The 118,887-nt window shown below is 48.4% G+C and overlaps 13 protein-coding genes, 1 long non-coding RNA gene and 1 pseudogene across 20 annotated transcripts; 10 read left to right on the top strand and 5 right to left on the bottom strand.

The window, feature by feature from the left end:
* Positions 1-9,547: 9,547 nt before the first annotated feature.
* Positions 9,548-11,908, top strand: LOC120708687 (protein OCTOPUS-like). The gene has a single exon (XM_039994065.1). It carries the CDS (start codon positions 9,718-9,720, stop codon positions 11,668-11,670), a length of 1,953 nt encoding a protein of 650 aa, XP_039849999.1. The 5' UTR covers positions 9,548-9,717; the 3' UTR covers positions 11,671-11,908.
* Positions 11,909-31,359: 19,451 nt separating this feature from the next.
* Positions 31,360-34,377, bottom strand: LOC120708686 (sedoheptulose-1,7-bisphosphatase, chloroplastic-like). Its single transcript, XM_039994064.1, has 8 exons — positions 34,098-34,377; positions 33,844-33,975; positions 33,545-33,730; positions 33,369-33,450; positions 32,745-32,966; positions 32,558-32,658; positions 32,367-32,438; positions 31,360-31,793 (listed from the first exon to the last, which is right to left on the bottom strand). Exons 1-8 carry the CDS (start codon positions 34,200-34,202, stop codon positions 31,512-31,514), a joined length of 1,182 nt encoding a protein of 393 aa, XP_039849998.1. The 5' UTR covers positions 34,203-34,377; the 3' UTR covers positions 31,360-31,511.
* A 3,273-nt stretch (positions 34,378-37,650) lies between these two features.
* Positions 37,651-39,153, top strand: LOC120710264 (annotated as a pseudogene).
* A 1,095-nt stretch (positions 39,154-40,248) lies between these two features.
* LOC120708683 (probable anion transporter 3, chloroplastic) lies at positions 40,249-43,791 on the top strand. The gene is made up of 8 exons (XM_039994062.1): positions 40,249-40,751; positions 41,209-41,435; positions 41,575-41,938; positions 42,041-42,085; positions 42,173-42,319; positions 42,624-42,761; positions 42,862-42,895; positions 42,986-43,791. The coding sequence occupies exons 1-8, from the start codon at positions 40,329-40,331 to the stop codon at positions 43,168-43,170; spliced, it is 1,563 nt and encodes a 520-aa protein (XP_039849996.1). The 5' UTR covers positions 40,249-40,328; the 3' UTR covers positions 43,171-43,791.
* A 50-nt stretch (positions 43,792-43,841) lies between these two features.
* On the bottom strand, positions 43,842-46,930 carry LOC120708685. The gene is made up of 3 exons (XR_005689422.1): positions 46,793-46,930; positions 44,501-44,593; positions 43,842-44,427 (listed from the first exon to the last, which is right to left on the bottom strand). It is a non-coding gene; the product is annotated as an uncharacterized LOC120708685 (long non-coding RNA).
* Positions 44,142-47,396, top strand: LOC120708684 (calmodulin-binding receptor-like cytoplasmic kinase 2). The gene is made up of 6 exons (XM_039994063.1): positions 44,142-44,490; positions 45,106-45,329; positions 45,440-45,608; positions 46,039-46,128; positions 46,412-46,716; positions 46,809-47,396. Exons 1-6 carry the CDS (start codon positions 44,181-44,183, stop codon positions 47,127-47,129), a joined length of 1,419 nt encoding a protein of 472 aa, XP_039849997.1. The 5' UTR covers positions 44,142-44,180; the 3' UTR covers positions 47,130-47,396.
* Positions 47,397-51,159: 3,763 nt separating this feature from the next.
* Positions 51,160-58,690, top strand: LOC120708682 (alpha-glucan phosphorylase, H isozyme). Its single transcript, XM_039994061.1, has 15 exons — positions 51,160-51,591; positions 51,708-51,887; positions 54,149-54,325; positions 54,413-54,498; positions 54,976-55,165; positions 55,303-55,395; positions 55,775-55,959; positions 56,086-56,203; positions 56,284-56,415; positions 56,660-56,878; positions 56,952-57,155; positions 57,292-57,450; positions 57,610-57,873; positions 57,973-58,163; positions 58,279-58,690. The coding sequence occupies exons 1-15, from the start codon at positions 51,400-51,402 to the stop codon at positions 58,403-58,405; spliced, it is 2,517 nt and encodes an 838-aa protein (XP_039849995.1). The 5' UTR covers positions 51,160-51,399; the 3' UTR covers positions 58,406-58,690.
* Positions 58,691-60,959: 2,269 nt separating this feature from the next.
* On the top strand, positions 60,960-62,456 carry LOC120710263 (E3 ubiquitin-protein ligase WAV3-like). Its single transcript, XM_039995905.1, has one exon. The coding sequence runs from the start codon at positions 60,960-60,962 to the stop codon at positions 62,454-62,456; it is 1,497 nt and encodes a 498-aa protein (XP_039851839.1).
* A 2,007-nt stretch (positions 62,457-64,463) lies between these two features.
* On the top strand, positions 64,464-67,672 carry LOC120708679 (E3 ubiquitin-protein ligase WAV3-like). Its single transcript, XM_039994057.1, has 4 exons — positions 64,464-65,036; positions 65,343-65,622; positions 65,734-67,213; positions 67,346-67,672. Exons 1-4 carry the CDS (start codon positions 64,806-64,808, stop codon positions 67,485-67,487), a joined length of 2,133 nt encoding a protein of 710 aa, XP_039849991.1. The 5' UTR covers positions 64,464-64,805; the 3' UTR covers positions 67,488-67,672.
* LOC120708681 (steroid 5-alpha-reductase DET2-like) lies at positions 67,664-70,838 on the bottom strand. 5 transcript variants are annotated; one of them, XR_005689420.1, is made up of 3 exons: positions 69,907-70,838; positions 69,392-69,546; positions 67,674-67,913 (listed from the first exon to the last, which is right to left on the bottom strand). XR_005689420.1 is itself a non-coding variant. In XM_039994058.1 (2 exons), exon 1 carries the CDS (start codon positions 70,717-70,719, stop codon positions 69,928-69,930), a length of 792 nt encoding a protein of 263 aa, XP_039849992.1. In that variant the 5' UTR covers positions 70,720-70,837; the 3' UTR covers positions 67,664-67,913; positions 69,907-69,927. The 5 variants fall into 5 exon arrangements, 3 of the variants coding, with proteins under 3 accessions (XP_039849992.1, XP_039849993.1, XP_039849994.1); XR_005689418.1 differs by lacking the exon at positions 67,674-67,913 and adding an exon at positions 67,954-68,531; XM_039994058.1 differs by lacking the exon at positions 69,392-69,546 and having other exon boundaries at positions 67,664-67,913; positions 69,907-70,837.
* Positions 70,839-73,291: 2,453 nt separating this feature from the next.
* Positions 73,292-76,447, bottom strand: LOC120708677 (uncharacterized membrane protein YjcL-like). Its single transcript, XM_039994055.1, has 4 exons — positions 76,131-76,447; positions 75,608-76,030; positions 75,363-75,518; positions 73,292-75,259 (listed from the first exon to the last, which is right to left on the bottom strand). The coding sequence occupies exon 4, from the start codon at positions 74,819-74,821 to the stop codon at positions 73,433-73,435; it is 1,389 nt and encodes a 462-aa protein (XP_039849989.1). The 5' UTR covers positions 74,822-75,259; positions 75,363-75,518; positions 75,608-76,030; positions 76,131-76,447; the 3' UTR covers positions 73,292-73,432.
* LOC120708678 (bax inhibitor 1-like) lies at positions 74,916-76,447 on the bottom strand. 2 transcript variants are annotated; one of them, XR_005689417.1, is made up of 5 exons: positions 76,131-76,433; positions 75,608-76,030; positions 75,363-75,518; positions 75,075-75,259; positions 74,924-75,040 (listed from the first exon to the last, which is right to left on the bottom strand). XR_005689417.1 is itself a non-coding variant. In XM_039994056.1 (4 exons), the coding sequence occupies exons 1-4, from the start codon at positions 76,236-76,238 to the stop codon at positions 75,203-75,205; spliced, it is 744 nt and encodes a 247-aa protein (XP_039849990.1). In that variant the 5' UTR covers positions 76,239-76,447; the 3' UTR covers positions 74,916-75,202. The 2 variants fall into 2 exon arrangements, 1 of the variants encoding a protein (XP_039849990.1); XM_039994056.1 differs by having other exon boundaries at positions 74,916-75,259; positions 76,131-76,447.
* Positions 76,448-80,306: 3,859 nt separating this feature from the next.
* Positions 80,307-83,987, top strand: LOC120708676 (putative ataxin-3 homolog). Its single transcript, XM_039994054.1, has 2 exons — positions 80,307-80,772; positions 82,961-83,987. The coding sequence occupies exons 1-2, from the start codon at positions 80,506-80,508 to the stop codon at positions 83,690-83,692; spliced, it is 999 nt and encodes a 332-aa protein (XP_039849988.1). The 5' UTR covers positions 80,307-80,505; the 3' UTR covers positions 83,693-83,987.
* Positions 83,988-85,017: 1,030 nt separating this feature from the next.
* On the top strand, positions 85,018-87,304 carry LOC120708675 (reticulon-like protein B12). Of its 2 annotated transcripts, none has more exons than XM_039994053.1 (4): positions 85,018-85,278; positions 85,380-85,615; positions 86,055-86,266; positions 86,908-87,304. In XM_039994053.1, exons 2-4 carry the CDS (start codon positions 85,422-85,424, stop codon positions 87,069-87,071), a joined length of 570 nt encoding a protein of 189 aa, XP_039849987.1. In that variant the 5' UTR covers positions 85,018-85,278; positions 85,380-85,421; the 3' UTR covers positions 87,072-87,304. The 2 variants fall into 2 exon arrangements, with proteins under 2 accessions (XP_039849987.1, XP_039849986.1); XM_039994052.1 differs by having other exon boundaries at positions 85,020-85,278; positions 85,432-85,615.
* Positions 87,305-90,795: 3,491 nt separating this feature from the next.
* On the top strand, positions 90,796-95,234 carry LOC120708673 (O-fucosyltransferase 19-like). The gene is made up of 8 exons (XM_039994050.1): positions 90,796-91,475; positions 93,337-93,409; positions 93,539-93,609; positions 93,695-93,783; positions 93,862-93,994; positions 94,102-94,331; positions 94,428-94,904; positions 94,981-95,234. The coding sequence occupies exons 1-8, from the start codon at positions 91,053-91,055 to the stop codon at positions 95,189-95,191; spliced, it is 1,707 nt and encodes a 568-aa protein (XP_039849984.1). The 5' UTR covers positions 90,796-91,052; the 3' UTR covers positions 95,192-95,234.
* The last annotated feature ends 23,653 nt before the right edge of the window (positions 95,235-118,887 follow it).

Here is a 118,887-nt window from a genome sequence, read left to right as displayed (position 1 = left end):
AGGGGGACAGGGCAGGCAGGGCAGGTGAGGCCGGCGGACGACGCGGGCGAGGCGGTTTTGCTCCGTTGTCGCGGAGCGGGGGCGGCGTCCGCGCGACGCAGTGGAAAAGGCGAAAGCAGAGCAGGGACGGGCGGCGTGAGGCGTCGGGAGGAAGGGGATAAAGGAGCAGTGCTCCGGTCCCAGCGGCCAGCGACGGAAAAAGGTAAGGGGCGGCTTGTCAGCGAGCGGGTGAGGGAGCGGCGCGCGTGTGGGCGGGTTAAGCAGGCCATTCGCGCGGGGAAGGGTAGGTGGTTTGGGCCGCGGTAGCTGGGCCGTGCAGGTTTAAGCGGGTGAAGCGGATCGGGCCAGGAGCGGTAGCAGGCCGATCGGGCTGGTGTCGGGTGACGGGCCGGCTGGAAGAGGGTTCGGGCCAGTGGCGTGGTTAACGGACCGTGCGACTGGGGCGGCCGAAACGGGCCGGGCTGGTTTGGAAAGCTGGGTTAGGCTGGACTGGGTAAGGAGGGATGGGTTAGAAGTTGGTTGGGTTTTGACCCAAGGCAAGTTAGTGGCTTAGTTAGTAAAGTTAGGGGTTAGCATTTGATTTCAAATTTGAATGGCTCAATTCAAATTTGTAATCCACACAATTCTCAAACAAGAGAAATAAATTCAAATCAAATTCAAATAAACAAGGTAGATGCAATAAAGATCCAGTAACTCCAAATGATTTCACACTAGCAAAATAATTTCCTTACTTCAAACAAAGTTTTTAATTTACTTGGAATTTGAGATAGAAGAGAAGACATTCTTAAATTATTCTAGCTATTAACACATTCACACAAATTTTTTTTGAAAACTCGCATTTTTAGAGTATATAACATTCCGTAATTTTTACGGGACGTTACACAAGATGTCCAGGACGTGAAGAAGGATCTCATGATTCTGCCAGCAGTAATCTGACATTGTTTTCTGCATGTGCGCTTTGTTGAGACGCTCATTCATCAAATGTGTACCATTGGTCCAAGTGATCGCCAGTCTGAATTTTTGCAGATTTTTTATTAGAGGGCTCCGTTCACTTAGGTCCAACCATCCTTTGTGAGCAGAAACCAAATCAAGTGTCAAATCATTCTCCGTGCGTCTCTCTAGGCAAGCAAATCAATATTTGCAGCTCGTCTGACCCACATTGTTTTCCATTGTACAGGAAAATGGTAAGAAAAATTGAAAGCGGGGAGGGCGGGGTGTGTGTGTGTGGGGGGGGGGGTGAAGGAGCTGTTTTAGTTCCCTTTTTTATGCTAGACCTGTCGATGTAAGGCTTTTAAACAGGCCACCATCTCATCCGGTGCTTTCAACAAGCATCTGGCATCTGTGTTTACTGCCTGGAGAATTGACGCTCCCTCTTCTGGAATTCTTTCTGGGGTTGACATGTTCTTTTGGCATGATAACATTACTCTTTCAAAATTCAGTTAGTTTATTCAGCTCATACATGCACAAAGACGATGCACCTTTCGCTTTTGCTGCTTAGCTTAATTTGTTGACTGCTAAATCATATCTTCGTGCAGAGAGGTATGCAAATACTCTTTATGAAACAGAAGCTACCCCCTGCGGAATAATTATGCATCTATTTCCCTTTTGTGTCAGCAAGGTTCATGCTCGTGCTGTTATATTGTCTTATCGAGTATAATTTTTCCCTTCATGATTTGGTTGATAGTAAAGAAATAAGATTCCTTAGGTAGGGTCTGGTCTTTCACCATTCTCGCAAAAGAGAATGTGGATGATTGATATGCCACAATTTTCCAATCCAGGACCTAGAATCACCGAAGGTGATGGAGAATTCAAATGTTCCATCTGAACCGTTATTTTCATGCAAGTCAATGCCTTTTTTTTTTGCGACAACAGCCTATGTTTGAAGGACATAAACGGTTGTTTGAAGGATCGAAAAGTCGACCAGAGAATAGTGAGTATGAACCGGTAGAAGTTTTCCGCCAAGAAAGATGCCGCCCTAGGGGAGAAACAAAGAACTGTTTTGCTTCAACTGTGTTAACTTCGAGATTTCCTCCATATCTGCAGCTGGTTTGGCATAACAAAACATCACAATTTGTCTATGAAGTGGTTCTCCAGATGCCCACTTACCCTCCATAAGCTGCAGAAAGATGCAACTTTTGCTTTTTTTTGCTCAGCTGAATTTGTTGACCAGTAAATGATATCTCAGGCGCAGGGAGGCATACAAAATTCTCCTTCTGAAGTGGAAATCTGCATGCCTCCTGCGGTCCTGCCTAATGATTTATACACTTCTTTTTTCTTCTTTTTCGAGTAAGATTCTTGCACGTGTTGGTATGCACAAACCTACAATCTGCGTGCCTCTTATCTGGCGAGTTCTTTTTTTTTTTGAAACATATCTGGCGAGTTCGTTGGGTCGATGACAAGTTGGCACGCGACCAGCCAAGGCACCACGTCACCTCCGCGCGTGCCTCTGACCAGCGCGCTTTGGCCTTTGGAGGAGGAGGAGCGGCCGGCGGGGCGCCCCACCTCCGCCCGCCGGGACAGCGCCCCCGCGATCCAAGCGGGGCGGCAATGATTAGGCAAAGAATTCGGAAAAGTTTTTTTTTTCGCCCCGCGCATGAATATTAGCATGATGATTCGGTGCGAAAAACCGGTCGCTGATCATCATCAACCCCCCGTCATTATGCCAGATTAGGTGCCTCGAGATGCGAACCCCTCCGCCCGCGCCTGCTCTCGCCGCGCACCACCGCGGCGGCGCCCCCCGTGCGCCCGCCGGCGCGTGCTCGTGTGGCGGCCTGGCGGTTCATCAACCGTGCTGCTCTGCAGCGGCCGGCCGGGCCGGTGCAGCCTGCCTGAGCCTGGCTACCTGTATGCGACGCCGACGACGCCGTCTTCTACGCCGGCCGCGCTGCAACGCCCCGTCGCCACCGTCGTCGCCCGTGGGTGCCTGTAAAATCGAAAAGGAAAAGAGGGCGCGATTAATAAAGCTGCGGAGGCCGTTGCTTTCTCCAGCGCTTGCTGGGCGATTTGATTCCCATGCATTGCAAAATGCTACTGCTACCGCGCCCAGGCCCAGCTTTGAGGCCACAGGAAAATAAAAGGATTTGTTTTTTTCTCGCCCGCCGGGCCCTCCTACCTGCCACTCCTCGCGAGCTTCGAGGCACGCCGCCGCTGCTGCTGGATGGCTTCCTCCTCCTGCTCTCCCCGTCTGATCCTGAGCCGTTGTTTTCAATCCGAGTAGTAACTTTCATGCCAGCGAAGCCTATGCACTCTTATCTCCTCGCTCGCCTGAAGTTAAATGCTTTTGGTTCTGGATGCTCGTTCTATCTCCCACTGGCCTCGGATTCCCTCCTACGTGGCGTTTCCTTGCTTCAAAACGAGATGAACAAATAGCATGTCCATGCAGGCTCCAGGCTCCCAGCTGCTCGATCACGATCCAATTGCTCCTGCACCGTTGAATGCTGGCGCGATTCAGGACACCCAGATGGCGGACGTGGTCAAACCTTGGTGTTACAGACAGCTTACTGAATCTGAAAACACGTGGTTACAGTGAACATTTTTCTGTCAAGAACAATGCCCACACAAGTAGTAAAACTAGCAAGATGGCGCGCTAATAGCGCGGGTAGCTAGTTTGTTTTTCGTCTACAATTATTTTGTTTTTTTACTTTAACTTGGTATTTTGTTTATCTCTGATTTGCTCTAGTTAAATACTATCTGCGGCTTTGTGTGTATAGCTGTTCATATCAATCATCGATTTTTAAGTTGCTTTATTCCATATCACTTTGACATTTTTAATACTTTAATTTCTAATATCTAAATTTGAGGATTGAATTCTATATTGGGTCACTTTAACTATTTTATTGTAGCACACAATACCTATGTTTGATGGTTTGATGATTAACTGTAATAAGGAGTCACCTTGAATAGACGCTTGTCTTTTCCAAAATCTATATGTGTTAGTGGTGTTTTTGAAGACTACAACTTGTAACTTAAACAGTGGATTTTTATTTGTGCCTTGAATATCAAATCTCTAGCCTAGCTGTTAGAGCATCTTAGTATCATCCAATAGATCTAGATTCGACTCCCTGCGAGAGCAAGTTAAAATGACATGCATTAAATAAAAGGTTATATTAAAATATAGGTTGGGACCTCAAGTCAAACAATATTTTGTTTATTTTTTCATCTGTTGCTGTTTTCTTATGTTTAGGTACGCGATCTTCTTGTGCCGGGCAATCTTTTAATTTTATTTATAATTTATAGATTATTTGAAAAATGACATGTCTGAATGGACTAAACCTAAAGTTTAGTCATGGCTAAAGTTTAACCGACTAAAATTAGCACTATTCTGTTTGGATATATGGGCTAAATTTTAGATGCATTACTGAATAAAATCACTTATACTCTTGTGCCATGCGCGCGACAATGTTTAGAGGAGGATATTTTGGTATTTTACAATCAGATACCAGGATTTAATCCACATTAGCTGGTTTTAAAGAACTACTAATAGACTAAGCTTTAGTTAGAAGGTTGACTAATTTTCCCCACGTTTACCCCTCCTATTTAGATTATCTACAACTAAAATTTTATGTAACTAAAAATTGGTCTTTGAATCCAAATATGCCTGTAGTAGCTCCAATATGTAGGCAATACTGCTTTGTTTGCCATACATTTTATTGTTCCCTTCTTGGAAGCCATGACCCATTTCAAATTCGAACAAAATAAGGCCTCTCTGTTGTTTATTTTGATAAAATATCTTGTAGAGTAGAATTTATCATTACTCGCATGCTTTGGACCCCTTTGGTTTGCACATTACAAAGATTTCTAACACCAAATAGATATACTGTAAAAGTATATTTAAGAAGAATCTAATGATACTTACTTGGTATCATAAATGTTAGTACGGATCAAACTTAAAATATTTCGACTATCCAAAAAAATTAGAATAGCTTACAATTTGAAACAGAGGGAGTAGAGTCTATCCTTACTCGTATGCTTTGGACTCCCTTTGGTTTGCACCAGCGCGGCTAATCAGCATGCCAGCACATCTACATTGAACATCAGCATTTTTACCTGGCTAAACTATTGGATGTATCCTTCTATAGTTTCCAAGAATCTCTTTCCTCTCTAAATTACGTGAATCTCTCCTTAATTAACTGCATCTTCACCAGAGATAAGAACAATCTTCTCTATTCTTTCCCATGCACCATCATCACCATCGTAAGAGCAAGGTTAATAATACAGTTGGCCGCTGGATGTGAGGATTAGCCTACCTCTTAGTCCGCTCATATAGTAGTTAGCCTTTCACCATTAATATATGGCTTATAACCTGTTATAATACTTGCTCTAAGCACACAGTTTTCTCATCTCCATGCTCATAGTCACACCAACATTGTCTGTGTTTTAACACTCACCGTTGCACAGCTGTGCAAAGGAAACAAATATGCAGGAGTTTAGATAACGCACTTTGTCTTAAGTACTGCATGACTACCCTAATAATCAATTTTCTAGTTCACGGATTGGAATTTTCTTTCTCCTTTTGAATAGTTATTATATCCGTGTAATATCGAGCCGCTCCATACCTAAATTATGATCCTCCTCGAATGAGTTTCACCACATACAAATCGGTTCCCGACCTTGTTGCCATATTGACCCTCTCCTCGCGCTCAAATAATCGTGCAGCCTGTACGGTTGATCTTCTCCTTACCCGCCCAACAAAAGCGATTCCATCGTCATTGTATTGAGCTCACACTCATTGAAATCAAGGTGGACATTGGCACATGCATGTGATGGAGATTTTCACGGCAAAAAGCCGCACGGCAGGCAGCAGGAGACATCAAACCGTGAGGAAACCATAGCTTGATGGCCCATGTCATAAGCAGTTCAGACCTCTTTTAATTTGCTAGGCCTACTACTCACGCTCGTTGACTCTTTTTTCTTGCGAAGAGTGGAGATTATATCAAACGTGAGCAGCGCAGACTCATTTTACACAAAACAGCTGAGCACATACTCATGGACCCTATGATGTAAAGGTCTAGCTAAAAGCATAAAACAATTAATCTTAATCCTTTCACGATTCTATTAGCTATTTCCATATATATCTATTAGAGTTGTACTTCTATACTATTGCAATATATATAACAAATCAATATATTGGAGGATTATTTGAATAAATCTAGACTGTTAGATCTTTATAAAATCTAACTGTGCAAATTCGTCTTTTTTTAGATTAATGTGATAATTTCTATATCCTCTCTGCGAACGTGGTGGCTTTTTTTAACACTATTGTATTAAGATAATATATTGTTTTCCCCCTTGCAGTACAATAGTAGTGACAGCCTGCGTCGCTGCAGCCAAGAGGTGTAAATTTGGTTCAATGCAAACAAAAGTCGTAGCGAGGTAGAGGGACGCTGTCAGCGGTGCCCCTGCTCTACTGCCGCCTGCGTGCCGGCTCCAGGCTGCAGCGACGCTGCCACAGCAGCGGCTGCAGCAGCCTCCAGTCCAGCAATTTCCTTCCTTTTTCAGTCGATCAGTTCGCCAGCAGGCGGCAGCGCCAGGACCACCGACCAGCAATCCCGCAGCGTACACGATCTAGGAGTATGCAAGAAGGGCATGTCCCTAGACCACACGCTCCAGCCTCCGGCCTCGTGGCCTGCTCGCGCCAAGCCACGAGCCGTCGAGCACAGCAAGCTCCAAGCCACACCCGGTCGCGGCGGGTCGCCGGCCGGCGCGGCCATTGCGAAAACAAGACGCAGCGCGATAGCTACCACGCTGGCATCAACCATGCCAAAGCGTCGCTTTGTGGTGCCTGTGCTGTGCAGCCTCCTCCCTGACTCCCTCCCACACTGGTGCTACCTCTACTCTACCTCGCCACGGACTAGGGATCCGCGCCGCATGGAAGTAAGCGTTGGGAGCACAAGCGGAGCAAAAGAACAGCGGCGAGGCGCGGTGAGCTTTGCCTTTACAGGCGAGGCGAGGCGACGGGCGCCGATCTCCCGAACCGATCGAGCTCAGATTTTGGTAAAGCGGTCGCCCCCGTTCCCCTCGCCAGGACCAAGAACGCGTATCTTTTCCACGCCCGCTTTGCAGACTTGCAGCTACGCGCGACGGCGACACGGCCACGCGATCTCGAGGGGAATCCATCGATCGGATCCGTCCATGGCAGTCGATCGATCGAGCTCGAGGGGTTCCGGAAAAGCCGAGCCGAGCGAATCGTTTCTCCCATGTTACCGCAATCATGGTATTTTCTCGTGCCCGCCGTTCGTCCCTGCCCGTCCGTCCTTGCACAGTTGCACTGTACGCGCGCCCTGGGTGTTTTTCCTGGCGCCTCGGACGGCAGCCTTGCAGCCGCAGCGCCAGCGATCCGGCTGACGCCGAGCCGTGCCCTTGCGGTGGCCGGTGGCCCTTTTTGCGGGAAATGGCGAGGGGGAAAGGCGCCGCAGGAAACGGATCGAGAAGAGAAACCCCAGCGCCATGCCACCATGATCGGCTCTTTCCTGCTCGCCTCTGGCTCCCGTTTGAACGCGGGCGGTTGAGGTCTAGTTTTGTAGGCAATCACGGCTTGCACAAGGTCAAATGAGGTGACACAAAATAGCTATCTCTACATGTCCGAGTTGTCTGGAAGAAAAAAAACATGCGAGCTGAACAATTAAAAAAGAAGAAGAAGAAGAAAGGGACGCTCTGAAGTGAAGAAATCGGGCCGCTGCTCATCAAAAGGGGGATGGAGAAACCACGTCGCCTTCTGAGATCGAATGTTCGGACACATACATGGAGCATTAAATGCAGTTGAAAAAAATAACTAATTATACAGTCTAGCTGATTAGCAGGAGACGAATCTTTTAAACATAATTAGTCTATAATTAAATATTAATTATCAAATAACAATGAAAGTGCTACAGTGTCAAAACCCAAATATTTTCGCGAACTAAACGGGCCAGCCATTATCCCGCCGGGAACGATGTGATCAAGTACAGAATGAAGACGACATAATGTGGAACGGAGCGTGGCTTGTGAGCTCGACAGCATGCAACAGTTGCGCCCCCGTTTTGCTTGCTTCTGCAGTATCTGAAGCTCCGAACAGAGATATACCACCGGCCATTTTCTAATCCCTCAATCAGGTAGACTAAATCCCCCAACCTAGCTAGGCTCCTCTCAACTCTTTTCGAGAAGGTGGCAACACAGCAGTGTCTTGCTGCCTGCCCATTTCATATTCTTTAATTAATCTCGCTAGTATCAGACGGACAAGTCCCCAAAGTCTCAGAGAAAAGTAGAAAACAAAGCGGCAGATACACTTGGATTCAGGCAGGCGCATCACACCACCCCACATGCGTGGCGCATTCTGAATTTCTGAATTCTGATCGACCGAGAAGGCAGCGCGGGAGCAAAAGCGAACAAAAGAGGAGGCGGCACCATGGTTTATTAGCTTCCCTAAGCTCGAGAAGGCGACAACTCCGGTCTCCTGTCATGTGCCTAGAGCGCCATGATCAAAGCAGCTAACCCCCTAGGGACCGTGGATCGGACGCCATGGTTTAGCGGCAAAACGCTCAGTAATTCTGGGTGCTTCCTTTTGCCAGGCTAGTAGGACAAATCTTGAAGGGTAGGGGATGTGCGCTGATTCTATTCTCTGCTTTGGCCCGTTGCATGAGCCGAGCTAGCGTTGGGTGGGAAATGACCGATTAGGCCCTGCACTTTTGGCCCTAAGCATGTGGGAGCTGGGAAATGAGGATAGAAAGGGAAAGCTGGGAGAAAGCGCAGCTCACACCCAACTTGTCAACAAAAGCTTCTTAGAGATGCTAAAATGCTTTTCCAACAGCTTTGACTGGATAAGGTAAAATTGAACTGGCACCGGAAGTTCATGGTGAATCTTTTATCTTTGTATCCTTGGGGTCAAAGTCTTCTCCCACTGATAGCGCGGCTGCACTACTACTAGTAGGGAGCTCAGTTGACAGTACAGCAGCAGCTGCCGCTGCCTGGACCGGCTCATTCTGCATCCCACGAGTTGACACTGATCTAGGATGTTGGATGAACAGCTCTTCCAAGTACCAGCATCACATTGCACAAACGCACGGAGTTCATGTAAAGAGCAGTGGAACACGTAGCTGCAAGGAGCGGCTGTCAAGTGCCAAACTGCCAGTGTAAGAGAAGTATAACGACATGCTCGTTCGTCACTGGTTGTGGTTGGGGAAAAAAATCAGTGACGAACACTGGACCGTCAGGCATCCTCTGCCGTTTGCCCGTTGCTTGATGCAAAGTGACGTTTTTTTTACCACACGCGTGCAGATTATGCCCATATAATCGCCTTTTGGATCAGGCAAATCCCGATAGGACGGACACCAGCATCTACAGATTGCAGGATGTGTTTGAGAGCGAGAGCAACAGGGTGAGCGAGCAAAGCAACACCATGCCACGAACCCCAAGAACGGCAGAGCTGCAAAGCAAAAGGAGAGAGAGGAGTGAGGTGAGAGTGAGCGAGAGGTCTCGGCCTCGGCCTCGGCCTCGCCGGGGCCCGTGATCCGCCTTTAACTTTCACTTTCCTCTCTCTCTCTCTTTCTTCCTTTTACCACCCTACCCTTTTACCCTGTCCGAGACGGCCTACTAAAACGCGAGGCCTCGCGCACCGGCAACTCCCCTCCCTCCTCCCGCAGCAGCACGAGTGCAATGGTGCAACGGTACTAGCCGCGCAGTGACGTCGGGGGGTGTGGGTGTGGGGGGTGGGGGGAGTGACGCCCGGGAGGGAGGGGGGCGATGACGACGCTGCAGATGGACCCGCCGGCGCCGCCCGCGCGGCGGTCGGTGTCGACGAGCTGCGACCTGCACCCGGGCGAGACGTTCACCGGCTTCTGCGCCGCGTGCCTGCGCGAGCGCCTCCAAGGGCTCGAGGCGTCCGCCGCCGCGGCCTCGGCGCCGGGGCGCAAGTCCACCTCGGCCATCCGCTCCCTCTTCGCCAGGCCGTTCGCGGCCGGCGGCGCGTCCGCGTCCGGGCCGGCCGAGCCACCGGACCTCCGGCGCAGCAAGTCCTTCTCGTTCGGCCGCGGCGGGGACGCGCTCGCCGCCGCCGCCGCCGCTGCGGCCGCTAGGGCGGACGAGCCGCAGCGGCGCTCGTGCGACGTGCGCGGGCGCAGCACGCTGTGGGCGCTGTTCCACCAGGACGACCGTGACCGCGTCCGCGACGGTACGGCGTTCGGCGCGTTTCCGGCCTCGTCCTCGACCGCAGCGGCTGCGCTCGCCGCCGAAGTCCAGTTCCCGCCGCCAGCACCGTGCATCCCGGACGATTTCCTGGACGAGGACATTCCCGTGGTCATGGAGCCCGACGAGATAATACCGGTGGTCGAGGAAGAACCCGTCGTCGCGATGGACATTTCCGGCGAGGTGGAAGCCGAGGGCAATGTGACCCGGGAAGGTAAGAACATCAAGGATCACATCGATCTCGAGTCGTCGCAGAGCAAGAAGGCGTCGCCCAAAGACCTGAAAGAGATCGCCGGGAGCTTCTGGGTCGCCGCCTCCGTGTTCAGCAAGAAGTGGCAGAAGTGGCGGCGCAAGCAGAAGCTCAAGAAGGAGGCTGCCGTGAGCAAGGCCGCGGCAGCGGCAATGCCTCCTCCTGAGAAGCCCTCCAAGCCGTCGTTCCTTCGGCGGCGTCTCCTCCGCGGGGAGGCCGGCTCCGAGCTTCCCGGCGGCCGGCGCTCGTGCGACACCGACCCGCGTTTCTCCCTCGACGCGGCGCGCATGTCCGTGGACGACGCCGGCTTCTCGTGGGACGAGCCGCGAGCGTCCTGGGACGGGTACCTGTTCGGCGCCGGCGCCGGCATTGGCCTCGGGCGCGCGCCTCCGCCGCTCTCCCGCCTCCCTCCCATCCTGTCGGTCCTGGAGGACACACCGGCCGACATCGTCGAGCGCTCCGATGGCCAGATCCCCGTGGAAGATGACTTTGACCCCGAGCCGCCAGGTGGCTCCTTGCAGACAAGAGACTACTACCTCGACTCCTCCAGCCGGAGGCGCCGGAGCCTGGAGCGCTCAAGCTCCGTCCGCAGGCCATCCTTCGAGGTCCCCGACCCAAGACCGGTGGCCACAGCTGTGAATGGCAAGGAGTCCCCAATCGGCGGCTCGGAATTCTACCACTTCCACCACGCCGAGGACCTGCTGGACCGCGGCTTCAGCTCCAACTCCCTCATCGAGGACATCTCGGCGAGCCTGGAGGCGGCGCTGTCGGGCCCCGCGAAGAAGCCGCGCCGGTGGCGCAAGGCGTGGAGCCTATGGGGCCTGATCCACCGGCGCGCCGCGGGGCGCAGGGGCGGCGGCCCGTCCGACATCGCCGACCGGTCCTTCTCCGAGCCGTGGCCCGACCTGCGCGTCCGCGGCGCCAACCCCAAGATGCAGCGGTGCAACAGCAACCTGAGCGCGCGCAGCTCGTTCAGCAGCAACAGCGGCGGGCTCGGCAGCTCCCGGCGCAGCTACGTGGACGCCAGCGGCAACGTCCGGCGGAGGGAGGAGCCGCACGCGCCGGCGCTGGAGCGGAACCGCAGCGCGCGCTACTCGCCCGGGCGCGCCGCCGCGGACAACGGCATGCTGCGGTTCTACCTGACCCCGATGCGCAGCGGCAGCGCGCGGCCGCGCGGCGGCGGCCTGCCGAGCAAGGCCCCCGGGCCCGGGCGGCCGCTGGCCACGCAGTCGTTCGCGCGCAGCGTGCTCCGCATGTACTAGGCCACGACGCACGCACGGACGACGCCGGCACGGCCGGCAGCCGGTCAGGTTCCTACTGTGCCGATCTGCAGGTTCAAGGAGAGAGCGGGGGTTTGGTTGGGGTTATAGCCATAAATCTTCACGTATTGTAATGTAAGCTGCTTATTTTGGGGGATTGGATAACACGCATCTCGTATTCTCGTCATGCGTATCCGCACCGCACCTTATGAATCATGATCCTATCGCCTCGCATGTTCAATCACCAGTGTTTTCTCCATGAGTTGTAGCTCCATCGGCAGCAATTTCGCAGGGTTTCCATCTGAATTTGGGCCCTGTTCTCACCCCATGAACCCCGTAAAAATAAAAAAAATGTCACATCGAATGTTTCGACATATGCATGGAGTACTAAATGAAGTATATTTACAAATTTTTTTCACAGATGGGCTGTAAATCGCGAGACGAATCTAATGAGTCTACTTAATCCATGATTTACAACAGTGATGCTACAGTAATCATTTGCTAAATATTAATTAATTATAGATTAATTAGTATCATTAGATTCGTCTCATGATTTACAACCCATCTATGTAAAAAGTTTTGTAAATAAACTTCATTTAGTACTTCAAATTCGTAAGATTCCATTACAATCTTTTTTTTTGCAAAACATCTAAACACGGAATTGGAGGGAAACACATTCTAATTCTGGTGCCGGGCAGCATTGGCTTTGTGTCAATCGAGAGGGGCCCTACCGCCGGTCACACCCGCTTGCTCTTTTGGACCGTGGGGAATTCCTTCCCGCGGAGGCACGAGCACAACCCGAGGAAGAGCTTGACACGGACGCGCCGCCGCCGTAGGAGCGGCCGGCCGGCCGGCCGGGCAGGGCTCACGCGGCCCCGACACCGGTGGTACTAGGCTCGGGCCCGTCCACTGCACGTGATTGGTCCTTAAAGGAGGTCGTGCTTGCCGCCGCCTCGGAAACCGTTAAAGGCGGCTCCTCCCGCATTCCTCCGGCTGGCCCCCGCCGGCGGAAGAGGGCGGGCGCGCCCACCGTCGGTCGCGGGCGGGGTGCGCGGCCTCCTGCTCCTGCCTGCCCTCTCAGGGGCGTGCTGTTGCTGTTGGCCTTGTGTTGGCGCCGCGGCGCCCACCGGCAGTGGCAGCAGCACAGGCGTTGGCGTTCGGCTGGGACCCCTGCGCTAATCCATCTGCATTCTCACTCTCAGCGTGTCGCTCGGCGGCAGGAGCGTTTGGACTGTGGAGCTGTGTGCTGGCTGACTCTGACCGATGCTGGCCCGCCGGCCGTGCTTTGTCCCAACCGGCAAGCTCGTCCCTGCAACGCCACGAGACTCTGTTTGTGTCCATACACCCTTCCAGCATGTTCCTGCAACGCCACGAGACTCTGTTTGTGTCCATACACCCTTCCAGCATGTTCGGCAGGCTGGAGCTGGAGTGGTGTGAGAGAAAAATACTGATGTTTGAGATTGGACCTTCGGGTCAAGCCCTCACCCTCGGAAATGCTCCCTAACCTGTTTGCAGGGCCACAACGAAATGTAGCCAAGCGTACCCGAAGATATCGGATGAACACTAAGGAGCGCAAGCTCGAAGACCATGACCTTCGGGCCGAAGGATATCACGTTCTGAAGGCCGAAGGTAACGGAAGGCTGCCCTGAAGCGCAAGCGCAAACACCTAGGCCTTCGGTCCGAAGGATACCGTCTTCACCGCGCCGAAGGTGACGAACGGCCACCCGGAAACATAAACTCGAAGATCAAGACCTTCGTTGATGGAATCTTCATGGCCGAAACCCTCGGAGGAACTCGAAGGTTATAGCAACCTTCATCGACGGAAGACATGTGAGTAAAACGTGTATATGAAAGAAGGTCGGAGTTGTACACCTTCCGAATACGTGAGAAGGTCGGATTTGTAAACCTCTCATGTTGTAATTTTACCTCGAAACCGGCTGAGAGTGGGCTGTAAATGAGCTGGGAGGGGGCAATTTAGGAAATCTTGGCCGAGGGCTAGGGGTATAAATAGCCCTCTCTCTCCACAGTGTAAAGGGTTGAATTTTCTGATTATTATTGGAGAGTTCGACACATACTTTCACTTTCATCTTACTGTTCATGCTCCCTGTTTGGGCATCTAAGAAGCAAAGATCCCAACAGCGGCGCCCACCGTTCCAGCACGTAAGACAACCCTCGATGGCGCCAGCGAAGAAGAAAGCCACCGCCGGCACCACAAGCACCTCCACTGAGCCTAGCCGTGCCCTCAACGGCCCCCAACCACAGCACGAAAGAGCCAACCCACAAATGGAAGACATCAACAACGAAGTTGCTCCTGGAGACCTGTTTGATAACACTGAAAACACCGAAGCTCATCAACTCACAGAAACAGCGCTCAAGCTTAAAGCCCTCGAAATGAAGAAAAAGAACATCGAAGCCCAGCTTGCTACCAAAAAGAGGGCAATGGACCAAGCCAACAAGCTAGCCGAGGCCAGGCGCAGGCTAGCAGAGATGGAGGCAGAAGTTGAAAGCTTACAGAGGGCATACCAAGAAATGCCCGAAGGTTCCTCCCATCAAGAAAACCGCATCATCCTACAGACAGCCTTCGCTCATAATCAGAACCAAAGGCCACCGCCGGTCAACCTCCCATTTGACCCGACCTCGCCACTCTCAGTCGCTCTGCAGCGAACGTCATGGCCGCTCGGCTACAAGCCAACTCAGCTCCCCAAGTACAACGCCACAACAGATCCAACTCAGTTCCTCATGGCCTACGAAGCAACCATCGCTTCTGCCGGAGGCGACGACTCCACCATGGCCAAGTCCTTCGTGATGGCCTGCGAAGGTTCGGTGGCTAACTGGTATTCGTACCTGCCTCCGCAATCAATCAACAACTGGTATCCGCTGAAAGGAAGGCTCCTCCAGGACTTCCAAGGCTTCAGAAGGCTCACTACCAACACGGTCAAAGATTTCAAGTGCCCCCAGCATGACCGCGAGCCTCTCTATGACTACTTCCGGAGGTTCGTCCAAAAGAAGGCTCAAATTCCAAACTTCCCAGAGAAAGATGCGATAGAAAAATGCATCGAGGGACTCTTGCCTGGTCAGCTTGCCTCCCACCTCATAAGAGAGCCTCCGAGGACTCTAGAGGAGCTTTATTCAGAACCAGAAAAGTACGCGAAGTCAGACGCCGACCACCGTAGAAGGGTTGAGCAAAGAAGAATCATGCGTCAGACTGAAAAATACAACCAGCAAACATGGAAGCAAGAACAGCAGCCAGCTCACCAGCTCATCTTACCTCTGGAAACTTCGCACGAAGATGAGGATCAGATAACCTTCGATCCCTTCATGACACCACCAGAGCCGGAGCCCCAACGCTCAAACGACAAGCAGCCTTCGTCCGGGGCACGAGACAGAGGTCGCGGCAGAGGAAGGGGCCGAGGTTGTGGACCTTTGCGTGATCCCAAAAAACCCTTGACAGAATGGAGGCCGAGAAAAAGGCCAAGCTTGTTGGGCACACTACATGGCCACAGACGCAACAATCTCAACAAATTCAGTACACACAGCCTCCGTTCGTTCCACCTCAACCATTTACACAAGCATACCGCCCACCCATGTTTAACTACAACTACAATCACAGTTGGCAGCCGCAGCCAAGCCCTCCAACGCAAACCATTCAACCCACAACCCAAGCTCAACCCACTCAGGAGCAGCTACCACCACCCCCAGCTCACCCACCAAAACAAGAAAACCAAAATACAAACAGCCAACCCGCGGCACTACCATCCTTCGGCATGATCATGCCCATCTCCGGAGGTTCTACCCTGGACTTCGAAAACAAGAGGCAACGCAGGGAATACTTCAGGCAAGTCCATTGCATCGTCTCCGAAAGTCCAACAAAGAGAACCCAGTGGTCACACTCTCCGATCACCTTCTCTGAAGAAGATGTCAACCTCATCAGCTACCCACACACAGACGCACTTGTCATCGAGGCAAACATTCAGGGCTGGAGGATTGGCAAGATACTAGTTGACACCGGCAGTTCTGCAGACATCATCTTCACCGATACCTTCGATAAGATGGGTATCGACCGAAACCTGCTTCAACCTTCGGAGATCCCTTTAATGGGATTCGGAGGAAAGAGAGTGAATGCAATCGGCAAACTGTCACTCCCCATGTCCTTCGGAGATACGGCCAACGCAAGAACATAGCACATCAACTTCGATGTGGTAGAAATGTCGTACCCTTACCGCGCAATCTTAGGAAGAGGAACAATTAACAAGTTCGAAGCTATCGTCCATCAACTATACTTGTGCATGAAAATGCCAGCTCCCGCAGGGGTCATCACCGTTCGCGGGGACCAGCAACTTGCGCTGGACATTGAACGGGGATACACCCCAGGACAGAAAAATGTGCACAATCTTCGGACTGAATCCAAGCCAGTTACAGTCGAAAAGCACCAAGGGGACAGCGAGAAAGCAACCTTCAAAGAAGACTGTGAAGTCAAGAAGCTCCCCCTCGATGAACACCTCCCAGACAAAATGGTGACTATCAATGCAACACTAGAGCCTGAAGAGGAGAAAGAACTTCTCGAGTTTCTCCGCAAGAATCAAGATGTTTTTGCATGGTCCGCCAACGACCTTCGGGGAGTCAGCAGAGACATCATCGAGCATCGCCTGGACACCAACCCAAACATCAAGCCGAAGAAGCAAAAGCTTCGCAAAATGGCAGATGAAAAAGTCGCAGCAGTCAAGGCCGAAGTCCAAAGACTGCTAGATGCAAATGTCATTAGAGAAGTAAAGTACCCAACATGGCTGGCAAATACTGTGCCGGTCAAAAAGAAGAATGGCAAATGGCGCATGTGCATTGACTTCACTGACCTCAATAAAGCCTGTCCGAAGGATGATTTCCCATTGCCAAGAATCGACAGAGTCGTCGATGATGCGGCAAACAGCCAACTGATGTCTCTACTGGACTGTTTCTCCGGATACCATCAGATCTGGATGAGGAAAGAGGACGAAGAAAAAACAAGTTTCATAACCCCCTTTGGCACCTACTGCTTCGTGAGGATGCCCGAAGGGCTAAAGAATGCAGGACAGTCTTTTTCAAGAATGTCTTCTGTAGTCTTAGAGCATCAACTTAGAAGGAATGTCCTGGCTTACGTTGATTACATAGTTGTAACCAGTTCAATAAGAAGCAACCACGTGGCAGACCTGGCCGAATCCTTCGCAAGCTTAAGAAAAGCAGGACTGTCCTTGAACCCAAGCAAGTGCATTTTTGGAGTTCACAAAGGAAAGGTGCTAGGATGCCTTGTGTCCACCAAAGGCATCGAAGCAAACCCTGACAAAGTAAAAGCTCTTTGGAACATGGAGGAGCCAAAGTCCATTAGGGACTTACAGAAACTTACAGGGCGGATTGCAGCCCTAAACAGATTCATCCCACGCTCTGCAGACCGAAGCCTACCATTCTTCAAGGTCCTTCGCAACGCAAACAAATTTGAGTGGGGCCCTGAGCAAAGCGAAGACCTCAAGGCGCTCAAAAACCACCTCTAGAACATGGTCAAAATGACCTCACCTGACCCGAAGGATGTGTTGCTCCTATACATCGCAGCATCCTACTCCGCAATCAGCGCAGCGCTCGTGCTCGAGAGAGAGAACGAAGGAAAAAAGAAGCAACTACCGGTTTATTTCGTATCCGAAGCTCTCGCAGGCTCGAAGCTCCTGTACTCAGAGCTAGAAAAAATCGCATATGCAGTAGTTATATCTGCCCGGAAGCTTCGACACTATTTCGAAGCTCACAAGATAATCGTGGTCATAGATCAACCCCTGCATGACTTGTTCAGCAACAGAGAGGCCTCAGTCAGAATTGCAAAATGGGCTTCGGAGCTCTCGGAGTTCTATATAGACTTCGAAAGAAGAATAGCCATTAAATCACAAGTACTAGCAGATTTTATTGCCGATTGGACATCCCCAACATTCAAGGAGGAACCTTCGACTGAAACTTGGATCGTGCACTGCGATGGGCCTGGTGTAACGACGGAGCGGGCATTGCTGCAATCATAGAGTCTCCTTCGGGAGCAAAAACAAGATACGCAGCACGACTTACCTTCGGCAAACTAGAATCATCTACCAACAACACAACCGAGTACGAAGCCTTGCTCCTGGGACTTCGCAAAATGAAAGCCCTTGGCCACCAAAACTTCATAGTCAAAACAGACTCCAAGGTTGTCAGAGATCACATCGAAAAGGACTCAGAGGCAAGAAAACCCGAGCTTATCGAGTACCTTGATGCAGTTAGATCCATGGAGAAATATTTCGAAGGCTTCGACATCGTTCATATCCCGAGGCACATGAACGACGAAGCAGACAAACTGGCAAAGGCAGCATCAACAAAAGAGCAGTTACCATCAGATGTATTTTTTGAAGAAATCACAGAACCTTCGGTCAAGCCGAAGAAAGAAAAATAGATCTCAGTCATCTCAGCCGAAGATTGGAGAACACCTATAATGGAGTACCTTCGGGGAAACATTGAGCTGCCAAATGAGAAAGAGGAAAAGAAAATGTTTCAAAGAGCGAGGGGCTATGTTATCTCCGAGGGAGAATTGTTCAAGTCAGGTGTAACCAGCCCATGGTTAAAGTGCATCTCAACGACCGAAGGAATCGAGCTCTTCAAGGAAATTCACTCCGGGTCTTGCGGATCCCACATTGGCTTCAGACAACTTGTCTCCAAAGCCTTCAGGCAAGGATTCTTCTGGCCAACAGCCCTGAAGGATGCTCAACACATAGTGAAAACATGCCAAGCATGCCAAATGATGGGCCCGAAGTCCACAAATCCTTCGGAGCCAATTCAGCTGATACCCCCCACCTGGCCTCTTCAAAGATGGGGAATTGATCTAGTGGGCCCCCTACCCACAGCTCAGGGCAATTACAAGTACGCAGCAGTTGCTGTTGAGTACTTTAAAAAATGGATCGAAGCCAAGCCACTCATCAACATCACATCAGAAACAATTAGAAAATTCTTTTGGCAGAACATCGTCTGCAGATTCGGGGTCCCAAAGGAGATCACTGTCGATAACGGAAAACAGTTTGATTCGCAGCTCTTCAGAGAATTCTGTTACAGTCTGGGCACGAAGGTAATCTTTGCTTCTGTGTACCACCCACAATCCAACGGGGCCGTCGAAAGGGCCAATGGCATCATCTTCGGAACCATCAAGAAATGCCTGTTTGATCAGAAAAATGGTAAATGGGCAGATGAACTCCCGAAGGTCATCTGGTCCCACAACACCTCAGAATCAAGAACCACCAAGTTCACCTCATTCAGGCTACTGTATGGTGCCGAAGCAATGACACCAGAAGAGCTTAAGAATCGAAGCCTAAGGGTGACTCATCAAATCGAGGGCACACCCTCGGAGGAGAAAGACCTCATAGAACTAGACATCCTACAAGCTTCGGAAAATCTAGAAAAGTATCAACAAGAAATAACGAAGTGGAGAGACAAGAAAATAGTGAAAAAGGACATTGCAGTCGGAGACTGGGTCCTAAAAAGGAAGCCAAATGCCGAGACCTCCGGCAAACTTCAACCTAAGTGGGAAGGACCATTCCTAGTAATCAAAAGCAACAGGCCAGGGTCGTATCACCTGTCCGACGCCGAAGGCAATGAGCTGCAGCATCCTTGGAATGCCGACAGCCTGAAAAAGTACTACATTTAAGTTTGTAAAAAGGACGCATCGCGAAGCTATAAGCGATCTCGGACCTTCGCATCTATTTTCAGTTATTTCTTACATTGTAAATGGGCCGTACTCTTTTCCTCACAAGGGGAAACTCCGCACAGGAGGTGAGGTTTTTGACGAGGCGGACCCAGTGTAAACAATCTAAATACAATGAATTTTCCCCAAATAGTGTCACTCTCGCCTAAGCAGCCAAAATGGCAAGCTTCGGCAAGCATCTGCATGCTAAACAAAACAGTAAGTTAGCAAAGTATGCAGAACCCGCAAACTTTGCATACTTATCAACGCAAATGCACAATAAGTGCAAAAACGCCAAGGGGCTTCGACCTTTCAAAAGGTCCGAACCAAAAAACCTTCGGCAAAAAAGCAAACGCACAATAAGTGCCAAAATGCCAAGGGGCTTCGACCTTTCAAAAGGTCCGAACCAAAAAACCTTCGGCAAAAAAGCAAACGCACAATAAGTGCCAAAATGCCAAGGGGCTTCGACCTTTCAAAGGGTCCGAACCAAAAAACCTTCGGCACAAACGCACAATAAGTGCCAAAATGCCAAGGGGCTTTGACCTTTCAAAGGGTCCGAACCAAAAAACCTTCGGCACAAACGCACAATAAGTGCAAAAACGCCAAGGGGCTTCGACCTTTCTAAAGGTCCGAACCAAAAAACCTTCGGCAAAAAAGCAAACGCACAATAAGTGCAAAAACGCCAAGGGGCTTCGACCCTTCAAAGGATCCGAACCAAAAAACCTTCGGCACAAACGCACAACAAGTGCAAAAACGCCAAGGGGCTTCGACCTTTCAAAGGGTCCGAACCAAAAAACCTTCGGCACAAACGCACAACAAGTGCAAAAACGCCAAGGGGCTTCGACCTTTCAAAAAGTCCGAACCCAAAAACCTTTGGCAAAAAAGCAAACGTTCAATAAGTGCAAAAACGCAGGGGCTAAGACCTTACGAGTGGTCCGAACCAAAAAACCTACGGCAAAAAAGCGACTCGAAAGAATCGAAAGACGGATGCCAGAAAGGGGGGAGACGTTTTTTCTTTCTGAGCCCTCGGCATCCGTCATTCGACAAACCAATGAGACAACGCCGCGCAGGTAAGGGGGGAGACGTTTTTCCAAGAACAAAATTTGCGCGCATTGCCTCTTATGGCAACAACTTGTTACCCGAACTAATCACGAACACCAAAGCAATAACGCACCAAAAGCACAAACCCCAAACCTTCGAAATAGGGACACCAATGAACCAAGTGCGAGAAAGGGGGGAGACGTTTTTCTTAAAATTCCTCTCGCACTTAACTCCTCGGGTCCTAACACCACTAACGAAGCCGAAGAATACAGGAAGCGTTTTTACCAAGTGTAACAAAGCACCTCGAGGATGCACATATCAGAACATCCCGAAGGATGAGAACAAAGCATCTCGAGGGATGCACTCATCAAAGCACCTCGAAGGATGCACACATCAAAGCATCTCGAAGGATGCACACATCAAAGCATCTCGAAGGATGCACTTATCAGAACACCCCGAAAGATGCAAACAAAGCATCTCGAAGGATGCACACATCAAAGCATCTCGAAGGATGCGCAGATTAAAGCATCTCGAAGAATGCGCACTTCAGAGCACCTCGAAGGATGAGAAGAAAGAATCTCGAAGGTTGCATCCAGAAGGACAAATCGAAGGATACACACATAAAGGCAACCCGAAAGGCGCAATAATAGGCATAGAAAGAATTTTATACACTTTGAAAAGATTTGTGATGGTAGCGTTCAGACAACAAAATGAAAGTTACAACGAATCACGACCGGACCAGCATAAGTACTCCGCAACGCTGCATCCAGGATGAGCAAGGCTGAAAGCCTCCCAGCTCATCAATACCCTAGCACTGTTTGCGTCCTGCAGTACGGGAATATTTACAAAAAATTCCAAGTCCTCAAAACAAATCCCCACAAGCTAATCTTTAGACCTGAGCCCCGGAAGAACCAGCAGCAACATTCCCCGAAGGAGATCTCCGATCCTCGGACCTTCGATTATCCTCCGAAGGCCGATCAGGAGACGCCTCCTGCACCAAATAGACAAAACCAATCAAAAAACAAACAAAAGACAAAGCGAAAGGTTGCTGAAAACAACCCTACCTCAGCAGCTGCGGCCGCCAGAGTCCGAACAGCAACCTTCCCGGAAGTTTCCCAGAACCACTCAAAAAATGCAGCCTTTAACTCTTGGATTTTTGACACCACCACTGCCAAGCCTTCGTAGGGCACATAATGAAAACCATCGAGTCGGGCAAGATCAACTGCGCCGGCACGAAGAAGATTCCCAACAAGCCCCTCGAAGGAAACAGAGGCTGCGTTGTCATTTGCCACGCTCATCACCTCACCAAGGCCCTCGAATTCCGACATCAACCAGTCCAAAAGCAGAAAGAAAACTTGAAGACCTTCGACCGGCTCAGGCAAGGGCAAAGGGTCAGCACCAAGGGCACCAATAGCCTTCTTGTACTCTTGGTACACTCCTTCGACCCGTCTGGCAACCTCGGGTATGACCCGCTCGAGTTCAACCATTCTAGTCTGAACCCACTCCAACTCCGTGATCCTACTCTTAAGGTTAGCCTTCTCGTTCGCATCACCCTCCACGGTCCTCCGAAGGCTCTCCAGAACCTTCTCATTATCCGAAGCAACAGACTCAAGCCTCGAGCACCTAGCTTTCAGTTGCTGGTTCTCGTCCTTCAAAACGAGAATTTCAGCCTCAGCCTGCCGGAGCTTATCAGCCAAACCCAGTCTCTCGGTGGCACTCGCCACCCGAAGGTCCGCATCCGCTTTGGCCTTCTGCATCAAAGCTCGGCTGGCGTGGGCAAGCTTCTTGCTCAGCTCAGCAACAATGAGAGCAGTGTCGAAGGTAGACGCCTCTGCCACGACTGCATCAACTCCTGAATCAAAAACAAAATCACCTTCGGAAACACTAAAAATTTATCAAGAGACAAATAAAGCAAGACCCCAAACCTTTCTCGGGAGGGAGAATCCCAGTCGAGCCAGGCCCTTGGATCACGGCCAAAAGCTGCTGCATCGACGCCGATACAGCTGCAACAAATAACATAAGCAAAAACCCCTCGGAAGCGGCGAACGAGCCAGGAAATCAGGAAAAGCCAAGTAGGTGAAACTTACCAGACTCGTCGAAGGGCATCCCCTCCAAAACCTCCACCTCTTTGTCCGAAGGTGGAACAGAGGAACCTCCATGAGCCTCCCCACCTCTGAGCGCCATCAGCGTCTCACCTACCAAGATCTCCCCCTCCTCGATGTTCACCGCAAGAACAGGCTGCGCGTCCTTCGGCGCCGGAGCCGAGTCCTTCAGAACATCGACCGTCGAGGCAGCCCCCTTCGGCACGGGCAGCTTCGGAAGGTCCGCAGGCTTGGCCCCGGTCTTGACGAGGCTCTGAATCCTCCGGCGTTTCGTCGTACCTTCGGATGAACAATGAAGATTAATCAACGCTTTCGCCACCTCAACACGACGGCCGGAACCGAAAAGCATGGTCCCGTACTCATCGCTAAATCATAACGGGATCTAAAAAGCCTCCCTTCGGGAACTACAATCTCCCCGCCCACCGTCCCCATGAGCTCTTCCATAAATGAGGGCGTACCGCTGTCGCCCGAAGAAACCTCCTCATCTTGCGCCTTTCTCTTGGCGCTCTCAGCCCGCGCAACAGAAACTTTCGTGCTCGAGGGCTTCCGACCGCGACCGCGCCCCCGCGTACTGGTAGCCCCGGAGCTGCCCGCCACCTCCACCTTAGCCTTCCCTATGGACTTCGCCTCAGGAACCTCCGAACCCACGTTCCCCAGCGGTGTCATCCTTGGAACGGCGTTAGCCGGGACCGGCCGAGGCTCGTAAGCGACGCCCATCTCAGCTAGGCAACGATTCAACCGAAGGTTCCCTCTGCACACCTCCACCAAAGAATGGTACTCGTTTTTGTTCCATGGCCCCAAAATCTCCGCAGCCCGACGCTCTAGCTCATCAACAATAACCTCGTCACTGGCACCTTCGGGTCTCCGAAGTCCAAAAAACGGAGAAATCACATCGTACTTCAAGCCAACAAAGCGCTTGCAGTCGAACCTCAACGGAGACCAACCAGCAGCCAGTGGCCAAACCTTGGCAGCCAAAAATTCCTCGACAGCATCCCGGCCACCACAAACTAGGCAAGCTGTCATGAAAGCTTCCAGACACGACTTGAAGCCTGGTCCTCGCTTGCTGAAGGCAGGCTGATAAACGTGATCGAACATCTCAATGTCCGAAGCAAGAAGATACTTCTCCTCGCTAGAACCTTCGGGGTCGGGGAAGCCAATCTTCGCGTAAAACCAGTATCCCAACCAGTTCCCCTCCCACTTATTCTTGTAAGCTGTCGAGAGCATAACCTTCAACAGGCCGGTCCTTTTGTTCGGCTTACGAGGAACGAAGGTGCAGCAGCCATTCTGAACCTCGCTAAGCTCGGCATCATCATCTACATAGACCTTGCGAGGCTGGCAGTGCAACTGAAAAAGCCTGCAAAACGCATCCACAGACACCTCCCCTCCGAAGCTCCGCACTACCCACAGAAATTTGGACAGCGTAACAATCCCATTCGGAGTAAAATGGTGTAGCTTTGCGTTGAATGGCTCCAAAAGCTTCGGCACTATTGGGTCCATCGGAAGTCTAAGTCCCGCTGTAAAAAAGTCCTTAAAGACCACAACCTCGCCGGTCTCCGGTACAGGAATTAATTCTGCACCCGGGGCGACAAACCCCCTCGGCGAAATAGCCCTTCGTAACGTAGAAGTCTATCATGCTCCGAGATACGACAGATGGCTCGAAAAGCAGAGTCTTATGTTTCTCCGGAGCCATCAGTTCCGACACGGCCGCAGAAACAGCAGAAAGGCTCTCGCTGGACAGTTGCTGAGAAGGCTGCGAACCACCCGCCTCTCCTTCGGAAGCTGGACCAGAGTCTGTACGGAGAACCGCCCTCTTAATGAATGCCATAACTACAAAAATAAATAAAAAACAAAGTCAAATTATAAACAAATACTCAAACGAACCTTCGATCAACCTCGCTGTCTGCTTAGTACGAGCCATGAGCCGCAAAGCTACTTACACAGAGGAAAACAAGCAGCTTCAACGCGCACGAAACAAGAACCTTCGGACAAAACACTTTATAGCAAAAAACGACGAAGGATAGCAAAGCTCGAGAGGGCACAGGTGTTAACCCCCCCTCCTCCGCTTATATAGGCAGTGAAAAGGAACAGTTCCAGCGGTAAAAACGAGGAGACGGCAGCCCAAGCGACGCAATCAGACAACGACACGTACACAACAAAAACCGACCATTGCAGCCGACGGTTCGGGAGACGTTTTTCCTCGGGAGCTTCCCGAAGGTTACACACAATCTTCTTCATTAACAAGGGTTCAGACCATCGGCTTCGGACCTCGCCCTCGAGGGGCTACTGTTGGAGATTGGACCTTCGGGTCAAGCCCTCACCCTCGGAAATGCTCCCTAACCTGTTTGCAGGGCCACAACGAAATAGAGCCAAGCGTACCCGAAGATATCGGATGAACACTAAGGAGCGCAAGCTCGAAGACTATGACCTTCGGGCCGAAGGATATCACGTTCTGAAGGCCGAAGGTAACGGAAGGCTGCCCTGAAGCGCAAGCGCAAACACCCAGGCCTTCGGTCCGAAGGATACCGCCTTCACCGTGCCAAAGGTGACGAACGGCCACCCGAAAACATAAACTCGAAGATCAAGACCTTCGTTGATGGAATCTTCATGGCCGAAACCCTCAGAGGAACCCGAAGGTTATAGCAACTTTCATCGACTGAAGACATGTGAGTAAAACGTGTATATGAAAGAAGGTCGGAGTTGTACACCTTCCGAATACGTGAGAAGGTCGGATTTGTAAACCTCTCATGTTGTAATTTTACCCCGAAACCGGCTGAGAGTGGGCTGTAAATGAGCTGGGAGGGGGCAATTTAGGTAATCTTGGCCGAGGGCTAGGGGTATAAATAGCCCTCTCTTTCCACAGTGTAAAGGGTTGAATTTTCTGAATATTATTGGAGAGTTCGACACATACTTTCACTTTCATCTTACTGTTCATGCTCCCTGTTTGGGCATCTAAGAAGCAAAGATCCCAACAACTGTTACCTGACTGGAGGCTGGAGCTGGAGTGGTGTGAGAGGGAATTACTATAGGGCTGGAGCCCTACCCACCAGCCGAACACGGGATAAAATTAGAGTTGGCACGGATTCTCCGATTATCCCAAGTAGTTTGGTCGGCTTACCGATACCAAATCCTATTCCATGCCGTCATACATACTTGCTCACGTTTGTAATCTAAATTTTATTTAATTTGGAAATCGTAATCTATTATTATCTTATTATTTGGCCAACAAACGGAGCCCCCTCTACGTTCGCTCTCAAAACTTAGAAATTTCCATGTTAATCGGAAAAAATAGAAAAATAAAAATTACCCACCACTGCCATTATGATAAAAATTAGCCTAATACCCCTGTGCCTAATTAAAAATCACCCACCAATACCATTATGAAAAATTAAATATAAAATACTATTTAGCTATGTATCAGTTACAAATATATACTATTAATAAAAACTAAAGCTAACAATAATCAATCAAAATAAAATGAAAATAAGAATAATTATCTACATAATATTATTAATGCTCAACAAATCAAATTGTTATTATAGGTAGATCATAGTTGAATTGGTTTAATCAACAATAAGACATAATTTACAATAATGAACAGGATGATGTATGGTAAAAAAATAGTATAATCTTTAAGTAACGATACAACGACATGCAAATTTTTGAATTTTCAATAATAGCCGCGCAAATGCGCGGGCTATACCCCTAGTTTCTCGTAAAAGGTCAGCAATTTTTTGTTTTTTTTAAATTTAAAGTCATGCATGTCCAAATATACAAAGTTGCGGATTAGCATCACAATGATGCCTCCTGGATTAGCATCACAATGATGTCCAAATAGTTGATCAAAGCTTTGAGAAATATGTGTCAAAGGGAATGAAACTTAGTAGGTAAAATTGTAAGAAAGTAGTATATTATGAGCGGTGAGAGCTTTGGGTTCAAGATTTTAAACTACAAATGAGTCAGGTCTAGAAAAAAAATACCTTTCGTTCTACAAGTGATTTGCATTGTTCTTCCGTAATGACAGCCAAAGATTAAAGAGTGAAGAATAAATGGTGTAGAGTGACATAAGCACTAATGAGTGCAATTGGTTAACTTTTATGGTAGCTGTTGAAGATTGGTGACTTGGATTTTTTGGGATGCTATGCATTCATGTATACATCATCTACCGTTATAGTCTAAGTCCTCTACCGTTACAGTCTTGTTCCGGCAAGTTCTAAAAAAAATTCTAGCTCGACATTAAGTGTGCATCTTTCTTTTTTATGCTGAGTCTACGTTATCTTCGTGATCATTACATGGGGTAACATCCCCCCCCCAATCTACACACGCACAAAAAATAGTCCCCATACTTGCATTCTTTTTTCCCTTTCTTTGAACAAACTAATAAATATGGAATAACTTCATAAAAATATGTTATCGTTTATCAACAAAAAAATTTGTGCCTATCATCCAAAATGAACTTTGGGATGTTTCTTTTTCGAAATTAGGGAGAAAGATCCCCATCTGAATTAGCTTTGAGATGTAATGACTAGCACCACATAAAAAAGTTGAAACATTTGATGAAAAAATGGTGGAGATTGCGCAACCATGCACCACTAAGCTACCTACTTAGAGCAGTCTCAATGGAAGTTTTATGGCATTAAATTATATATCACATCATCAATTTTACTGACATGATAAGGAGTGAGAAGAAGGGAGTTTCATGGGATGTGAGAGAAGTTTCATTACTATGAAACCCATCATAATACAGTTACTTAGTTTTCACTTGATAACCGCGCTATAAAACTGTGCACATACATGGCAACTATCAATCCCTCCAGATGGTAAACCATGCCAACGGCCTGGTAGCAACGCGCGCCACCTGTAAACCAGGTTGTTATCAGACTGATGGCTGGACCAAAACACTCTCGTCTGATAGCCTGCGGCATCTACCTTGCGCGGGCCGGAAAAACGACCGCTCTCTTCTGCTTCTGCAGCGCACCGGTCGCGGCAGCGGAATCGGAATCGGAATCGCGCGCGTGATGATGGTGGCGAGCGGCAAGCACGAGGCCTAATCCGTCGCCGGGGGTTGTCAAATAAAGCGCGACGGGGCCGGAAGCGGAGACCGACCGGCCGGCCCGGCCCGGCAGGCGTCGCGTCGCCGGGATCACATCGGCGGCGCGGCGCGGCACGGCACTGCGCCGCCGTACCCGCCCCCGCGGGGCGTGCCGCGAGGAGCGCGGACATTTCGCGGGCCGAGACAGCACGAGGCGCAGGCGAGCGCGTCGCCGTTCCCAGCGTGGTGCGCGCGTGTCCCCCTCTGCCCCCTACCGGCCTCTGAGCCTCGTGCCCTCGTCCTCGTTTCTGCACTGGCGGTGGCGGTGGCGGCAGCGCGCGACTCTGACAGCGGCCGGTCACCTCCGTCGCCCCCGGTGCTTGTGCCGCGCGTCCTTTTGACGGACGTCGTGGCTACTGGCTGGCTGGCTCCTCGCTCGCGGCACGGCGGCGGCGCCATGGACATGTGCTCGTCGGACCGGAGACACGTGACAGGGGCTCACAGGGGCACACGATATTCGCCCGTACGGGACACGGCCCTGGCACGCAATTATAATTAACCGTAATGGCCATCATTTGAACACATCGGACGTATTAACTTAACGGTTTAATTTGACGATCCTTTCTCAACCCACGTCCCGATCGAAACAACATTGGTAGGCCCACGCAAAGGCGAGCGCAGATGGTACAAGCATGACAAATACTTGAAAATAAAACAACACGACATAAATACTACATAACTTTTACAAACTAAACTCCAACTACAATAGTTTTACAAAGTTTACATAAATAGAATAATTTACAACTTTACAATAGGATAGCCAAGTTTAAACGAAAAAGATCCCACAACACCTCTAGTGTTCAGCCTTTAGACAACCGGTCAGACCGGTCTGTATGAAGCTCCCCACGTAGCCACCGGTCAGAGCGGTCCACAGACCGGTCAGACCGGTCCAACAAAACAGACAGGGTGCGCATCTAGCCCACGCATGCGCAACCCCACAGCCTCCTAACCTAATGGTTTCGGTCCATCACTTCCCACTCCTCTGCATCTCTGTGGATAAATTTGACGCAGCAGGGGCAGAAATCGACGTCTGGGTGCCCTGAAATAAAATATGGCGGCAACAAACCCTGAACAACTAATACTCAGCAAGACTTACCCGACCAGTGGGTATAACTTAGCCCACATATCTAGACATGCGAGGCTTTTGACTGGTGATTATTTTGCAGAAAAGCGACTAAAGTAATTCCTTACTTTCAGTATTTTAGCCTCAGATTATATATGAATTCAATTAACTCTAATCTAATATTTGCAGGGATCAACTATAGCAAACATGGTGGTGCAATCCAAATATCTTAATGTGTCCAAGATTTTATATATATATATACATATATATACACACACACACATAAATAACTTACATTCTAACATTTTGCTACGATGCAGCAAAGAGATCAAGGCCCTCATAACCGCGAGACACGGCGAATCGATTCGATTTAATCTTGCAAGGTGGACCTAACCAACACGGCACGCTAAAGCCCCGTCGGACCCCACGCACCGACCTTTCACCTCTCCGCCTCGAACTACAGGACCGCCCCACCATCATATGGTCAGCCGAGCTCAACGTGAGACCACCAAAAATAATATATGCATCCCCGTTTCTCCGCGACTACTCGACCACCCCAGGAGGTGAGATGGAGTCCTGTAATTTCGAAGCAAGACAGTACTCGGCTTACCGGTTTCGACTACCTCCTACTCCCGGCATGCGGTTAGTACAATTCAATCCCCGATCAGCACTGCCGACAACAACTGGCCCTTAATCGACACAGACGGGACTAAGACACCCAGGAACCCTGTCTTGTTGCCATTCCTATGTATCCTCATCATTTCCTGTCCGGTCTCAATTCTCCATTTATTCCATGTCAAATTCAACATCTCATATACTGGAATATAATTATATCTCATATCTCGCGAGTAACCGGAAATTACTCGACTTCTAAACATCCTATATCTCGCGAGTGCAAGAGATCACTCGTCTTCTACAGGAAAACCATTAAGCATTGCACTTCTATCGTCATATACATACTAGTATAACTCAGGGAATCATAGGGATCATGCAACTAGGGTTCCAAACCATTCCTAAGCCTAATGCACAAGTAATAGTTACGTATATAGGTGTCATAATTTAAAATAATAGGATGTGCACTGGGGCTTGCCTTGAGTCTGCGGCTCAGTGCTAGGGTGAGATGGGCCTTGGGCCGACTCCCCACGATCCTCCTGCTGCAAGGCTTGCCCCTGCGGCTCCTGTGGCTCCGCAACCACCTTGTACACAATCTCCTCCGCCGCGACTGCTACACATATGCATATGCACATGACATGAGAAGGCATGCATGATTTACAAAAATTATGAGTAACTAATAACCCAATTAATTTCTAACCATTTGTACCAACTACCCCGCATTTCACCCACTCACCCAATACCCCACCAGTCAGACCGGTCACACTTAATTCAACCATGCCACCGGTCAGACCGGTCACTCCGACCGGTCAGACTGGTCCTACCCAGAACAAAATCTAAAATCCATACCGTGGTGAAACCCGGCCACTAATCCTAAAACCCTACTAGGAACCAGTTCAGGGATACATTGGAACGTATTTGACCGGAGGGAATCACCTAAAACCATCTAGAAGAGGAGATCGACCATCCCTAGCAAAATACCTTGAATGAGCCTCTTCCCCATGAAAAACTCGGATTCCACTTCACTCCGGGAAGGAGCACATGGCAGAGATGATCCCCCACGTGGATTTAGAGCTCTCCTCGGCCTTGGATCAAATGGAGAGGAAGGATTTGGGGAGTAGGGTTTGGAGAAGAAAAATGAGAGGGAGAGAGCTCAGCAGGCGAGCTGAGCATGTTGAGGGTGAAGGAGTCGGTGAGGGAGAGAGAGTGTGTGGTTTAAATGCTGTGGGGCCCAAAACGGTTGAAACCCAGTTCAACCGGTCAGACCGGTTGTCTCGACCGGTCAGACCGGTCCGGCCCAGGCTGACAGGAGAAGTTTTGGTTTTGTGCTTTGGCGTGTGAGTTTGAAACTAATGACCTTAATTAACTTAATTACCGAGGATAAATACCTGCGGGTTACATTTTCCTGCTGGGACTCCGGGCAGCGTGCGTACCCGACCCATCGATTGTGCAATCAGCAGCCATCGATCAGCAGGCGCTTGGACGGTAACCTGGAGGTGGCGTCGGTTCATGACGGAGTGCATGGTCCGGGGCTCCGGGCAAGGCTGCAGTGAGCCTGCGTACTTTTTGTTGTGCACTGCTTCTTTTTGTCTACGTGTACGTGCTGACAAGAGAGGACTGTTACGTACTGTACCATGAACGGCACTGTAGTTCCGTGTACCAATCTGTCTGAACTAGCTGCGTCCTACTACCATGCATCCATAGGCCTGACCCTGACACGTCTCCTCAAAAAGGAACAATGGGGCCGAGGAACAAGAGGGTCACAGGTCAGGGTCCGTAGTCTCGTCAGGTTTGCAACACTGGGATCGTTTGTTGGTCTAGCATGTCTCTCAAGGGCCGTGGCCCCAAGCCAAGTGCCTGCTCGATCGACCGACGTACTCAACGGAGCTAGTAGTACTGTTTCTCTTCGACAGTCCACTCCACGGATCACAGTTCCAGTATGGCAGCAGAAGAAACATTGGGGCATGGACTCTGTTGCAGACCTACCATGCACGGCAGCATCGAAAGGAAATAAGGCTGCGTGCAGGGACGCGGATTGCCCGGCGAGAGCTGAGACATGCAGACACATCTGTTGACACTAGTGCTGGTTGCCATGCATGAATGCATGCACATAAACTGTATGCAAAAATTACTTTGCAGGAGAGTTCTACAAGCTCATCTGTATAGGCATCACCAGATGGATTCAAAATGGCGACACGGTGTTGCACACATCGCAGCAAAAACTCAGGCGGCCGCGCCGACGGTGGCGCCGGCGGCGAGCCTGGACGAGCCGTAGAGGGTCTCCTCGAACCGGATGATCTCGTTCTTGGAGCCGTAGGCCACCTGGGTGCGCTCGTCGAGCTCGTTGATCACCTTGTCCAGCACCGACTGCTTGCCGTCGCTGCTGTGCCCGCCGGCCTTCTCGACCAGGAGCCCCAGCGGCGCCACCTCGAAGAGGAGCCGCAGCTTGGCCTTGGCGGACGGGGACGTCACGTTGGTGAAGATGCCCTTCTCCTTCACTATGATCTGCGTCATCATCGATCACAGGCATCATGCATGCGTCCGTGGTCACGGTAGTTCTGTACGCTAAAGGCAGTGTTGGAGTGGACCTAAAGTGGACTCGGTGCACTGTAGGGAATTGCTGTGTGCCTGTGTTGGCGTGGCCTTGCTTAAAGCAGACGCCGGTATGTTCTCCCCAAAAAAAGAAAAGAAAAAAGACGCCGGTACTGTTCCAGTATGGGTTTGCAGTAGCACTACAGTTCCAGTCTTCCAGACATTTACTGGCACGCGCCAAACAAAATTCTTGTTCTCGAAAGTTTGCTTTGCCTTGTCAGAGAAATGGACTCTTTGGTGTGAAATTGTAGAATTGATTGACAGTTTGATCATCATGTCACTGTTTATTGTTGGAACTTCTAGTACTGAATAATGAGTACGATGAACTACTACTGCCACGGCATTTGAGGAGTACCATGCAAGCGAAGCAAGCGAGTCTGATGATGTATTATTGATGTTTGCTCGGTTTCGGGAAGAAATATGTTTGTGCATTGTAAGATGCGAACCATAATTGCTGAAGCTAAAGATTTTCTGACATATACATACCTGGTTGACATCTGGTACCATTCCCCCAGTGTAACGCAATGTGTACTTCTCCTTGACGTAGTAGTCGATGAGCTGCAAAGACACATTTTGCACATGTCAGACTGACGAAAGGCTGTTCTTATTGATAGACAGGTAATCAAGAGATCTATCAGAAGAAAATGAAAACAGTAATGACTGCTCGGAGAGCACACCTTGCTGTAGTCAGGGTTGTCAAATGTTGCCCTCAAATTACCAGGAGAGAACATCTTCCCCTCCCCAATGGAGGTGGTGTCCTTGACATGCTGCCATTTGCCTGCAACATTTCGTGAACACCTAGGTTACACTTGCGTCACACACTGCAACTCTGAAAGTCCCCAGTGATTGCAAATTCAGGGTCACCTTCGTCGAGGAGGAGGAACTCGTGTGTCCCAGGGCAGTCCTTGAGGGCGATGACGTAGGTCGTGCGGGGGCCGTAGATGCCCATCGCAGCGGCGACCTGGTCGCCGCCGGTGACTCCCGTCAGCTTGTCGCCGGGCCAGACACCGAAGATGGTTCCGACGGTGAAGTTGGTGTCGACAATGCTGGAACCGTCAAGGGGATCGAACGCAACGCTGAAACCACCTGCGGGATTGGATGAAAAATTATGCCGGTCTGAATCACAACCCTTAATTGCTCGGTTGCTTACTGTTCAGCATGTCTAGTACAACAAGGTGAAAAGTTTAGAGAGATCAGAGCGTATTAGAGTTTGGTGATTACAATCTAGAAGCATCTAGAACTAGAATCCAAGAAGACAGAATGCTACTTTTTTGTTTTGTTTTTGACTTAGACAGAATGCTACTTTGGTAAGGCGTAATGCTGCTGATTTGATTTGCAGTTGCATTTGCTGAGTAATAGCAGTGCTGGGCACTGCACTGCACGTCTGCAACTCTCTAATTGAGGCAAAAACATATCCAGTTTTGTCAGGTTACAAATGCTGGAAGCTTTGGTCTGGTCATGCACAGTGAGGGGAAGAAATGGCGGTACCGGCAACTGGGCCACCCATGTCTTGCAGCTCGGGGACTTCCTCGGAGCACGCGTACTTGCACACATGGGAGTACTCCAGAGCCTGCGGGCAGAGCGAGAGCAGGCATGAGCGAAGTGAAAAGAACCGTTCGGTGCGAGGCAGACACATACACAGTGCGGGATCAATCGTTTCGCACATCGAAGAGGAGCTTGTTGGCGAGCATGTCGACGGCGAGCTGCTCGTCGCCGAAGGAGTTGACGCAGGCCGTGCCGCCGCAGGACGCCGTCCGGACCTTGAACGCGATCGTCCTCATGGCCTCCCCCATGCAGGTGAGCAGCCTGATGAGGTTCTTGTCCGGCGTCGCCTTGGTCAGGAACTCCTCCTGCCACACACACCACAGCACAAACCCCAGCAGCAGCGTCAGCCTCGTTCGTCGCCGCATGGCACGACACGCACGCACACAGCTTGTCCTGACAACGACCGATCCACACGCACCAGGCTGTCGCCGATCTCGCACCGTGCGCTGAGCGCCGCCCGGCTCGCCGCCTTGGTCTGCCTCGCCGCGAGCGGCCGCGCCGTGCTCACCCGCACCGACTCGCCGTAGAACGCCGTCGGCGGCCTGGACGCCTGCCGAGCGCGCACGCGACAACAGTAGCCATCAGCAAAAGCTCTCATTCTTTGGTTCTAAAAAAGCTTTCATTCCGCACGTGCTACTCCTCCCAGTGGAGCGAGAAAAAGGAGCGACGTACCTTGGGCCTGGACGACTGCGAGAAGGACATGGCGGCGCAGCACGCCGGGGAGCGCGTGGCGCCGGCGGCCGTGCCGGCGTAGCTCGCCGCCGCGACGGTCTCCATTGCTCTCGCCGGTGTGGTGGTGGCGGCCCGGACGCTCGCGAGCAGGGGGGGTCTGGGGGGCTCTGACTGAAGGTGTTAGACTGTCCGCGTGCGCCAAGGTTTCGCAGTTCAGCTGGTGCGTGCTTTCAGGTAGGTAGCGAGCGCCTAGCTAGCACGGCCGCGGGGAGGGAATGGATCACACGGGGGATGCACGTCTGGACCAGATAAACCGGCCGCCGGCGCGGCGCCACGTGGCGCCGGAGAAGATAGAGCGCGGGGCCGCCGCCGCGGCTGCGGTGCACGGCGGACCGTTCGTGGGTTGTGTGGCCACGCCGGGGCGAGCGGCGGATCGGCTCGGCCCCGTCGCCGTAGTTTGCCGTTTAGGTTGGTTCGGTCGAGGCGTGACGCCAACCGGAAACTGGCTCCGCCTCCGTTTGTTTCCTGTTGGGACTGGCCATATTCGATTCCGACGTTTAATTACAAGGACCTGGCTACGAGGAGAGAGCTTTCCCCGATAACGATTGGTGAAGTCACCATCTCATGAGTCCGTTGTATATGAGCTATGATGAGCATATGGCCATATGCACATAAATTCAGATTTTTAAATTATAGTAATTCTACAAGCATACATCCAAATCAAAATTCGAGTATACCATTATATTCATTTTATCAAAGCATAAAAAAATCACACTTGTGTATGTTTTACTCAAAGTGATAACGTTACGTTGAGTTACTTTTTAAAAATTAAATAAAAAATTATATTTTCTAAAATTCACATGCTACATGTTACTTTTTTATATTTTACAGATTGTATAAGTTACTTTCTTAATAAAAATACATATTAGAAAAAGTTACATTTTCTAACATTAATATACTATGAATTTATTTTTTCATAATTTTCAGGGAGTATAACGTTACTTTCTCATCATTAGATCCCTTAAAGTATTCTTAAGGTAAATATCACAACTTTCCTCTTTTAGAAAACCGATGGAATTAGACTTTACATTTTAATAAAGCGGCTTCTCCTTTTAAGACTAAATAGAATTTATCAAATTAGCAAATATGCCAGTGTGTTGCTACAGAAAGCCATATAAATATGTTAATTAGTATATAAATGCATATATATTATACACCATATGTATTTTGTAATAATATAAGACGTGTCAGTTGAGGACTTCAGTCTTTTCCATTTTACTTGCCAAATGCTATTTCTAAACTGTTTTGGACCCTTGACTCAACTTACGGTGACCCGGATTTCAATTAGAACTCCGATTGATGGAACAAAGAATTATTGCTTGCTTTAGTAGTAAAAAAGTAGAGATAGATATTACAATTTATCGCATTGTTTCATATGTTGTTCTTTTTTCAAAAAATATTTTGCCATTGTGATAGTTTAAGTCATGTTTGGTTTGTGCTACGCTAGGAACTATAACAACTTTGACCGCTAATTAAGAATATTAAATGAAGGCAATTTACAAAACCAACTCCAGAAACCCTGAAGAATCTAATGAGGCCTTTGACCTCATGATCAGAGCATGATTACTGTAGCATCACTGTAGCCAATAATGGATTAATGATGGTCATTAGATTCATCGCGAAAAGTTACACTCATCTCTAAAAAAATTTTGCAAATAAAATTTATTTAGTAATCCATATGTGCAAAAGAAATCCGTGCTAGGAACTAGCGTGAAAAAAACCAAACAAGGCCATAGCATTCCGCGCATGCTTCAGTATTGAATAACTTCCATTTCGAGATCCATACAGGATTTAAAATTTGCGAGATAAAAGAATAAAATATAGGTATGGAATGTGAAACAATAACAAAATTGATCGACCAAAATACTGGCATTGAATTGAGTATGGCCATGTCCGACGTCTCCGCTCACGCATTTATTATGGAGAAAACTCTCTAGATGGTTGTCAACAAGGCCTAAATCGAGCCTTGGCTACGGCCCAATCGAACTAAGCACTCTCAAGCCCAAAAGCCCCTTCAATGGTTTTGACTACAGGTGGTATATACCTTTAAAATAAAAAGTTAAAATAATTGAAACTCTTTCTCATCAAAATTGAGCCCGTTGTACCTCTCACGGAGGCCTCATTTGTCAGTCCAAAAGATTTGATGAAAGAGAAGGGGGGATTGGTTTCATCAATGTTTCCCACCAAAATCTTAATACTTTTTACACCAGTAATTTCCTATATCCACCTCTTATATCCGCGCATTATTTTTCTTTAGCACATACTTTTACTTTTCTTTCCACATGCATTCACCTATAATTCATGTCATTATTTATTTTGAAAGAATAATAATTGACATTATTGTTTTTGGAAGGAAAAAAGACGTGTATTATTTTTGGAAGAAAAATAAATAACATATTGATTGATGAAAAAAATTAAATACGTGCCATTATCGAGGCCTTATAAGTTGCTATTGTATTTATATCAGTTGCTATAATACTTTCTAAAAAACTACTATAATAGATAAAAGTCATATAATATAAGATGTCACTATCTGTCTATAACTTACATAAAAGTTGCCACAAAAAATATTTATAATTGTCATAAAAAACAAAGTTGTCACAAAGGCATAATCTATTATAAATATAAGTTGTCACAAAATAAAATCTATCATATATATAAGTTGTCACAAACACAAGAGGTCATACGCATAAGTAGTAAAAAAACAGTAAGCTGTCGCACCCATAAGTTTATATACAAATTATCATAAAAATAAAAGTTACCACATATTTAACAAAAGTTGCAAAAAGAAATAGAATCTATTATACACATGAGTTCACACGCATATAAGATATAAGTTACTACAAACAAAATCTATATACATTCATCCATATAAGTTGACACAAAACAAAAGTTGTTACTACAGTAAGCCGATATACACATAAGTTGCTAAAAAAGAACAAATTGTTACATAAGTTACTGCCAGTTCACAAACATCATCAAAACATATGTAAGTGGGATTTAGTTTTGTTCGTCTCGTCGCATAAAATACAACTGTGTAATTGGTTCTCAAAATGGAGATATCATAAAAAAATAAAATATTTTAATAGATAAGTATTATTAAATAAAAAACATGCCAGAGGAGGAGGGGGGAGGACACGAGGGAGGCAGGGGCCAGGCTGCCCGCCGCTGTTATTGCGGTTTTTTTGGATGAGGGGAATAAAGGTGGGGCGCTCTCCTATTGCGGGCTATCGGAGGAGGAAGCCCATGATGTATCTGTTGGGCTGTCTAGTCGCGTGATCACGCACGAGCGCGACTAGTCGCCAGTTAGATTTTTCCAACTTAAATGCCGTGGACGCCGCAGTCTGGTAGTGGTAGTGGCCCAACAGCCGTTTGACTGTGCAGAGCCCAGGTATAGAAAGCCTGGTCGATCTGCAAGACTGCAAGGGATGCGCCCAACAAGCCCAGCTCCTCTCTTTCTTTCTTTCTCTCAAAAAAAAAAGCCCAGCTACGCATGCGGTTAAGCGGGCGGAAACCAGACTGCCAGCGCAAGTCCGCAACAATGCAACGCCGCCCGAGCCGTGTCGTCTCCTCCCTCCTCGCCGCCTTCTCTCTCCGCCACGGCCGCCTCCTCCGTACCACCACCACCACCACATCACCTCCGGCCCGCTTCGACGCCGAGAGCTACCTCGTCGCCACCTGCGGCCTCACGCCATCGCAGGCCCTCAAGGCGTCGAAGCACCTCTCCCACCTCGAGACCCCCGACCAGCCCGACGCCGTGCGCGCCTTCCTCGCCGGCCTCGGCCTCTCCAAAGCCGATGTCGCCGCCACCATCGCCCGGAGCCCGCGGTTCCTCTGCTGCAGCGTGGAGGGATCCCTCGCCCCGCGCGTCTCCCAGCTCCGCGACATGGGCCTCTCCCCTCCCCAGATCGCCCGCCTCGTGCCGCGCGTCCCCCACGCCTTCGTCAGCCCGGCGTACGTCTCCCGGCTCGCCTTCTTCCTGTCCTTCTTCGGCTCCTTCGACAGGCTGCACGCCGCCATCAGGAGGGACGCCAAGCTCCTCACACGCAGCGTCGAGAGGGTGGTCGAGCCGAAAGTCGCGTTGCTGCGCCAGTGCGGCCTATCTGTTCGTGACATTGCCTATGTGGTCTCCCTGGCCACGCGGCAGTTCGCCGGGTCCCAGGAGCGCCTCGAGGCCGCCATAGCGCGCGCCGAGGAGCTCGGGGTGCCCCGGGGCACACCCATGTTCCGCCACGCCCTCGTCGTGGGCTCGTGGCATACACTGTCCGGTTGGAGAAGGCCGCCTCCAGGATGGAGCTGCTCAAGTCTCTCGGCTGGTCCGGCAGCCAGGTGGCGATGGCGGTGGCCAGGATGCCGGGCATACTGGGCAGTGCCGAGGACCGGCTGCGGCGCGCGATAAGTTTCCTGACCAAGGACGCCGGCATGGAGGCGGAGGCCATCGCGCGGAGGCCAGCGCTGCTCAAGTTGAGCATCGAGCGGAGGCTGGCGCCCCGGCTCAAGGTGCTGAGGCTTCTCAAGGAGCAGGGGTTGCCGTCGGGCAATCGGGCCTTCTACCCCGTTGCCTGTATGAGTAGCGAGGCGTTTTTCAATACATTTGTGCGTCCTCACGCGACGATCCTCCCACCCGGCCTCATTGGTGCCTGTGCCGATGCTGCTGCCCGTGCTGGGGAAGCGCCGGCCGGAGCTGCACCCTGAGAAGACTGGATGCAAATGGAAGGAGTGTGGGGATTTGCCGCTGTCGCAGGACTAGGGAGATCTTACTTTCACCTATTCTTGAAATCGATTGGTATGGTGAGTGTAGTGTAATGCTATTTTGCTGCTGTCTTTTACAGTCCATGTTTTAGCATCGGTTACTATTTTCTGAACCTCGGTGAACATGTGCTAGATTTGCTTGTTAGTTAGTATTCGACATTGTTATAAACCAGGAGGAAAGCTATAGTGATGATCCACATGAACCCTTTTTTGTTGGAGTAATTGTTCAAGCTTAGTTTCCATATATCTTTACTCAAGTAGTATCAACTAATTTCTTGCTTGAGGCCTAGATTTTCTTATCTAAGTCTTAGTTCCGTTGCCTCAAAAAAGTGTATTGCTCCATGGGAAAGAAAGGGAATGCACGTTGCTGCCTTCATTTTTTTTCCTCTGACACAATTCTACTTGGTGCTGTACGGTGCCCTCCGTAAGCAACGCAGCTGCGTTCACATGGTTGGCTTAAGATCTCACGATTTTCAGGGAACAGAGTAAACATAAGTCTAGGAATTAAATCTATCCTTGAAATAAAAGAAGAAAAAACAACAAAAATAACAGAATAATAATAAGTTTCACGGACCCTAATGGGCTGATCGCCCTTGTATTTTCGGCCAGCGTACAGGAAAGTCACCAAGGTGGCAAGGCCGCCAATCCTCATCCGCTCCACCCCGTGCGCGGTGCGCCTGTTGCCTCTGCCATGGCTGCTGCTGGTGCTTGACGCCGCGTGCCGCTGGCGGGTCCTCCCGCGCGCGCCGCCGCGGCCGCTCATGGCGCCTCCCGTGCACGACGCCGCTCGCCGTGCCTCTCGCCCGCGCCTCGCCGCCGCTGGTCATGCCTCCCGTGCGCGTGGCCGCCGCTCGCCATGCCTCCCATGTGCGCTGTCGCCGCTCGCCATGCCTCGGTGCCTCTGCTCGCGCCGGCCCCTCGGCTGCTGGGGTTGCGGGCATGGCCGCCGCAGCTGCTGCTGGGTCGGGGGGCACAACCGCCGCCATTGCCTAGCGCCGTCAGAAAGGAAGCTGAAGAAGCTACCTTCGTTTTTTAGAAAAAAATGCTGAATTAGGTTTGGATACATGTTGAATCTTTTATGCTGAAATGTTGAGATAGCTTATAAGAAATGTTGAATGTAGTATTTTTTCAAAGATTGTTGCATTGTGCTTCTGGAAAATGTTGAATCCATTATTTCTAAATGTTGAACTATATTTACGAAAATATTAGATCCAATTTAAATTTTAAATTTTAATGAACTTTATAGATATATAGCTTATGCATGTTACATAAGTTATATAGGAGGCCCCCGACAAGGCCCGCGCACTTGACACGTCACTCTACCAACCCACTTCAGCAGGATCATCACTTCCACTCTGGGGCTCTACCCTTTCCCTTGTCCCCCGTGAGTCCGTGACTCCGCGACGGAGAAGACAAACGATGATGCCTTCCGGCCAACTGCTCCCCCTGACCCGCCCGCCTCCGCCGCCTCCGGCTCCTCCAGTCCTCTCCAGCCGCCGCAGCCGGCGCCTGCCTCCCGCCCGCGCGCACGCTCGAGGCTTGCCTCCGCCTCTATGGCGGGCCCACCGCCTCCACGACCGCTTCCTGCATCCTCCTCCGCAGTTCCGCGCTCCGGCCAGGGCTCCTCGCCCTCCAACGCCTCCAGGGGTTTCGGCCGCCGGAGGAGGCGAGGCTCAGGCGGCGGCGGTGGCGGAGTTCGTGACGTCTGAGAGGGTGAAGGTGGCGGCGATGCTGGGGCTGGCCCTCGCGCTCTGCAACGCCGACCGTGTCGTCATGTCCGTCGCCATCGTGCCTCTCTCCCAGGCGTACGGTTGGACCCCTTCATTTGCCGGCGTCGTGCAGGTACCCGGCTTCCGATTATTCTGATGAACTTTGTTTGGCCTCGCCTGAGCTAGCGACTACTGCTAAGTAGTACTGAATAGACATTCTCATAAAATTGTCTGGTTTTTAGAGTGCTCAATTGCAGTGATTACCGTATTAAAGATGTGGTGTTAGAAATATTGATTGAAATGATTAATTCTGAGTGAGAGTGTGCTTGCATGGCTCGAGATGACATGTTTGCACTGTCATATTAGTTCGTTTGTTCTAGAAACGTAGAAAAGCACTGAATATGGTTGATAAGGTTTGAATTTTCACACAAAAGTTTTGCAGCACTCAAATTTTCCTGCTTATTTCCCACTCAGGCTGCTGTAGTGCAAGTAATTTACAGAGAAATACACATAAGAAAGTGAGAGCATGAGTTTGCACATTTTGTTTGAACAATATGGTGACGCCATTGTGTTTCTGGCACTGCAAACAGTCATCCTTCCTTTGGGGATATCTGATGTCGCCGATAATTGGCGGAGCGCTTGTTGACTACTATGGTGGAAAACGAGTCATGGCTTATGGTGTAGCCTTATGGTCCTTGGCCACATTCCTGTCTCCTTGGGCAGCTGGTCGCTCTATATGGTTGTTTCTCTTTACTAGAGTTCTGCTGGGTATTGCAGAAGGAGTGGCACTCCCAAGCATGAACAACATGGTTTTGAGGTATCTTCTTTTGTAATTCTATTCCTTTTGATTAGTTGTATTCATCTCCAAGCTTTTCCCCACGACATATTGCTGTTTGGCTGGGGCGTCATTTCTGTTAAGATTTATGTAACTGCTTGCATTGGGCCTTTTCGTACAGGTGGTTTCCTCACACAGAGAGATCTAGTGCTGTGGGTATTGCAATGGCAGGCTTTCAGCTTGGGAATACCATTGGGTTACTTCTATCCCCAATTATCATGTCACGAACTGGAATATTTGGACCTTTTGTGATATTTGGATTATTCGGATTTCTGTGGGTGTTGGTGTGGATACCGGCTATATCTGGCACACCCGGTGAACATGCACAAATATCAGCATATGAACTGGAGAATATAACCAAAGGTCAGAAATTGGTGAAGCCTCAAATTGGAAGTGCAAAAACAAAAAAGGTCCCCCCTTTCAGCAAACTACTTTCCAAATGGCCAACATGGGCTTTGATCAGTGCAAATGCCATGCATAGCTGGGTAACTCCTATGAACATTTTATTTTCCCCAATTCTCTATACAGTTATGCCATACAAAGACACATTTTAGGGACAATATCTTGAGTGTCGTAATATTTTTCAGGGTTATTTCGTCATCCTTTCATGGATGCCAGTCTATTTCAAAACAGTAAGTCTTCATTCTGCTTCAGTTTTCTTTGAATATATAAATTAATACTCCCAGTATTCAGTTCGATGTTGTTTTCACATTGATCAGATATATCATGTCAATCTGAGAGATGCTGCATGGTTCAGTGCACTCCCCTGGGTGATGATGGCAGTTTTAGGTTATGTGGCCGGTCTTGTCTCAGACATGCTTATTAGAAATGGAACAAACATTACTTTAACACGGAAGATAATGCAGGTATGTTGATTCCATATAAATAGTAGAAGAATAGTTAGCAAAGTACATTTGTATTATTCATACAGTCTTGTGCACCCTCCACATTGTTACTGTTGCTAAATGTGACTTACTTCCTGGTATGCTGTGCTTTAACAACTGGTAATTGGTTTCACAAGATACATCAACCAAACATATGTTAAGTCTTAATGAACATCGGCAGTTTACTCGTTGATATCAATTTCTTTTTGAAGTTTGTCATTTCAAATGTATGCATTAACTGCTGGGATTGAAACTAAACCTGACTTTTTGATATTTCTTCCGTCAGTCAATTGGCTTTCTGGGTCCTGGTATTGCTTTACTTGGTCTGAATGCAGCAAAGAGTCCAATCATTGCTTCAGCTTGGCTTACAGTTGCTGTTGGTCTGAAATCCTTCGGCCACTCAGGTTTCTTAGTAAATCTACAGGTAGTTAAATTTTCATACCTTAGTTCAGTGATGGGATATAGTCAAATTCTTCTCAATTGGATCTTCTTTTTCCATCTGATTCATTGTTAAAATATATCAGGAGATTGCCCCACAATATGCTGGAGTCCTACACGGTACTAAATAGTAAATATGTTCCTTCCTCGCTTCAGCTATAGATTTTTATTTGGTTGCACTAACTTTAATCTACAATTGTGCTGTGACAGGAATGTCAAATACAGCTGGGACATTTGCTGCCATTTTAGGAACTGTTGGAGCAGGGTTTTTTGTTGATCGGATGGGTTCTTTCCGTGGATTTTTGATATTGACATCACTCCTATACTTCAGTAGTGCTCTTTTCTGGGATATATTTGCTACTGGAGAGCGTGTTGACTTTGATGGCACTGGCTAGCACCTGAGAGGAACTCTACAGTTTCTATCGGGCACAAAATGATGATTCAGGACGGTGCTTTACTGCCCTCTCTGCGAAACCTCAAGTTCTATGCACATGAAGATGAAGAGCTTAAGTTATGACTGTACAGCATTGGGTTTTGACTTTTCAAAGTATCCAATGAGTTTATCTTGGAAGTCAGATATCAGTGGTGGGTGAACACATGGAACTGGCTTTGAAGAACATGCTAGATTTTCTTGTAGGGTAAGCTCGGAATGTATTGAGTCGGTGAAACCTGAATATGTAACTTAGAATAAATAACAGGGTAGGAGCCCGACCATTCATGGCAGATGGCACCAAAAGTAGTAGAGATCTGAAACTAATTTGCAGGCTAGTTGGAAGCTGGGAAACACGGGGAACTTGGGTGCAAATCCCACGCAATAAGTCATGAGCTTTAAAATCATAAAGCCTCATGAGGGTCGGGGGATAATTTTCCTTATTCAAGTATAAAATGCATGCAAAGAAATTGGGAGAAGACCCTTGACGAGGAACAAACAAGGATCTGTACATTGATGAAACATTTGTAAAATTCCAATTATTCAGTGTTGGGAATGTGAGCATATATATCGATGCCAGTGCAAATTGTTTCTTCGAGACTGATATGTAATCAAGACCAGAGTCCACTGTTCCAATTCGTCAGAAAAGGAAATATTCTCAACAGTTCCAATGACATCAAGAAGAGAACGCTTTAGCGCAAGCCCGATGCCATGGTCCATAACCTCTCTGCCTACGGAATGGAATTGTGGAACATACTTACATACCTACTCCGAGTCACTGATATCCTCCACCAATAAAATTATTGCAACTGTAGTTGTCATACGCACATTTACTCAAGTCATAACTCCAAAGCTCATTGGCTTGGCCTGAAAACCCATTTCAACTACTCTACCTCTTTATGATAATAAAGATGTATGCACCCAGTCAAACTTGAATCAGTCCCCAAGTCTACAAAACCTTAGAGCCAGAAGAACATGGTACCTGATTATGCGCGAGCAGCTATGCAGGCAGCTCGCAACCGCGCATCCGCATCCCCCACCAGCCATGGAGGTTTCTCTGGCTTCAACAGCGAGTTTCAGTCGGATCCTGGGTTCTCTTGGACTTCCACCTATACACCTCGTTCCCGTGTGGTCAACAAGAAGGTAAGAAGCTCAAGATCAATCTGGGGAAAAGCTGCAGCAATTGCAGGGTCATGCGCAAACTGCTTCGCTCCTCCTCGGTCTGAAATCAACGAAGCGCATGAGAACCCACCAATCAATGGCCAGGATGTGTCTATCAGTCCCAGTAAGCTCACCTTCTTTTCTTCATTCATCCATCCATCATGGAGTAGTTACTAGCTAGTCCTGAAAATAATCTTGCATTGGGAAGTGAATATCTGTCTTGTGTCCTATTCAGATGAGCCATATCAGATTATCAGGTATTTAAGATTTTATCCAAGAAATGATTTTAATCACGATAGCGCAAAAAGGAAAAATTCTTCATTAATCAACAATCCTCATCAAGCTTCAACTTATGATATAAATATCACAGTATAGCCTGATGTTTATTCAACCTACCAGTAAATTAGAGATTACAGGGACTCCCGTTCTACAATCTGGGTTTTTACTACCCCTTCCTGTTTCCAGTTTTCACATCACATAAACTAATGAGAATTTAGACTCGTTGAAGTTAGCATTGCTGTTCAACCGTTGACATTCTTGTGGTCAATCCTGAACTTCCATTCAACTATACAAGGCTCAACAACCCCCATATGGGCATATATGGCCATTCATAGTCCTAAAAAAACATATGTAGCTGCTCAATGATGAATGCTGTGTGAGGATGTATTCTTAGTCAACTGTTCAATTATTCAAGCAAAATTGAGTTCTGATTAGGATGGTTTCCAATTGTTTCTTGCAGTCTCCAGAATATCATCAACAAGTAGCACAAGCAATAATATATCCAGACAGAGAGGCGATAGCAGCCAAACAAAGGCATGGCAAGAACAATTGTCATTTCAGGAAATTTGCATCGCTACTTCAAACTTTCGTGAGCAAAACAAAATTGGATTAGGTAATTTTGGCACTGTGTATAAGGCAAAGCTCAGGGATGGATCCATCATAGCTGTAAAGCGGGCTACTAAGGTTTGTAGGTGAATTGCTGCAACAAGAAAGATTGTACATATTTACTACAATGAATTACTTGCAGTAATCAAATCAAGAAAAAGTTTCCATATAACATCTGTAATTGGCAGAACATTCAAGACGGGCACCTATCTGCAGAGTTTAGGAGTGAAATCCAGATGTTATCAAAGGTCGAGCATTTGAACTTGGTGAAGTTTCTTGGGTACGTGGAATACGACGATGAACACCTAATTCTGGTTGAGTATGTAAATAATGGAACACTCCGTCAACACTTGGATGGTACGTCAAACATGTGCAATAGACATGCTTGAATGTTTACTAATTTTGTTTTTTAAAGTAATGTAGCAATATTGTCAAGATGGTAAAAAAACTGTAAAGTTATAGAATCCACTTATTTGTTTCAGCCACCAAATAGAGAACTCGGTGGAATTAGATGCATTGAAGTATTGTTTACAAATATGAAAGTCACTCGTGAATCGTGATCTCCTAAATGCTAATCTACTGAAAGAGATCTAAAATCGTGTGCATGCTATTCAGATTAGCCCTATGGTTTTTCATTCTGTGTATTTTAACCATGTTTGCATTTATATTCCTAGTTCCAATCGTTTTTGTTTTGGGGATCCGAATTATGTTGTAGGATGTAATGATATCAATCTCATCTACCCATCAGATTAAAGGGAATTTAGAGATACAATTTGCCATCATGCAGGATCACAAGGGGAACCATTGGAATTTGCACAGCGTCTCAACATTGCTATTGACACAGTTCATGCCGTTGCCTACTTACATGGTTATACAGGTACCCACACTCTATAAAATCTAAATCACCCTCCAGACATAACATACGCATGTATATATATTCATTTTTGGCATGACCCGACAAGTGCATATATAGTCAAGGCCTTGAATGTTTATACATCAGTTCCCTATATGCTACAAGCAGCATCAAAGTCACCATCTCATAACATTATTGACCAGAACTGTGTCTGACAGCCACGCAACGTATCCATCGACACCTACAACAGATTCTAATTTTTCAGCATCCTAATGTCGACAAATATTTTCCTACAATGGGCATGCAGATCATCCAATCATCCACCGTGACATCAAGTCATCCAACATTCTCCTAACAGAGCATCTGCGAGCAAAGGTTGCCGATTTTGGCTTCGCACGCCTAGCCCCCGAAAACCCAGAAGCGACCCACGTCTCAACGCTAGTGAAGGGGACAGCCGGATATGTGGATCCTGAGTACCTGCGCACGAACCAGCTCACCGACCGCAGCGACGTCTACTCCTTCGGCGTCCTCCTTGTCGAGCTCATCACGGGCCGACGTCCTATCGAGCGCGGCCGCGGCCGCAGGCGCCACCAACGCCTCACAACCGAATGGGTAAAGCAAGCACACCTAGACTAGCGCTTCTTCTGACACTGAAATGTACTGCACATGAGGTGTTTGACGAAATTACCGTGTTGTTGGCGCAGGCGCTGCGCAAGTGCAGGGAGGGCGACGCGGTGGTGGTGATGGACCCCCGGATGCGGCGGACCAGCGCGGTGGTGGCGGCGGTGGAGAAGGTGATGGCGCTGGCGGCGGAATGCACGGCTCCGGAGCTCGCGGCGCGGCCGGCGATGCGGCGGTGCGCCGAGGTGCTCTGGTCCGTGAGACGCGACTTGCAGCAGAAGCAGCAGCGGGCGGCGGCCGCGGCCGCGGCCGCGAGCGCAGGAGCGAGGCGGCGCGATGGCTCGACGTACGCACCGCCGTCGGCTACGAGTTTGAGGCAGGAGAGGTTCGAGAACTCGAGATGATCTGTGGGCTGCGTGCGGCACGATGGTAATTTGAAATTAGTGCCAACTGTAAATTCTGGTCGACTTGCCGAAACAGAGTACCGTGTCACTGTTTTACTGTTTGAATTCTCCTAAATGGCAATTGGTTATGCTTTCGCAAATGTATAATTTAGTTCGTCTTAGTACGAGTATATAATTTTGAAACAGTTCGGCCACTCTTAATGGTTGTTTCCAAGAGTGAAACATATGTAAAAGAGCAATTTAATTGATGATTGGAATTTTGGAATAGTTCTTCAAATGTGCTTGTTTTTTTTTATGTTGTTTCATAGGCAAGGCATAAGAGTATATTTGTATTGAAAATGGTGTCTTGGTAGTATTGTGATCTCATCTAGATGAAAACTCGTTTTCAATTCTCTTTTCATTGTTTCTTTGGCACCTCATAAAAGCAAAGCATTGCCATGACACGATGTTTAATGAAATTGAATTTTATTGGGACGGGTCTTATACAACATAATATCACTGAGTTGGATCGGGTTAGAGCAAATATTCAAAACCCGATGGATTTTTCTTTTATCTATTAGACATGTTGGGTCGAGTCTTTTACGAGTTACTCCTCTCTTCCAAATTATATTTCGTTTAACTTTTTAATCCAAAGTTTGACGTTGTCTTATTTAAAAAAAATTATGCAAATATAGTCAAATTTAAATTATTTTTAAAGAACTTATATTAATAAAGTAAGTCACAATAAAAAAAGTGATATTTTACAAAAAGTTTGAATAAAAAATAGTCAAATGTGAGGTTAAAAAAGTCAAACGAATTATAATTTAAAATGAAGGGAGTAAGATTATCTTGGATTGGACCGGATTTTGTGTCAAATATGAGAGCCTAGGTGACAAGTTAGTGATTGCGGCGGGTGAAATTGTAGGTCATTCGTGTCGGGGACTCCTATATATCTTCTGAAAGATAGATAAGACATTCATCTTTAAAGCCCATTTAGGCCCAATTATTTACTGTAAACATGTTCAATGTTTTGGTAGAATTAATTCAACATGTTGTTAAATTAGTTCAACATTTGACCATCAAAATGTTGAAATTGTACAGATAAAATGTTGAAACTAAAAGCACAAAATGTTGAAATATTAAATTCGAAATGTTGAACGGCGAACATCATGGTGCTTCTTCACCGGTGGCGGCGGCGCGAGCGATGGCGAGGCGGTGGTGGCGCAGCACGTGTGCGGGGGCTGCGTAGAGGCAGGCGGCGGTGGCGGCGCAGCGCACTAGAGGCGGCGGCGGCGGCGTAGGAAGCAGCGCGTGGCGGCGGAGCGGGTGCGGGCGGCGGCGGAGCGGGGTGCGGGCGCGGGGCAGCGCACGGGGTGGCGTCGGTGCAGGCGGTGGAGAGAGAAGGTTGGGAGTGAGAAGAAGCTAGGGTTTGAAGTGGATCTAAAGGCTGTTATTATTTGCACAAATCTCAAACATTGGAAGATATGTTGAAAAAAAAACTTTCGGAAGATGGATAGTTTTTCTCATTCGCGTCGGGTCGGGTCAAGTTGAGCAGGCCAGGTGGCCCATCATTAGATGTGCTCTATTTTGACGGTCGATACTCACTGGGTCAGATTGTGGCGGGTTGAAGGAACGAACCGAACACTGCACATGATACTTTGTCGTCGACGCGTCACCGTCCCATACGATAGCTCAGTGAACGGGCAGCAGGCACGGACCCTGCGCCAACCGCCAAGACGAGATCGACGTGACACCACGCATGACGCACGGGTTGCAAGCCCCAACTCCCCAGTTCCCCTGGCTGGCTGGCTGCTCGGCCTGTCCAGGATCGGAGACGGAAAGCTACGCGTGTGGTGGCCTCGCCCTCATGGACCACGAAGGCGGGTCGCTGTCCTGCTGCAGGCAGCCACCTCCCGCCTTCAGGAAAAAGCGCCTAGGATATTTAAGGCACCTTCGAATCCAGCGAAGGCACCGCACGGGCAATTTCAGCAGCGCATCCAAGATTTCAGTTGCCACCTCGCGAGTTGCGACACGCCGCCGATCACATCGCCTGCCTGGGTGCAATTTGGTTCGGAAGAAGACCGGGACTCGTCGTGGCTTTGGGTTGATGCCAGAGTTTGAGGACGATTTTTGTTATCTCTTCTTCTTTTTTTTAGGGTCCTCGATCAATGCGATGAGCAAACACTTTCTATTGGTGTATAGATCCCTTTCTTCTGCTTTTGCCGTCATTTGGTGTCCAGACACGTGATCAGTTCAAGTAGCGATGCAAGTTCTAATTTTTTTTTCACTAGATAGGTCCGTTTGGGAGGGCTCCGGCTCCAGCAGAAAAAGGGTGGAGCCGGAGCTGGAGCAGGCGGTGCTGGTTTTTGTGGCTCCATCTGCTCCACTTTCTTGCAGGTAAAGCTGTTTTTACAGTTCTCACATGCTACAAGTTGGAGCCGCTGCACCTCCAAAACGTTTGGTAGGACTTAAGCAGAAGTTGCCGCTGAAGCCGGAGTTGAAGCCATGACAAACAGGCCTAGATTGACACATAGCTCATCCAGGATCACTAGTTCGAACTTCAAAGTATAAAATGTACTAGAAGGAAATGTCGTTTTAGAAGAAAAAAATAGAACGAAATAAACTAAGGTGGTTCGCCTAAGCATACGTCGTCACTTGTGACGTACCTAGATCCAATCGAAGCATTGAGCCACAATTTAAGCTCTCGCCTGTAACATTCAGATAGTCTTCTCCATGTAGCAACAATCTATTATCATCATGAAATCCTTTCATTGTTATTTTCACATGGAGCATCGGCTTGTTTTCGATCGGGTCGTATGAATGTACGCAACCATCAGATCGCGCTCATGGTGTTACAAGTTGCCAGAAGCTGAACGATGAACTGGTAGCAGTCGTGTGGCGGGGACGACTGGCGAGGCCAACCAAACGGAACCGATTCCAGCATGGCAGCATGGATTTCAGAAAAATTCAGATCTCTTTCAGAAAATTCAGATCTCGCAACATGGTGCCCACCGGGTATGATGATAAAACCGGGGACAATCACCTGGTTGCGCGCACGGTGCCCGAGGGCAGAAGATATCATTCTCAAATAGGAAAGCTGGTGGAAAAGGCCAAAGCACCGCTCCTGCCCGATCTGGAAAATTTTGCCACTGCCCGAACGATCCATCCCCACCCGATTGAGGGCCTGTTTGGCTCCACGAGCCAGGAACGCGCGTCGCGTTTACGCGAACGCAGCTCCGCGGCCGCTTTTCCAAATCACGGGGCTCCAGTTCATTTTTGCCCACTGCATAACACGGGCGACTGTGAGTCGCGCGTTGGCCGCGGAGCGTTCGGCGGGATTATTCCGCTTATCCCGCTCAAACGCCGTCGCCAACACAAAAAACGCGAATCCAAACAGGACCTGAACTGATCCACACCCTCTCTTGCAGTCTTGCTCGCTCTCGGTTTACTCGTTCCACGTGTGGCGCTCCAGGCCAACCCCTGCCACTTGGGCCTCCTGAATCCGGATCTCTGCATTCCGATAGGTGTCTACCACTAATCCACCATGGATTATTCCCTCTCTACCTTGGCTACGCAAAGGAGAAAAAGATGTGTTCGCTAATCGCTAGATATATACACTTATTCAAACAAAAAACTAGAGTAACAATACTAGACGAATAGGCCAAGTATATTTCAAAATAAGGGTGCAAATCATGGTCAACCTATTCATAGGTACTTGCACTTGGAGGATGCAACTCTCTGCCCATCCCGCCAAGATGAATCTTGTGATCAAACATGTTCTTGTGCGAGAATTATGCCGAAAATTCAATTGATATCTATAAATGTAAATTCAAATTAGCACTCCGTATTTTCTTCTTCTAAATATTCTTTTTTTTGGCAATTTGGTAAGGCACATATTTGATTCTAAGAATATGCATTTAGCGGTTGCCTCCAAAAAGAGCAAGAGAAACGATCAAAGGGGCGGGTACAGAACTCTCGACGCCCCCTCATTCTCTCCTGCCTTTGTCCCCTACCGCGAGCTAAAATATCTCTCCGCCCCTGCATTTCCCCCAAAAATTCACGGTCTCGCCCAATTTATCGGATCCGTCGCCCTCCTCACGTGACCCCTCCCGTCTCCTAGAAAAGGCGCCCCGGCCTTGCAGAGCTCTCCTCCCATTCCACTCCATCCCACATCCCCCTCCTCTGCCACTCGGTGCTTGCCCGAGTCCCGGAGAAGCCTTATCGCATCATCCTCCTCGCACGCCAACTGCTCGACGCAACCCCCCCACCGCCCACCCGCCGGGTGCCCGCCATGCCGGGGAGCAATTGCGCCGCGGCCGACAAGGTGAAGCCGGCGGCCAGCCCCGCGGCGGATAAGCCCGCCGAGATCGCCGGCAACATCTCCTACCACGCGCAGTACAGCCCCCACTTCTCGCCGCTCGCGTTCGGGCCCGAGGAGGCCTTCTACGCCACCGCCGAGAGCGTCCGCGACCACCTCATCGAGGTGAGCGCGCGCGCGCGAGCCCGATCCTTAGAATTCCTTTCCCGCGGTGTGCGTGCCGCGCCGTGGCGGGGGTGTGATCTGTGTGCTTTTTCCCTCGCGCGCCCGCGCTTGTGCAGAGATGGAACGACACTTACGTGCATTTCCACAAGACGGATCCGAAGCAGACGTACTACCTGTCCATGGAGTACCTGCAGGGCCGCGCGCTCACTAACGCCGTCGGCAACCTCGGCATCACCGGGGCCTACGCGGAGGCGGTGAAGAAGTTCGGCTACGAGCTTGAGGCCCTCGTGGGGCAGGTGAGCTCGATTGGAGTGCCTCCACTCCACTCTAAATTGGAGTGTGACTTTTGTGGTTAAGGCCAATTTCGAAGTACCTGGTAGTGATTATTTAAATGGGATGGTGCCTTGTTTGACTGCGACTATAGATGAGCAAACGGGCCGCCCGGCCCGGCCTGGCCCGGGCCCGGCCCGGCTCGATCGTGCCGGGCTGCCCCGGGCTTCGTGCTTGGCCGACGGCCCAGGCCCGGCCCAAATGGCCCGACCAAAATGGCGTGCCGGGCCGGCCCAAATAGCCCATAAACATATGAAGATATCAATTTCACAAATGTTTAAAGAATCGTATAAGCTAAATATTATTTCTCAAATATTATTATGTTCATAAATATTAAAAAACACATAAGTTACACCTATAAGTTAACTTATTGACAAATCACAAGTTATAAGTTCATATATAAGTATATAATTATAGTTATATATAAGCTAACAGGCCTTTACCGTGCCTTCCACTAATTGCGGGCCGTGCCGTGCCACCCGACGGGCCTGCCTAGCGGCCCAAGCCCGGCCCGGGACCCGTGCCGTGCCTAGCCCAGGCCCGGTGTCTTCGGGCCCGTGCCGTGCTTGGGCCGTGCCGGGTCGCCCGTGCTTGGGCCTGGCTACTGGGCCTCGGGCCTTCTGCTCATCTATAACTGCGACGTTGCCTAATGGGATTGTCGGTATCTCTGGATTAAGGTACCCCCTCTTGCTATGTCAAGACTCGCGTAGTTATCCGTAACTACGCTCTGAGGAGCTGAGCCGGACCCCTGGGGTCCCTCCATCTCACCGGACCAACAGTCCCGGACCCGCTTCCCGCTCGGGGACGGGTCCGGTGTCACCACGTGTCCCGGAGAAGGGAGCGCTCAGCCGAACAGCCGGGGGCCCCGGACCTCCCACGGGGTCCCGGACCCCCATATACTATCCGGACCCCTCAGCGGGGAGGGAACAGACACCCCGCCTGGGGGGTCCGGAGCCGCCACGTGTCCGCAGGCGCAGGCACGCGCGCGGCTACCAAGCTTCCTTGGGAAGACTCGCCCACCTACCACATTCAATGCGGGAGACATTAAGTGCGCTCTGCCACAGCAGAGCCCGAGGAGGCTTTTGCCAGGCTGTACTGTTGATCGCGCGTTACCAAGGCGCACTGTACAACCGCTGGCGCCACCCACGCCACACGCGTCAGTCTGCTACGCCAGTTAGACACGACAACTCGGCGACGGAGTATCATAACGTCTACGCGGTAGACCCAACAGTCTACGCCGCAACCTACACCGTCTCAACGGGCGCCTCGCCGATGGGACAAGTGAAGACTCACTTCGGTCAGAGAGTCTACAGTGCGATGAAGCATATCCGGGAAGAGATTCTCAACCACTGAAGCACTGTTAATGTCTTTTGGATAGTATACTATACAACTTTGTTGGGCCCACATGTCGGGGTCCAATGCCTATGTACGCGTCCTCCTTGCGCTATAAAAGGGGAGACGCCCGCTAGAGAAGGACTCAGGTCCAAGGACTTGGAGGCAGAGGATAGATTAATCCACAGACACAAGAGCAATACATCTCTCAGTGGACGTAGGGTATTACGCTCCGGCGGCCCGAACCACTCTAAATCCTTGAGTGTTCTTGTGTTCTTGCTTGAGGAGTAGGTCTGAGGAATCGCTTGCAATTCCCCGAGTAACCACCCTCTGGGATTAGGCGGGTGCTCTACGCCACCCGGCTGTGGCTCTCCTTCTAGAGCCACGACAGGGATCAACGGCTTTTATCACTTGTTTAAGAAACAACTGAGGTGCTCCATGGAATAAGCTTAGATTTGATTCACTATCTTACCAAACCAGGAAAAGGGAATAAATTCGCACGTTTTGTAGAAGAATCTCTGTAGATTCCAGATCTGAACTGTATATGTGCCAACTTTATCAGAACCCATGCTATCAGTGTGACTATTCTAGACAGAAAATTCGATACCCATAGCACAAGTGAAGCAGATCTTCTCTCGATCAAAAGTGAAGCAGATCTGGAAATGAGTTCCAAGCTGAATGAGTTGTTTATCTAAAAAGCAAAGCTCCAGGATCAATGCGATTTTACATGTTTTCTCTTTATCTGCTTGATTGGCAGAATTTGGCTTATATACGAACCTAAATGTTGCCAAGGAACTTATGTGTGCTGAGTATAACTTTATAATCTGATTGAAATGTCAGCAATTTCCTCATGGATAGTGATGATGAAAATTATAATTGAACTGATTTTTCTCAGGAAAAAGATGCAGCTCTAGGAAATGGTGGCCTGGGTAGGCTTGCATCTTGCTTTTTGGATTCAATGGCAACATTGAATTTGCCTGCTTGGGGCTATGGCCTGCGATACCGATATGGACTATTCAAACAGCGCATTACCAAGGAGGGACAAGAAGAAATCGCTGAAGATTGGCTTGATGTATGTGCACCACATCTACACATATGATTTTGCTGACATTTTTTTTCCCCTATAGATCTCTATAATCAATCTCTTTTTTTTCCCCAGAAATTCAGCCCCTGGGAGATTCCCAGGCATGATGTTGTGTTCCCAGTCAGATTTTTCGGCCATGTCGAGATCTTGCCTGATGGCTCGTAAGTACAAACCGTGCACCTATACATTTCCTTTTTGATGTTATTTATTTTTCTGATTTTTAGTTCAGCTTGAACTTTTTAAGGCTTCTTATACTTTGTAGACTAAAAAAGAGAATCACATTCCATATTAACTTGGTTTACCTTTCTAAACTCCTATTTCTAAACTCAATGGTAGAAGTCCCACATACATGAAAAAAAATATCCATTAAGACCTCTTATTGCCCTACAGCATCTAGCGGGGCAGTCCTTATGTGGATGCCCTGTAACCCAAAAGCTTTGCTAAATTTGCATGGCTGAAACAAATTTTGGCTTGGCAAATCTGTTTAGGCTTTAATGATAAATACATACATAAAAGTTACCTAGATCTTCTAGGACCCTTCTCCCAGTATTTTTTTATTATTTATTTCATATTATGTGTGGTTATTTGTGGGCCTTGATGTAATTTGTCATATGATTGTTTTCTTTCTTGCCTGATAGTCGGAAATGGGTTGGAGGAGAAGTCCTAAAGGCATTAGCATATGACGTGCCGATTCCTGGATACAAGACAAAAAATGCAATCAGCCTTCGTCTTTGGGAAGCAAAAGCTACTGCTGAGGATTTCAACTTATTCCAATTCAATGACGGTCAATATGAGTCATCTGCCCAACTTCATGCTAGGGCTGAACAGGTGATATTTCCTTTTTAACTGAATACTATCAATTTTCATAATTTCCAAAAACTAAATAAAAAGTGATGCTTTTAATTAATTGAATATTGATAGTTATTGATGGTTTTGCATGCTGAAACTGTAATACCACATTGCAGATATGTGCCGTTCTCTATCCTGGTGATGCTACAGAAGAAGGGAAGCTTCTAAGGCTAAAGCAGCAGTTTTTCCTTTGCAGCGCATCACTTCAGGTAGTTAAGCAAATCATTTCTCCTGCAAGGTTCCATTTGAAGGAAGCAGACATATATGCTCACGTTATGCTTTTCTATATGTTTGAGGATCATGTATGATATAATTGCAAACAATTGTTTTGTAGCTTTCTTGTATTTTTTGAATCGTCAATATTATTTTTTTATTACCAGGATTAACCATGTCAGTAGTGTATAGTTATATGCACAACCACCTTGATATTTTTCAAAATGTAGTAGGATAATTAGATTTTACTCTGTTTTATTTTAGTTCAAGTGTCCTTTTATTATGGTTCTAGTTTGCTAGAGATTTGTCAATATCTTAAAAAAATATCTCTGTGATGAATACTGATGAGCATAACTAACCATGGATTATTTCCAGGATATGATTGCCAGGTTTAAAGAAAGGAAAGCTGACAGAGTTTCAGGGAAGTGGAGTGAGTTCCCTTCCAAAGTTGCTGTTCAACTGAATGACACCCACCCTACTCTTGCGATCCCTGAGCTAATGAGATTACTCATGGATGAGGAGGGACTTGGTTGGGATGAAGCTTGGGATATCACATACAGGTGAGGTTAAATTTTATTTGTATAATTGATCTTTTTAAATCTTTCTTGACCAACATTTTAAGCTCCATTAAACGTTTAGAGGTGTTCGTACTTGAACTAATTACAAAATTATCTTCCATGGTCCAGGACTGTTTCCTACACCAATCATACAGTTCTTCCTGAAGCTCTTGAAAAATGGTCACAAATTGTAATGAGGAAATTGCTTCCAAGACACATGGAAATTATTGAGGAAATTGACAAGCGGGTAATTTGAATGCCACATTTACTCTTTCTAGGCACAGCAGTTATGGTACAAGCTCACAAGTTGGGCCACTGGTTTTGCAGTTCAGAGAAATGGTAATCTCCAAACATAAGGAAATGGAGGGAAAGATCGATTCAATGAAGGTTTTAGATGGCTCGAATCCCCAGAAGCCAGTAGTGCGCATGGCAAATTTGTGTGTGGTGTCTTCTCATACGGTAAGCCTTTTTTCTTAAATTCCATGCCCATGTGGCAGTATCAAGTGCTAAGATCAGACTTTCTATGAGCTGGATTTGCTGCCCTCTTAATGTTACATGATGGCATATGATTATCAGCATAACCACAATGCCCTTGAACTAGTTCTGGGTTTCTCCAATCCTAACGTTATATTGAATATTCTAATATTCGTTTGTCTTCTAATATCATTGAGAATGTACTGACATATTCAAACTTTTCTGACAGGTGAATGGAGTGGCTGAGTTACACAGCAACATTTTGAAGCAAGAACTGTTTGCTGATTATGTCTCCATATGGCCTAACAAATTCCAAAACAAAACTAATGGAATCACGCCTCGTAGATGGCTCAAGTTCTGTAACCCTGAGTTGAGTGAAATAATCACAAAATGGATAAAGACAGATCAGTGGACAAGTGACCTCGATCTACTTACTGGACTTCGCAAAGTATGTATGAATTATTCTTGCATCTACTTGTTATTGCTCATCATATCACATTATAATTGAAAACCTTCAACAGTTTGCAGATGATGAAAAACTTCATGCTGAGTGGGCAGCAGCTAAGTTAGCTTGCAAGAAGCGCCTGGCCAAACATGTCTTGGATGCGACAGGTGTTACGATTGATCCAACTAGCCTTTTTGATATACAGATTAAACGCATCCATGAGTATAAGAGGCAGCTGCTAAACATATTGGGAGCTGTTTACAGATACAAAAAGTTAAAGGTAGGATTTCTTTGAGTTGCTTCCATCCTTTTTTGAGTGGTGCTCATACCCTTTTTGGTTTTACCATGTTCAGCTACATCTTTAGATGCATTTTTTTCACATATCCCGTTTTGAAATAGACCTATGATTCTTGTAGGAAATGAGCGCAGAAGAGAAGCAGAAGGTTACACCACGCACTGTCATGATAGGGGGGAAAGCATTTGCAACATACACTAATGCCAAAAGAATAGTGAAATTGGTAAACGATGTTGGTGCTGTAGTGAACAATGATCCTGAAGTTAACAAATATCTGAAGGTATGAACTTCTCAGATCTCGGTATAATATCACATTTATATTTTGATGGTTTTGTTCTTAGAACCCTTCAGAAACTTTAATATATCCATCATAAAAAGTATCACCACATGATGGTCCATATCATCCCTATTTAAAGTGTGGTTCTCCCTTTTCTCCCAGGTTGTCTTCATTCCGAATTACAATGTATCGGTGGCTGAAGTTCTTATTCCTGGTAGCGAACTGTCACAACATATTAGTACTGCTGGTATGGAAGCAAGTGGAACAAGTAACATGAAATTCTCTCTGAACGGTTGCGTTATCATCGGCACCCTTGATGGAGCTAATGTTGAAATAAGAGAGGAGGTAGGAGAAGATAATTTCTTCCTTTTCGGTGCCAAAGCTGATCAAGTTGCTGGGCTGAGGAAGGACAGAGAAAATGGCTTGGTAAGATGTGTCAACTTGAATTCACTGCTATTTTTTATTCAGTTTATTTTCTTTCATGTGGATGGACTGTTATTGACTTATTTCTTACAATACAAACAGTTCAAACCAGACCCGCGTTTTGAGGAAGCCAAGCAGCTTATAAGGAGCGGCGCTTTTGGCAGCTACAACTACGAACCCCTCTTGGATTCCCTTGAAGGGAATTCTGGATTTGGCCGTGGTGATTATTTCCTTGTTGGGTATGACTTCCCAGGCTATATAGATGCACAAGACCGGGTGGATGCAGCCTACAAGTAAGAAAACTAAAAAAAAAAAACTTTCTGCATTAAGTCCACCTACAAACTCTTGAACAAACATGGTCCTGCAGCTTAAATTTCACGCATACTGATTTCTTTGGTTTTGTGACAGGGATAAGAAGAAATGGATCAAGATGTCCATCTTGAACACTGCTGGGAGTGGCAAGTTCAGCAGCGACCGTACCATCGCCCAGTATGCCAAGGAGATCTGGGACATCAAGCCTAGCCCTGTTGCGTGAAAGAATAGGTCGATGCAGCCAACACCAAATGCCGTCCGTCGGATGATGCTATAATAATAAGGTTGAAAAATGACCCACGGTGCATGACACCGGCTTCCGTTTGTAGCTGGGAGGCAAGGAACGGCGCACGAAGCCTGTTCTACCGCGCGCTGTGCTTATTTCGAAGTGCGTGCTATACGCAATTTTTTTTTTGTTTTTTCTTTGTCTGGGACAAGATCATTTTGCTCTATGTTGGAATACTCCGTCATGAAATAAAATAATTCAAAGTTCATTACTATTTGTCAACATATTGTGCTTGAAAATGGGTGTTCGTGCCTGGCATTAGCCAGCAGAGTCCGACTCCACATGGCAACATATTCTGGTTTTTCTTTTTCAGAGTCCGACTCCACATGGTAACATATTCTGGTTTTTCTTCTTCTTGAGTGGAATAAATTCCCTTAACCAATAGGCAGGCCAGAACCAGGAATAGATCTTTCGGAGTTACGGATCTAAATACAGTTCCTGTATACTAGACTGACCCCAACAACAAAAGGCAAAGCTATATTTGCACCTCCGTTTACACTGTGCATGACGAAATCCGTCTCCAACGGATGAGGCAAATGAGAAGACATTTTCCATCGCGAGGAGAGAGGTGAGCTAAAAATGGATTCCCTCTCTCCTCGCAGGCAAATCCGTGCGGCGGCGCGCAGAGGAGCTGCAGCAGCGCGTGGCTGGGCGGAGGCGGAGCCAAGCGGCGGCAGCGAGCGCCGGAGCTAGAAGGAGGAGGGTCGGCACGGTGGGGGAAGGGGAGGGAGGAGGGCCGTCGGGATTCGGCCGGCGCCGGCGCCATGGACCACCGGCCGCTCGCGGTGGCGCGGAGCTCGCCCGCCCGCGGCGGCGCGTGGATCCACAGAGGGACGGAGCCGTGGACGGCGCCTCCGCGTTGGCGCGTGGATCCGCGGAGGAGGTGGCTAGCGGCGCCGGAGCTCGAGCGGGCGGGGAGGGGAAGGGAGGGGCGGCGCCGGCGCCTCCGCGTCGGCCGCGGCCACCGGCGGGAGGAGGGGAGGCGGCGGCGGCGGCGGCGGCAAATGGAGGGGAGGGAACGGGTGCCGGCGGGCCGGAGCCGCGGCGACGCATCTCCCTCCTCTCTCCGCCGCGACCTCCGCCGGCCTCGAGCTCACCGGCCAAGTGGAGGCACGGGCGTGGCGAGCGGAGCCGCGGGCCCGCACTGCCCTCCGTGTCTGGAGCTCGAGCGCCGGCCTCACGCGTCTGGAGCTCGAGCTCCGCCAGCTCCGGCGGCATGCGGGGCGAGCAGCGGCAGCACGCAGGCGGAGCGGCGGCGGCCGTGGTGGCGCGGTGTGGAGCGGGTCGGCTGGGACGGGGAGGCGAGGAGGTTGAGGAGCGGTTGGAAATGCGCTTGCTGTTGGAGACATCGCGATGAGGAGGAAACGCAAAGCACTGTGTATGCGAGGCAAAGGTGGATTTGCATCTGGAAAATGGCTCTCCTTGTTGGAGTCCGTCTAAGATGTAAAACTAACGCCTTTTCTACTTGGCTTGTCGGTCGGTGTGCGTTTTTAAGCTGCTGAAATGGGGATTTTCGGGCAGGTGCGGCTCCTATAATACTGTATCCAAGCTCTTTCTTTTTTAAAAAAAAAAATAGTTTATGTCCATTGTCCAAAGGAGGCTAATCTTACAGCTAATACTTCAGCTAGTGAAGCCGGCATTTATCGGATTGTATGGTTGAAGAATGAAGAACCACCAAGCTTCATTGTATTTTTGTTGGTGATATTCCTAATATTTTCTGCCCAAAACTTGTTATTTGCCAACCCCTCAAATAGATATGAGAAGGCAAAAAAGAGTCCATCTCCAATAATTTCCTACTTTTACTCCAAAAAATGAGAAGTTGTGACCCCGTAAGAATAATTTCATGAGAAACATCCATGGATGACGGACATAGCTGGCAGACAGGAGCTTCTTGCAACCCAGATTGCTGATAATTTAGGGCACGAGAGGGCTTGAAATTTGGGAAAAAAGAAAGAGGACGATGAGAGAGTTCTGTTTTACCTCTTACTTACTTACGCTGGTGATGCACCGTGGCGGCTAGAATCGGTGCGGGAACAAGTGGCGGCGGGCACAGTCCATGGCGGGTAGGCCAACGGCGGCGGCAGTTGCAGCGGCCACAGAAACTAAACCCTAAATCCTAGAACGTGGGAAAAACTAAAAGAATGGATTGAATCCATGGCGCGAAGGAAGGATGTGGCGCAGGGAAAAAGATGGCGCGACAAAAAAGGTTGTGAGGGATGGGCGACGGGGAGTTGCCAATTGTGAGGAGATAGCGAATTATGATGGGGAATTATTGGAGAGTGTTTTTTTTACCATTTTTCAAGAAAACCGAGAATATGGAAGAGAAATAGGGTATCTTGCATACGCTAGGAAGCCGGAGGCGGTTGCGATCAGCGCCAATTTCACCGGGATATGAAGTCCCAGCGCCGGTATATATATACTCCGCGAGGAGAACGGGTCTTCAGATCAGAATATCAGATCGAGATCAGAAGCGAAGAAGTTGGGACGCATCATGGCGAGCACGCCGAGCAGGACCAGCAGCCGGTGCGACGCCTGCCGCGGCGACATCGGCCTCCGCCAGGCCTCGTTCACGTCGGAGTGCGCCCACAACTTCCACCTCGGCTGCGTGTCCGGGGCCGCAGCCTGCCCGGTCTGCGCCGCGAAGTGGAGCGACACGCTGGTCGCGGTCCCTGCCGGGTCGCCGGCATCCCCATTCTCCTTCGCCTCGCCGTCGTTTGGACAGACGCCGTCGTCGAGGGGGAGGCCATTCTCCATGTTGGCCGGAAGGCCACCGGCGAAGCAGAATCCCTTCTGGCTCGGCCATGCGCCGCCAGCACCGCGGCCGTCGTCGTGCACCGTGTGCCAGGGCGCCATCGGCCGCGGCCAGGCCACCGTCACGTCCGAGTGCAAGCACACGATCCACCTCCGTTGCATCTCGGGCAGCGTCTGCCCGGTCTGCAGCGCGCGGTGGCGTGACGAGGTGACCGTGACGCCGTCGCAGCCACGGCCGTTGTGGTTTCCTCTGCCTACCAACTTCAATTCGCCGCCGTCCACGCCCAGTTCCTCCCCCGAACCACCGATGCCTCGACCGCCGATCAGCGCATTCAATGACGATGAGCCGGTGGTGGAGCCGCCGCCTCTCGACGACGGCTGGGAAGTGGTCCAGGAAGCGACGAACAATGGAGTCCTCGTCCTCACGACGCACTGCGAGCACCCGGCCGTCGCGAGAGACGCGGCCCAGGAAAACTTCGCGGTGCTGGTGCAAACCAAGGCCCCCGACGCGGCAGCCGAGGCGTCGGAGCTCGCGCCACTCGATGTCGTCACCGTACTCGATGTCAGCGACAGTATGTCAGGCTCCAAGCTGGGCCTTCTGAAGCAGGCCATGGGCTTCTTCATCGACGACCTCGGCCCCGGCGACCGGCTCAGCATCGTGACCTTCTCGTGTCGAGCTCGTCGCATCATCCGGCTCACACGCATGACGGACGGTGGGAAGGCATTGGCCAAGGACGTCGTGGAGTCCCTCACCGCCAACGGCAGCACCAACATCGGAGATGGCATTCGCGTCGCCGCTGAGGTACTCGACGGCCGCCGGCACGGGAACGCCGTCTCGGGCGTCATCCTTTTCTCCGACGGCCAGGACAACCATACTCTGCGACAAGGCGGTGATGGACCTTTCGGTGGCGCCAGGAGCTACGCCGACCTTGTGCCGCAGTCCTTGAGCGCGCGGAACCGGCAGCGCGCGCTCGTCGAAGGTTCACGCGTTCGGGTTCGGCACCGAGCACGACGCGGCGGCGATGCACGCCATCGCGGAGGTGGCGGGCGGCGCCTTCTCCTTCATCCGGAACCATCCGGTCGCTCCGAGAGCCGCGTCGACGCGGACCGCGCCGCATCCGTGGACGTCGGCGAGCTGTACGCGGACGAGGAGAGGCGCTTCCTGCTGCTGCTGGAGGGCATGGTGGAGTCGTCGAAGAAGAGAGACGTGAGCAGCAGCGGCCCTGGTAGAAGTTAAAGAACAGGCGGAAGCTGGCTGGCTGGATAGGATCCGGAATGAAGTCGAGTTAAGGCGTGGTATCAATGTGTTCGCATCTGAAGAAGTTCATACTACGCAGGATTAGTTCATCGAAAAACTGCTTATGTTAGGTTAGCCTGTGGCTTGTGTTGTCGGTCAAAACTCACCGGCGAGTAGTGACAGGCAACACGAGGAGCCAGGAGGTTGCCGGGGCGCTGCCTGGCACCGGTCCCTCGGTCAACGGCTCAGATCCTGGCACACACCGTCGCTTCCGGAGATGCATGACGTGCCACTTGATTTATACCCGATCAGGAGGGTGCGAACGTGCCTTTTACAATTTGCCTACAAGCACAGACACGTGTAAATATTAGTCCGAGCCGTGGTCGGCTCCCCGGGACGACTCTTGCATCGGCTTTAAAGAGCCGATCGAGTCCCGGTGTCAGATTGGATCTGCATATCCAGATGGTAATGGATAAAGCAAATAACTGCAAAACTGCTTCAATTAAATCTAGGTAATCTAATCCACGACGGTAAAAGTTTCACTGCTAGATCGGAACATCCTACACGTAATTAGGCCTAACGAGCATAAAAGATAACCGAACCTTGACCAGAAAAGAGGCCTAAGAACAAGCGAAAGCCGATTCCCGGATCAATCCCTATTAAGATCAAGGCAAAGCATCTAATACGTCGCTGGATCGTCCAACTCGTTTGCAAAGCCTAAACTAGCAGATATTACGCTAATTCTCAAGTATAAGAACTAACAATAATAGATTAGATCTACTAGATAAAAAAGGAGCAGAGTGTCATCTCTACGTGACTAATTCCATGCAACGAGAATTAGTATAAGATTAAAACATGATCGCGCAGAGATGACATGATGTTCGTAGATGATAAGCAACAAAAGCACGATAAATCTACTAAAAATCATGCTACGAAAATCAGGATAACTAGCACTACTCGCTATAAAAAACGTTTCAGTACGAGTAATACCAAGGTAAAAGCAAGAACAACGCTGCCCTGATCGCAAGAAGCGATCAGGGCAGCATGACGCTTACTTGGACGAAACCCTAGAATTAGGGGTGACGGTGCGCCGAGAGTTGTTGTTTGCAAAATGTGATGACGTTCTCCTCTTTACGAATATCATAAGGTATATATTTATAGTCAGGAGACTTGGAAAACAATCTAAACCAACGTGTCCAAATCGGACTCTATCTCTAACCCAAACTGAACTAAATCTAAAGATACATGGCCCACATGGCCCAAACACTCACACAGGAGCCGATTCATAAGTCTTCTTTAATTCATGTTTAAGTCCAACTTGCTCGCGGCCCATTAATTAACCCTATTAATTTATGGCGATAACAGCTTGTTTCGTTAATCTAAGTTTTAGATGCATCTGCATCATTGCGTCAGATATGAACTGTGCATGGACCACTCTTTGTTTTTCAAATCCGAATTTGCTACTTTTTTTCTTTGTTGGCTTCAGAACAAAGTAGGTGGCAAACGACCACACACCCCCTTCTGATTTGCATTGTCAGAAATTTGTTTTGGTACAAACTATAGCAACTAAAAAAACGGGTTCAAGTGGAGCTAGCAGCAAATCTGTGATGCTAGCAGCTGCAGCCCTTCCAATTTGTCCCTCCCTTTATCACTTTCAATTTCAGAGGATTGGATGCAACGTTCTGCTTCTGCAATCCCCCAGCACCCTTATTATCTGAAGCAACTGGTAATACCGTCACGGCACCCTCTGATTTCTTCACCTAGGGATCCATCATCATGCGGCCGTAAATCCGCTCGTGGATCAGCCGATACTCATCTTCGCGTGCTACAGCGGTTGCAGCGACTGAATCCCAAAGCACTAGAATGATCAGGTTATTTTCTTCGCTGTAAAATTAACACGCACGTTGCTCTTATTTTTCTTCTTCTGCCTTTACCTTTGAACTCATAATCTGAACGATTGGCTGCATGATATAGGGATAGATAAATAATGTTCAGCTTGAACACGGCAGGGAGTAGCACATTCAGCAGCGACCGCCTAGTAGTATGCAAAGGAAATACGGGACATTAAGACATCCCGTATGGTTTGTTAGCGACTTGGCGTGCTTATTACGCGGTCACATTCTAAGTAACCCAAAACAACTAAACATGGAAGCTTAAACAACTAAACAAAACATACACATATACTACCAACTGAAGCGGAGACCGCCTGCGCTGCTGCACTTCCACGCAACCGAGGAACGGAGGAAGGAAATCAAATCGCGTCCCCGTAGTTGACGCGAACTACTCCGCTTCGCGCCGTTTCCACGCTACCAGTTTCCCGGCGTCTATAAGTACGCGCGAGAGAGACAAATGCCAGATCGATCAAATCGAACGCGACAGCAGCTACCAGGGGAGATCATGGCGAGCGGCGGCGGCAACCGGTGCGAGGCCTGCTGCGGCGGCATTGGCCTCTGGCAGGCGGCGTTCACGTCGGAGTGCGCCCACATCTTCCACCTCCGCTGCGTCTCCGGGAGCGCCGCGTGCCCGGTCTGCGCCGCGCGGTGGAGCGACGCGCCCGCCACGGGCCCCGCGCCGGCGCCGGCCACCCCCTTCTCCTTCGCGTCGACGGGCCTGTTTGGGAAGCTGCCGTCGTCGGCGCCGAAGCCCTTCTCGTCGGCGTCGACGCCGGACCCAGCGCTGGGCAACGCCGTCTCCTCTGCAACGCCTACGCCATCGTCGACGGGCCTGTTTGGACAGTCGGCCGCGGCGGCGGCGAACTCATCCTCCCAGACAGGCCTGTTTGGGCAGACGTCGCCGTCGACGCCGAACCCCTTCTCCTTCAGCTTCTCGCGCCCGGCATCTCCACCGTCGCCGCCGTCCACCGGGAGGAGCCTGTTTGGCCAGCAGGCACCGGCGACGCCGAACCCCTTCTGGCTCAGCTCGGCGCCGCCACCGCCAGCAACGCAGACGCCTTCGTGCCCAGTCTGCCACGGCGCCATGGGCCGCGGCCAGGCCACCGTCACGTCCGAGTGCAACCACACGTTCCACCTCCGTTGCTTCTCGGGCACCGTGTGCCCTGTCTGCGGCGCGCGTTGGCGCGACGAGGTGACCGTGGCGCCGTCGCAGTCGCCGCCACCCCACCCCACTTCCTCGCCACCACTCAATCCCGCTTCCTCGCCGCCACCCAACCCCGCTTCCTCGCCACCACGACCGCCCTTATTTCAGCGACCACCTGCCGCAAACACTTCCACGGCCTTCAGATTCAGCCCCTTCCCCTGGCCATCCGCGTCCGGCACATCTTTCGGGCCGCAACCGCCCTCGTCGGACACGGCGCGCCCCGTGTTCAACGACGACGAGCCCGTGGAGCATCCACTCGACGCCCGGGACACCGCCCAGGAAACAGCGAGCAATCGAGTACTCGTCCTGAAGACGCACTGCGAGCACCCGGCTGTCGCCAGAGACTCGGCCCTAGACAGCTTCGCGGTGCTGGTGCACGCCAAGGGCCCCGCCGCGGCGTCGGAGCGCGCGCCGCTCGACCTCGTCACCGTCCTCGATGTCAGCGGCAGCATGTGTGGCCCCAAGCTGGAGCTACTGAAGAAGGCAATGGACTTCGTCATCGACCACCTCGGCCCCAGCGACCGGCTCAGCATCGTGATCTTCTCGTCCAACGCTCGCCGCATCATTCGGCTCACGCGCATGTCGGACGGCGGGAAGGTCTCGGCCAAGAGGGCCGTGGAGTCCCTCGCCACCATCAGCACCACGAACATTGGAGACGGCCTTCGGGTCGCCGCCGAGGTGCTCGACGGCCGCCGCCACAGGAACCCCATCGCGAGCGTTATCCTTCTCTCGGACGGAGAGGACAACCATACTCTTGGCTGTTTCCAATCAGGTACTGGTCGCACCAAGAGCTATATCGACCTCGTGCCATGGTCCCTGAGGCGCAGCGACGACAACCGGTGCGCCCCGCCGGTCCACACGTTCGGGTTCGGCACGGACCACGACGCGGCGGCGATGCACACCATCGCGGAGGCGACGGGCGGCACGTTCTCCTTCATCCAGAACCAGGCGGTGCTGCAGGACTCGTTCGCGCAATGCATCGGTGGGCTCCTGTCCGTCGCGGTGCAGGAGGGGCGCGTCGCCGTGGAGTGCCTGCATCCAGGCGTGCGCGTCCGGGTAGTCAAGTCCGGCCGCTACGGGAGCCGCGTCGACGCGGACGGCCGCGCCGCATCGGTGGACGTCGGCGAGCTGTACGCGGACGAGGAGAGGCGCTTCCTGGTTTTCCTGGACGTGCCCGTCGCGGCCGGGGATGGAGCGGCTGAAGACGGCGGCGGCGTCACCCCTCTGATCAAAGTGAGCAGCACTTACAAGGACGCGGCGACCGGGCGGCCGGTGGACGTTTCCTGCGAGGACGCCTCGGTGCGTAGGCCGGTGGTGGTGGCGGACATGGAGCCGTGCGTGGAGGTCGCGCGGGAGCTGTTCCGCGTGGAAGCTGCCGAGGACATCGCGGCGGCGCGGGCCGCGGCGGAGCGCGGCGAGCACGCGAAGGCGGCGCGGATACTGGACCGCCGGCAGGAGGCCTCGGCGGCCGCCGGGCTGGCCGGCGACGAGCGGTGCGCGGAGCTGGTGGCGGAGCTGCGCGAGCTGAGCGCGCGCGTAGCGGACCGGCGCGAGTACGAGCAGACGGGGCGCGCGTGCCTGCTTGCCGGCATGAGCTCGCACGCGCAGCAGCGCGCGTCCACGGTGCAGCTCTTCGCGTCCGCCGCGCCCTCGGCATCGCCGTTCGGGGCGGCAACGGGATTCTCGCCCGGGGCAAGTATTGGATCACTGTTCGGGGGTTTCGGCCAACAGCAGGGGTCAGGGTCACCTTCTTTCGGTTTCTGGTCCTCGCCCTCTCAGACAGGGGCAACAAGTCCGTTCAGCGCAGCGGCGCCGGCTCCGAGATTCGGGTTCTGCTTCGCGACGCCGGCGATGCAGAGCATGGTGGAATCGTCGAGGAAGGCACGCGAGCAGCAGCAGTCGGAGCCAGGTGGCAGTCCCTTTGGTCCCAAGTAGGACGAGAGGAAGCTGGCTGGCTAGGAGTCTATCATCCGGAAGAACTGTAGTTTGAAGGGTGAAGGCCTAGTACTTATCGTAGGGTTACATTCGAAAAGAATTTAGTTATCACTTATCAGGTTGTAAAGTTAGCCTTTGGTTTGTTTCTTTGTGAAAAATGAGTTGAAGGTCCGATATGAACAGAACTTCAGTTTTGCACTCCCTCCGTACCTTTTTCTTTCTTGTTTGCTGCCGTAGTTCAACTACAAAAAGAGTTCATATGTTTGACGCAGTCGTTGAAGATAAAGGAAACTAACAATGGTGTTACTATTTGTGATGGTCATAGCAATCCTCTCCCTTTTCCTGTGAATCGTCTCGCTGTGAAAACAATGTGCCCCAAAAGAACGCAGGCACAAGCCTTTGCTTGATGCGGACTTGAATTGATGCCTACAATATAAATTCAGTGTAAAATATCTCAAAATCTTCATGTCAAAACTCCAGTAATTTCTTTCCTCATAAACCAAACTCACAAAGCAAATAATACTTATTCATTTCCTCACAAAGCAAATAATACTTAGGCACAAACATCATTCGTGGGTTTACATCCCGTAAGTTAAACATGAGTTTACATGTCATAAATTCAAATCACTTTAAATCTCGTAAATTTTAACATGAGCTTACATCTCTAACCAACTCCAACTCAGCATTCCACTTTATTTTGCTTTTCTTCTAGTAGCTGTTGAAAGACTGCAGAGAAAAGCAGTGCCAGTAAAACCCAAGTGCAAACATCTATCCCTCTGAAATCAGCAGCTAGAGCTAGTGGTGTTTGTGTTGAGAAAGGGACCTCCTCTCCTCTCTTGTGACAGCAAAAAATATTGGCATGTTACTCGTTGGAATTTGGTTAGAGATTTTGGAAAGCCAATGTGTTTTTGAGGCTACTCAGCACCATTTAAGGTATCCAGAGCTACAGTATTGTGAACCTTTGCAAGCTCGGCTTGATACTGGTAGTTGATATTAATTGTTCATTTCTCTTATGCAGCGGGGTCAATGGAATTCAGGTGGCAGCTGTGACAAAGAAACTGAATCAATAACGAATGAGCAGTACCTTACACCATACCCAACAAATTACTCCTAGAAAGCTGGGAAAAGGAGAAAACAAGAAATAGCACATCCAACTTAATCTTTCTAGAAGGTATTCCGTATTGTAGTTAATTTATTGTACTGTGGGCAACATGGGAGCACACATGTGCTAGAATGTTTGTTTGCACCAATTTATAATTTCGTCCAAACGCATTAAAAATGCATAAATGTGGTTTCAGTACCACTGCTTCATATGATTCCAAGGAAATAACTATAAAGCATATGACCATGAATATTTTTAGAGGTTGCCACTGCTATTTTCACTGCTTCAGTATTCCTAGACTCCTAGTTAAAGATGATAGCAGGGCTAGTAGAGATAACAGAAAACTTGATACTACTTCAGAAAGCCAAGAAAGCCTGAGAATCTCGATACCGACATAGTGGACATACATTCTGATCTCAGGTGCAAGATTCTTGTCTGTTAAGAGAGGAAGAAGCTACTGTAATGTTGGACATTGGCGAAAACAGTAGACCAACACAACTTGGACATGTTCCCTTCTGATATATACTTCCTATTAAGTCAATGGACAAATTAATACTCAACCTGTAACAGATCTACTGCACCATTTACCAGATTTTGTGAGCTTGTGTATTAGTAGTAGTGGGCCAAGTGGAACTGCCAACCCCATCAAGTTATTGGCAGATCAATGTATACATTACTCCAATCCCCCCTGATCATTCCTATAAATCGTCAGCAATGATGAAGGCAGATACTCCTATACTTCTAAATGTGTCGCAAAATTGAACATACTGAACAAAGTGCAGGATCAACAATGGAGTATGACCACAACGCTGGTCATGGAGCCTCCAAATTATCAATTTTTGATCCATCACCCGTCTATACAGGTCCATCTCTTTTCTTCTTCCTTCCACCGGCCCCGTTGCTGGGCCACACTTCCCTTGCCACGGCCACTATTCCTTGTGCCATTGAGCCATTCCACTGGCGTGCACCAAGCTACATAAGTGTGTGAAATGGAGAAAAGGGCGAAGAGAGGGGGAGAAAAGTTCATGTGCAAAAGAGAGAATTAACCGATAGGTTGTAGCATTTTGTGGCGGATGAACATGTGTTTTTGCGCTACAACCAAGCAAAATTCTCGTTTGAAGCTTATAATCCAGCATGAATAGTCAATTTTCTTTGCTGCATAATAATATTAATATAGAAGCCGACCACGCACGGCGCAATTTGATTCTGACGATTGACACAATCTTTCTATCATTGCACACCGGAGACAGGAAGTGAAATCTCAAAAATTAAGACACGATGCAATAGTCTTCAATGGACGAAGACAATTTTTCCCACCTCTGAATCACAGTACTGCACCTAGTAGATGTAGGGGACGAACGCCTTGCGCGACGCCGGGTACTCGCTGCCGAACTTCTGCAGGTACCAGCGGCGGTGGTCCCTGGCCCTGGGCCCGAGGTTGGAGCAGGTGTAGAGGAAGAACGCCCACGCCGCGGGCGTCCACGCCACCACGGCGAAGCCGAGCCACTCGACGGCCTCGCCGAAGTAGTTGGGGCAGGTGACCAGGTCGAACCACCCGCCCCTGGGGATCTTGTACCCGCCCCCGGCCTCCTTGAGCCGCAGCAGCTCCCTGTCCGCGGCGATGTTGGTCCACATCCCCCACGCGAAGAGCGCCAGCCCGGCGGCGCAGCGGGCCAGGGCGGAGGCGGAGGCCGGGCGGCCCGCGTGGAACGCGACGGAGCGGGCCTGCACGTAGGCGTTGAGGAGGTTGAAGCCGAGGGCGCAGGCGGCGACGAGGACGGGCACGGGGGCCGGGGCGCGGGGCAGGCGGGCGAGGCGGAGCGGGTGGACCAGCGTGCGGTGGGCGTAGTGGAGCGCGTAGAGCGCGGCGGGGAGCGCGGCGAGCGGGGCGTAGTGCAGCGGCGGGGAAGGCGGGCGGAGGAGGACGAGGGGCGGGAGCCAGAGGGTGGGGCTCTCCATGAGGAACCACGCGAGCGGGGCCGGGAGCGCGGGGCCCCAGCCCGGGCGCGAGAGCTTGCCGTACGGCGCGGAGACGAAGCGGAGCGCCAGCACGGTGAGCGGGCTGATGAGGTAGAGCGCGAGCAGGCACCGCGCGAACACCGCGTCGCCCGCCGCCGCCTCGTCGGCCATCCTTTCCCCCCTTGTTTCGGCGGAGGTTTTTCGGCGGCGCGGGGTTTGGTTGGGGACGAGCGCGGCGGCCGCGGCGTCCTGTCGAGTGCGGCCGCGTGGGGCCGTGGGGGTGCGGTAGCGAGCGCATTCGGGTAGCGGTCGCGCTCGGGCGTTAATCGCGAGGGGTTTGAGGGCGTTTCCGGGTGCGAGGCCCACCGTGCAGCGACACGAATTGAGATTGGACCACGCCCTGATTGCAACAAGGGAGAGTGGAGTGGAGGCTGAAGAGCGGCGGATGGGCGCAATCATTGTGATCAGGTGGAAAGGATCACGATCACGGCAGAGACCAAGAGCATCTCTAGTAGTCTCTTTTGTTAATAAATATTAAAAAATATACTCTATCGCTTCATAAAATTTTCTCTTTCCCTAAAAATATTGGATGTTCTAATATTTGACACCAACTTCCCTGCTCTTCCAACAAGTTAGGCCCCATTTAGTTTTTTTCAGTTCAAATCATAAACCCCGTCACGTCGGGTCGCATGTTTACACAGCATTTGGAGCGCGGATCCAATAAACAGGACGGACCAGTGCGGTACCTCTTTGGATTGGCGGATCCACTAGCGCTCCATAAGACCCACGGTACCCTGATTCTCTTGCTACTGGCACTATTTGTCCATGCAGGGATCAGGATCATGACTGACTCAGGAGCCGGGACACTCCCGTGCAGCGCAGCACCACCACGTTGCAGCGCAATCGGGATTCCTGACTTGCTGAAGGCTAGGCAGGGAACACTGTTCCCGTGACTTTTGAGTCTCTGTGGGACGTCCGATCTGAGATGGATGGGCAGGATTAATTGCTACAGCACCCCTGCTACAGCACAAAACAGTTCCTTTTTGAACAGTGTTCCGTGAACAGTGCCAGCTACAGTGGTTTACGGTAGGAATAACTGTTCATCCAGACTCAGATCACTGTTCATTTTCGTGCCTTCGCTTCTTCACGTCAGTGAAGTTGGACCCGTTGCAGCGACCTGGAAGCTGGAATTCATGATTGAGTCAGGTTAGTTGTCACTTGGCAGTATAGGAAAATAGCGTCATGCCGGCTAGAACGATGGAACCCGGTGACCCCAGAGCTCTGTCATTTCTAATTAGGCTTCTGATGCCATGAGACTCGCTAGACCGGACTGGTGATCAAACCGGTGAAGCAATCGGTTCGCTGGTTCACTGATCCAACCGTAAAGAACCCGTTGAACTGCTAGTTTGATAGTTTCAGACGGGAGAATTGAACTGCACACGAATATTTTCAAACCTATGCAATATTATAATAGATAATAGATAATTAATAATAGAGTTGACCACATGTACAAATAAACTATTAAATAACATAACTATATAAACAAATTCCAACCAATCTAGCCACAAATCAAAAGATACTAAAAAATTGTAATTTTGTGTGTTTGTGGTTGTTAACTCAAATAATATAATGGCCAACATATAATAATGTAATAAAATAACAATGTTTCATGATGTATCATAGCAGGATGTGTCTTAATTTAATAAATTTCATAAGTTTTGGTGCTCTAGAGTTGTTTTACGGGACATACCAAAAATAAATATGCATGAAAAGATAATATATACCATTTTAGAACAACCTCAAATGCTAAAATGAAGTCCACCATTGTAAAGAGTTCTTTTTTTATTTGCTGATTTATGAGTGCATATAAATTTCAAGACAGCAATTTAGCTTAGTTTCTGTATTTTGACACTGATTTGAACAATAATTTTTTGGAGTTTATTTAAATGCAACCATGAATTTAATACGAGTTTCCCCCTAGAACTATTTTCAGTTAAGATTCAACCGTCCGCACACAATGTGCCATTTGATTTTTTGTCCCTGTTTTTATGGTAATCCCGTCTGCTAATAAACATTTAGGACACAAGGTGTTCTATGTAATCTTGCTGAGATTGGTAAATGGCTTGAAAATTGAAAATTGTTACAAATATGTCTTATGATCAACAATGATGCTCATAGAAAGAATTTATTTATCTGTAGCAACGTACGAATATATAACTAATATGACGTGTAACATTACATGTGTTTCAGGCATAGTTCCGCTAGGCGGCGCCTAGGCGACGATTAGGCGCTAATCGGAGGGGCACCGCGTCGATTTGGGGCTAGGCGAGCTCCTAGGCGGAGGAGCGTCCGGCGGAGGTGGCAGAGGAGGGAGAGATGCCGGAGAGGGAGAGCGCGGGCGACGGCGGGCGCGCAGAGGAGGGAGAGATGCCGGAGAGGGAGAGCGCGGGCGACGGCGGGCACGCAGAGGAGGGAGAGCGCCGGCGACGGCGGGCGCGCAGAGGAGGAAGAGCGCCGGCGACGAGGGGCACGCAGAGGAGGGAGAGCGCCGGCGACGGCGGGCGCGCAGAGGAGGGAGAGCGCGGGCGACGGCGGGCGCGCTGAGGACGGGTGTGAGGGTGCGTCTGGAAGCAGAGTGGATGGATAAGGTTGAAGTCTGAGTGGGAGATGGGCTGGGCCCTTGCTTCTTGGGCCTTTCTATCTATCTAGACCAGTCTTTCTATCTATTTAGGCTCACTATTTAGCTGTTTATTTTTATCTTTAGATAATATGTGAATATTAGTATATATACAAAACTCCTAGAAAAACGCCTAGCACCGCCTAGGCCCGAGTACTCCCGACTAGGCGCTAGGCAGTGGGTCAGCGCCTAGATTCCGCCTAACGCCTAGCTGAACTTTGGTTTCAGGAGGAGCACACCGAAAGCGATCCCCATGAAGGTGGCGATAGCAATGCCCAGGATGCCGGCGAGGATTCCTGGAACCACCAAGGAGCTCCAGCCCTTGGCGGTGGTCGGACCACCCACGTTGGCGTTGGAGGCTATCAGCAGCAGCTTTCGGTCGAAGCCGAGCAGCTTGCCGGCGGCGAGAGTCAGCAGGAGGTGCACAGCGATCTGCACCAAGGCGAAGGCGAAGATGCTCGGCGTCGTGCTGAGGACGTTGCCGATGCTTCCATTGGCTCCCACGACGGCGAAGAACACCTGCATCAGAACCATGGCCACCGCCTCGCCCGACGGCGCCAGCTCGCCGATGCGCGAGGGGAACAGTGTTGCCAGCGCCACCACGATGGCTGTTATGCAGGGAAGGCTTCCCCCTTGTACGCCCAGCGCGGCCGACGCCAGCTTTCCTGCCTTGCAGATGGCGAAGGCGGCTGCCATGGCCACCGCGGTCAGCTGCTTGTTGCTGGCTTTGTCGTCACCGGCCACCGCCGGCCGATCCGTGTCCTCCGCTGGGATCTTGGAAGCCAACGCAAAGAGGCTTGTGAAGTAGAGCGCGCAGATGATGTTGTCGGCGGCCAGCCCCGCTGCCAGCACCGACGGAGAAACCCCGAGAGCTTCGGAGACGGCGACGTAGTTGACGGCGCCCCCGATGTGGCGGCTCATCAGCGCCGCCGCCATCTTCCAATTGTCCGGCCCCAGCGACCGCATCGGGAACAGCAGGAACGCCACCACCGTGCCGATGGTCGTCGCCGCAGATCCGAGCAGGAAGGCCATCAGCAGCGCGCCGGTGGAGCGGAGCACGCGGCGCAGGTCGGCGCGGAAGAGCAGCAGCGGGATGGCCAGCGGCAGCAGGTAGTCGAGCACCACGCGGTGGGCCGGGGCGTCCGCCGCCACCACGCCGGCGCTGCTGGCCGCCAGCCCCAGCAGCACGCTCACCAGCGCCCCGCTCAGCGCCTTCCCCACCGGGGTCCGCTTCTCCGACCAGATGCCCAGCGCGGCGGTGCTCAGGAGGAAGGTCCAGTTGCCCCAGTGGTCGGACGCGGGGACGAGGGGGGCGCGTCCACCGCAAGACGCCAATACCGGGCGCCGGCGGGCACTGCCACACCACCACCACCACGACGGCCGTGCATGGCCGCAAGAGTAGTTCCGGCGGCGGTGAAGGAGCGGAGCGGTGGCTGCTGGAGCTAAGACGGCCGTGGCAACTGCCATCCGGGCGGCGGGAGTGAGTCCACGACAGGACAGGTGACTACCGACTAGCGACTGACAGACTGAATGTTCAAGTAGCCGAGAGCAGGATCGAAACAACAACACTACACTACGGTACAGATGCTCTTGCATTGCATCGAATTGCTTGCTGTCCACCAATTCAGATCACACTGATGGATGGATTTATCATCAGGGATGAAACAAACAAGCAAGCAAATACTCCTACTTGGCAGATACTGCAATTTCATCATCGCCATCAAATCAACGCAAGAGCCAAAACAAGCATTCAGTTACACCGAGTAGGCAGCAAGAACCCTACACAAGCTGATCCGAGTAGCCAGCCAGAACACTGCACAAGCTGATCCGAGTAGCCAGCCAGAACACTACACAAGCTGATCCGAGTAGCCAGCCAGAAAACTACACAAGCTGATCCAAGCTTTCTGTCTTTACTAGCACTACTATTAGGTAGAGTAGATAATTTCAGGAAGAAAAAGAGTGCCTTTGTTTCTCCATTCAATAGCGCTTCTTCCTCTTCTTGTCCTCTTGGGATTTCGCCTGGGCATTCTTGAGCTGCGAGATTGGAACAAGAGCAGGCAGCCTTAAGTGAGCAACAAGCAGCCATCCTATATATGACAGGCATACAACAACAACAACAACTACTACTACTACTCACCATGATGACAAGGACTCGAACAAGAACAGCAACAAAGTCGGTGAAGAGAGTGAGTGCGTGCTTGATGTAGTCCATGTCCCCATGGTGTGCCCTCTCGATGATCTCTTGGGTGTCAAACACCATGTATCCCAGGAAAACCAGGAGGCCAAAGTAGAGCTGCAACAAAATACTCCAATAGCTTTTGATGAATGAAGCCCTACCAAACGAAGTACTAGGAAGGAATTAGTAGAGAAAGTGAAGACTACCTCAAAGGTGAAGTAGTAGTGGCCAAAGATGGAAGCAGCAAACTGCAGCCAGAGAAGAATGGAGAGGGCAGAGGAGAGCAAGCCGCCGAGGTACAGGTACTCCCTGCGCTTGGCGATTATGGCGGCAGCCGAGAAGCATCCAAAAGCAATCGCGGTGCCGACGAACGCCGTGACCAGGATCCTCGGGTCCAAGTGAAGGACCAGATCGACGAGCGGGCCCACGGAGGCCCCTTGTAGGAGCGCGGCGGACATGAGCAAGGCGAAGCGGTTCCTCTCCTGATGCTGGGACGCGGGGAGGGAGATGAGGAAGGCGATGGCGACCAGGCATCCGATGGTGGTGAGGGTGCCGCCGATGTTGAGGGCGATGTGGAGGTAGGCGCCGAGCGCGGAGAAGGCCAGCGCGGAGCACAGGGTGAGGTACACCTGCAAGCAAGCACGCAATATGGCGGTGGCGAGTGAGATCGGACACATCGGAGGCGCCGAAACAGAGGAGAAAGACAAGGAGGCGAGGCGATGGACTTGCGTGCTTGAGGTGGGACTGCACGGCGGGGGAGATGTGGCCCAGACGCTTGAGCGAGTCGAAGCCGCCGCCAGCCGTCGTCCTCCTGGAGGCGCCGAACAGGGACTCCATGGCCAGATCCTTCCGATTGAAAGGGGGAATCAGGCGAATTTTTCCCCAACAGCAGCAGCAGACGGGAGGACAGGAAACCCTAGCCTGCCTTTGGATTGCTTGGTCTTGGTTTGGTGGGGATTTTGCTTTGCTTCCTCCGCCGTCGCCTCGACCGAGGGAAGGGTAGACGACGACTGACGAAACCAGAAGGCAGGCCACACGCCACACGCAGCAACTTGGCCCGCATACCGAAATTCTTATAGAGCGCGCGTGCGCCACCAGGGATCGCAGCGAACGGCAGCCACTTTCCTATTCCACTTCGTATTCTTTAGTATTCTCGATACCGATTCGGATTCCATCTCATTTTTAAAAACTCCAACGCATTTTTTATTTCCCTTTCCCGTGTCTTCAACCTCAAGATGCAAGCGGAAGATTCTAGAGAGATGGGGCGGCGAATCACCAGAGACGAGGAGGGCAGCCGCGTCGATCTCGTCGTCATGCCCGCAGTTGCCGTGCGATTCATCTGCGCTGAGGGGCAGTATGTCAGAGACGAGGAGGGCTGCCGCTCCCAAGCTCGCTGCCTCGTCGTTTCGACTGCATCGAGGCGCAGTACACCAGAGAAGAGAAGGGAATGCGCGCCGAGTTCGCTGCACCATTCATTTCGCCTGCATCGTGGAGAAGTTCGCCGCAGACGAGGAGGCAGTTGCGCCGAAGTCGCGGCTCCATAGCTTCACCGGCATTGAGATGGATCGAAGGGGACCGACAACGAGGTGGAAGGGGATCGCACTTGTCTTCACCATTGCTTTTTGGCAATGAACTGCTGGAGAATTGATCCTACTCTTGTCAACATCAACCACGACTACCATTGTTGAACCTTCAATTCAGGTAACTGCATCTAGTTGCATCGCCCCATCTTGCCTGCCCCCGAAGACCATGGCATCTTCCTCCAGTAGCGCCACAACACCAACATCCTATATGTCTCAAATTTTGGAACTGTTTTGCAATTATATGTCAAGAGTAGGTATCCTATAAAGTTTTGCATATAGTAGTCAAAAGTTTGGTTATATTCTATTTGCAAAGACTTGTGCGTACAAATTGAAAGTCAAGGATACTAGAGTTTTCAGTTATGTTTTTAGAATTTATTTAAACTACAAATGTAAAGTTTTGTACACCTGGTTAATAAGTTTTTAAAAATACTAATGTGAAATTTTTAGTTTAACTATATTTGTTAGAAAATTAGGAATTCTATAAAATTTTGAATATGTGCATTTAAAAGTAGGGATTCTAGAATTGTTTTTGTTAATATGTGGTCTTCAAGTTTTTTTTATATTTTTTTTACAAACTGTTATGTATAGAACTTGAAATCTAAGGATGTGTAAATTTTTAAATCATGTAGTTGAAATTAATTGACCTACATATGTGAAGTTTTAAACATGTGGCTCATAAGCCTTAAAAGTATCTATATGAAATTTTTAAATATGTAAATTTTTTAAAGTTCCTGAAATTTGTAAGCAGTAAGTTCCTAAGTTTGGAGTGTAAAGTTTTGGCTCTAGGAGTATAATTTTTTAAATATACTAGTAGAAAGTTTCTAGATTCAATTTTATGGCTCATACCATTTTTGTTTTGCATAGGAACAACTTTCTTATCATGAATGGGTCCATAAAGTTGTACTCTAGAGCCATGTACTCATTAGGTTGCTATAGTTTTAGAATGCAAAGTTTTAAAATAGGTTTGGATCTAGAAGTTCAACATTTGAAATGCCCTTCTAGAAATTTTCTGGGTTAAATGCCCTTTACAATAAGAAATATAGAAATGAACAAACCTTTCAAGTATTGAGATCTAATAGTCTAAAATATTGAATCTATGGGCACAAAGTACTAGTCGGAGAGTACACAGTTTGAAATGAACCACTAGAAAGTTCCAACTATTTAGATTGTAAAGTTTCAAAATACAAAATTTAGGATCTGAGAAGACAAACTTTTACAACATGCTAACTGAAATTTTCTTAATTCAGAGGGCAAAGTTTGGAGTTTGTTTTAGTAAATAGTTTTTAACTAGTGACTTGTCTTCAAATACCCTGAATTCGAAGTGCAAACTTATTGACTTTAGAGTTCAAAGATTTTTTTATTTGTCTATAAAGTTTTCTTGTATAGTTTTTTAAATCTGTTTGTAAAAAGTTTTAAATATCCATATATAAAGTTTTTTATTTACAGGAGTTTTAGAGTTTACTGTGTTGCTAATTACTTATATTTTTTTCTTCTAGTTTGTAGTACTGATAATAAGGAGGTACTTCACAAAAATTTGTGAATATTGAGAATAGCATTCATAAGATCTACAACCACATTGGTGTGATAAACAGAATGTGCTGGTATGAAGTTCCTAAATTTTAGAATGTAAACTTCTTGGAATTCTAAAGTTTTAGAGTTGAGTGTACAAAGTTTATATTGTTATAGTCTAAAGTTTATAAGTTTACATAGGTGTAGTCTAAAGTTTATATTCAGGAGTGCAAAGTAATATGAATCATAAAGTTCCTAATATAGATTGCAAAGTTTTGGATCTAGGAGTACAAAGTTTGAAATGTGTTTGCAAAAATTTAATGATAAAATTTCTGCCAATAACTTGACCTCAAATTTTTTAGATATCTAGCACAAAGTTTAAAGAGTTTGGGACCATCATGTCACTTCTACTAATAAAAACGATATTTGATGAAGAATATGGACACATTGTTTATTCTATATTGGAGAATGACAACCAACCAGTTTCTTTTTATTTATCCTCTATACGCCTAAACATAAGACATTGGAGAATTATTCTACATCTTTTCTTTATCAAATCTTGTGACTTTTTTGTTTCTATTTTTTATTCTTTTTTTACTACTTCTATATGCATATGTATGTGAAATCCCCGCCCATTCACTCGCCCACTCACCCGCTGTCCCAAAAATGAAAAATAAAATAAAATAGAAGGTAGAGTAGGGCACGCAACTAGAGATGTCAGGGTGTACTTGTTACTGGAGAAGACAAATGCTTGTTCGTTATTACTGCTGCCATTGCACATGCCCTGCTTCCTATATGCAGCGCGTTCGCTGCCTGATTGTTGTGGCGCACATCGCCAAATAGCAGCCCCGCCACTATAGTGCTGCTGCTTGGCCCAACAGGCTACTGGGCTGCATGCTTGCCCCTTAACTCATCCTGAATTATTTATTTATTCTCCTTTCCATTTTTATATGTTTATACCAATTTATAAAGAGTGAATCATTTCTATACTGATTTTGGTCTGTCACCGAAAGAACTGAACTTCTGAAACCACGCAGAATCGGTGCTTGATAAATAATATCATATATCTCTACCTCTATCTTTAATATATATATATACCTATTCCTAAATTGAGAAAGTTTCCACCCAAGTTTTTGGTTTGGTATGTTGGTTTGATCCATCTATGTTATTGACATGTAGGCGTTAGTCCACCCCGTATGCGAGTCGGACTAACCCCTCCATCCACGACTCGTAGATTTCTACAAATTAACACACGAGCACCAATACGTATCCGATATTTATACCAACTTTGTTCGTAGAAACGCACAGACATAATTATCTAGTATAAATAAATATTACTAAGCAAGTAATAATTTCTTAGTGCGTCAATTGGAGTCTTAATAAAAATTAGGAATAAATCAATCAAAATTTTAATCGAAACTGGTCAAATCAATTGAATCGGAACAATCAATGCCTCATGTGGTCATGACATAAAGTTAATGATTTTGTATATATTCAGAAAAAATTTATATTACCCGTGCAATGCATGGACATCTTGCTACTATATTAATACATTTCTTAGAGCATTAACAGCATTATTATTCTACTCCGCTCCTCGCAAAAAAAAACTCAACTGTATAAAATATATATAGCCCAGCGGCAAAGCCGATAGTCGCAATCGAAAAGGCTAATATATCTACACTTTTTTTTAGAAAAGCCACGTGGTTGCGGGCGCGCAGCCTTTCCAGGCCCCGTCTACGTGTCACGGGCTCACGGCTGCGTTGTGATTTTCCGCAGGCCCGCAGGGAATCTGCGTCACCACCGAGCCCGAAGCCGACCCACGCCGAAAGCACTCAACCCCTCTCGCGTCCCTCGCTCGCTCCCCCCTTTCCCCCGTTCTTCAGTTTCGTTTCTTCTCCCTCCCCTCAATCCCCTCCCCCGACTCGAATCTTGCGCGATACGTAGAGGCGGCGAGGCGACCATCGCCGCGCCGGAGGAGGGCTCGCGGTCGCGGGGAGGTTCCGAGCGGGGCGATGGACGCGGCGGCGAGCAACGGCGGGCTGCTGTACCACGAGGTGCAGGAGGGGAAGCTCTGCGCCGTGCACTGCGTCAACACCGCCCTGCAGGGGCCCTTCTTCTCCGAGTTCGACCTCGCTGCGCTCGCCGCCGACCTCGACCAGCGGGAGCGCCTCGTCATGCTCGAGGGCTCCCAGAGCCCCGGCGCCGCCAACGCCGCCGCTGGGGACTTCCTCACCGAGGGATCCCACAACGTCTCCCTCGGAGGCGATTTCAGCATCCAGGTCAGTCCAGGCCCGCCAACCTCCTTGTAGATTTAATCCGTTTACGTTTCGTGGGCTCGGCTGGTTCGACTGATGCGTAGATCGCACCTTGTTCCGTGGGCTTGGTTGCAACTTGTTTGTCTGTTAAGATCGCTTAGAATTTAGGGGATTTTTTTTGCTTGAGCATTGCTGTTTCGAACCCTCCGATTGATTTCTAGTAGGTGATTCTAGGTTAAAAGTGCCGGTGTGTACTTTAATAAGATGGCTTTGTTTGGAACGAAGAGAATTGCTTGGAGCAGATAGACTAGATAGATGGGTTTATTTTAGGACGAAAGAAAACTGTCTAGACAATGCATTATCCCAGTCATTCGGAGGAATGCTTATTATTGCAATCAGGTGATTGCCAGTGGTGGTGCCGTGTGAGGTATGCACATGCTAGTTATAAGCTTGCTCCTTTCATATATGATACTTAATCATGCTTTGTTGGATGTGAAATGGGACGAAGGGACTATCTGTACTTCATTTCTTCAACTACCAAAGGACTGCATTGAAATTCGCATGATTCTCTGCAGGCGATTTGGTATGTGATTTTACTTGTTTGCATCACTAGAAAAGTTTAGATGTAGTTGTTTCTTGCGAAATTCCAGATCACACTTTGCATTTGAATAATCAACTAGGAGCATAAGTCTTCATGACGGTTGGTACCACTTTATTTTACGTACTTGGCTAGTTGGCTTTCACCAATGCATGTCCATGCATGCTGTAGTAACGGATTCTATTTGCCGTTACACTGTCCAAATTTATGTGATTGGTGTACATATTCAAGAGTTTGTCCGTTTTTCATAGCTTGCCTTCTGTCGTGTACTGAATAGCTGACGCTAAGAACGACTTTGGTGTTTATTACCTTTGATGGTGACTGTTCTTTGATGATTTTCATTAGATTTGGAATTAGGAATATTAGTGAGCTCGGTAACGGTATTTTTAGAATGACAGGCAGTCAACTTGATAACAGTATTATGGTTAACGGCATTAAAGTTTTAAGTGTAACTTCCAAATTTAATCTGATGGGTGTATTGACTTTTAAAGTGTTTCACAAGTCATTAAAATCCAGATGATTGTACAGCCATCGGTGTTGTCCGGACATACTGAGTTGGATATCCCTGACCCGTGTCAGATTCCAATTGGTATTTGGCATGTTCCCCCAAAATTTGCCAAATTTGACACTTGCACCCGAGTCGGACACAGACCTTTGTTTTGCATGTTGCTAATATTCGGATGCTTCACACGTTTTTGTTTGGTGTGCATCTGTCTGTCACTTTGTTATGACTGCATTAGTTTGCTGTGAATATGCTTTACTGCTGTTCTGGTATGGTACCTTGGAATACAGAGGCATTAGGATTATTTAAGCTTTTCTCCTTCAGGATGTACTGGAGAAGGGCTCCATAACATACGCCGCAATTAGCCATTTCCCTTTTCGCCGCACACTATGTTCATCTTTTAGTTTATCTTTGGCCAATAAACTAGTATAGTTTATCGTTGCACGCTAGGTTCTGATATGGTACTAAATGTTATATTACTGCAATGCTCTGATCAAACCATCTGACTATCACTTTAGACATCTAGATGGGGAAAGACCAATAAGAACTCATAAGTGTTCATTCTGTAACCCCAAGTGTAACATTTTTGGAGTGGGGGAATGGTCACATTTTAGAACTTCAAAGTACATGCTTAAGAAGGTGTTTTTATTTAACTTGAGTTCACAGTTCAGACCTTTTTTTTTCCCTCAAACACGCAGTTCACATTTCACACTAGATTGGAATTTGGACAGATGGCACGGTTATATGTTTAGTTTGTTCATTCTCACCCTTTATACTGCATTTGATATGAACAATTGTTTTCCGCTTTGAGGAGCATCTATGGGATATTTAATTATATGCCATCTGTAACCCATTTATGCCTTTGTCGTAGCAATGAACCTGGAATGCTGTTATGCATTCTATTGCATCTATCTGTTTCACTAGCTCTAATATAGTCAGATATGCTACCAGTGGTTTGATTATTGGATTAAGTATATAGCTATTATTCTCGCACTAAAGCTCTATGTTAACAGGGTAATACAGAGTTTTAAGTCTGTTCTTATTTTAGCCACGCTCATTTTCTGCAATGCGCACTCGTGACCCTATTCTGACCTTATTGTTTCGTCTAATAGGTTTTGCAGAAGGCCCTGGAGGTTTGGGACCTCCAAGTCATTCCTCTTGATTCCCCAGCTGCAGGATCATCCCTATTCGACCCTGAGCAGGAGGTTGCTTTCATTTGCCACCTTCAGGACCACTGGTTCTGCATCAGGAAGGTGAATGGGGAGTGGTACAACTTTAACAGTCTCTACCCAGCTCCTGAGCACCTGTCAAAGTTTTACCTCTCAGCTTTCATTGACACCCTGAAGGGGTCAGGCTGGAGTATCTTTGCAGTTAGAGGCAATTTCCCTAAGGAGTGCCCTATGGCAACTGAAGGCTCTAATGGTTTCGGTCAATGGCTTACCCCTGATGATGCCCAGAAGATAACAGCCTCCTGCAACCAGGTGCAAACACCTACTCACCAGGTGCAATCCCCTCTACTTGGCCAGCAATCAGAAGGGATGAGTGAAATGGACATGATTGCCGCACAGCAGGAAGAGGCTGATCTGAATGCTGCAATAGCCGCTAGCTTGATGGACGCAGGGGGTCCATTTTCCAGCTATCATGCAGCTCAAGAATCTAGCAAGCCACAGGATGCTCCTTCTCCTGTTATCGAAGCAGCTTCAAGCAAAGACAGTAACCAGGAAGAAGCTGATAAATCTGAACCAAGCGCTCCCTGTGAGGACACCCAGGAGCCAGCTTCAGGAAGCGACACCAAAACGGAGGTTTCTTCCGTAGAGGAAAAAGAATCAGCGAAAGAAGATTAGGATGAGCTAGGCTAGAGAGCGTGCCACCCTATGAAGATTTTCAGTCAGTCCTTCACCGAGTTAGAACATACAAACAGAAAGCAATAGAGGGAGGCGTCTAAACTGCCCTCCATTCAGTGGAGGAGTTATGCTTTTTCTGATTTCAGAATGCCGTATACAAATTGCATAGTCTGAACTGCATGGGTTAAACTTAACTGGTGTAACTGTTGTGTGCAATCTGCATAGAGACTTAAGTGGCGGTTTTGAACCTGTTTTTTCCGTCATCTGCCTTGTGAAACGTGCTGGAACTCGTACATCTGCGGCTACTCTTATGCTCAATGCTCGTATTTCCGCTATCGTGTGCTTTGTTTGTTGCGGCCAGGAATGTGTTTATGCAGGCATTACCCAAGAATCTGGGCCCCGCAGTTGGTGGCAACTGGCAAGAAACTTCCTGCAGAGAATTAGGCCATGTATAGATGCGTAAATTTTTGGGTGTAAAAGTACTTTCGTTTGTATTTGGTAATTATTATTCCGTCATGAGTTAATTAGGCTCATTAGGTTCAAAAGATTCGTCTAGTAAATTATAGACAAACTGTGTAATTAATTATTTTATTTAGCTATATTTAATATTTTATGCATGTGTTAAAACATTTGATGTGATGGAGAATTTTGTAAAATTTTGAAATTTTGAACCTTATTTCTTCTTCTGAAACAGGCGCGGCTGTTAATTCACTTGTAACAAAGACTCTGAGCTGCATTGTTGTTTATCTGTTGCTCCTCTCGGAGTTCGGCTGCCCCTGGTGCTGGAAGAAGATGAGCGTGGCATTGCCGGTGTCGGGTGATATCGGCAGCTGCCAAACCGAGCCGAAAGGCGGGGGCGGTGGTTGGTCGATGCACCGCCGCCGTTGTCATCTGGTCGAAACTAAGACCCTGTTAACAGTTTCCACTCTGTAAACGCAAAAATACAAAATTTTATGAAAGAATTTTGCTAATTTGAAGTACTAAATGAAGTTTATTTACAAAACTTTTTGTATGAATAGGCTGTAAATCGCGAGACGAATCTAATGAGCCTACTTAATCCATGATTTGCAATAGTGATGCTACAGTATCATCCGCTAATTATTAATTAATCATAGATTAATTAGCATTATTAGATTCGTCTCGCGATTTACAACCCATCTGTGCAAAAAAATTTGTAAATAGACTTCATTTAGTACTTCAAATTAATAAGATTCTTTTGCAAATTTTTTTTTTGAAAAAGAACTAAACACGGAGGATCCGACACCATGGTTTTCTTCGACCTTTTCTTTTCTCCGGGGGGCCCAGATACGACGGCGTTTCTGACGAGGTGTCTCGTGGTGTACGTTTGGGCCTTTTCCTTTCCACCCATTCTCCCCTCACAATTTTCCGAAATCCAGCTCGAGAAGTTGGACTAAACAGGATCAGTCGGTAGCTGCCGTTCATCAACTCCATCGCTGTTCTTGCCTGTCCCCCCTCCCCCTTTCCCGTCGGGGGAGAGATCCGTGCTGCGATGGGCTCCCCCGGCCAAAGCCGCCGGCTGTTCGGCGCCCAGAGATCGCTGCACGACCTCCTTGGCGGTGGCACCGGTGAGTTCTGCAATTTGATTGCTGCAGATCATTTTTTTATGGTCTAGAGCCCAGATCGTGTTGATCGTTCTGAGTGTTGCATTTCGCTTTTGGGACCTGAGACTGAGAGGCTGAGACTGAGGGCGCGGCGTTGGAATTTTTCTATGGGCGCAGTGGCGGATGTGGTGCTGTGGAGGAGGAAGGAGGTGGCCGGCGGGTTGCTGACCGCGGTGGTGGCGTCCTGGGCGCTCTTCTACTGCGTGCCCGGCTACACGCTGCTCTCCTTCGTGTCCCAGGTGCTCATGATCCTGCTCACAGTCCTCTTCGTCTGGGCCAAGGCTGCCCAGCTCCTCCACAGGTGATGCTCGTTCTATCTGATGCCCGTCGATGTGACTGTACTCGATTCAATTTTTGTGGATGGATGCTGTCTACTAGCATGGCATATACACTTGGTCACTTGGTGGTGTGCTAGAGCTAATGAAATTAATTGGCCTTCGACCTGGACCCTGGTTGAACAGATTTAGCATTTTGATATGATTACTTAATTGCTGCAGCGGCAAATGCATCTTGTCCTTGATTCTAGTAGGACATGACATTTGCATATATCGATATACTAGAACTGTTTAGTTACATTTTAAGTGAGTAAAAATTAACACTACATCACAATAGCATGATCCTTTTTGCAAATCAAAGCATATGATGAGCAGACCAAAAATGAAACGAATCTGAACCTTTTGTATTAGGTAATAATTCTGTAGTCACTGTTTCTGCCCCTTAGCAAAAAGGAATCTATGCAGGGCACCTCCTCCTGTTCCATTGATGAAAATTTCTGACAAGTCAATGAGTGAAGCATCAGAAATAGCGGGTAACTTCGTAAATAAGGTGCTCCTGGATTTTGAAAACATTGCGCTTGGGAAGGACTCCAGCCTCTTCTACAAGGTGGCTTTTGTGTTGGTGCTGACTTCCATAGTTAGCCGATTAACCGATCTTATCACTTTGGTATATACAAGTAAGTTCCTTTACCGATTTACAATTTCTTGAGATATAATTACCCTTGAGCATCTGCACAAGAATCCCAAACTGGATTATAGTGAGAAAATGTTGTAAACTATACTTATCATCAAATTACTGAGAATTGCATGGCGAACCGTGTGCGGGTAATTAATGGCAGTGATGCATGAAACAATGATGGAAACACAGCCAGTGCTGAAACTGCCGCTTCTACTTTCAGATAGAATTGCAGCATATGGCGCTAGTACAGTCGAAAGTGAACCAACAACAATCTCATTGTTTAACCAGTACATAATCGGTTTAGCTGGTGAAAGTTGTTCCTTTTCATTTTGCAAAAAGATCTCATTATGTATATATTCCGACATTTGCAAATAGTCTGCACTACCTCTGCTGAATGGAGTCCATGTGAAAGATGTTTCTAGTGTATGCACAAGAACATGATAGAGATTGACTCTCGTCTATTTCCCAGTTCCTTCATAGTGACAAATATCTGATGCACTCAACGTCACAACCTAATGTGAATACAAAGGGGCAGATGGATCACCCTCTAGAATGGGTTAATTAATTTTAAAAAGTTGATATATTAATCTTGCTCATCAAAGCTGAATTGCTGACCTTCTTGAACATGTGTTCTTTCAGGTGCTGTTATTGCTCTCACGATACCTGCATTGTTGGAGAAATCCGAAGAAGATATTGCAAGGTTCCTTGAGATAGCTTCGACATATGTTCAGGCATGTGGGGGAGCATGCGAAGAGTATAAATGTAAGATGACAAAAAGGATATCGGAAAAGAAGTTGCGTTGATGACGATGTAAATCCGTCAAGAAAAATTTTGCCTTGTGATTTTTTATATAATTTTTCCTTGTGATTAGCCTGTCTTTCGAGGCTAAAGAGTTATGATATCTCCACGATCGTGGTCTGTCTATATTCTGTGACCTTGGAGCTGCACATAGCACACCACAAGAGCTATAGCAGGCAATCCTCCTGCCTGGCTGCCTGTTCCTTTCAAAAAGAAAAAAAAATTGTATATTTTTTTACCATCTTCTTCATGTGGTGGCTTTACCCACTGGACTGGACCTTTCATCGTCTTCTTCTAATGAAATCCACATCTATCAGCTTATTTCATCCTTGCCATCAATAGACTGCGAGGCTCTCACCATCCTAGCATTGCTGGGGAAATTCTCGAGACACATATTGCCAGATTCTCCAACGGAGCTTTTAGCAGACATGCGGTCTCGACCAGGCAAAGAGATGAACAGGACATTGGGGAAAAGGAGGGACCCTGTCGTCTGTCGATACTTGATATGCTCTTCGTACGCAAAATGAAGAAATGTAACTTGGCCTTCAACGATAGACAATTCTGACACCTGTCCCAACCATGGTATTGTAGCCTTTTACATCTGCAATGTTCAATTCTATGGATTATAATGGCAGACCAAATGTTATAGGGGCTGCATGGATCCAAGGAGCTAAACTTTTGCCCGCTTATTTACATGCCAAATAATAGAATTAAATATGGGCTAATTGTTGATCTAATTACAAAGATGATAGCCAATTAGTTATTAGAATCCATTAGTCCTTGATTAGCTCTCATTAGCTCATGTCTAATCCCATTAGTGCTTCTAGAGCAAAACTTTTGTGTTCTAGAACATCTAAACACCCCCGTCTTGAAGGTGTCTTGAAGGTGTTCCGACGGGGGACTATGAGACTGTCCACAGCGGTGGCAAAAAAAAAAAATGATGCCGAGAACTTCTCTCTCTTCTTCAAGCATCATGACAACAATTGCAAGTTGCGATGATGAGATAGAAAAAGCAAGCAGCGAGTAATTCTAGTTCACCGATGCCCAAATAATTTAAAAAAAGTTCACTACTGTTTTGCTTGTTTCGCTAGATGGTGAAAAGCATCATGCATGCAGCAGTTTAGTCTACACCATTACCATTTCCGTTTGGACGATCTTTTAACACTTTCATCATTTACAGTTGGATAACCTTCTTCGATCCACGGGGTTTGAGGCCCTGGCACCGGGTGATCCAAATCTGCTTGCCTCCAGAATCCAGGCGCATGCCCAGTTGGCGGCAACACGGGACCGGGTCATGTGCACTGTGTCCCCGCTGGAGTCCAGTGATATGGAAACCCATCCCGTGGCGGTGGCCGAAGCTGCACACGCCTGTACGGCTGTACCCGAGAGGCTGACGCTCCCCGAGATCGCAGTCCCGGATCGCCAACCTGCGGGCGCGAGCGCGAGCGTCCTCCTGGGCCCCGACCAACCCGCTGGCTGCTGACGGCTTCAGCCTGTACGCTCGTTTGGCTTGCTGTTGGGTTGGGCGGGGCCGAACGCCACCGGCACGCGCGGGGGGCTACGGTGCCCGCGCGTGCGGCCGTGCCTCAGAACAGCAGGGCCAGGCCGCGCAGCGCAGGGGCGAGGTCACGAGCGGCTTCCGTGCGAGGCAGGCATGCTAGGTCTCGCGTCCTCGTCCCGCGCCCCCGGATGCTTTGCTTTGCTTCGCGCCTTCGCGTCGTGGCCGGCTGGCCGCCGGGCTGCGGCTGCGGAGCACCAGCATGATCCAGCAGCGGCACGTTCCCGCGCTCGATGGAGTGGGCAGAATCCAGCAGAGGTCACGGCCTCACGGGGGGTGCTTGGTGCCGCCGGGCACAAGAATTACCAGGTCGCTGGTCGCTGCTTGTTCCCGGACGGTGGCGCGACGGGAGAATCCTCTGTCCCTGTCGCGCTAATCGGGGCTCCATCAGGAGCAACGTTGACGCGGGGAAAAGGAATGCTCCTCGTCGCTCCACCTGGTGTGGGGCTACACATTGGCGCGTACCTGATGCCGTGATGCGTGCCTGGAATGTGCCTGATGGAGCCCAGAGGAGGGTGTCGTACTGTCGTCGTCCTGATTGATTACGCACACAATAAATTGCAAAGATGTGTACTGCCTGATACCAGTATACGTACTATCATCCAACCGTATCGCGAGCCAGCAAACATGAGCCATCGTCCGCGTGGCACGACGAAATCCTTCTGGCGAGGTGACCGTTCGTGTTGGCCTGACAGGCCAGTGGGTCACCTCAGACAAGTCAGACACTGCCAACCTACCGGAAACCAAAGAGTACTGAATCCTTCGCTGTGGCCATTACTCTTCTAAACAAAGTCCTCCGCTGTGAGAAAACGCCAGGGCAGTGGAAATCAGTGCTCATCCCACACTCGTGGCGCTATTTGATGAGCAAAGTTCGTTCGCGAGCACCAAGTAGTGCGCCCCAACTTGATTGGGCTGGAACCCAACCCGGCGGCGGCGGGCGGCGGCCGAACCACCGACGGGCGGATTCCCACTTGGGGTGCTGGCTCCCATCCCATCGCCCCGATGAACCATGGAAACAGACAAGAACCGCCTGGGCCATGGCACTGGTCAGGTCCCTAGCGCCGGGGGAACTGATCGAACCGGGTGGATGATGGATTATGTACGCTTGGTGAGGCGCATGGGCCACCGTGAGAAACGACAGGATAGGATTGCAATCAGCTGGTCGCCGGCACGCGTTCCCGGAGCTCCACGGCATTTTCGCTCGTCCGTCTGGTCGGCGGTCGGGGCGATGTGAACCTGACCCCCCTACAATCGGAAGACACGAGCAGGCAGAGTAAGACGCGTCGGCTGCTCCCGTGGACGTGGCGCGCTAGATGCATGCCCAGCTGACTTTTCCAAGCGAGCAGGGGAGAATCAAACCGTTGACGACGCGGCGGTACATGAGGCCATGAGAGGCGGTACGGTGGTAGTACTATTTTATTCGGGGACTACGTCAAACTGGGTCAGCGCGTCGTCACTCTCGCACGTCTCTTCTCTCATCAGAAAACACCTCGTCGTCGCTCGCCAGGCGTCCGATCCCCACATACCAACTGGGCAGTGCTTAGTGTTTTCCGGTGTTGGGGATCAGGCACCCTAGCACTAACACGGCAGCATGCAGGGCCACCACCTCCACTGACAGTGGCAAATCAAGGCGACAGTCACAGTGCTGCGGACGCATTAAGGATTACACTCAATCATGCGATGAGATAGCGGCTCTGCTCGGATCGGAGAAGCTTCGCTTCGATGCCGCATGGACCCTACGGTGTATGGTCCATTGTTCCATCCTTTTTGCAATTCCCCATGGTCCATTGTTTTATATTCCCTTTTGTATGCATTCGCAACGGAAAGGCTAAGCTAGGCTAGTTCCACGGATCAGCTGTAGCGTGCACGCCCTGCTAGTGCTGGTAGCTTCGCTTCACGAGCGCCGATTTCTGACGACGAGTCCTGCCCTGACCCGTCTGTTCATCTTTAATCTGATCACCAGGCGCGGCCAATTTCAGCTCAGCACTTTTATTATTATCATCTAATGGGCATGGGGAATCCGGACACGTAGCGCTCGCAAAAGAGACCCGAAAGCGAGCCCGTGTGCGCTGCGCACAACGACGGGGCCGCGCGGTGCGGCCGGGGCCGGGGCGGCACCGGCACCGGCGCCAAACCTGAGAACAAAATAAAACTCGCGGGCTCGCGGCAGCAGCGCGTGCGCGGAAGAGCCGAACCGCCAGCGGGGAAGGGAAGGGAAGGGAGGGCACGCGCGCGCACGACTCACTCCTTGAGTCCTCGTGCAAACTGCGAACCACCACCCACCTCGCCCCCACGTTGCGGTGCTGCGCCGACGTGCGCCTCCGACCCTCCCCGTCCCCGGCCTCCCGCGCGGTTGCCGATCGAAGCGGCCAGGGCGGGGCGCGGCGCTTGGTCTGGTTTGCTCCCTCATCGCGGTTTGCTCTCGGCCATGGTCGCCTCCTCCTCCTCGTCGTCCTCCAGCTCCGTCCCGTCCAGCGCGCACCGGCGCCGCCTCGCGGACGTGGAGCGTGCCTCGGCCGCCGACTGCTGCGGCGGCCCGAGCGACGGCAGCGACGACGGGACGAGCGAGCGCCGCGGGCACGGCGCCGGCGCCGGGGGCGTGAAGGCGCTGCTGCTCCTGGCCCGGAGGAGCGGCTGCAAGCGGGTGCCGGCGGTGGCCTGGGTGAGGAGCGCGGTGGCGTGCCTGCTCGGCGTCGCCGTCGTCCTCGTCCTCGTCACGAGCTCGCGCGGAGGCGCCGTCGGCGGTGCGGGGAGGCCGCTCGTTCGCAGGGTGGACGCCGGCGACGGCGGGGCGCTGGGGTGGAGGGAGGAGAACCTGACCGCTGTCGCTCGCCGTCCGCCCGACCCGCCGGTGAGTGCTCTCGCCGTTGACTGCGCAGTTACAGTTCTCGCCATGCACTAGACCTCACCCTGCCAGTTATTAGCATGTTAATCACAGTTAACTGCCGCCTTCCAAAAAAAAAACATCACGAACTAGAAGAAACCATTCGAATTTCGAATGTGTCATGTTAATGGGGTCCAAGTCGGCGACTGGATGCAGAGAGAGAGAGAGAGAGACGTGTCGGATCGCTTGCTCTTGGTGGACCGGGTCTGGGTGGGGTATGCGTGTGGGTGCGCGCGCGCTGGAGAGACGTGAGAAGTTTCATGGCGGCCGTGTTCGCCGCAGTCGCCATTTTTGTATCATAGCTCCAGGATCAGACATTCAGACTGGACGCCGAAGACTTCTCAGATGCTGCAGATTTCGGAAGGACTCGAGGCCGCCTTTCCGTACGTGTCCTTGTCAGAAGAATAAGGCCCAGTTCCCACCCCGTAAATGAAAAAACGCAAAATTTTGCAAAGGAATCTTACTAATTTGAAGTACTAAAAGAAATCTATTTATAAAATTTTTTACATGAATGGGCTGTAAATCACGAGACGAATCTAATGAGCCTACTTGATCCATGATTTGCAACAGCGATGCTACAGTAACCATCCACTAATTATTGATTAATCATAGATTAATTAGCATCATTAGATTCGTCTCGTGATTTACAACCCATCTGTGTAAAAAGTTTTATAAATAGATTTCATTTAATGCTTCAAATTGGTAAGATTCCGTCGAATTTTTTTTTGCGTTTACACGCCGACGAACTAAACACGGCCTAAGTGCTACCTCTTTGGCACACATCGCTGTCTCGTTTTCATTTTTTTCGTGTAGTTATACGTATGGTTACCAGTCCAGACTCCAGAGGGGGAATTCAATTTCGAGAGCGATACCGATACGATACCCGTGGCCATGCCCTGTGGTCCATGCCATCTGTATGGGCCCTTAGCACCGTGGTGATTCCATAGGGTTGACGTTGACGTTCTCAAAACCAGAGTGGCGCAACACAGCAGATCGAATCATAGTGAAATTCACCATGAAGAAAGTGGAACAAGCAGCTCTCCTGCTTGTTCGTGCACTGGCGCAACACATCGAAGTGCACTGGCACCCCCCCCCCCCCCCCCACCAAAAAAAAAACATAGCAGAGTAGCAACTTTGCTACGAGGTGCTTTTGACCACTTCTGGAGATTGGAGACTTCGGCCCTGGTTGCAAAGTTGTTTTACAAATGAGTTATTGTAAATACAGTTGTACAAATGAATTGTACATATAGCGGAGCTCTTGGCAGAACAATCAGATGATAACCAAGCTGGCAAGGTACAGTGATGACAGTTACACCATGAGACTGCAGCCAACTTGCCATTTGCGAGTCAAGACACATATATCCAGAGATGATCAGAATACCGAGCGTGAACAAAAATTTTGCAGTTCCTAGCGCTATCTAATCTATAAGCCTCCAAAAATCTACATGAGTCTTCGGAAAAGAAAAAATAAAGAGAGAATGAGAACAGATGAATGGACATAAAGTCAGAGTTTGCATCAATCCATCCTACCCCCACTTAGTGCTACAATAGTGCATTAGTGCTTGTGTGCTATCATGACCAGAACACAGGCATTAAAGAGTTTCTCGTTGATTCGAAGCATGAATGCCTGTCTGTCTGCGGCCTAACTAAAGCAACCGTAGACCTGCAAATAAAGCAATATCAAGAATCTATTAGATATAGATGCTACCAATTTTCATTGTTGAGAGATTCTATTATTGATTTCAGATTTTCATTCATGTCAGCACATAGTTATACAATGTTACGATCTCCTAGTTTTATACTGAAAATTTGCTTTGAAATCCTTTAGATGACCCGGATATGGATGAAATTGGATAGCAAGGGTTACACAAAATGCATTGAACGCCCAAGAAACCGTTACAGTAAGCTTTATCTTCCCCATCTTCCTTCAAGTTAAACATCAGTTATAAGTAATCTTCCATCTTCAAGTTCAAATTAACTAGTCTCAACTGAGTGCCTACATTTGGGCAACACTTGCTCTGCTATTTCAGGAATCAACAGTGCAACGGCTGGTTATATAATTGTCAACGCTAATGGTGGACTGAACCAGATGAGAATGGGGGTGCGCATTCGATTATCTTAAAAAAACTTGAACATAGGACAATGCCTTTCAGCTTACATGCATTCCTTCAAAACCATTCTTGCAGATAAGCGATATGGTTGCAGTTGCTAAGCTCATGAATGCCACCCTAGTAATCCCTACTCTGGATCACAAATCATTCTGGACTGATTCGAGGTCTGTCTATTCGCAATCAAAACAGCAAGCACTCAATAGAATTTTTTGGGATAACTGATGTTTTGTCATGTTATGCAGCGATTTCAAAGATATATTTGATGTGGAGCATTTCAAGGAAACTTTAGAAGATGACATCATGATTGTGGATTCCTTGCCACCAACTTACAAAAGATTTAAACCCTATATTAGAGCACCCAAGTCCTGGGCCAAGGTATGAACCGACACTTAAGGACTAAGTGGACGTAGCAGCTACTTACAGATCAAGAAATTTGAGCAGGTAGAAAAAGAAAAGGTGATTTACTGTCTTTCTTTTTGCAGGCTTCCTATTACAGAGCTTTCACAAGGACACTGAAGAAGGCCAAAGTTGTGAAATTCACACATACAGATTCACGGATTGTTAACAATGGTCTCCCTCCTTCCATTCAACGACTCCGATGCCGGGCAAACTATGAGGCACTGAGATACAAGCAAGAAATTGAAGAGCTAGGTAAAACGCTAGTTGAAAGACTGAGGAATCGGTCCAGCCACTACATCGCACTTCACTTAAGGTGACTGAAATTGCAATTGTGTAATAAAAGGCTGACATCATTTTGTGCCGAGGAATTAGCAGATCAGTAATACTTTTGTTTTTTATAAACTGACAGATACGAGAAGGACATGCTCTCGTTTACAGGCTGCAGCCACAACCTAACACATCAAGAGGCAGAGGAACTTAGGGAAATGCGACTCAAGGTGCAGCACTGGAAAGAGAAGGAAATCGACAGTGAAGAGAGGCGACTCCAAGGAGGCTGCCCTATGACTCCTCGTGAAGCAGCCTTTTTCCTAAAAGCTATGGGTTATCCTTCCAGCACGAAGATCTACATTGTAGCAGGTGAACTATATGGTGTACATAGCATGGATGCATTGAAGGCCGAATATCCAAACGTCTACACACATTATAGTCTCGCAACAGTAAATGAATTAGAGTCTCTCAAGCTGTACCAAAATAGATTAGCTGCTGTGGACTACAATGTAGCCCTCCAGAGTGACGTTTTTGTGTATACATATGATGGAAATATGGCCAAAGCAGTTCAGGGTCATAGAAGATACGAAGGATTCCAAAAAACCATCAACCCTGACAGGTAAATTCCTGAAATTTTGTTTGAGTTTTGAGTGTTTATATCTCAATCCAAAGTGCTGAATTCTTTGACTGTATAGGCAGAAACTTGTCGAGCTCATTGACAAGCTTGACGAAGGTACAATAAATTGGAATGAGTTTGAAAGTGAAGTGAAGATGCATCATGGAAACAGGCTTGGAGGTCCATATCAGAGGTTGTCTGGTCGAAGTCCAAGGCAAGAGCAGTATTTTTATTCAAATCCTCTTCCAGGGTGCTTGTGTAAAAGAAACACACAGGATCAAGTGACATGAAGTTACTCTACAGAAAATGGATAGCTCAGTCTTCAAGCTTAAAGTGAGCCTAACTGTGACGGAACCGCCAAATTAAAACTCTAAATTAAGCGTAATGGCCGTCATTTGAACACATCAGGCGCATTAGCTTAATGGTTTAATTTGGCGATCCTTTCTCAACCCACGGCCCGATCGAAACAACACTGATAGTCTCACACGAAGGTGAGCGCAGATGATACGAGCACAACACAATACTTAAAAAAATTACAAACATCAAAAAGCGCTGAAACATTTAGTTTACAAACCGGGTTCGAAATACATAATATTATACAAGTGTATCTGCCTTTTATACAAAGTTTGATAAACATAGAATCTGCCCACTACAAAACATAAGAACGGAAATGAATTACACACTCAGCCCACGAGTGTGCAATTCCAACACTCCAAAGCTACGCTACTGGGTCCTCGACGTTCCACCCATCCGCATCCAGTCGGACGAACTTGGCGCAACACGGACAGAAGTCTACGTGTGCGGGTCCTGAAACCATTTTTCCAACAAAACCCTGAGTATACTAATACTCCGCAAGGCTTACCCGATCAGTGGGTATAACTTAGCCCACATATCTAGACATGCAAGGCTTTTGACTGGTGGTTATTTTGTAGAAAACAGCGACTAAAGTAATTCCTTAATTTCCATATTTTAGCTCCAGATTCTATATAAATTCACTATAGTCCAATATTTGCTTAAACCAACTATAGCAAACATAGTGGTGCAAGCCATAATAATTTAATGTGTTCATTATCATATATATATACATATATATACATATATACATATATACATATACATATATACATATATATACATATATATACATATATACATATACACATATACATATATATATACATATACATATATATATATATATATATATATATATATATATATATATATATATATGCATATATATGTATGTATATATAGGGCACCACTATTTGGACCCCGGGTTCTAAATGGTTATTTGGTACCCAGACCTATCCGACAGCAGCCCAGCCCAGCCTACACGACGGAGCTAGGCACGCGCATGAGATGGTCTTCCCCGAGCAGGTTTTTTCTTTTTTTTCTTTTTCCATTCCAATTCACGTGGTCAGTTCCTTTTTCTTGCCTTTTTTAGGTGTGTTTTTTGTCACATTCTTTTAGTTTGTTTTAGCCTAGTGTTTTTTGACGAGACGACGTCCCAGGAACCATGGTTTGAACATGTAGCTTTTTTATGCTTCGAAACCCAGATTTTATATTGTGACTAGTGAGGGGGAAAATTCTCAGACTGAACCTTAAAGATGTGACTTGTATTTGTGACGGATTTTCATTTAAAATGAATCAGTCAAAGCACATATTTCTAATCATCAACCTTTTTTTCACCGAAGACATTTTTGACATAAATGAATCATGGGAGAAGATTGCAATACACTTTGTAGTTTGAATATATATAGTTTTGTGGCTCCGTCTGAGTTATTCCACAAAATCACATGCAAGTTAAAGCAGCTAAAACAACCTTCATGAGATAATATTACTTTTCTTTTATCAGAAATAATACAATCTGTGAGAAAAACAAAATCTAATGCATTCCTCTCCCTTCTGTCGCCCCTCTAATGGCCTCCAATTGCTTGACCTGTCAAAAGAGGCAGAAATTTCATGATTAATATTAATAATAACATAGTAAGCCATACGGATTTGTTGATCTTATAGAGGAAACAATAGCTGTAATTCTAAAATGAATATTTATGGTTACATATATAACTTTGTACACAAGAAATTATGGATCAAAACAAAGAAAATTAACTATGATTGTAAAGAAGATGTTTTCGTTGCTTAGGGTAAATTTGGTTATAAGGACTAGGACTTGCATGGATGAAACACTAAAACAAAAGTTCCCTCAAAGTCCAAATTAATGAACAAACAAACTATACTGCTGGAGCTCGCAAAAGATCAATATTGGGACACAATTTTTTATGCAAATTAATCGACATTTCACCTGATGCTGGGTGTGGCGCGGCTGGTCATGCATTGATGTGAATAAAAAGGAATGGAAATTGATTTGAATTTGGGATTTTAAAAGAAGAACACACGTACTGGAAACAAGCAATAATTCACGGTGGGATACTACTCGCAGTGACGAAGTCAGGGGAGAATTCGGACACCAGGGGCTCGCCATACCCTACCAGGGAGCCAAGCGTCGTACCCTGCCAGGGAGCCAAGCATGCGGCAGAAAAGCGGTGCCCATGAGGCGAAACTGCCATGCCACCGAGCGACATGGCGACCACGCCCAGTGCCGCAGTGGCCAACGACGTCCGTGGCCCAGCCAGAGGCGAGGTTGGAGGCATACATATTAAACTCTGTTGGATCTGGACGGAGGTAGGAAGGGATTCGATCTAGGAAGGAGGAAAGGGCGCACCTTGTCGATCTGCTCGAAGCTCGCAAGGGGGCGTGGTGCCAGCTGCCGACGGGATCTGAGGGGGTTCGGCCTCCTGCCTGCTGCCGGGCTGGCCACCTTGCCTGCTGCTAACCGGATCTGCGCAACCTACTTAGTTCGCCGCTCGAGGCCAAAACAACGCGTCGTGGATGAGATGCCGCTGGCGCTCCATAACGCCGACCCGATCTCCGACGATGGGAGAACCGCCGGCGCTGCCGCTAGCTCGACCGGCTGGGAGCCTGCAGCGCGGCCAAGCGAGGTGCTCGGAGCTGCCGCCATCGCCAGGGAGCAAGGGTGGTGGCGACCTGAGGTCGTGCGGCGGCGAGCTGAGGCCGTGCAGCGGGGGCGGGGTCGGCGGCAATCTGGGCTCGTGCGACGGAAACGAAGAGAATAAAGTAATAAACCGTCGCCTCCCAGACTCCCCCACGATCTATTTTTTTAATATTTAAAATAAAAAAATAATATACAAGAGTCGTGGATACTGGAGGAAAAACGGACGGACGGGTGCAGCGCGTGCACATGGGTTGGGCTCCAGGTACCGCCGGTGCGTTGGGTGGGCTCGAGGACTGAATAGCTATTTGGACCCCAGGTACCATATAGCAATACTACACATACATATATGCATATATATACACACACACATATATATATATATATATATATATATATATATATATATATATATATATATATATATATATACTCATCATTCCATCATAACACTACGATGTGATGCAGTGATCAAGGTGCTCATATCCGAGAGCGACTGACGGCGAATCGATCCGATTTAACCTTGCAAGGTGGACCTAACCAACACGGCACGTATTTGCCCCGTCGGACTATACATGCCAACCATTCCCCTCCCCGCCTCGAACTACAGGAACCAGCCCAACGGCATATGGTCAGCCGAGCTCAACGTGAGACCACCAAAAGTAAACAATGCATACCCATTTCTCCGCGACTACTCGACTACCCCAGGAGTTAGGTGCGGGTTCCTGTACTTTCGAAGCAAGGCAGTACTCGGCTTACCGGTTTCGACTACCTCCTACTCCCGGTATGCGGCTAGTACGAATTCAAACATGATCAGCAGGACCAACAACGGTACGGTCCTTAACCGACTCGGACGGGACTAAGACAACCAGGAACCCTGTCCTGCTGCCATACCTATATACCATCATCAATTCCCGTCCGGTCTCAAATTTCCATGCATTCTATATCAATTTCAACAGCTCATGTATTGGAATATAAATATATCTCAAAACTCGCGAGTAACCGGAAATTACTCGACTTCTAAATATCCTATATCTCGCGAGTGCAAGAAGTCATTCGACTTCTATCGAGAACTATTAAGCATAGCATTTCTATCGTCCTATACATGCTAGTATAACTCAGGGAAACCTAAGAATCATGCAACTAGGGAAACCTAAGATGTTTGACCCAAAAGAAATCGCTTAAAACATCCTACAACGATCAATCCATTTAGCCCTAGCTTGGGTACCTTCTCAAGCTCTCCTTGCAAGAAAAACTCAAAAACGAAGCCACCCTATGGTGGAATACCTGGAGAAGATGATCCCCCGTGCCGATTTGAGCTTCTTTGGCCTTGGGAATGGATTTGGAGGGAAGGATTTGGAGTTTAGGGCTAAGGGGAAATGGAGAGAGGAAGGGAGAGAAAACGGTGTAATAACGTTTGGGAACAGTCACCAGACCCAAAACACGTGATATAGCACTTCAGGTCCGGACTATCCGGAAGAATATCCGGAGTATCCGGGTAAATCTGGAATTTCCGGATTCAAACCCGGAGTATCCGGGTTCCTCTGGCTCCAGAATTTGAAATCGAGTTTTGAGTCGATTTGTGACTCGACTTGTAACCGAGAGAATTGGATCGCTAGTTAGCTGGTAAAACCCAAGTTTAACACTCGGGTGTTACAATCTTCCCCCCAAAAAGAAATCTCGTCCCGAGATTTATAATGTAGGAGCAAGGTTAAAGGAAGGGTGAAATGCGATGTACCTTGATGCGTGTTCAAGAAATCCAGATACTTAGAATTTAGAAAATCCTCTTGCTCCCATGTGGCTTCATCTTCGGAGTGATTACTCCATTGCACTTTTATAAAACCTTCTAGTTTGACGTCGGTTAACTCGGTCCTTGCGGTCAAGAATTTTGATAGGATGCTCAGGATACGAGAGATCGAGTTCCACTTGTAGCTTCTCTATGTCAATCACTTTGCTTGGGACACGGAGGCATTTCCTGAGCTGAGAGACATGGAATATATTATGAACCGCAGATAATTGGGCAGGAAGTTTCAGGCGATATGCTACCGACCCACACCGTTCGATGATAGAAAAAGGACCAACATAGCGAGGGGCGAGCTTTCCTTTCACTTCGAATCGCTGGACTCCTTTCATTGGCGATACCCACAAATAAACATGGTCTCCCACTTGGAACGAAACTGATTGACGTTTCTTGTCCGCATAGCTTTTCTGCCGAGATTGTGCTATTTTCAAATTCTCCTGTATAAACCGGACATGTTCTTCTGCCTCTCTGACCATATCAGGGCCGAACACATTCCTTTCCCCGGCTTCTGACCAATTCACTGGAGTTCTACATCTCCGTCCATATAGTGCCTCAAACGGGGCCATTCTGATGCTTTCTTGATAACTGTTATTGTAAGAAAATTCTACCAAAGGTAGGCACTCATCCCATTTATTGCTGTAAGAGAGTACACAGGCTCTAAGCATATCCTCCAGAATTTGATTAATTCGCTCAGTTTGACCATCGATCTGAGGATGATAGGCGGAGCTGCGAATAAGCTGAGTACCCAGAGATGCATGCAAGTGTTCCCAGAAACGCGCAATGAACTGTGAGCCTCTGTCTGATATGATTGTCTTGGGTACACCATGAAGACTCACAATCTGAGCCATATATATCTCCGCATATTGGTGAGATGAATAACGGGTCTTCACTGGAAGAAAATTAGCGGATTTAGTGAGGCGGTCAACAATAACCCAAATAGAGTCATATCCCTTTGACGTGGGAGGCAAACCAACAATGAAGTCCATACTAATATCCTCTCATTTCCACGAAGGAATATCCAAAGGTTGCAGCATGCCAGCAGGTCTGAGATGACTTGCTTTGACCCTTTGATAGATATCGCACTCAGACACATATTTGGCGACCTCACGTTTCATCCTTGTCACTAAAATCCCTGCCTGAGATCTTGATACATTTTGTTACTGCTCGGGTGAATGGAATACCTAGAGACATGAGCCTCATCGAGAATCTGCTTCAGAAGCTCCAGGTCTTTAAGTACCACTAGTCAGTTCTTAAACCATAAAACACCCTCGTCATCTAGATGGAAACATGCCACTCGAGGGTCATTTTCTCCAAGCCTTTGCCTAATCTTTCCCATGCCAACATTGTTTTTCTGAGCCGCGATAATATGATCTCGAAGTGTTGGAGTGAGGGTAAGATTAGCAAGAGTACCCTCAGACACCATTGTCAAGTTCATCTTCTCCATTTCTTGGCACAAAGTGTCATGCACTGTTGTGGCTGAGATGCAACTGGCTTTACGACTCAATGCATCGGCTACAACATTAGCCTTGCCCGGGTGATGATGAATCTTCAGATTATAGTCCTTAATCAATTCTAAGCACCGTCTCTGGCGCAAGTTCAGCTCATTCTGAGTAAAGATATACTTGAGACTCTTATGGTCTGCGTATATATGCACTGGATTGTCCAGAAGATAATGGCGCCAGATCTTTAATGCATGCACCACTGTTGCCAGTTCCAAATCATGGGTGGCATAATTTTCCTCATGCCAGCAAAGTGCTCGGGAGGCATAAGCAATCACCCACTGGTCTTGCATAAGGACGCAGCCGAGGCCCGTACCTGATGCATCACAATAAACATCGAAGGGTCGAGTGATATCTGGCTGAGCCAGAACAAGGGCCGACGTCAAAAGTTTTCTCAACATTTGGAAAGCCTGATCACATTGGTCATCCCAAACAAATTTCACCCCTTTCTTAAGCAATTCTATCATGGGCCTAGCAATTTTGGAGAAGTCCGGTACAAACTGGCGATAATATCCTGCTAGCCCAAGAAAACTTCGAATTTCCGGAACTGTCTCAGGGGTCTTCCAATCTAGCACATCTCGGATTTTGCTGGGGTCGACAGAAATACCGTCCTCCGAGATGACATGGCCTAGAAATTGAACCTTTTTGAGCCAAAATTCGCACTTGCTGAATTTGGCGTATAACTTGTGCTCCCTGAGACGCTGAAGGACAATGCAAAGATGCTATGCATGCTCTTCTTCATTCTTGGAAAATATAAGAATGTCGTCGATGAAAACCACGACAAACTTATCCAGCTCGGGCATAAATACTGAGTTCATGAGATACATGAAATGTGCCGGGGCATTTGTTAACCCGAAGGACATCACCAGATATTCATAAAGTCCATATCTGGTAGAGAAAGCCGTCTTGGGAATATCCTCAGCTCTAATTTTTATTTGATGATAACCGGAGCGGAGATCAATTTTTGAAAATACCCGAGCCCCGAATAGCTGATCAAACATAATGTCAATTCGGGGGAGTGGGTATTTATTCTTGATTGTGACAGCATTCAAAAGTCTGTAGTCCACACAAAACCTGAGGCTTTGATCTTTCTTTTTAACAAAGAGTGCTGGACAGCCCCAAGGTGAAGTGCTAGGACGGATATACCCCTTATCAAGCAACTCCTGTAATTGTTTCTTTAGCTCGGCTAGCTCATTGGATGACATACAATAGGGTCTTCTAGAGATGGGTGCCGTGCCCGGTTGCAACTCAATGGCAAACTCCACATTGCGGTCAGGTGGCATGCCTGGCAGATCCTTCGGGAATACATCCGGATACTCACATACCACTGGTATGTCAGCCAAATTCTTGCCCTCAACCTGATTCACTGTAGGAGTCGCTGATATGTGATCCCTTAAGTTCAAGGTCATACTACCATGAATAGAAGATTTGATGTGCACAGATTGTGAGGTCGTGTCCAGAATAACTCCCTGACCCTCCATCCAGTTCATGCCCAATATAATATCTATTCTTTGTGTTGGTAACATTATCAGGGCTGTAGGAAAAACTTTTCCATGCAAATGCAGGGGTACTTGCTTGACAAACTGATTAGTGACCAACTTTCCCCCTGGTGAGTGAATATGGTACGGCTTAGGCATGCTCTCTATCTTCAATCCCAATCTAACAGCACATTCTTTGCTAATAAAGGTATGTGATGTCCCAGAATCAAATAGCACAGTAACGGAGTGCCCGTTAATAGAGAACGTACCCGACATCACTGGTGCTCCCTCAGGGATGGCCTCGAAGGTGGTATAGTGCACCTGTCCTGGCTTGAAATGAGCCACTTTCTGCTTCTGGCTCTGCTGACTTGATTGCTGGCCCTGCTTGGGTGGCATTGGGCAGTTACGTGCAAAGTGTCCAGGCTGCCCACAGTTGTAACAAGGAAACACAGTGGGGCGCACCCCCGGCTGCTGCACCTAGACCTTCTGCTCATTCTGCTGAGGAGCAGGAGGCCTGACGGTCCCCTGTGACTGTGTGTACTGAGGTGGCCGATAGCTCCACTGCTGCTGTGGCTGGTGCTGAAAAGGGGCTCTCTGTGGGCCCGACTGTACCAGGCAGAACCTCTGGGGAGTGCTGTTCGAAGATCCCGCTGCCGGCGCCTTTCTTTTCTTCTGTGCCTTATGAGCTAGATGGGCGTCCTTCTGAATGATAGCCCCGTTGACTAGCTCATTGAAGGTGTCAAACTTGACCATTGCCAACCGATCCTGGAGCTTCTGTGACATCCCGAAAATCTATCAAAATTAAATCACGCGCTAAAATATTTTTTTTCTAAAAAACTTTTCATCGTTGAGCTCAAAATCCTCCTAAAATCCTGAACCCTTATTCCCGGAATCTTTCTCTGTTCCAAACGTCCGATTTCCAACCCCCCCGACCCCTTTCCCTGTGGCCTCATCCGCGCGTGCATGCGACCGCTGAGCGTGGCCGACCAGGGGCCGTGTTGGCGCTCCTTAAGTATCCATTTTATCCCCTGTTTAACTTTGATAATGGCATGAATTTAATATCAAAATCACTAACCATCCTAACCTCGGCCCAATTATTGGTCGTTTTCGCGTTTGCACATATATTTTGGAGGTACTTCGTTTTTGCAGGTTTTTGACCAATTTTGGAGCATGAAAAAACGAGGCCCGCGATCACGCGATGACATGAAGAAAGACGAAGGCCAAAGCCCGAACAAAGGATCGAAGGCCATGATGATTAGAGGCCCGTTCATGCGCATCCACCCTCCAATGAAGCCCAAAGGACAAAGCCCACAAGATAAGATCAAGATACTTCGGGGCTAAGCAAAGCAAAGAGATATTTAAGGAAGTATTTTCCATCATATCCTTTTTGTCGAAGAAATCTCGAAGATAACGACGTCTAATGGGGTGCAATCGTGAAAGGCATAAACTCTAGAAGATTCCATGAGAATTGGGGAGAAAGAAGGACACGAGACGACGAAGGAATGAGCCAGGCCGGCCGGCCTAGGCCCATTGGGCTGGCCAGCCCAGCCCTTTTTTAGGTCGGTTCGGCCTCCCCTTTTGCCTAGGGTTTCTTGAGGCTATTTAAAGACCCCTCCCCAAGGTTCACGCAGAGATCAATTCGGGAGACGACGCCAAGGAGCAGAGAAGATAGAGGGACACCTCTCGGAGAGCCAAGGGTCGTGCTAGTTGTCTAGGGTTTGCCCTAGCCGACGTGGGAACCTTGCAAGGAAGTCCACGTCGGAGTTTTGGAGCTAGGATCATCAAGATCAAGGTAGGGCCCCGGTTGTGATCTTGTGATGTACAATCATTCATGGTGAAGTTATTTGTGATTCCGAATGTTTAGCGATCATGTTCTCTCTTTCGATTTCGTTTTTTTCTTTGGGTTTGCTTCATCCTAGATCTATTATCGAGATAGATCGCTTAGCATGATCTTGTAGTCATGGTGGCTAGAGGTTCATGGCGGAACTACCAAAGGGGGTTCGACTTGCTTCAGGGTATTTCTTTCAAAAGGGGGCGTCATGACAGGCCGTCTCCACAGAGTAGGCGGAGTATCGAGGGATCGGATTGGAGATTTTGGGTTTAAAGAGGCTTTTCATTGAGATTCACATCTACCTTACTTCACTTCATCTAGCTGGAACTGCAACATATGCATGATCTAAGTGATCTAGATTGGTTATCTCTAACTTTCTCTCGCTACCTTCAGTGTTTGTCATTTTTAGTAGATTAGATTCGTTTTACACCACATCAACACAAAGGAATTTCTATGTTAGTAGATTGTTTCTTGTCTCTTTGGTTCCGTGGATTGATAAACCTTGGGGGAATACTCTGAGGGAAAAGCTACACGAAACCGTGCACTTGCGGTATACAAATCGGGGGCGCTAAGGAGCGTCAACAAGCTTTTCTAGCGCCGTTGCCGAGGAACCATCGATTTAAGATCCAATCTTACTAGCATTCGTAAATATTTCTTGATCTTTCTTTTTGACCTTTTTAGATCTCTTATTTTTCTGAGCTAACTAAAAAAACGGATATATTCCACAAAAATCAATCTAATCTAGAGTTTGCTTTATTTTGTTTTATTTTCTTTTATGTTTTAGATCTTATATTCATCTTTTAGATCTCATATATATTTTTTCTTTTTCACTAACCCCTAACAGGAGATGGACGGGAGCCTCTCCAACAAAACCGAAAATTTTGTGGATGATCCAGAAAAAATTTACAGGCAAAGGAGACGAGAAGCACGATCAAGGAAAGCCGGAACTAGTAGATCCAAAAGTCGAAGCCGACGGTTCATCGTCTTCACCTCAAGCAACTCCACCAACAAGTCCAAAGGAGGCGCCACTTCACCAAGGGATGGCACTACCGGAGCAGGAGCGTACGATTGGAGAGCTATGCACTCCGGACGTTCGGGACTTGCCGATCCAAAATCTCGACAACATCGGAGTTCCGTTCGAGATCAAGACTTCAATCATAAGGATGGTGCAAAGCTCGCCCTTCACTGGAAAAGAAGACACTAATCTACATCTTCAAGCATTACTCCAACTATGCCGCACCTTCGACATGCAATGGATGACTCAAGATCAAATAAGAGCGAGGCTCTTTCCGTTCTCTCTACTTGGGAGAGCGTTGCAATGGTTTCATTCTCTACCACCGCGCACGGTGCAAAATTGGGAGTCCTTGATGAAAGAGTTCATGACGGAGTTCTACTCGCCGGGCAAGACCCAGATTCTGCGCAACAAGATTGCAACATTCGCACAAGCCCCGACAGAGACTATTGCGGAAGCCTATGAGCGCTTCAACGACTACATCCGCGTCGTACCTCATCACAAGTTCTCAAGGGAGGATGTGGTCCAGAAGTTCTATCAAGGCCTCACAACCGCATCAAGGGGGATCATTGACGCATCGGCCGGAGGTTCTATCATTGAGCTCACGCCTACTCAAGTTTTCAAGCTATTCAAAAAGGTGGCAGACAATGATGCATGGGCATCATCAGGGCGCCTACAACCACTCCAAGCCGTGGGCGCCGCGAAGAGTGTATTGCAAGTTGAACGTGAAGAAGTGCTAGAAGGGAAGATCGACTCGCTCATGAGAAGGTTGGAGAAGATGGAAGTGGAAAAGAGAGAAGCCCAAGCTATTGATTTGAAGGCGGCCGAAGCAAGGTCTACATGTGAAGAATGTGGAGAGTACGGCCATGTCCAAAAGAATTGCCCGGAGGAAGCCAAGATGCTCGACTACATGAAGAAGGGAGAATGGATTCCGCCACCCAACTTTCGCTACGGGCAAGGTAGACCCCAATTTAATGCAAGCTCTTCCATTCGAAACTCGGTGCCTCTTCGTATACAATTGAAGGAGTTCATGGAGGAGCAAGGCAAGATCAACAAGGACACCGTCACTAAGTTCAAGGCTATGGACAGGATCTTGGAGAACATTGATGGCACGGTGACGGAGGTCGGGAGCTCTAACCTTCAAGTACTCAACATGATGAAGATGCTAGAGACGCAAGTAGCCCAGCTCGCCGGACGCCTATCTAGCAACGAAGGAAAATTGCCCGGGCAACCTCAAAGTCCGGAGACGTCTAAGGCAATTCAAACTCGCTCGGGAAAGGAGACCGAAGAACCCGAACATGCAGCGGGAGCAAGGAAGCCTAAGCCAAGAGTTGAAGTGGAGACCGTCATCAAGGAGAAGGCACCTACTCCTATGCCAGAGATAGTCACCGAAGAGCCAGAGTTTGAGCTAAATGACATAGACACAAAGATTCTACCGCCAAGGCCACGATACCGCAAAGGTAAACATGAAGATGAGCAATTCAACAAATTTGTTGACATGGTACGCAGGTTGAGCATCAATATGCCGCTCTTGGACGCTCTACAAGTTCCGACGTATTCTCGCTACTTCAAAGACATCATGGGAAACAAGCGCGAGATACCGCCAAGCACTGTCAAGCTAACCGAGGAATGTAGCGCGGCAATCGCTAATGAAGCTCCTGAAAAGAAGAGGGACCCCGGATGTCCTACCATCCCGTGTTCCATTGGATCTCTTATGTTCGAAAGAGCACTTTGTGATCTCGGCGCAAGTGTGAGCGTCATGCCAAAGGACATGTTCGAGAAGCTAAGCTTACCGGAGCCGGAACCCACCGCCATGTGCCTAGAGTTAGTGGACAATTCCGTTCGCTATCCTTTGGGAATTGCCGAAGACGTACTCGTGAAGATTGGAGAACACTCAGTCCCCGTTGACTTTGTGATTCTCGATATGGGAGAAGGAAGCAAGGCGCCTCTCATCCTTGGGAGGCCTTTCCTCAAGACCGCAAGGGCGAACATCGACGTTGGCAAGGGGGAGATAAAGTTCGACATCAATGGCACCACAAGCGAGTTCAAGTTTCGTCCACACCTCGAGGTATGCAACATGATCAATGTCAAATATGTTCCGCCTCACCGCCGTGTCACAGAGGAGAAGCCGGAGAAAGATGAGGAGCCGAACAAGAAGGAAGCGAAGAAGGAGATAGAAGTCGTCGCGTCCATCGCGACAAAGAAGATCGCTGAACCCGTCAAGAAGAAAGCTAAAAGCCCGCCTGTGAAGACCCAAAAGACGACTAACCTAGAAGACAAACCTGCACCAAGGATTGTGCGGAAGTGGGTACCCAAGACTGCAGCACCATCACCGAGCGTTGGTCCGAAGTGAAGAAGAAGAAAGTCTAGCTATAGACTATAAACGAAGCGCTTTGCGGGAGGCAACCTGTTCGTCGAGTCAAGAATAAAGCTGCCGGGAGTTCAACCCGTTCATCGAGTCAAGAATAAGCTGCCGGGAGGACAACCCGAGAAAGGTTTAGGTAAGTAAGTCGAGAATTTTGCTACGCAAGAACATGATATACTTTTGAACAATTGGTCGTTCGGTCGAATAATTCGATTTGGATTTTATTCGCTCGGTCATTTCGATGTTGTTTCTTATTTTAAACCAATGACATGAGCCATCCTATGATTTATTTGCCTCTTCTTGAGAAAGCCACATCCAAAATTCCATACCTATTTTTGGCGACCGTCCTCTCCATGACGGTCGGACCAAGTTGAGATAAAACACACGAATAGAGCCGCGCTATGTTTATATCATTTAAATTCTTGATGCGTAGGTTCGCACAAACATAGAGAGAATTTTCAGTTTCATTACCATAGGACTAGAATTTTCCTAACTTTAATTTTTCTCTTTTTCAAAAATCTCTCTCTCATTTTAGCAAAAATTAGAACCTAAACCCAAGACCCACGGTTGAATTCGAGATTGTTCAGCCAATTCATGAAAGTGAACGGTTCCGGTGCAACCAAAATTAATGTAGTCGGGAAATATTTTTCGACTTACAAATGTAAAGATGTTTCAATTCCCCTCTGATTATTCATTTAAACTCATTGCATGCTTTGAGTCAATTCTGAAATTTCGAAGTTGGAGGAGGATTAAACATCTAAGCATGATTTGGAAAGGGTTTATGTGCTTGATTAACATCCATTGATCAAAGTGAGTTCACCGGAAGGAATTGAGCTCTCTACCTACCACCACATGCAAATAATCCAAAGGAGGGAGCAGCCATGCATGGGAAGGACATGTGATTTTCAGCAAAGATGGCACCATGAGATGAATGATTGAGCATGGGACAAGGTGAATGACACAAAGTGAAGAAATAATGTTGCAAGTGGACATCAAAGGCAAAGAAGGAGTGGTTCACATGATTTGGATGGTGCAAAGCATTAAAGATGTACTGGACAGAAGCAAATAATTGCACCAGGAAGCCACTAGAGAAAATTGAAGTGGAGGAGAGCCAGGAAACCCCTAGGCCGGCCGGCCTGGCCCTTTTTTAAGCCCTCTGGTGACGCCCTTTGACAGGTACACTCCTCATTCAGTTCCTCGCTTATGTTCTTCAAGTTCTTCACCCAGAAACATCAGTTAGAGCCTTGAAAAATTCGTCCACCAAAATCTACTCCAAAAATCTCAGAAAATTCACCACAATTCCTAGTTTGTTCCACTCTTCGATATATTGTTCTCCCGATGGCAAGAAACCCCGGTGTGTTTGTTTTTAAGTGTGTGCAGCAAGGAGTCACCATGAGTGGCCTCATGAAGTTCATCGTCGGGAGGAGAAGGACGCGTTCATCAACATCTGACGCATCGCCAAGTTCTTCGCGGAGGCACTCGGTCTCCGAGTCTCCGCGGAGCATGGAGGAAGACAACCCCGCACCGAGGAGCGACATGTTGCTCCTTGGTGGGATGAGAGACCCGAGAAGCTCCTCCATGAGATTCACCGAAGGGATGCCACCTCCTCCATGGCGTTCGACAAGGTCATCCGCACCACCGCCATACAAGCTCAAGAATTCAGAATATGGGTTTATTATCTTATCGAAGGAAGTAGAAGAAAGGCTCAAGTTCATGAAGGGAAGACCGCGAGCAAATTTTGATTTTGATGATGAAGCATCGGAGAAGTTGGGATTCCATCATGACATATATGAGCTCTTGGAGAACATCGGTTGGAAGTTATTTTCCGACGGTGTCACGGTAGACATGCAAGAAGAAGTGGCTCTGGAGATGTTCATGACACTAAAAAAACAACGGAAGTGGTGGATGATGAAGAAGTGCCATGTCTGAAATTTCGGCTCAAGAATGAAGAGAAAGTCATCACCTATGGAGAAATAGGGAGTTTGCTCGGATTAAAAAGTAATGCATATGAAATGGTGCAAGTTGAAGATGGAGAGCTTGATGAATTTTGGACAAAGATAGCAAAAGATGTCAACCGCCAAAGGAAGAATATAAGTAATGTGACCCTCCAAATATTCCACTCTTGGTTGAGCAAAAGAATTCTCGGGAGGATGAGAGAATCGAAGGTCACCGACCAAGAATTAAATTGGATGTATGCTGCATTGGTGAAGAAGCAAGTGATTGATCCCACCTACATCGTGGTTGAAAGGTGGATTTGTGAAGCATCATCCGGTACGGGAGAAGTTGGTTTTCGGTGTTATCTCACAATGATAGCCCGAGCAATGAATCCGGGGTTACGAGTGATCCAAAAATATTATGTCCCGGGAAGAGATATTGGGATTGAATATTTGAGGCAAGGCCATTATATCGGAGGGGATGAAAAGAAAGGATTCACTATTTCTGAGATGAATATTTCCCTTCCCGATCAAAAGCTAAAATTATTTGCAAGAGGGAGGACTGATTGGCGAGTTGAAAATATTGGGAAAAAAGGTGAAGAAATCAAAAAGAGGAAGGTTAATTGAAGGAACATCGGCATCGGCACAACAAGAAGACTTGGAAGTAAACCTTCCACCGCCAAGTTCCGCTTATTGGAGGAATGAATTTCAAGGTGCATCAAGTGGACAAGGATACCCGCAAGGATGGACGAGTCAATGGGAAGGAAACCAAGATCAAGCATAGGGGCATGCTGCGGCGGCGCCCCCACCATTTAGCAACTACGGCTACCCACCCTCGTCATACCAAGGAGAGATGCCCGACCCGTCATTTGGAGCACAATATTTTGACCTCCCTCAACCGGAACAAGGAATGAGAATCATGGGTGCCTATGCAAGAAGAAACATGAAAGATATAGACGCCATCCGGAGGCACACAACCCAACTAGAAGATGGAACCGCGGGAATTGCATATCAAATGAGACTTCTAGACCTGACGCCACCGGAACAATTTAATGGAGGAGCATTTCAGCAGTATTATGACCAAGGATACAACGCAAGAGCCAATCAAGGAGAGTGATCAATGGCAAGACCATGAATAAAAAGCTCGCACGTGTGGTTTGGATTTTTTCTTTTTCTTTTCATTTATTTTCAGCATGTGTGCAAGCTTGTGTGTGCGTAGCAATTTTCTGTTTTATTTATTTCAGCATGTGTGCAATTTGCTTTCTTTTGTTTTCATAATCATGATAAATAAATGCATCACTCACGCTTTAATGTTATGGTTAGTAATGATGATAGAAAGTTTGTGTCATGATAAAATATGATGATCGTTGCCGCCTTGTCTACTTTCTTGTGCTTGGTTTATGCATGATTAAACTAATGCTCTCTCTAGCATGATCTGAAAATTAATTAAATACCGGCTAATTCAATTGTGGAGGTTATGATAAATTAAGACCCATATCTTTTATTCTTGCTCTCTTACTTAAGCTTGTCAAGGAAAATTTAATTTGGATTTAATTTTGAGGTAACCTTGTCAATGATACCTTTTGCAATTGCTCTACCCTTCTACAAGCCTAAATGATATATCATAACAAATCATAGAGCAAGAATTATTTTCAGGTGAATTAATTCAGGATTTATCTTCTTTGGTACGAGACTAAGAAGCTGACCATTCCGTATTTTTGCATACCTCTCTTTTGCTAGCCATTCTATCCATGCATTGTGAGTTTCTATACCGGGAACATCGCAAACCTCACTGGATATCCGCCCTTAACCAAAAACATCTTTTTGTGAAACACCTCCTTGACCACAACCTATATATTGAGTATATATTTTTATTTCGACGGCAAAATAGTGGAATCAAGAGCAAAATTCAGTAAAACATAAGCTTGGGAAGCATCAAAGAGTTCGCAGAAGAAAAATCCGAAGAAGTGGAGGCCTACAGGCAGTAGACCGGCCGGCCCAACACCGCTTGGCCTGCCCCTTTTCCTCCTCTGTTGGCTTCAATCTTTCACGAGGAGATGCTCCCTTGAATTCCAAAGTTGAGTCCAGAGAATTGATAAAGGTTTTGTGCACTCACTCCATCAAGTCATCATCACTTCATTGCTTGAGGATAATCAAACTTCAAGCATGGGGGGAGGTGGAGTAAGTGCATTGTGTTGCCAACGGTTCTGAGGAGAAAAAAGAAAGAAAGAAAAAAAGGGAGAGAAAAGAAAAAATGAATGATGATGAAAAGCTCCTCGGTTCCTTTAGCTTCATTAAACTCTAGGTACTTTGAAGATTATTCTATACTCAATTATTCCAACCATGTGCAATACGATAACAAGGACTTCAGTTGTGCCTTGGGATCAACCGTTGCCATTTGCACATGTCCACCACCTAAAGTGTGTGTTCCATTCTCTCCCTCTCCATAATAAAAATTATTTTCCAATGGTCTTTTTGACGAGTCTCGGTAAATCCATAAGAAGTATTTCTTGTTTTGATAATATCTTGATTATAATATCTTTTGTTAGGACTAACCTTTCCAGAGCTCCAGATAAAGCCTCACACACACATATGAGAGAAAGAAAGAAGAAAGTTCTAGCAAGTTTGAGAGACAAGATGAGCTGAGAGTTTCCATGAGCAAATTGCAATGAGGTTTAAATTATTGATCTTGGTTTAGCATTACTTATGGAACTTACTTTCTTAATTCTGAGACTTGTTTAATTTTGAAAGCATGTGCTTAATAATTGTGGGGAAGCATTTAACTTGTATCTACCTTCCATATTGAAAAAGCTGGTTACAACTTGAACTATTAACTGCAAAATATTTTGAGAGCATTGTGTTTTCTCGTGTATGATCGAGTGCAGGGATTGGACACTAAAAGGCAGTGCTGATTTTTATCAAAGACTTACTCAAGGACGAGCAAGGTTTAAGCATGGGGGAATGTTGGCGCTCCTTAAGTATCCATTTTATCCCCTGTTTAACTTTGATAATGGCATGAATTTAATATCAAAATCACTAACCATCCTAACCTCGGCCCAATTATTGGTCGTTTTCGCGTTTGCACATATATTTTGGAGGTACTTCGTTTTTGCAGGTTTTTGACCAATTTTGGAGCATGAAAAGGCGAGGCCCACGATCACGCGATGACACGAAGAAAGACGAAGGCCAAAGCCCGAACAAAGAATCGAAGGCCATGATGATTAGAGGCCCGTTCATGCACATCCACACTCCAATGAAGCCCAAAGGACAAAGCCCACAAGATAAGATCAAGATACTTCGGGGCCAAGCAAAGCAAAGAGATATTTAAGGAAGGATTTTTCATCCTATCCTTTTCCTCGAAGAAATCTCGAAGATAACGACGTCTAATGGGGTGCAATCGTGAAAGGCATAAACTCTAGAAGATTCCATGAGACTTGGGGAGAAAGAAGGACACGAGACGGCGAAGGAATGAGCCAGGCCGGCCAGCCTAGGCCCAATGGGCTGGCCAGCCCAGCCCTTTTTTAGGTCGGTTCGGCCTCCCCTTTTGCCTAGGGTTTCCTGAGGCTATTTAAAGACCCCTCCCCAAGGTTCACGCAGAGATCAATTCGGGAGACGACGCCAAGGAGCAGAGAAGATAGAGGGACTCCTCTCAGAGAGCCGAGTGTCGTCCTAGTTGTCTAGGGTTTGCCCTAGCCGACGTGGGAACCTTGCAAGGAAGACCACGTCAGAGTTCTGGAGCTAGGATCATCAAGATCAAGGTAGGGCCCCGGTTGTGATCTTGTGATGTACAATCATTCATGGTGAAGTTATTTGTGATTCCGAATGTTTAGCGACCATGTTCTCTCTTTCGATTTCGTTCTTTTCTTTGGGTTTGCTTCATCCTAGATCTATTATCGAGATAGATCGCTTAGCATGATCTTGTAGTCATGGTGGCTAGAGGTTCATGGCGGAACTACCAAAAGGGGTTCGACTTGCTTTAGGGTATTTCTTTCAAAAGGGGGGCGTCGTGACAGGCCGTCTCCACAGAGTAGGCGGAGTATCGAGGGATCGGATTGGAGATTTTGGGTTTAAAGAGGCTTTTCATTGAGATTCACATCTACCTTACTTCACTTCATCTAGCTGGAACTACAACATATGCATGATCTAGGTGATCTAGATTGGTTATCTCTAACTTTCTCTCGCTACTTTCGGTGTTTGTCGTTTTTAGTAGATTAGATTCGTTTTACACCACATCAACACAAAGGAATTTCTATGTTAGTAGATTGTTTCTTGTCTCTTTGGTTCCGTGGATTGATAAACCTTGGGGGAATACTCTGAGGGAAAAGCTACACGAAACCGTGCGCTTGCGGTATACAAATCGGGGGCGCTAAGGAGCGTCAACAGCTCGAGCCGCTCAGCGACAAGCACACCGCCCCGGGGGCCCCTCCACGTGCTCGCCTTTCTCCTGCACACCGTGCCGCTGCCCGAGACATCGCGTCGACGCCGCGAATCATGCGTCACGCCGCTCCGCAACGCCCTGAGCGCCATTAATGGCCGCCGGCCGGCCACCATCGGTGCCCGACCGCTCCACCGCCATTCCTTGGCTATAAATAAGCCCCTCCGCGCGCCTCCGCTTCTCCACAAACTCGCCCAGCCCCCGCGCGCCCCCTTCCTGGCCTTGCAGCGCCGCCGCCGCGGCCACCTCCGCCTACCGCCGCCGGCCCTCGTCGCCCCACCTCCTCGCGTTGTCCCAGCCCGAGGTAGGACCGGGAATCGAGTCCCCGTAGCCCCCTCCCTCTTTTCCCCCTCACCCCAGCCGCCGCCGTGGCCCGGGGCGCCGGGATCGACGCCGCCGGTGCCCCTGTTTCCCCCTCCCCTGTTTCGGTCGGGAGGAAGGAGAAGACAGGGCAGTTTTTCCCAAAGGCCACTGGCCTTTCTTTCTTTTATTTAAAAGCCCTTCCACCCTTTTAGTCTTTTGCAAAAGAAACCCCCATGTTCTCCCTATTTAAAGAATGACCCTTTCACTATATAGAACTAATTATAGATAGACCCCTACCCCTCTCCAGAATGTTCCGGATATTTTTAGAAATTCTATTCAAGTCCTGTCACTCCCAAAAATAATTACAAATAGGCCCCTGGACCCTGATTTAGCCCCTAAAACCCTCTTCGGCCTATCATTTCATGCGCCAAAAATCCTCCATTTGCCCCGAAACTTTACCACGCCATTTCCAACATAATTTCGGCCATGCCATTAAGAAATCTCCCAAAAATATTCCTTCTACCATTGTTTCTTAAGTTATTCCTGATTCGAGCTCAACGATAAAGCTTTTAGTTCTTATTCTTGATTGAGTGTTTGTTTGTATGCGTCGTAGATCACGGTGTAAACGAGGGAGAACCCGTCGACGAACAGTACTGCGAGCAAGCAAACGAGGACCAGTTCCGCGACCCAGAACAAGAAGGACAGTACCTCGAGCAGGACTTCCCGGAAGGCTTTGAAGACGGCAAGTTCAATCCCATCCTTTGATGCATGCTTCTGTCCTAGTTTTTATAAACACAACCTATTGGCCTGATTTATAAAATTGCATATGTTTTGCCTGCTGAAAACATGGTTGGATAGCCACCCCTTGATTTGTTAAAACTATTCCTTGACCACCTAGATTAATGTCTGAATGTGTTGTTTGGACGTTAATCACTGCTAGAACGCTTAGGACCTCATACACAATACAACTTGTTTTATAAAGAAAATATGTGCGTGTGTGGGAAGGGAGAAATGTGGAATTTCGAAAGATGAGTTTAGACAGGATGGATGGCTTTTCTGTGTGATTTGCCGATTGGTGTGCTTGTACCAATGTGGTTAAGCAAGGAAGGGAGATATCCATCTTGTCACAACTAAGGACCGAGTTGGTGTGTCATTGTTGACGCTCCTTAGAGCGCCAATTTACGTACCGCAAGCACACAGATCGTGGTAGCTTTTCTCTTAGAGTATTCCCCCAAGGTTTATCAATCCGTGGATCGATAATGAACTACCTAAGGTTTTCCATCTAATCTAACAGATCTATCCTAACATGAAGCATTGATTGCATATAAAGGGTAAACCTTTGATAGATATGAGTGATGTACAAAGGTTGATGTCATCCATGAACATCGGTAAGGATAAAGCATGACCGAAGGCATGACTAAACCGATCGCTCGCATTCTAGTTGTAGTTCTAGCTAAACGAGTAAGCACAACATGCATCTCATCCAAAGCCTCTTTAAACCAAAACCTCCAATCCAACCCCTCGGGAACCCTCCTACTCAGGCCACGCCCTGTCACGACACTCCCTTTGGACAAGGGCACCCACAAGCACGCTAGTGTCGAACCCCCCTGGGTAGATCCGGTATGAACTCCTAGCCACCATAACTACAAGAACACCCCATGCAATCTATCTCGAGAATTGATCTAGGAATAAGCACACCCAAGGCAAGAACGAAATCAAAGAGGAGAGACATGATCGCTAAATAGATCGGATGACATGAAGACATTACTCACATAATAGATTCGTTTGGATCGTCACCACCGCGTATACACCATTGACGACTCCAACTAGCTCATAAACTCCACCATGACACAACCACGCAGGGAGGCCATGGCAGCTAGGGGTGGCCTAAGCCATCTCCTAGACAACTTCGAAGACTTGCGGCGGCCGTCGTCTCCCTCCGGTCTTAGCCCTAGGTTTTCGTCGAGTTCTGGGTGGATGGATGTTGCGAGTTGAATAAGGTGCGAGCTATTTATAAGCCGAGGAAGCCACCGGTCGAAGGAGAGGCCGAACCGCCTCAGAAACGGACTAGGCCGGCCGGCCCCATGGGCCTAGGCCGGCCGGCCTACCCTGTTTCGGGCTCGCCTCGGTCTCATCTTTCGCGTGTAGACTCCTCGCATCTTCTAGAGTTTATGTCCTTCACGATTGCACCCCTTTGGACGTCGTTATCTTGGAGATATCTTCGAGGAAAGGATAGGATAGGGAATCCTTCCTTAAATCTTCATTTGCTTTGCTTAATCCCGAAGTATCTTGATCTCATCTTCGTGGGCTCGGTCCTTTGGGATCTCTTGGAGGATGGATGTGCGTGAATGGTCTTCGAATCAACATGGGCTTTGGTCCTCCCTTTGGGCTTTGGCCTTCGTCTTTCTCCGTGTTAGCGCTCAATCACAGGCCTCGTCATTTCATGCTCCAAAATAGGCCAAAAACGTGCAAAAACGAAGTTCCTCCAAAATAATATGCAAGTGTGAAAATGACCAATAATTAGGCCGGGGTTATGACGGTTAGTGATTTTGATATTAAATTCATGACATTATCAAGGATAAACAAGGGATAAAATGGGTACTTAAGGAGCGCCAACAGTCATCTCACCTAACTCTATTACCGTGCAAACCACTCGACCATTGAATGGGCATCGGCTTAGCATAAACCCCACTAGTTAGTCTGATAGCCATCAGGAGAGCTGAGAGCAACGGGTGATCAAGGAGAAGGGATTAGCTCTGTGTGACTTATGCCCCGGTTAAAACTTATGCGCCGACACTAAGATGATCGAGTTGCGGTACCCCGCTTGTGGGTAAAGTTGCACACCTCTGCAGAGTTAAAACCTATTCGAATAGCCGTGCCCACGGTACTGGGCGAGTTACGGTGTGGTCATACAACTAGTGTTTATTCTGGGAAGGGATGGGTTGGCGTGAGTTGTTTTGGAAAAGTGTCCGGCAGTTGTGCCGTGTGCTACGGCGGATGAGGAGTCCGATAGCAGCTTAAAAATTAGATTCTCTGTGGATCAACCCTTCGTGTTACTCGGTACAAGAAAACTGGTTTTTGGAAATGCTTTCTTTCAAATGAACCCTTGCATAAAATATAGCTTTCCGCAAAAGTAAACCTTAACCTTATCCTTGAATTACCCTGTGCATTATATTCTGTTTATTCCCCCCCCCTCCGTGGGTGTGGTTGGACTTGCTGAGTACGTTTGTACTCACCCCATCCTTTATTTTTACAGAGGAAGATCCAGACTTCGTTCCCGAAGACGTCGAGTAGGGTATCGTCCTGCACCCAGCCTTGCCTGTGGATAGGGTCACCCGCAGGAAGTTCCGTATGGCGCAAGACTCTGATGACCCCCTCTTCGTAGTTAATGTAGTTGTGTGGGTTTTAGTTGTAATCCTCGCGATAGTGGCGCTTCACTGCCCATTACCACGTAGAGTTGTACGGTGATGAACCATCTGATGTAATAAATGTGTCATCAGCCTCCTGGGACTGATGTTGGTATCACATTTAAGTCTTCTCTTATGAGGGGACGCTTCAGCTTGCTACTGAGCCCCTGCCTGAAACAGGCCTGCTTCTTCTCATCGGTGTCCACGTGGTATCCCGCATACTGGGACAGGGTGTTGAAAGCCTGGGAATACTGTAGCACATTGTTGTTACCCTGTTTCAGGGCCAGAAACTCTGTGAGCTTCCTTCTGATCACCCCTGCTGGAATATGGTGTGCCCTGAAAGCTTCTTTAAATTGTGCCCAAGTAAACAGAGTGTCCGCAGGGAACATGGCCATGTGATTCTCCCACCATGTGCGCGCAGGACCCCTCAGCTGCTGGGCTGCCAATCCTGCTTTATCCCCATCATTGTACGGGTGCACGGTGAATTTGGACTCGATGGTCCGAAGCCAACTGTCCGCTTCTAGTGGCTCATCCGCCTTATGGAAGAGCGGTGGCTGTGTGGCCAAAAACTCCGAGTATCCAGGAGCAGGTGGCTGGTGGTGATGTTCAGGCCGCGGCACTCTGCCCTGCTGCACGATCTCACGGAGGAGCGCCGTCTGCTCGTCTCGTCCGGTGAGCATGGCCGCAATGGCCTGAGCCAAATTAGGAGGGTTCGGGGGTGCTGTCATTCTGCATTCAACCATGATTGGATTAGTCCCATGATTTTGATTACAAAACAATCAACCATGGAAGAATGCAGGAAGCATAAATTAAATCAAAAAGCCAGATTTTTTTTGCAACCAAATCCAGACTATCCGGATTCTCATCCGGAATATCCGGACACCCCACCCAGACTATCCGGACCAATG

This window comes from Panicum virgatum, chromosome 5K (assembly GCF_016808335.1).
Source record: "Panicum virgatum strain AP13 chromosome 5K, P.virgatum_v5, whole genome shotgun sequence".
NCBI lineage: Eukaryota > Viridiplantae > Streptophyta > Magnoliopsida > Poales > Poaceae > Panicum > Panicum virgatum.
This window is presented reverse-complemented; position numbering and strand designations above follow the sequence as displayed.

Coding starts and splice junctions, on each gene's coding strand:
- LOC120708673 (XM_039994050.1), top strand. CDS start 91,053: ATGGTCGCCTCCTCCTCCTCGTCGTCCTCCAGCTCCGTCCCGTCCAGC. Junction 91,476..93,336: donor GCCGTCCGCCCGACCCGCCG/GTGAGTGCTCTC, acceptor GAAATCCTTTAG/ATGACCCGGATATGGATGAA. Junction 93,410..93,538: donor ACGCCCAAGAAACCGTTACA/GTAAGCTTTATC, acceptor CTGCTATTTCAG/GAATCAACAGTGCAACGGCT.
- LOC120710263 (XM_039995905.1), top strand. CDS start 60,960: ATGGCGAGCACGCCGAGCAGGACCAGCAGCCGGTGCGACGCCTGCCGC.
- LOC120708687 (XM_039994065.1), top strand. CDS start 9,718: ATGACGACGCTGCAGATGGACCCGCCGGCGCCGCCCGCGCGGCGGTCG.
- LOC120708681 (XM_039994059.1), bottom strand. CDS start 70,719: ATGGCCGACGAGGCGGCGGCGGGCGACGCGGTGTTCGCGCGGTGCCTG.
- LOC120708678 (XM_039994056.1), bottom strand. CDS start 76,238: ATGGAGTCCCTGTTCGGCGCCTCCAGGAGGACGACGGCTGGCGGCGGC. Junction 76,031..76,130: donor TGCAGTCCCACCTCAAGCAC/GCAAGTCCATCG, acceptor GCTTGCTTGCAG/GTGTACCTCACCCTGTGCTC. Junction 75,519..75,607: donor ACTACTACTTCACCTTTGAG/GTAGTCTTCACT, acceptor ATTTTGTTGCAG/CTCTACTTTGGCCTCCTGGT.
- LOC120708683 (XM_039994062.1), top strand. CDS start 40,329: ATGATGCCTTCCGGCCAACTGCTCCCCCTGACCCGCCCGCCTCCGCCG. Junction 40,752..41,208: donor CATTTGCCGGCGTCGTGCAG/GTACCCGGCTTC, acceptor CACTGCAAACAG/TCATCCTTCCTTTGGGGATA. Junction 41,939..42,040: donor CAAATGCCATGCATAGCTGG/GTAACTCCTATG, acceptor AATATTTTTCAG/GGTTATTTCGTCATCCTTTC.
- LOC120708676 (XM_039994054.1), top strand. CDS start 80,506: ATGGACGCGGCGGCGAGCAACGGCGGGCTGCTGTACCACGAGGTGCAG. Junction 80,773..82,960: donor GAGGCGATTTCAGCATCCAG/GTCAGTCCAGGC, acceptor TTCGTCTAATAG/GTTTTGCAGAAGGCCCTGGA.
- LOC120708686 (XM_039994064.1), bottom strand. CDS start 34,202: ATGGAGACCGTCGCGGCGGCGAGCTACGCCGGCACGGCCGCCGGCGCC. Junction 33,731..33,843: donor GCGAGATCGGCGACAGCCTG/GTGCGTGTGGAT, acceptor TGTGTGTGGCAG/GAGGAGTTCCTGACCAAGGC. Junction 32,439..32,557: donor ACAACCCTGACTACAGCAAG/GTGTGCTCTCCG, acceptor GTGTCTTTGCAG/CTCATCGACTACTACGTCAA.
- LOC120708675 (XM_039994052.1), top strand. CDS start 85,203: ATGGGCTCCCCCGGCCAAAGCCGCCGGCTGTTCGGCGCCCAGAGATCG. Junction 85,616..86,054: donor GCTGCCCAGCTCCTCCACAG/GTGATGCTCGTT, acceptor GAATCTATGCAG/GGCACCTCCTCCTGTTCCAT. Junction 86,267..86,907: donor TATCACTTTGGTATATACAA/GTAAGTTCCTTT, acceptor GTGTTCTTTCAG/GTGCTGTTATTGCTCTCACG.
- LOC120708677 (XM_039994055.1), bottom strand. CDS start 74,821: ATGCAAGAGCATCTGTACCGTAGTGTAGTGTTGTTGTTTCGATCCTGC.
- LOC120708682 (XM_039994061.1), top strand. CDS start 51,400: ATGCCGGGGAGCAATTGCGCCGCGGCCGACAAGGTGAAGCCGGCGGCC. Junction 56,879..56,951: donor TACTTACTGGACTTCGCAAA/GTATGTATGAAT, acceptor AACCTTCAACAG/TTTGCAGATGATGAAAAACT. Junction 57,156..57,291: donor ACAGATACAAAAAGTTAAAG/GTAGGATTTCTT, acceptor TGATTCTTGTAG/GAAATGAGCGCAGAAGAGAA.
- LOC120708684 (XM_039994063.1), top strand. CDS start 44,181: ATGGTACCTGATTATGCGCGAGCAGCTATGCAGGCAGCTCGCAACCGC. Junction 44,491..45,105: donor GGATGTGTCTATCAGTCCCA/GTAAGCTCACCT, acceptor TGTTTCTTGCAG/TCTCCAGAATATCATCAACA. Junction 46,717..46,808: donor AACGCCTCACAACCGAATGG/GTAAAGCAAGCA, acceptor TTGTTGGCGCAG/GCGCTGCGCAAGTGCAGGGA.
- LOC120708679 (XM_039994057.1), top strand. CDS start 64,806: ATGCCAGATCGATCAAATCGAACGCGACAGCAGCTACCAGGGGAGATC. Junction 65,037..65,342: donor CGGGCCCCGCGCCGGCGCCG/GCCACCCCCTTC, acceptor TTTGGCCAGCAG/GCACCGGCGACGCCGAACCC. Junction 67,214..67,345: donor GCCGCGCCCTCGGCATCGCC/GTTCGGGGCGGC, acceptor AGGGGCAACAAG/TCCGTTCAGCGCAGCGGCGC.